At 39.9% G+C, this 144179-nt stretch overlaps 5 protein-coding genes across 10 annotated transcripts in view; 2 read left to right on the top strand and 3 right to left on the bottom strand.

The window, feature by feature from the left end:
* The first annotated feature begins 28331 nt into the window (after window positions 1-28331).
* Window positions 28332-65693, top strand: glis3 (GLIS family zinc finger 3). Of its 2 annotated transcripts, XM_036595667.1 has the most exons (12): window positions 28332-28575; window positions 30672-30728; window positions 31379-31769; window positions 36816-36984; window positions 37108-38278; window positions 45654-45815; window positions 50587-50697; window positions 53232-53373; window positions 53543-53678; window positions 56466-56623; window positions 59585-59764; window positions 63703-65693. In XM_036595667.1, exons 3-12 carry the CDS (start codon window positions 31430-31432, stop codon window positions 63834-63836), a joined length of 2703 nt encoding a protein of 900 aa, XP_036451560.1. In that variant the 5' UTR covers window positions 28332-28575; window positions 30672-30728; window positions 31379-31429; the 3' UTR covers window positions 63837-65693. The 2 variants fall into 2 exon arrangements, with proteins under 2 accessions (XP_036451560.1, XP_036451559.1); XM_036595666.1 differs by lacking the exon at window positions 30672-30728.
* Window positions 65694-72597: 6904 nt separating this feature from the next.
* Window positions 72598-107520, top strand: rfx3 (regulatory factor X, 3 (influences HLA class II expression)). 3 transcript variants are annotated; one of them, XM_036595927.1, is made up of 17 exons: window positions 72598-72699; window positions 85061-85185; window positions 86319-86407; window positions 88873-89140; window positions 91661-91735; window positions 92354-92535; window positions 92628-92747; window positions 93486-93607; window positions 93688-93803; window positions 94588-94703; window positions 94797-94951; window positions 96299-96396; window positions 96807-96956; window positions 97362-97570; window positions 97837-97990; window positions 98497-98539; window positions 101249-107520. In XM_036595927.1, the coding sequence occupies exons 2-17, from the start codon at window positions 85066-85068 to the stop codon at window positions 101518-101520; spliced, it is 2289 nt and encodes a 762-aa protein (XP_036451820.1). In that variant the 5' UTR covers window positions 72598-72699; window positions 85061-85065; the 3' UTR covers window positions 101521-107520. The 3 variants fall into 3 exon arrangements, with proteins under 3 accessions (XP_036451820.1, XP_036451818.1, XP_036451819.1); XM_036595925.1 differs by lacking the exon at window positions 72598-72699 and having other exon boundaries at window positions 84903-85185; XM_036595926.1 differs by lacking the exons at window positions 72598-72699; window positions 91661-91735 and having other exon boundaries at window positions 84903-85185.
* Window positions 107255-117310, bottom strand: smad4a (SMAD family member 4a). Of its 3 annotated transcripts, none has more exons than XM_036595929.1 (12): window positions 116965-117310; window positions 114519-114809; window positions 113858-114032; window positions 113730-113759; window positions 112930-113139; window positions 112600-112725; window positions 112225-112332; window positions 112085-112135; window positions 110757-110940; window positions 110509-110677; window positions 110282-110420; window positions 107255-109815 (listed from the first exon to the last, which is right to left on the bottom strand). In XM_036595929.1, exons 2-12 carry the CDS (start codon window positions 114756-114758, stop codon window positions 109604-109606), a joined length of 1644 nt encoding a protein of 547 aa, XP_036451822.1. In that variant the 5' UTR covers window positions 114759-114809; window positions 116965-117310; the 3' UTR covers window positions 107255-109603. The 3 variants fall into 3 exon arrangements, with proteins under 3 accessions (XP_036451822.1, XP_036451821.1, XP_036451823.1); XM_036595928.1 differs by having other exon boundaries at window positions 114519-114873; XM_036595930.1 differs by lacking the exon at window positions 112600-112725 and having other exon boundaries at window positions 114519-114873.
* Window positions 117311-121844: 4534 nt separating this feature from the next.
* On the bottom strand, window positions 121845-124809 carry LOC118825298 (bone morphogenetic protein 10-like). The gene is made up of 2 exons (XM_036595932.1): window positions 124358-124809; window positions 121845-123258 (listed from the first exon to the last, which is right to left on the bottom strand). Exons 1-2 carry the CDS (start codon window positions 124713-124715, stop codon window positions 122249-122251), a joined length of 1368 nt encoding a protein of 455 aa, XP_036451825.1. The 5' UTR covers window positions 124716-124809; the 3' UTR covers window positions 121845-122248.
* A 13742-nt stretch (window positions 124810-138551) lies between these two features.
* The window catches only part of npffr1l3 (neuropeptide FF receptor 1 like 3), a 9562-nt gene continuing 3934 nt past the window's right edge, over window positions 138552-144179 (bottom strand). Inside the window, 3 exon segments of the mRNA XM_036595154.1 lie at window positions 138552-139211; window positions 139213-139495; window positions 143859-143958. Coding sequence (XP_036451047.1) covers window positions 138552-139211; window positions 139213-139495; window positions 143859-143958 — 1043 coding nt within the window.

Genomic DNA, 144179 nt, shown 5'->3' on the forward strand with positions numbered 1-144179 from the left:
ATGATTATAACTCAAATCTGAAGAACAGCAGCTAGCATGCTAGTTAAGCTAAGGTCCTAGTTAGCAGTGCCATTTAATATTTAGCAATGGTTGCTAGATTGTTGGTTTGACATTAATTGGCTGGCGGATTGTAAATCATGCATTGCTTTGACATATTTGGCGACTGTGTAAAGCGAACTGGTCTTATTTGATTGTTTTTCAGTTTCAGCAGGATGCGGTGGCGCAATACCAACATAAGTGTAGAAGCAATCAGCGAATAGTGTATCACTCCACCATCCCATCAAACGGCTCTGTGGCCCAGAGCACGGTTAGCTATTCCTATTGAGAAAACCACACTTAGCACAGTTTTAAGCGCTTTGTGTCGAACTATGAGCAGCATAGAAATGCCGCAGGAACCGTTACAGCTTGTGCTCAGTACTGTTTGGCCCTACAGTCCAAAAAAGGCCTTTTATTCTCAGAACAGAGTTCTGGTGTGTTCTTTCCCATTTTCACGCCTGCTGTGAAGAAACATTACTACGATAGCGTTTTAGGTCAAGTGTCAAAAAAAAAAGACTTATAGAGAATAAAGTCATAATATTTTGAGGATAAAGTCACATTTTTGAGAATGAAATCGTAATATTTCGAGAAGAAAGTTGTAATATTTCGATAATAAAGTCGTAAAATTACAAGAATAAACTTGTGATATTTCGAGGATAAAGTAGCCTAATTGTAGGGGGGCTGCCATAATGCGTTGGGGCCTCAGTTGCTGTACTGGCGAGGACGAAGACGTCGAGTGCGCTGGAGTTCAACTCACTCTTCTGGGATCGATCTTCTTGATTATCACTCTCATTGTCTCCTGTGACACTAGAGGTCCTCTTTGAGTGGCATGAAGGTGTATAACCACAGATAGCCCGTGTAGACGACCACTGCCTGCGAGGTCTCCTTCAACAAAACAGACAGTTTCCTCCAAGTCCGTCTGGTTCTTTCTTCTAAATAAACACAGTTTCTTGCACAGCCATTTCAGCTGTTTCTTGTACTAATACCAATCTGGTGCTGATGTGCCGAGAGACCAAGTATTTCTTTATGGGTGAAATCAATACAAAAGTATAACTCCACCAACTCCTCAACGTATCTCGTTTTAACAGGAGGAGGCTGCTACCATCCTTTTGCAAACTCTTTGGCTACAATATTGTGGCCTTTCCTGGTATATCCCACTTTAATGTCGTAACTCTTTATTATCGAAAAATGATGGCTTTATTCTCAAATTATTGCGGCAGTATTCTCAAAATATCATGCCATACGACTTTTTGTCTCGAAATATTATGACTTCTAAGGGTTAAAGTGCTTGTCTTTGCAGATCTCCTCCTGGTATCTCACATGATGCTCCCCTTTTCCTCACTTTTTTCCGGCCTCCATCTCCGTACATAGCTGTATCGACGCTTCACCAGATATGCCCATGAGGGAACGTTGCTATACATCTCCTCGACGTTTGCGCCTAAACGCGAAATCGTCACCAAGGCAGATTTTTCCGTCGAGGTGGCAGACATGTTCCAAAGAAAGATCACACTTTTCATGTGTGGTGTTTTTTAAAAAGTCAAGCTGTTGACTCCAGCCTTGAAGTGCCTCTTAAATTCATCTAAGAGCCTTGCTTATTTTCTGTGTACTGCCTGCGGTTACACGCGCTTGCCGGTACCAGCTCCGAGTGAAGCAGAAGACACTTTCTAACAGGTTTTTTTTTCTCTTAGCTGAACCGTACCAGCCAGTAACATCTCTATAAATATCCCAAATCATAAATTTTGTCATGTCAGGACCCTCAGCGGCAACGAAATAGCTCATATCTAAAATTAACCTCTGTTTCATTATTAAAGTTGATGAGCGCTCGCGAGATGCCGTAATCTCCACTTCAAAAGCACATCTTCGCGGTTTCCAGTGCGAGGAGAAGACGAGAGGAGCTCTCTAATGTAATATTATAGTAATTAAACCGCACCTCCCATAGGATGCTTGCTAAACAGCGCTTCATTAAACTAACAACCTGGGCTCTGACACTTAAGGTCAGCTCACATATGCACATCTCCCTGCTCTACTGATTGCAGTTAATAATGCGTGTGAGAGTTGCACAGGGATGTACAGTAAGTTTTAATCGAATGGTCAGTTAATTATGGTCTTCCTAGAAGGGTCTCATGGACGGCCTATTCACCATCCTCATAACTACATGATAATAGCTGCAGAGGCCACAGTGTGAAGTGAGAATGTTGATTCACTAAAAGACTTCCCCTGAGTTAATTACCATCCCTGCTGTATTCATATCAGCTCAGGCAGCTTACCGCTCCATTCAAATGATACTATAAATGCCTTTTTATCCCTTACAAGTCAGGAATTATTACTTTAGTTTTGCTATGAATTATAAAATTACATATTTATTTACAGCGAGTTACACAATGAATTGGATTTACATGCTGTATCGAGAGATTAGAGTGTTTCAATGGCAAAGAATGACATTTTCACTGTCAAGTTTAATATATATGTATATGTTTCTACGCTCATTGTCCATTTTATCAGCTCCACTTACTATATAGGTGCACTTTGTAGTTCTACAGTTACAGACTGTAGTCCATCTGTTTCTCTGATACTTTGTTAGCCCCCTTTTACCCTGTTCTTCAGTGGTCAGGACCTCCATGGACCCTTACAGAGCAGGTACTATTTGGGTGGTGGATCATTCTCAGCACTACAGTAACACTGATGTGGTGGTGGTGTGTTAGTGTGTGTTGTGCTGATACGAGTGGATCACACCTCAGTGTCACTGCTGGACTGAGAATAGTCCACCAACCAAAAATATCCAGCCAACAGCGTCCTGTGGGCAGCGTCCTGTGACCACTGATGAAGGACTAGAAGATGACCAACACAAACTGTGCAGCAGCAGATGAGCTATCGTCTCTGACTTTACATCTACAAGGTGGACTGACAAGGTAGGAGTGTCTTATAGAGTGGACAGTGAGTGGACACAGTGTTTAAAAACTCCAGCAGCACTGCTGTGTCTGATCCACTCGTATCAGCACAACACACACTAACACACCACCACCACCATGTCAGTGTTACTGCAGTGCTGAGAATGATCCACCACCCAAATAGTACCTGCTCTGTAAGGGTCCATGGAGGTCCTGGCCACTGAAGAACAGGGTAAAAGGGGGCTAACAAAGTATCAGAGAAACAGATGGACTACAGTCTGTAACTGTAGAACTACAAAGTGCACCTATATAGTAAGTGGAGCTGATAAAATGGACAATAGCGTAGAAACAAGGAGGTGGTCATAATGTTATGCCTGAACGGTGTATGTATGTATATATTTCAGCCACACCCACTGCTAACAGGCGTATAAATCAAATGCATAGTTATGCAATCTCCATGGATAAGTATTGGCAGTAGAATTGGTCTTACTGAAGAACGTTTCACTGTGGCCACGGTGTAATAACGCATGGGAATGGGATTCTAATGTGTGGCCACGACTTAGGAAGGCATGGAAACGAGATCATTCCTTATTAAGCTGTGGTCAAGGCTTAAGTATCTCATTCCTATGCCTTACTAAGTCGTGGCCATGCATTAGGATGTTGTCCCCACGCCTTGCTAAATCATGGCCAGGACTTCATTGTCTTGTTCCCGCACCTTACTAAGTTGTGGCCACACATTATTTTTATTTATATGGGATGTCACCAGCAGAGCTCTGCAGGATGCCACCTTTACCACAAATCAGTTTTGTGAAAATTCTGCCCTGCTAGATCTGCCCTAGTCAACCGTAAGTGCTATTATTGTGGAATGGAAGTGCTAGGAGCAACGACAGCTCAGCCACAAAGCATGAGACCAAGCAAACTCGCAGAGCAGTGCTGTCAAGTGCCGAAGCGCTTAGCACATAAATATCAACTATTCCCTGTTGCATTACTCACTACAGAGTTCTGCCTCTGGAAGCAACATCAGCACAAAAGCGGTGTGTTGGGAGCTGTATGAATCGGGTTTCCGTGGCCGAGCAGCCACACACAAACCTAAGATCACTACGAGCAATGCTGCTTCTTTTTTTCTCCAAACAAACCATTGCTAATTGTAACTAAACGAGTTCCATTTTTACTTAATCTAAGGTTATCTAGATGATGTTTTGCATGCTTCAGACATTGACTTTTGTGTTGAGGTCATAGGTAAGGTTTCCTTCTAATGACTCTTCCATGCAGATTATGTTGCTGCTCTGTGGAAAGTACCTCCACTCCTGTGTCAGCTAAACCTTCCTGCAGGTCTTTTGACGTCATATGAGGGTTTTGCATTGCCTTCCTGGACAGCATTCGAGCAGCTCCATCTGAGAGTTTTCTTGGCCTTCCAGATTTTGCCTTGACTGCCACAGTTCCCCTTAACTGCCACGGTCCTAATGACAAAAGATGTTTGCAAAGGGTTTAAAGAGTTAGAGAACTTATCACACTCTGGTTTTGTTGTCAGTTGACCACTTTTGACCCGCCTAAACAGGCCTAATGAGCCAATTAAGGCGTAATGAGTTAATTAAGCCCCCTGGATGACCATTTTTAAATTAGTAGAGGCTCAGGGATCCCAAGTGAAGCGCTTATTTACACTGCAAAAAATGTCATGGCAAGTAAAATTGGCTAAATCTAGTTATCTAATCCAGCTACTTATTTCATTTTTCTCGCTGATGTTTGTGTGACTTTATGTACCGAATTCTTTTTTTACATGACCATTTCCCAACCTCTCGTTATCCCTCACATTTTAAAAGGCTGATTTTGTCTCTGCACCTTTAAGACTGATGTATGTAAATGAGTTCTGTTCTGACTGGCTGCCCTGTATTAAGCTTAATTCAAAATGTGGTCCAGGCTGAAACACTGGGTGGAGCTAAACTGCTGTAAGCTGAACAGGCAGATATATGCTGTTATTGCAGCGTTGTTTCTATGTATAGACTGTGTGGACTGGAGAATGAACAGTATGTTTTGAAGCATTAACAACACAGTGTATCTAACTGGGCCTTTATCTCGTTGGGGCCCTAGGCAGCTGCCTACATTTGTCTACAGCAAAGACCGCCCCCACCTCCACTGGAAAAGAAATTTTAGGTGTTCAGCTGCAGTTTCTGTGTGACTGGATCATTCAACACGATATCAGAACTTGAGTTCGTTGTTCCGACTTCTTAAAGAGGTCTGTTAAGGCTGCACTCTTGAACCTTCATCAATCATTGATCGCACTCCTGAAATGTAGTACATACATACATACAATTACACACTACAGTAATCCCTGAGTGGAAATAATGGGAAAAGAATTACATCTCGCTCCCTTGATTATTCCTTTAATGTTTCTAAATGAAAAACCATAAGGCATGAATCAGGAGCGGCGTCTCCTAATCAAAATTCTGTCTCGTTAATCAGGCCTGATGATGGGGCATAGGGCTCGTTTTACTGCGGGAGTAGTGGGAGGCGACGCGGGGACTGGGGGGAGTCATTAAGGCACTGCGGCGGTCTGCAGGGATATCGAGCATTTGTAGTGCGAGGGAGAAATGCACCACTCAAAGACTGGGAGGGGAAAAAAAGTTAATTACACAGGTAAGCCTGAGGGCTAGCGTGAAGCGCCTGTGGAAGCAGGAGCGGCGGGCGGCGGATGACCCCGAGCTAGCGCGGCTCTGCTTACCGAGACAGAAAATTTGATTGCTTTTTTTGAATTTCACCACCAACGTTCTGATTTTAGCTCCAGGACACGGAGTCACCCAGAACACATTAGAAAAGGTGCACTAGGGGTGTGGAGGGAAAGGCGGCGTGCTGCTACTTCATATGTAGTAAACATATGAAGGAGACAACACTGTGAGTGTAGTTAGAAGGGGCAAAAGGCCAAGCTGTGGACTTCAGCTTGTTGATTTTGGTTGAGTTCTAAGAGTTGATACATTGTAGCATAGTGCAACAAAAGACCCATAAGCAGGTATGTTTTCCAATACGTGCAATACAATAATTACAGTAATATACAATTTACTGATTATTTACAGTACTTATACTATATTTTACAATTACAGTACTTTACTGTATTTATAAATACAGTGGATTACCATAAATGTAGAGTTTTTTACTACACTGTCTTTGTACTGTACATCTTATAGTCACTTCATTATGTACACCTCCTTGTTTCTACACTCATTGTACATGTTATCAGCTTCTTTATTAGACTGTAGTCCATCTGATTCTCTACATACTTTGTTAGCCCCCTTTCACCCTGTTCTTCAGTGGTCAGGACCCCACAGGACCACCACAGAGCAGGTATTAATTGAATGGTGGATCATTTTCAGCACTGCAGTGACACTGATGTGGCGGTGGTGTGGTAGTGTGTGTTGCGCTGGTACGAGTGGATCAGACACAGCAGTGCTGCCGGAGTTTTTAAACACCTCAGTGTCACTGCTGGACTGAACAATAGTCCACCAACCAAAGATATCCATCCAATAGTGTCCTGTGGGCAGCGTCCTGTGACCACTGACAAAGCACTAGAGGATGACCAACAACAAACTATGTAGCAACAGATGAGCTATCGTCTCTGACTTTACATCTACAAGGTGGACCAACAAGGTAGCTGTGTCTAATAGAGTGGACACATTTGACTCATGTCATGCTGCATCCTAAACCCTATTCCACAGCACTAAACAGTGTGTTAAAAATAGTGCCCCACCATTTGAAGCACATTCACTGGTGTAATATATCAAGTATAGAAGTGTGCAGTTTGGGACGCAGCCCAAATGTTTTTTTATTTCTGAATCTGGTTCAAATTGTAACTCATTAAGTTTAAAATAATTACTTATTTTCTCAAGATTTTGTTCTGGTGAGTCAAAATAATGATTAATAACTAAAGAACAAGTTATTCTTCGAGAATATGTGTAATTATTTTGACATAATATGTCATTATTTTGAGAAAATAAGATATTATTTCGACATAATAAAAAAGTTGAGACAATAAGTAATTATTTTGACTTTCCGTTCACGTTCATTTGGTGGTTTGATCTGAGCTTGAGTTCGGCACTTGGTGCATTTAGAAATTGTGTGATGTTGAAAAATCCATGTTTAATTTCACTGAGCGCTTCCTGCTCGATTGGGAACTGTGTGATTTGAACTTGTGGTTGGCGCATCCTCTCAACTCTGTGCAGAGCATCAAACAATCACTCTGACATTCCAGAAGCCACAACCCGAGCCAGGCCTGACGCCAAGGGAGGGACATGGGCAGGCTTTGCCCGCCCTTAGATGACCCCAAGCCCTCCACACAGGCTTGCTTGGAAGGGGATGAGAATATAGTTACGTAAAATACACGCAAAACGCTTTTGAATTTCAAATGATTTATTAACACAAATGCTGATTTGAGCTGAATTTTAAAAGACTACTAGCTATCACAACAAAACAGGCTGAAACCTGACAGCTAAAGCTTGGAGGTGCATGGAGCCTCAATCAAGCCCATATGGAAATCTGATAGATGGCAATATACAGATTTTGTATATATGGCATATATAAGCATATATATGGATTTCCCTTAAACATCCAACTTACATATCTCGTATATGGGCATATATGTGACATATATATCAACATATTTGAATTTGGCCATTTTTGAAAGTGGGACAGATATTTCAGCCATATATGAACATATACATATAACCATATATGTGTAACATATATTTATAACAATATATGATAAAAACCTTTCCTCATATATAGATGGCACATATTACTCATATATGCTAGCTTCATGTTATATAAGGTTTTATGCACCTTCTTTGTTGCTGTATAACTAAACTCTATAAATGTGCACATTGAAGCTGTATATTGGTCCCTGACACATTTAAATAAGTTATTATTCAAAAGCAAACAGATAACAGTAACAATTATTGAGATACTGAAATGTATTCAACCATGTATCAGACATGTATATATGTATGATTCATATATTATGCATATATGTAGTCGCCCATCTGTCAGACATATACGTACATATATAATGCATATTTGCCCATTATTTGATACATATATGTACACAACATATATGTGCATGTATTTTACCCTTTATGATATATGTCCATATATGTTCATATATCACATTTCTGTATGGGAGTTTTGAGTTTAAATCTGTTTGCAAGTGAGCTCAGCTGCTAGCTGACACGTGCTGTTAATAGCCACTACAAAGTGGATATCAGAAAATACATTACTTTTAGTTTGATGAAAAAGCCCATCCCGGCTACTACTGAAGCTGTGGAGAATATTTTGCATCCTAAGATTAAACTCCAATCAGCACCACAGACTTCAGCTCTTCTCAAAGGTTTTTTCTAGCTCAGGGGTCAGAAACCCAAATGTTAAGAGCCATTTTGTCCTTTCAGCAAAAATCATTTTTATGTCCATTGTACCTTATTTGCTGTAAATATGTCTCAGTATGTGCTAATGTGCTAGTATAGACTAAAAATATAACTTAAACAAAAATGCAGACTTACTTTGCTCTGCTTTCAGCTTTAGCTCAGATATAGCCACTTTTCTCGCATCTCCAGCAGGATACTTTTCCAAAAGTGGAATAGTTTCCTGTAAAATGTCTTTCATCGATTTTTTACGTGAGTAAGATGTAAGTCACATATGATCTCATGATGAGATGGAATGGAAAGGGCGACTCTACAGATTCAGGAGATGTTTGAACTGTATCAGACCCAGTTTATGAGGAGCCTGGCCTCTTCCTATTTCCCCCGTTATATCAAAAACATGACTGCAAAACACCAGAGGGCACCCGCGAACGAGTCCTCAACGAATGGGGGTGAATGGAGCTAAATGGCTAAAAACAAAAAGTTCAAATTAGTTTCTAATCACTTGCCCAGAACTTTCCTTTAAGATTAGAAAGTAGAAGGATGTATTTCGCTAAAAAAAGCAAAGAAACCTGTATGTTTCCTTTTTTCTATAGCAAACGGGTTTTGGGCAGCAGGATGCTAGCATTACTGCTACTGAGTGCTGATTTATCAGTAAGCGTAGCAGCTCATTGGCTGTTTGTGCTCACTGATGTCATTGACAAATATGAGGCACCGACGTAAAAATGTTTAAGCATTTATAAACTATGATTTTGCTCAAACGCTCCATCCTATTCTATTCATTTTGGACTCGCTCGAGAGCGCCCTCTAGCATTTGAGAAACCCGAAGACATTACAGAGTGGTAACTCTCTACAAGTTTTCTGTATTTCTGTGCTACATTATCGCAAAGATAGAGAACCATATATAGAAACATCGAATTAGATGAGTGGGTGCATTCACAGACAAGGGCTGACCTTATGTGTTAATGGCTGTTCAGTACGTCTAAAAACCAGGCCATGTTTTGTGTTGATGTTGTGTTGCATTAGACTTTGACATCAGTCACTATGGTTTCCTTTGTAGAAACTATATTTAGTCAATGTAGGTAATCTAAATAAAGCTGAACTGGTGCTGTAACGCACAGTGATTTTTTACAGTCGCAGAGCTGCCCATGGGTGGCCTTGTGTCTGTGGTCTGTTATTTTTTAAAAGAACGGTGCAGCTTGTCTTAGTGCTGTTATCAGAAAAGCATCACTGAAAACTCAACTGTTTCAGGGCAAACTGAAGCTTTTGGAACGGGCTTCATTGAAAATCTATGGGTGGATCTCAAACAGGCTGCGCATGCAAGACGGCCCAAGAAGATTGCAGGAAGATCTGCAAGGAAGAGTGGGTGAAAATTCCTAAAACATCAATAGAAAGGCTCCTAGCTTTGCAAGCAAAGAGTTTGGACATTTTTTAAGTTAATCAAGGTTATGTTTACTTCTGTTTACCATATCAAAATATCAACAATATATGTAATTTGGCCAGGGGTCCTGTAGGTGGAGGAGAGCTGTTATGTAAAAACACAGTAGATTACTGTATTTTAACTGCAGCATATTACTGTAGTATACAGCAGAATATACCTACAGTAAACATATGTTCAAGATGGCTGTGGAGTCACAGTATAGAGTTGCTTTAATTTACAGTTATTTACTGTTAATATGGTTTGGTAAACAGTGTTGGGACGTAGGGAACTGCATGTAATTAAACTAGTAGTTTAACTACATCTTGCAGTAGCTTGTTGGTAGTTCAACTACATTCACATTTGCAAAGGGATTTAAGTAGTTACAAACGTTTTCGCCATTTTTGTGTAGTTAACTACTGAAACTCCGACAATTTTGGGCCATGAAAAGCTGACATTCCTTGCACTTCCCCATGAATAATTTTAGCTTTTTTTGGTGGACGCTTTTTGTCATACACTCAATGTTTTGCTGTCATTTGACTTATTTGTATTACATTTTGTTATGTGTTGTAGTTTGAACTACTTTAAGTAGTACCTTTAGTTGACCAAACTAGATTTCTCCCTAATGTAGCTTTGCTGTAGTTCAACTTCTTCCAGTGTGAAGTAATTGGTAGCTTGCAAAGCTATGTTTCCTAAGTAGCTTCTCCAACACTGTTGGTAAATCACTACTTAGTTATTAAGTAAGTAATGAGGCTAGTGGCCAGTTATTTACTGTAAATTTAGAGTGCAAGTATTTTAAAGTGCTCAAATACAAATTTGAAATTTAAATCTTTTAGTAGTGTCATAACTCAATGAACATTGGCAGAATTAGTCGGTTTAGCAAAATATATCTGTGGGACCTGCCTGTGTCACCATGGGTTTCACACTAATGGTTTTGCTTAAGCCAGAACTGTCATATTTGACCGCTTTCAGACAATTTCCCTTTATTTTGTTCCTACTTCCACAATTTGCAGCAAACTAAACGTGCCACTGGCACTCATTGTTGCTCGTGTCTTCGCGCTTGGCAGATGGTAGATCGTCAGCTCTGGAATGACACCATGATCGTACACTTGTTGCCAGCCTTGTCCCTCAAACAATAGCAGACAGCCAGATGAACTCTGACACCGACTTGGATCTGTCTCATCCGGTCTTCATTGAGCCTGAAAAGCCGGGTCCATCACGAGGGGCCTCCTCCATCAGAGCGACAGTGTACAGGGAAACAACGAGCAAAAAAATAAGTCACATCAGCCTCCATGGCCTCCCCTGCAGTGCGAACACTGACACCGGGCGAGCCTGGCACTTCTCGAAGCCTTAACAAGCTGAGCTAGCCTTGCGCCTGACCTCATGAGTCTCTGTCAGTTTCTTGCCGATTTAAGTGTCACTCACGGCCGGCTAATGCAAAGAAAGTAGAGATGCCAGACTTCCATCTGCTGCGAGCTAAAATAGATGATTAAGATGGAGAGCTGGCAGAGAGGACGCCTCGATCTCGGCTGACTTCCGATTAAATAAATAGGGAAAAAAGCAAAATAACACTGATGGAACCCTTCGGAGAGCTTTTAAGCACTTGTAGCAGTTAGCGTGATTAGTGAGCGCGCAATGCTTCATACTTCACATCTATTTCTTATTCTTCTTATTCTTATTCCTCCTCATCTCATCCTGAAGTGCCCGTGGCAGTGTCCTCGTAGGTGAAGAGAATGTACACGATAAATCATTGCGAGTGGGATGGGAATTAAGCCGCCACACATCGAACTGACCTCCGAGAAGGGTCAGGGCAGGTCAGAGAGGTGAAAAGGCGATTAGTCTGTCCACGCAGTTCGGAACTGACAAGCGAAGTGCACGAAAAAAACCCTCATTTAGTCATTACTCTTCCTGCATCGCCTTCACTTGAGGTGAACAATGTACTCACATGAACTGGAACAGCCTTCGGGCCACTCATCATGCCTTAATTCAGTTCCTGTCCTTTTAGCTGCCCCCATACACCTGCCACACTCATGACCCTATCAAAGAGAGACGGAAAGAGAAGGAGAGAGTAGATTAGGATGTGACAAAATCCATCAGAGCAAGAGCAGAGAGTAGAAAAAGCACAGAGCTTCATGAAGACACCCAAAGTCACTTAAACCTAGGCTGCAGATAAATAGAGACATATGGAAGATGCTAAAGTCACTGAAATTTAGATGTTGCTTGCTAATATGTGATATTTGATAGCATTACTAATGAATGGTATGGTGCATTCAAACAATCCACGTCAACTCAGCGCTGTAGTGCAGTCTGAATAGGTCATATATAGATCATTCAAACAAATTGGTTCAGAGTCAAAAATGCATTTCGGACTTTTAACTGATTTGGACTGCAGACTAAAATCCTTTTGCTTTGAGTGACCCTGTACTTCAATTAGGTTTATTTCATTAAAACTGATGAATGCTCCATTTTGTCCTTAACAAAACAATCACAGCACTACCAAACCTTACCAAATGTTACAGTAGTGACTGTTTCGGCAGTCACTACTTTAAGCTCATTTTGAGCAGAACTCAAAAATGCTAGCCAAAAATTGAATTGAAAACTCAAATCACAGCAATGTTTCAGGGCAGGCTAGAGCTTTGGTCTTCATTGAAAATCTAAGGGTAGATCTCAAACATGCAGCGCGTGCAGGACGGCCCAAGAAGATCGCAGGAAGATCTGCAATAAAGAGTGGGTGAAAATAGTTTGGCACATTTTTGCGCAGTTTTAAGTTAATCAAGGTTATTTTTACTTCTTTTACTTTATCAAAGTATCAACAAAATATGTAATTTGGCGGTGTTAAAACTTTTGCATAAAACTGATTTGGACTTTAGACTAATATCCTGATTGACCCTATACTTTAATTATGTTTACTTTACTAAAACAAATGAATGAATATTCCATTTTGTCCCTAATAGAACAATCATAACACTTCCGAAACTTTAGCAAATGTTACAGGAATGACGTAACATGTTTCAGCATTGACAATTTTAGCTAATTAGGGTAGAACTCAAAAATAAAATCACAATGTTTGTGATTAAAACACAAAAAAAAACTTATTTAATTGCAGAATATGTTTCGGCATGACAATTCTCTGACTTTGGGACACATTTCCTTCAAAACAATGGGATCTAACTGCTCACCATGTGACCATGTGACCTAAGCTAAAATGCAGGAGTGTGGCTAAAATAAGGCTCTGTCTATGGAATAAAACACTGTGTTTTGGTAGTGACATGAAAATGTGGGCAGAATTTGTTGTGAGCATAAATTCATAATATTTGTGATTAAAACACAAGAAACAGTTTCCTTATTGCAGACAATTGTGTTTCGGTGGTGACAATTCTGAATGTTCCACACTGATTTTCAGACATTGGTACACATTCGCTTTAAAACAATGGGAGCTTACTGCTCACCATGTGAGGCCATGGTTTTGCAGTGTTTGGCCAGTGTTGCTGTAGACCGTCTATTTGTGACCATGCATAGGTTTGTCATTTTGAGCCTGTTCCTCTTACCACATCATATGAAGTTACGCGTTTCTGAACAATGCACCTGCAACTCAGGCGCAGACTGTTTGACCTCTTTAGAACTCTCTTATTTGCCTCCTGTCGCTCTGAAAACTCACACAAAGTGCTAATTGCCAGAACTCTTTTTAGCTCATACATACTGCTAATTAGCATTCAATCTAATATGACACACCTGTTTAGCTGCCTTTGTAATTATAATTTAGCTACTTAAAAGTTTTACTTTTTGAGGGTTTTCTGTTATTTTATTCTTACAGCTTTTTACAATTGGTGTTTATAGACAAATACAATGAAAACTACAATTCTACAGTTACAGACTGTAGTCCATCTGTTTCTCTGCATACTTTGTTAGCCCCCTTTTACCCTGTTCTTCAATGATCAGGACTACCACAGGACCACCACAGAGCAGGTATTAATTGGGTGGTGGATCATTCTCAGCACTGCAGTAACACTGGCGTGGTGGTGGTGTGTTAGTGTGTGTTGCGCTGGTCTGAGTGGATCAGACACAGCAGTGCTGCTGGGGTTTTTAAACACCTCAGTGTCACTGCTGGCCTGAGAATAGTCCACCAACCAAAAATATCCAGCCAACAGCGTCCTGTGGGCAGCGTCCTGTGACCACTGATAAAGGACTAGAGAATGACCAACACAAACTGTGCAGCAATAGATGAGCTACTGTCTCTGACTTTACATCTACAAGGTGAACCAACAAGGTAGGACTGTCTAATAGAATGGACAATGTTTTCAGTATTCATTGTATTCACTCTTTGCTTTTATTACAATTTCTTTTTGAAAGACTTGCTTTCAGTTTGTCAAAGAAAAAAAAGTTCAGTCAGTTGGTTGCATGTTAAGCCAATTTAACAAGATTTTATTCGGGTTGCTCAGGAGCATTTCTGTTGGTCCATTCATAATGAATGATATGAACGATATATACTACACTGCACAAAAAAATCACTGTAAAATTACAGTAAACGACTGTCTTTCACAGTAGTTTACAGTAAGTAACAGTATAATAGCAACTGTGTACTGTGACTTACAGTAAGTAACAGTAATAAGATGTAACTTAGTAATCTACAGTAATATTACTGTAATCTGGTAAAAAGTACCAGACCTCCTTATTATTTCAATGAACATATTTATTAATCAATGTTTTGCACTACAGTTGCACAGAAAATCTCAGAAACATATTAACAAACAAATAGACATTTTATGGAAAATCTGGCAATATAAAAACATTACATTTTGTCCACACCTCAGAGTTCCAGCATTTAACCTTTAAAAAAGGTAAGAATCCAGAGTGAAACTGCACCAGTGCAAAAATTACACCAAAACTTTATTTAATACAATAAAACTGCTTAAAATGTTTTATTAAAATGTATTTATTGCATTAAAACGGTCATTTGCATCAGCTTCCCAACAGATTTGCTCCGTGTGGTTGCTCAAAACAGTTTCAGTGACCACAAAAATACAACTCTATGTGTCTCTAGTCTTGGCAACAGCAATCTATGCTTGCAAAACTTGGAAGGGTACAGGCAAGATATCAAAGAGAACAGATACTTTTCACCAAACATGGGAACAACCTGGAACAATCACATAAAGAACGTAACAGTTGTTGAAAGGGGAGGTCAAAAGCCTCTCAGTACCTCAAGAAGCTAGAAGCTTCAGATTTACAGGCCACATCTTACGACTCACTTCTCAGGGCCCAGCCGGTCAAGTATTATGTGAATGTGTGGAGGAAGAAAGGTCGACCCCGTTCTACATAGAGAACATCAGTGCAACAGGATATGCAGTCAACTGGGACAAAATAAAAGACCTTAAAAGACCAGGCAAATTGGAAACAGCTAGCTGCCCAATACTCCGCACAGAGTGGGAGGAACTAAGTCTAAGTCTAAATAAGTCATTTGCTGTGTTAGTCCAGAAAGTATCTTAACTCTCCTGTTATCCTCAAACTTACATCTTTTTTCCGTGGGGTCAGTTTGACCAAGGGCTGGACGATAAATTGAATTTTATTTTCAATCACAATCTTGGCTTCCAACAAAAATGAAAACAAGATAATCGAGATAAAATGATCAGTGTGCCACATTCTGTCTCGCAATGATGCTCTCATTTTGTCTTGTGTTATAAATCCAGTGCGCCCCTTTCCTTCACAGTGGTGCGCTTTCGCCCCTCCCTAAAAGACTAAACTCATAAAATTTATTTTGGCCTAATTTGTTTTTGTTTATTATTTTTATATATGTTTAATAGTTTTCAGTAAGTTGTGGAATTGCACTACAACATAGTTGATCTCATTTATTTTTCTTTATGATTATTATATTATTTGATTAAATGTAATGTTTATATATAACATTATTTATTTTATTTATCTTTTACATTTTTTTATGTTTTATTAGTTGAATTATATTTAAAATTCAAGGAAATCAACGGTTACAAGACATTTAAAGCAGACTTTTTTTCAAATTCAGTAAATGTATGATGTTTCCAAAGTCAGTGAGTAATCATGTTAAAATCTCAATATTGATCAAAATAATCATGATAATGATTTTTGCAATAATCGAGCAGCCCTAGTTTGACCCCAGCAATTTTAACCTTTGGAAAATATCAAAGTTTTGGTGGGAATTCTGTTTTCCCCTCCCTCATGTTGTGTAATCTATCTGTAGTGTCCGCACTACTACAGTTGTAGCTATGCTAGGTTAGGCCGCTAAAGCAGAATTTTTTTATTTTGAACTTATTTTGAAGATTATAACATGCAGTTGCATCTTACTGTGTAATATCATTCAAAACAACCAAACACATGAGTGTAAATTGTTAATATTTCTTACATTTTATACAGCTAAAACAGCCTGGAGTCAAACTGAACACCAATTTCTACAAAGTGTGTACACAACATTGAAAACACATCTTGTTAAATTTACCCGGTTTCCTCCATTAAATGAGAAAAGGTCAATAACTATGGCATAAAAAATGCTGTCAATCATTTATTTAGGGACATTAAATATTAAATGAGGTCAAATTGACCCCAAAGATAATAGTAGTGTTATACAAAAAAATGATGAAAACAGTATTTTACTGTAAAATATTTTAAATATTTTTAAGTTTAAATACTGCGAAATCCTGTTAATAGTTAACAGTGTACATTGTAACACAGAACAACAGGTTGTGTCATTTTGCCATCTACACTGCTGGTGCTTACGCAAACCCTCCGGGCACCAAACTGGCCAGATGGTGATGGTGTTTGGAATGTGTTGGAGAACACACATTCTGGATGTTGGTATCTTTCTGAGACTCGCTAATTTCTCCGTAACCTCATTTTCAGCACATCACCCAAATCTGGACTGGTCATCAGCACTGAAATAAAGTCATCTGCCCAGAGAGAACGGCTACTAAGACACCAGTCTATCTTGGCATCGGGTCAAGCTGGCGTATGTTTCTCAGGTTCCTCTGCATTCCAGCGCTGAGAGCTGCAGTACGGCGGTGTTCAAGGGGTGACGTGTGACCTCCAGGTAGCGTCCCCTGGATAGGGTGGGCACATTAATGACCATCTGCTCGCCAAGACCCAGTCAACGCCTCTTTAATGAAGACGAATGGGAGGAGGGCCAGACCAGGAGGCGACCAGCAGGGGGCTAATGACACACCTTCAGCTGCTAACCTGACACCCTACTGTGACTGATGGGTAGCTGCACTCCATGCACCCACTCACCAGCCCCGGAACCTAAGAACCTCTCCAAACTTTCAGCTCCTCTAAACTAGCCTGTGAAACCCTGTGGCAAGCGTGTCTTGTTGTGCAACCAATGGACGCAGCAGAACCACTGTTAAAATCAGACATTGTTTTTGCATATCTTCTATAATTGACCTTTAAAAGCACTTACATATGACATGATGCCCATATGTTTCATATAAAAATGCTCTGTTATCTTCATCACTACTTTCCAAAACTGCTGCAGCAACTTCAGAACTTCAGCAGCTTTAGACTCTTTACACACTATTTCACATGTGTCTCCGATGTCAACTGAATAAAGAATGAAGGGTTTCTGACGTGATGGGTCAGCCCTTAAGTGATTTCCTGAGTGTCGATTGGTCAGTATGACAAAAATGTTGACAGAAACACGAATCCACCAATTACACACAGTGAGGGGCAGATGCCAATTTCCTCAGCCCCTCTTCACAGGCTCATAACTCTGGACATGAGTCGCATACATTCTTGCAACAAGATGGAATGGAAAGGAAATGTTTGACCCATATTTCTGTGCTGTAACATTTTGACCCACTGGTCAATTCCTGGACCCAAGAGGGTTAACTAATTAAGGGCTATGCTGATCAAATTTAATCACAATATTCTCCCGTATTTTTGGTGATATTAATAAAGTCAATATGAGTACTGGTGCTTTACACTCCAAAAAACTTAATGTTAGATGTACTTAAAAATGTAGCTAAAATACTTAATTGAGTAATAGACTTCAAGTAACAAATTCAAGTAAACTACAGTAAAAGTAAATTCTAATCAATTGGACTGATTGATTTTATGTATTATCCCAAAATGGAATGTTGGATTTGTTTTAAAATGTTATTCCAAATGGTTCCACACAGCTGTGTTAAGTACACTCTTAAAAAGATGGTTCTTCAAGGGTTGTTAGGTAAAGAAAATAGTTCTATAAAATAAAACCATAAACACTCAATGAAACCTTAGCATGCTTAAAGAGTTATTTGCATCAAGACAATTGTGATTGTTATTGTTATTGTTATTGTTACTGTTATTGTTACGATGTCTACAGCACATTCTCAATCAATCTGAAGAAACTTTTCTTGACGCAAAGAACCCTTTAATCATGCAAAGGTTTCTTTAAGTGTTCATGGTTTTATATAGAACTATTTTCTTTACTAAAGAACCCTTGAAGAACCATCTTTTTCAAGTGTGTAGCTTTCGATGCTCAGTTGAATAATATGTACTTGACTTAATATTGTTATGTTCTATCAGTTAAAGCAAAAAAGGAACATAAAGGTAAAAGGTTTAAGTCAGATGTACATCATTCTGTTATTGTGCCACAGTGCTGCTGTAGAATTACATTTAGTAGTTGGTTACATGGCTACCTGCACTTACAGGCAGTGTACCTAGACGATTAACTGTGGAGTTTAAGAAAGATGCACACACAGTGGAGGGTAGACCAGCAGGAAAGACAAGAGGGTGAGTAAAACAAGTAAAACAATATGCAAACAGAGGAGCCAATGAGGAAGATTACACTGACTAAACAAACACTTATCAAGCAAATCTGACAACTCACATGTATTTGTTAAGTAACATCAACAAAGGAAAACTGATTAAAACCAAAAACAGAGTGATTTCATGTTTTGAGAATATGCTGAAGAATACAGAGCCCCAAAAGGGGGTGTGGTGTATTTTTTTTTTTCAGGTAAAAATCTGGTGAGCACAAGACACCAAGTGGTGAGCACCTGTTACTCTCAGGTGAGTATCAGACATCATAAAAAAAAATGTCTGTGTCTGGTGCTCAGCTGAGAGTATCTGCTGCTGATATCACCTGATAGTGTCTGGGGATACTATATCAATATATATTGATAAATCAACGTGATGATCAGTCATTAATTTCAGTCTTACTAAACTCTGCTAAAGCCTGAGTAGACTGTTTTTTTTATTTATTGCTGTGGAATACTTTACTGAATACATTTAGTACAGTGTATTCAGTATCAGCTATCACCACACACTCATATATATATATATATATATATATATATATACATATTTTTTTAAATAAATGTTTATACATCTTTGCTCTTTGTAAACATTATGCTATTTACATACCAAAATAAATGTGATGACAGCGTGGAGACATGAGGAAAGCGTTACAATAAAGGGGCGGAATATCTGCTTTTTACCCTCATTAAATTGATGACACCTTGCAATAACTGGCAAACTTTGCAAAATACTTGACAATTCATCTTCTAGATAATCTGTATATTCTGCAGCAAGCACATCTTGCCGGTGCTCCTTATGCCATAGGCACGCGCTAAGTAGTACTTGTATCACATATGCTGACAGCTATTAAATTTCCCTGACCTGAAGTGCTATTAAGGGAAACGGGTCAGTTGTTAACAATGTTGTTTGCAATACTTTTAATTAGAAGAACGTGGCAGCTAAAAACCCTGAGAGAGCGAGCAAGCAAGAAATAGAGAGGGAGCGGGTCGATGTTACGGAAGGTTTATGAAAAAGTCTCTCTGATAAACACCCCCGCGCACAACACTGCTTAAAATGTCTCAGTGTAGTTTATTGCGTTTTTCTGAAAACGGCGCTGACATGTATTTATTAGCTTTATGAGAACTGTCAGTGTTGACACAGTGAATCGTACAGGGTGTTTACTGCCTATCTCAGCCTTCGCCTTATCTTTTCCCCACAAAAGAGACAGCAATAACAAAATAAATAAATAAATATCATTTTTTTATTTAAAAAAAAAGAAGAAACTGTAACTTTTTCTTTAGCTGCTGGTGATCTAACACACCAAAACAACCGCGTTTGATCTGCTGTTAGGGTACATGACTGTATCGCATTCGTTTGATATGCCTGTCTTCTCTTTTATGATCTGATGTAGTCATGAACACAGGCGTAATTTGTCTTATCCTGAATGGCATTCGTTTGTTTCTGTCTGTGACTGTAACATGATTTCGGCAGGTTGGCCTGCTGTGTCATTTTCCAGTCTACTGTTGCCGTAGGCCGTTACGTGTCAATAAAGTCGGTGGGAGATGAAAACGTAATCGCTGGTTCATCGGATGGCCTTTAGAACATGAAACAAGGGAATTAGCTTTGCGCTTCAGGGCAAACCCTAGAGCATTCTCCTCAGTGAAAAACAAGGCCTTTGCCCAACGGCTGCCTCAACAAAGCAGATGATGAGTCAGCGCTACTTTATTGGTGTCATCCGCTCAAAACGACTAGCATAAAAAAGAATACAGGAGGTAGCAAACGTGGAGGGAGCTCCAATATCTGTACACTTTCATCACTCCGCTTGGGCACTGTGTTCAATAATCAACAGTTTCTGATGCTCTTATCAAAATTCCTAGCCCAAAAATGCTAAAATGGCCAATCAATGGAAGCCAGCGAGGGCCTATTAGCTTGATGCCATGTTCAGAATTCAAACAAGCCAAAACCTCACTATATATTCAAGAATTTGTAGACATCTGCGCAAAGTTTCTTCTCAAATCAAGGGCTTTGCTAGGAATTTTGTATCCTCTTTGCTGCAGTAGCAGCATCTTCTCTTCTGGGGAGGCCTCACGTTGCTGTGAGGATTTGATAGCAGTCAGCCACAAGCGTATTAGTGAGGTCAAGTTGAACAATCAGTTCTGGATCACTCCTGCTCATCCCAGAGGTATTGGCTGGAGCTCCATCACTCCAGAGAATGCTTTATACAAGGGAATGGAAGGCTCATGTGCCGCTGCTTTTATATGGAAATTATAAATATTACGTAGCCCACTGCAACAGGGAAACAGGCTAATATCCTTCCAAATTTCAGAAGCTTAAAACATAAAAATAGGCCTCTATGACAGACCTATAGCAGTAGTGTGCAAAATGTACATGTATTTAACAGAAAATTACACAGAAGTCTTGAAAACTAATATGATATTAAATTGTTCAGTATTTTCTGTGTCTTTGCCTTTATTACAGCTTCCAGTAATTTCAGGAGACTTGCATTCAGTTTTCAAAGAAATCTGCAGGGATATTTTTCCACACCTCCAAAGTTCAGTCTTAGACGTTGGTTGCATTTTCTGCTTCTCATGATGCAAGCAATGGCAAAAACATCAAACAGCATGATTGAGGTCTGGACTAAGTTTAACCCCTTAAAATCCCAGGCTCATTACATATTAAAGCTTATTATTCAGTAAGTACAGGGACTTCAATGCAAACTAGTCAAGCTATTCTATAGAAGTGTGTAATAAAACTCTGGGCCCGCCGGCAGGCCCAGTCCTTTTAAGGGGTTAAACAAAACCATGTTCTTACATCATTACTACTTGTTTGTCAAAGATTATTCCATTAACAGAATACGTTTTTTTAGTGTCTTGGTGCTGTACTGAATTCGATTGCTGTGAGGTAGTCATAGATGTGCATTTTGGCAGGTTAGCCTGCTGAGTATATTAAATTATATTCATTTGAAGGTTTATATATATATATATATACATATATATACATATACGTAAACCTTCAAATGAATATAATATATCGCTCTTGTCAGAAGAAAACCTATCTCCATTTTTGAGTTTTTGACATAATTTGAAAATGTCTGTTGCCCTTTACGTTGTATGTAAATTTCACGATTAATGGACTAAAAGAAATGACCCAAAATGACTTGCTTCCATTAACTTACATTAAAAGTAAAGTAGATTTTTTCCTTCTCCTGTAAAGGTGTAATTTTGGAGATACAAGGTTTTCTTCCAACAACAGTGACATGTATATATATATATATATATATATATATATATATATATATATATATATATATACACACATATATAATATCAAAATGCTCAGTATTTAGTGTGTCCACTCTTTGCCTTACAGCTTCCATTCTTTTCAGTAGACTCGCTTTCAGTTTTTCAAAGTTAAGTCTTATACGGAGCCCTGCTGGTGACATGCTATATAAATAAAAATAATGTGTGACCACACCTTATTAACACGTGGGAACAAGATCCTAATGCGTGACCACGCCTTATTAAGGTGTGGGAGTGAGATCATTAAGTCATATCCACAACTTACAGTGTTTTCACATATAGTTCGTTTTAAAAGAACCGAACCGAGTTCTGTTAAAGTGAACCTGGAAGGGAACCAACTGCAAGTGACCTCAGTTCTTTTTGTGTTCACAATGTAAGTGAACTCTAAAGAGGACTCAGTTTTCTTTCTGGTCCATTGAGATCTCAGACCACTTCTTGTTCAGACCACAACTCCCATTAGAACTCGGACCCCTTTCACAGCACTCACGGTGTGTACAGCGCTCGCCACGTGGGCCGCATTCTCGGATAAATCCGACCTATCAGGTGACGAGAAGAACCGCCAGACCCGCCTGCTGCTCTCCTATTGGCCGCGCTGAAACGACTGGCCGAAGTCCATCGCGCAAAATTGGAAAAATGGCCCTGCGGGTCTGCCGCGGTGGGCTCCGTGTTCGGCTGTGCTCCTCACTGAAGCTCCACCCGGCGAATTTTCATTCATTCAGCGTTCAGAGTGAAAGCAGCTGAGAATTGCGTTGCATGCCCAGCTCGAGCCTTTAACACGGTAAAATCACGCGAGCTCTCGCATCTGATCACTTTAATAAATCAGCGCTGCTCTCTGTCGCAGATCACGGACAGACTTTATCCTGAGTAGAACCGTATAAATGATCCTTGGTCTGTTTACCTGTTGAAGTGCTGAAGACTGTGGCTGTCTGTACGGCGAGCATCGAGGTCTTCACCATAAAGCACAGCTGAAGCGGACTGGGGCCGTTTTGTTTTCACAATGCACAATTTAATCGAACCACAAAACGAACTACAAACGAACCGAACTGAGACCACCTCTCGAGGTGGTCTCAGTTCGGTTCGTTTAGGGGGCCGTTTAGGGGGGTCTGAGTTCGTTTGGCGTGTTCACATATGCAAAAGAAACCATGACTCAGCGGTCTGAGTCCACTTCAGACGCTGAAACGGCCCAAGTGTGAAAACACCCTTAGTAAGGCGTGGGAACAAGATCATGCCTTACTAAGTCGTAATTATCTTGTTACCACACCTTACTAAGTCGTAGCTGCGCATTATTTTTATTTATACAGTATGTCACCAGTGGGGCTCCGTAGTCTTAGAAGTTGGTTGAATTGTCTGCTTCTCATGACCCATCATGACTCATCAGTCCGCCTAAGTCCACATCTCAGATATCCAGTTTTGCTTTTTCTGGTGCACATTTTCTTTTCTGTTTTCTCAGTAAGGGCTCAGTAAGGATCCTTTCAGACTCATAGCGTTAAGTTGTCTTCTTACAGTGAAGGACGGACAGAAACACGTGGATGTTTTCAGATCTGAATCAAGAGTGGAGCTTGATTTTTTCCTCTCTCTCAAAGATGAAAGCTTTAAGTGCTGTTAATCTGATGGTGTCCGTTTTGGTGGTCTACTAGGTGGATTTATCTATCTGATCTCCTCAGAAATCTCCAGAAAAATGAACAACTCGTACTTTTGACTGGAAATTGAACAAATGGAGGGTGCTCTCTGACTTTGCACAGTAGTGTACGTACTGCGTGTGCGTAACTGAACACCTGAATTCACTAATTAAAGGAGCCTAGATAATTTTGAACATACAATGTATGACATTCATTATTATGGAGGTCATGATGGAGGTGTTCGTTGACACCTAACTGACAAAGAAAAAAGGTGAAGAAGTGGAACTCTTTTTCCGGCTTCGTTTCTTCCTTGATGAGGTGGCTGGAACATGCGGCGGGCAGAGCGCTGCTGCTCTGTCTCCTCATTACCTTGACATTCACCCAGCGGGTGACATTAGCCATGCTCGAGAGAAATTAAGCTCTCTGAACCTTTAAAAGCGGAGGTTGCTCTTACTGCTAATCACTTTGAAACCCGGTACTGTTACTTCAAGGCCTGTTTTTGGTGCCTGTAGAAAATCTGCAGGAGACATACATTACAAGGCCTGCAGGTAATGAGGAAGAGACCTTTGGCTGTGAAAGGGCACAAGCTTAGCTGACAGCAAGCGAGGCAATTGAGAGGTCAGTCTGAAGTGCTATTTGTGGCTCGTCTCTGGGTAACTACGATGTCTTTTGTAGCCTTCCTACAAATCTCAACCCACAGTCCTATCAGAACCACATCTAAAGGGGCTTACGGCTCAGATCTGATGAAAGAGACTGAAATGAAGAAATTAATGAAATTGATTAGTTACCCCTTTGGTTGAAATAGGCAATTTGCATTTGATGCAGACAATAGTTCAGACTGACCATCTTCATTTGATGCGGACCATAAAAGAACCTTGAGAGTTGGATAATTATAGCCCACATTTTGCTGGTGTAGATGCCCAGAACTCTGGGACAAATTGCCAATGGCCTTTTTCATTAACACAGGGAATGGACAGGCAAGATGACTGGCCACTTTCAGAAATAATGCAACCAACATAACACCTCAATCTCTCTGTCTCCCACCCTTTCTCCCTATCTAACACAATCTCAGTGCCATAATCCCCTGCTGAGGTATGTGTGGACTTTAGCAGGTGATGAGGTGGTCACAGGGTACCCGTCCGATGCGGCTTGTTTCTGTACTTATACTGCACTCTGCTGGTCAAGGCTTTTAGTGTCAGCCCTAAAAAAGCATGGCCGGGATTCTTTTTTTTTTGTGAAAATATTACGTAGCCCACTGCAACAGGGAAACAGGCTAATATCCTTCCAAATTTCAGAAGCTTAAACATAAAAATAGACCTCTATGACAGACCTATAGCAGGGCTGTCCAAAGTGGGAGGCTTGGAGGCTTGAATAAGCCCAGCAAAACCTCCACTCCCTCAGCCAGTGAGAGAATGTATTTTTCGGCAGCTTCCCATTTGTAGCTTTTCTGTTTTCTTAAGTTATTGTAATTTTTAAAAAATAAAATATAAAAAAAAGTATTACCCACAACAACATATGATTCTTACTGACTGCTATGCAGATGTAACAACATATAAGTAGCTAGCAATTTCAGGCTAATAGAGCAAAAGGAGATTTAGAGACCACCAGTGTGAAGAATTTCTTTTCACTGAATTATTTAAAGAATACAGTTTTTCCATTTATACTCACAAAGTGCTAAAATGTAAAGCTAACAGGTCACTTGCTAATTGTGTTTTTGGTTAAGCTAACACATTGTTTTATCCTTTTGAAAAATGTAAAGCTTACAAGTAATTTACCCTTTTGGGAAAATATGTAAAGCTAACAAGTCACTTGCTGTTTTGTCTTTTTGGAAAACATAAAGCTAACAAGTAAAGGCTGTTTTTTTGGAAAACAAAGCTAACATGTAACAGCTGTTTTGTCTTTTTGGGAAAATGTATAAAGCTAACAAATTGCTAGCTGTTTTGTCTTTCTGGAAAACAAAGCTAACAAGTTGTTTTGTCTTTGTAGACAATGTAAAGCTAACAAGTAACTAGCTGTTTTGTCTCTTTGGAAAATGTAAAGCTAACAAATAATGGCTGTTTTTTTGGAAAACAAAGCTAACATGTAACAGCTGTTTTGTCTTTTTGGGAAAAGTGTATAAAGCTAACAAGTAACTAGCTGTTCTATTTGGAAAAATAAAAAAAAAACTAACAAGTAACTGGCGGTTTTGTCTCTTTGGAAAACATAAAGCTAACAATTAACTAGCTGTTTTCGCCTTTTTGGGAACATGTAAAAAGCTAATATGTAAGTAGCTGTTTTGTCTTTTTAACATAAAGCTAACAACCTGCTGAATGTTTTATCTTTTCAGAAAACATAACGCTAATAGTTCACTAGCTATTGAAATGTTTAGACACCCCAATCTGTGATAATAATGCAGTAATTTCTACAGGATTCTCATAACAATCTTATAATAAATTCATGCAATTACTATAGTCTACAAGTTTATTACAGAAGTATTACCCAGGGCTATAGAAATCTAACATTTTCTTATACAGTAAGTAGTTACTGTAGTGGTGACCACACAGGCCTGGTCTGCAGCATCATTCACTGACTGTTGTAAGAAATGATATGGAGGCAGAAAAGGTAAACCTGCCTATTTTAATAATTGCTACTGAGTGAATCCTGACACATAACACAGCGGGTGGGTGGGTGACTCGGCACTGCTAAGGAGCATAGATGGATCAAGGTCTTCCAAGACATCTGGGGAAATGTGAAAACTGTGATTAAAGTGTTATGGAAGCCTATTCGTGTTATCTGTATATACATTATTTTGAGATATTACGTCAATATTTTGACGTATTGCTGCCAGAAGCATATAATGATGTTATATGTTATAACTGTTATATACAATAAACAAAATTACCCTCATTATTGCGTCTATATCACAACATGTGGAGATATTTGTGATCTTCTCTTCTTCTGTCAAGCCAAGCTAAGTCAAAACATCCCATTTGAATGGCAAAAATAAAAATCCCTTGAATTGATAACAGTATAAAATCTGAGGGGCAGATAACACTTCTTCATTGGTTTGCTTTATTCAGTCATATGTATGTAGGCTATTCAGGGACTATTCGCTCATGTAAGTTAATGTTTACATCTGCTGCGGATGGTCCCGGGTATGCGGCCCACCTCCATTCTTGTGCTGCAAGGCCCCCTCAGGGCCCCTGGCACTCAGAGGCCCCTGGGCACTGGCCCCCAAGGCCTGGTCAGCAATCCAGCCCTTCTAAAGTGACACTGAATTAGTAATCTAAACCCTCAGTTGTAGCTGGAGGGACGTCTGCCCAGCACTTTCCACTAGAGGCCACCCTTCATTTCAAACACGGCCATCAAGCTTTCAGGGTTTAACAGCCCATGGTGCGGTCAGTCCATGCCCGTCACAGGATCAGCCCACTTTTTTGGCCTTCGTTCGTGTCGAGCTCCTCTCCATTAGAGTCACGCGGCCGCTTCTTCACAGTTTTCTTGCCCGTTTGCCGAGCAGGTCCTCCCGAGTCGCCCTAGAATAAACAATGACGTTGCCATGACAACACGGAGCAGCGCTCGCTGGGCAAACACTCGAAGCGCGCGCAGAAAGGCCGTTCACAATGCGGCGCGCGCACTGCTCGCGGGCGGCCAAGGCAAAGCGCCATTAAAGCAGGCAGCAGCTGTATCAGACACAGCGCTGCCGCTCAGCCTGCAGCCCGTTCAGAGCTCAGCACAGCCGCGCGCCGGACAGAGAGAGGGAAGCTGCCAGACCTGCCTGCTGTAATACACCTGACTGTCCTGTTCACAATGAACAGCACTTCATCTGTAACGTCACATAAAAAAACAGCGTGCAATTACTTTGTCTCACATCAGTTTGAGGGATACTTTGAGGGCATTTTGAGAAAAGGGGGATGGCATGAGGAAATGCATTAGGCTGGTAAGTATAGGTTATATCTGTCGCTGCACGCAGCAGGTACTCATAAATCTGGCAATATGGTCCAAAAAATGGACCATAACGTGCTATTGGCAATGTCTAGGCTGGAAAAAGCTAAGAACCTAATAGTCGATAAAGAGAACCAAATTAAAGAAATGAGACAAACATATTAGACTTGTTTGTTTATTTACTGAGGAAAATGATCCAATATTACATTTCAAATGTGCACGCTCTTTACATTTACACCAAAGGTTACATGGGTTGATGTGAATTATGAAAAGAAAATTTATATACACACACACACACACACATATATATATATATATATATATATATATATATATATATATATATATATATACATATATATATATATATATATGTATGTATATATATATATATAGGTGTACAAATGCAGACTGTAGTCCACCTGCTCTGCATACTTTGTTAGCCCCCCTTTTACCCTGTTGTTTTTAGTCAGTTTGTTGTTGGTCATTCTCTGGTCCTTCATCAGTGGCCACAGGACGCTGTCGGCTGGATATTTTTGGTTGGTGGACTATTCTCAGTCCAGCAGTGACACTGAGGTGTTTAAAAACTCCAGCAGCACTGCTGTGTCTGATCCACTCAGACCAGCGCAACACACTCTTACAAACCACCACCACATCAGTGTTACTGCAGTGCTGAGAATGAGCCACCACCCAAATAATACCTGCTCTGTGGTGGGCCTGTGGGGGTCCTGACCACTGAAGAACAGGGTAAAAGGGGGCTAACAAAGTATGCAGAGAAACAGATGGACTACAGTCTGTAACTGTAGAACTACAAAGTGCTCCTATATAGTAAGTGGAGCTGATAAAATGGACAATGAGCGTAGAAACAAGGAGGTAATTTAGCATTAATGGAGTTTTTCATGAATTGCCGAAAAACTGACATCTTTTCAAGTCGTAAAAGGGCAGAGGGAGTAAAGGGTAGAGAGAGTGGACACCCCCTCGCCCTCCCCCCGCCCCCTGGCAACACCGCGCGCTCCTGTAGTGACGCAAAGGTGGAGAGCACGAGCTCCAACTCTAACTTCAACTCAGCGCCGTTAGCGCAACAACTTTTTCTTCTCTTTCCACTAAAAGAAAATCCTTCCGTTCTTTCAGATAACGTTGTAATACCATGTCTGACATCTATAACTCGCTGTCGGCGGCATCTTCTCCCCCACATCTCCACCAAGGTGCGTCCAGTAGTCACCTCAACTCCTGCTAACGACACTGAAGACTTCTCAGGTGAGCAGCTCAAACTTTTTACCTCACAGCTCGGCCGAAGGCACGAGGAACATTTCGCTATTTCTGAGGAGAAACTTCTATATTAGCTATGTTTTCTTTTTTCTACTGAAACTGACTGAGACTCTGACAGACTAAACAAAACGAGAGGACGCTGAAGTTCATCATGAAGCCAGCTTACTCGAATTTTCCCGTTCCACCTTAAACGTTGCAGCAGTTACGTTCTGGTGCCTCAGGCTCCAGAACGTAACTACTGCACCATATAAGCCAACTTTACCCTCCTATCAAGAAGACACTTTCCACTGTTTAAAGCATTAAAACAGTCTCATGTGAAGGTCTTCACAGAGTCTTCTCAAACTTGTTTGGATTGACTTTGTGTGGAAACCCCCTACAGATCATCTACAGATGTTCAAATGATTAACAAACTAGTGCTGATTCTCCAAAACATTACAGTTAAAGGGGAATTAGACTCGGATTTCTTTACAGTGGTGGTGATAGGAACCAGAGGTCACCATGTCTATATATCCATTTTATTTACTATCCAAAACCACCTGTGAACCTACACGTGTTATCTGAGTTGTGATATGTAATGTTGATGATGGTAAAACAGTCGCAAGTCTGAAAAACAAAGTTTTCTTTGAGGTCTGTTTTGCCTTACAATGCCCTGCAGGCAACCCTCCGCCATTAACATACTAAAAAGGATTAAAATACATTATCTGCCAAAACTTTGGCACAAAACTATCATAGGACAGGGTGTCAGACATCAGGCACTTCATGCAAGAGCTTTTTGTGATGTTGCTCTTAGAGGCATTAAACTCTTCAGACGTCTGGTTCCTATCACCACCACTGTAAAGAAATGAGTGGGTAAGTTTCTCTACAGTGCACCACTTCACACCAAACCACCCTGAATGACTCTGTTTACATTTAAACCATTTAATTATGAAGAATTGTTGAAAAATAAAAATAAAAAATCACCATAATTCAGTGGTTGAGATGTAAACAAAGTCATTCAGGGTGGTTTGATGTGAAATACTCCATTCCAGAGAAAGTTACTGGCTTAGATTTTTTTTTAAGTGGTGCTGATGGGAACCAGGGCTCACAATGTTTACAGCACAAATGTAGCCATTTAATTTACTATCCACAACATCCAGTAAACCTACACATCTTCAGAATGTTTATATGTAATGTTGATGAAGGAAATATGTGCTAAATCTGAAAAAAATAATTAAAAAAAATAATAGTTTTACCTTACATCCCTCTTTATGCACCTCTGTGCCATAAATGGATTTTAAAAATTATGTTTTAGGCCAAAACCTTTTCCAAACTGTTATAAAACAATGATATATGCACTTCATGATCCGATAACTGCAGAAAATCAGATATTGTCAGTAATCCGATCAACTACACGAGTCAGGCAGTAATCAGATTTCTGCTTTACAACCAGCCAATAAACTCGCAGAAGAAGACGTGACGTAAATGTAACGTAAAACTCAAACTTCATGCAGCGCTTTTTTTAAAAAACATCGCACCACTTTACCTAAAATATCAACGTACAGCATCTAGAAGTTGAATAATATTTAAATCCTTAATTTCCTTAAAATTTAGTTTCAGCCGCTCCAAAAGCGTTTCCTGCCATCTTGCGGCAACACTGCTTGCTCATTTCCAGTACCACAATCTGTTTCGCACATGCGCAGACTGACAAATCCGAAAGAAATCAGAGTAAGAGTTTACATGCCCTTAGAAATCTGATTTCTGAGCTTAAATCCAGCTCTCTTTATCGGATTTCTTAATCGGATTTCTAGACCTTACTCTGATCTAAGAAATGGAGTATACTGTTTACCATTTGAATAATCAGATAACTGCAAAAATCTGATTACGATCGGATTAATAGGTGCATTTAAACACACTCAGTGTCTCAGGAATCAGGTAAAGTTTCTGTAATGATTGGATGTAATAACTTTGTGTGAGGAAACTGTCCCAGTACATTTGTTTAGAATAGAGCATTTTACATCAAACCACTCTTTGCAAACGTGTTGGAATATTTATTATCTAGATATGATCTTAAATGAATACTTTTGAATAGCTTTAATCTCTTTCAGCCTCATCTGCAACATATGGTTGGTTACAATCAACTATTCAAGCAACTCCTATTATAAGTGAGTACAATAGTCCCTATAATAATTGAGTTCTTCTTTAAAATTATTATTCAGTAACTAAAATGAAACTAATGTGTAGGTTCTGTAGTTATGAGTGCCAGCAGAGCTAAAGAAAGATTGAGAAACTAATTCGGAGAAGAATTGGAAATCTAATCCCAAGAACAATGGTGAATCTGATCTGAAAATGAACCGGGTGTCTTTGAGGAAAACCATAAATAAGCTTGTATCTTGTTCTAAGAAAAATGTTACTTTCAATGTCGCAAAGCAGAGCATAATTAAAAACCCTGCGTGTTGACAGTGAACTACTAAAATATCATGGATGTTTGCAGAAGCATATTTTTCATTTTCATGTATGAAAAGGCTTTTCCTTTTCTCATATCCTGAGGTTTAAATTGCACCAGCATATTAGTTTTACCACGAATCTAAATAAGATCACAGGCACTGATGGGTCAAGGGTAATATGGAGGTCTGGCTGAACTTCACTTATCTCCATCTTCACTGCTAGGCCTGTGTGACTGCATTAATGTGCACAGGAAAAATGCTAAAGTTCTGTCATTTTAATGCCTTTTTGTTCTTATATTAATTTATTTAATCATAATTTGTGAAAGCCCATTCTGTGTTATTCTAGCTATGTAATTTTGTCTTCACAGCATGATGCCTCTGGCCCACTGGTATATTTGCCTGAAGCAGCACTGAGGGAAATGAATGGGAAATCCTGCAACCTCCTGGTTTCTCCCTCCAGCATGCCTCAGTCTCTGGGGACTATAACTGGGCAGCAGGTGCCTCACATCCGAGTGCATGCTAGTAGCTCGCGGGTTTCCTCGCATCATGGCACCCCAGGCCCTGGCACTGGAGTTTCGATGTCTGGAAGCACAGTCCTTCTACCTGCCCTGAGTCTGCACAGGCAAGTGCTGACCAATGGGAAGCACAACAGCACCTTCAGTGTTCCGCAGTCGTCATGGAAACAAGCACCGTCCCCTCCTGTCCCTCCCACCAACCCCAGTGCGGTGAGATCCTGCGGCCTACAGAGTGGTATCAAAGGTAATAAACGCAACCACTGATGCTGATACTATGCAGTGGTACTGAAAATTGAATCAAACACAGTGCCATTTGTTTCAAGGTCAACTGACCTTTACATTGTGTGAGCATTTCAGGACCAATGGACTTACAGAAATTCGGTGTTTGTGTTTGAAAGTTACATAAATAGATGTTAAGATTGTTTATTACCTTCTTTTTTTAATTACCATTTTGGAGATACAAGGTTTTTCTCACATTGTGAACCCACATAAGGTAATAGATTTAAAAATAATAAGTTCATGAAATCAAAAGCCAGAAGTTTGTAGAGCTTAGAGGTTTAGGGTTAGTTACACATACAGTACCGTGCAAAAGTCAGAGGCCTTTCATTTATTCAATTTCCAGTCAAAACGGCAATTAAGTGCAAGTTATTCATTTTTCAGCACCCGGAAAAAGGAGAAAACATAAACACACAGAGGCTTCAACAACTAAATATAACTTTTTTGGTTTATTTCATCCTCTGTTCTTTCAAAGAATTCTACAGAGAGACTTTTCCCCACTGTGATTTTCACGATCCATCAGTGATGTTGAGGTCTGGACCCTGGCGTGGTCAGTCCATTGTTGGGAAACACTGAGAAACACCAGCAGCTTCGCAAATTTTCTTCTGTATTGTCTATTTCCTTTTCTTCTTGACAGCTACACATCCTTTCAGACCCATACTGTTGAGTTGTCTTCTCACAGTGGAGGAATGGACAGAAACACATGTGATTTCTTCAGATCTGATCTCTCAAAGATGAAAGCTTTAAGTGCTGTTTATCTGATAGGGATAAAGTTTTGATGGTTTATCTGGTCTTGCAGGTGGTTGTTAGGAGTCACATTTTCTTTATATCTTTTAATAAACTCCTTTTCACTCATTTTACTTTGACTTTCCCTTTTCTTATGCAACTGGATTATCCTCTATCTAATCACATCAGAAATATCTCCTGAAAAATTAATAACTTGTACTAAAACTCCATTCTGACTAGGAATGAAATAAAGGAAGGTTGGTCTCTGGCGTTTGCATAGTGCTATACAGTTTAGTTAGCATGTACATTGATATCAAAGAACACTAATTAATACCTTACTCTACAAGTAACAAACAATTGGTTTAAAAATGATCAGAATCAGCTATTTCAAAGGATTCTGCTTGTTTTGTGTAAATGTATCTGAGATGCCTGCCCAGAACTAAGGCTGACCTGGTACACATGAACACATGAAAGTAGCACCATCATGGTTAAAATAATAAATATCTGTAAAATGCATCCAAACCTAACCTTCAGTATGAAGATAACAGGTTATAACCCATAATTAACTTGATGTGAACATAACTGCTGAAAAGAAAACAAAAATAAAAGCTCCGCCTTCCAGCTTGCTTTATGTCCACTAATATGATGTCACTGAAGTGTCAGTAGATCTATCAGTTCATTTTATGTAAATCTGCACATCAGTTTACGGTGTATAATATGATATGCGTGTCAGCTGTGGAGATTAAATTTGCCATTTCTAAGTTAAAATGACACAACAACCGAGTACAGTGTGATCCAGTCATCCAGAGTGTGGTATTAAAGATAATAAACGTAACCACTGATGCTGATTTTAAGCAGTAATACTCTGGATGACATCACCGTCGAAATGAAACCTTGTGACTTTGTTTTCTTATTAGAATTTGGGTTTTTTAACACCGTTTAAACATGTTGCCTTTTATAAAGTATGAACATTTCAGAATGAATCAACAAACAGTCATTTCAAAAAAAGACAGATAATAAGTTTAGGATGTTTTTCCTTCTATAAAGTTACTCTTTTATTGATTCCCAGAGCAATGACATGTTTATAACATGTGGAGATGAAATACTGTGTGTCATTTCTGAGTTATAAGCCCGTCATGATGGAGGAATGTGAAAATGAATTGCGACATTTTTTACACCAAAGACTGACTTTTCACACACTAAAGTTTTTCCTCGCTCTGTTCATTTAACATCTGTTTTGAAATATATAACCGTGTTTGCTTGCAAGTGTAGACAATGTTCATAATTCATGAAAAGGAATACATCAACAGTGTCTAGTTTCAAAGAAAATGGGCAATCTCCATGCCTTTGCTCGTGCACTGCACTCTCCATATTTCTCAGCCCAGTGAGCTGGAACATGAGACATGATGGTCCTCGAGAGATACGGAACATCCCCGCCCTTTTTAAACACAAACCTCACCTCTCAATATGTCATATAAAACAGTGTGAAGATTTATGCTTTGACCACTGTCAGGTACAGGTGCTAGTGTGCTTTAGCAGACTTCCACAGATAGCCGATACTGAAATCAACACACTCTGCGGCTGCTCGATATGGACATGAAAATGCATTAATTGATAAAGCTTTTGGATATCGCGATCACGATATGAAGAGTGATAAATTATTATTAAACTAGTTCACCTGTAAGCAAATACACAGTAAATACAAAATTACAAAAACACCATTCACTGTTGTGCAAAATAAATGTAATGAAACGTTAATAGTTACTTACATCAGAACTGCAAGCACATTTTTTGTGCACTGTAGGCCGAACAAGGACACACAGTGTCACTGATGTGAAGCACTGCTCTTATAAGCATCAAAGCCTATTTGCTTGCTGATGACACCCCCCTGTTGAGAATATGTAACCTGTGAAAGACGAGTGACAGGCAGGATGCCCTGAACAGCTTTGATAGTTTTGATCAGTTGGACACACATAAAATTATAATATTTTTCATTAAAACACAAAAAATTTGCTAATTGCTGAAAATATGTGTTTGGGTAATGACAGTTCTTAATGTTCCACCTGATTTTAGACTTTGGGACACTTTTACTACAAAACAATGGGATCTAACAGTTCCCCATGTGGCCATGAGGGACAGGGATGCAGTCTCACTTCCTGCTCTAAAATGCAGGGGTGTGGCAAAAACAAGGCTCCATCTACTGACTAAAACTTTTTTTTATTTAAAACTTAAACTCATAATACATCAAAATAAGCTTCACTTCAGAAGATATTTCTAAAAATGACATTGAAACAAAAAGTTTAAATTATTTTCAGGGCAAATTTAGGGGTTAGGGTTTGGGACAGACACCTCCCAATAGAAAGTACCATATGAATGATGATTTGGTATATATTTAGCTTCTTACTATCGCAATTAACGCCTTGGGTTTAACTGCCTACCAAGCCATTGTCACACACTTCTACAACCTAAGAAAAGCTCCATTAGACTGCATTGAAGTTCCTGTAGTTAATGATAAAAAATAATAAGCCTTAGTATGTCATAAGCCTGGAATGTTAAGGGGTTAAATTGATCATAACAAAAGTTTGAAAACGTAATTTGTTTTTTTAAATAGTTTCTTTATTGTGGGACTGCATTTTGAACTCAGTTCAATGGAATAGGTCATATAGTTAACTCCTTAAAAAGTTCCTTATGATGATGCAGGTTTGTTGGAACAGTGATCATTACTGCTTTATACATTTTACCATACACTCTACTTATTTTACAGACAACACTGAGAGTGAGAATAGTAATCATGTTTAAAGCATTTTTACAGGTTAGTAGTTCAGGATAGATTAGAGTGATGCATGTGCATGTTTTATAAATGACCGTTTGGTTAAGCTGTTAAGTTGGCAGAGCAGGGTTCAGGCCCACCACAGGGAAGCACTTGTTGGGCTTGTATTGCTGTGTTCCAAGCAAACTAATTACTTTACTTCAAAGTAAGGTAGTTTGATCCATTCTGGCTGTTGACAATGTGTTTATAGCATTCATATCCATGATGACAAAAAAAAATATGATTTATTGTGCAGGCCTGTTGCACAATGAAAAGCATACCTTTGACATTTACCAGTAATCCTGTAATGCTACACCTCTGTTCCATCCTGCTGAAAGATAATAAATGTATCTCACTTTGGTGATGTCTGTAAAGACCTCTCTCCAAACATCTTTTTGTCTTGTCTTCTCTGAATAAGCGCGCTGTTGATTTACATACCAGAGTTCATACTTCGCTTCACTTCAATATTGTCCGACGGCCCCTACCTTGTCTTCTCCCTGAAACCCTTTCTTTCATATTTTTTGATAATTAACCAAGCAGAAAGCTTGCTCCTAAACGAGCCATGGCTCAGGCAAAGGAGAGAAAGAAAACTCATTAGTAATTAACAGAGCAGAAAGTGTTTCCAAGCTCCACAGGTTTGGGAATTTCATGAGTATTCATGTGTTTCTTTTAAGGAAGACAAAGGCATGTTTCTATATGGAGAAGACAGTTTTATAACTCTGTCAGCAACAGGTTTTTGTAGATGAAATGGGAGAAATATATGTCTGGAACATAAATCTGGCAGCAAGGCCAGCTGAGTCTAGAATGGAGATTACTAGTGAATTAATATGCTGGCAGTGTGACACAATCTGTGCTTTAATAGAAAAAGGTGTTAGCAGTCCTATAATAATGCTATATGGCACAAAGTGACATTATTTAGGCTAGTAGTTCACTAAACGACTTGAGCATGGCTTTAAAAAGGATATTGCTCTTGATGCTTTCCTTTTATTCAAACAGTGTGAAGTTTAATATTAACTTACAAAGAGCAAATGGGTTCCTCTGTTATAGTCTGAATTCTTAATCATTAATCTGTGGTAACACAGACAAGTGTACACAATTTGCAGTGTGTAAAGTGTAAAGAAAATGAATGCATAGATCTTGATAGGGAAGAATAGGGTATGTATAAATAAATTTTGTCAGAATCGAATGAGAAAAATGACAAATGACTGCTCCCCCACTACAAAGGTTATCGGTTCTTCTGCACGTTCTTGCTCAAATACACCTGCTAAATCAGGACCTACCAGTGTGTATAAACCTTTATTATACACTTCTACAATTTGAGAATAGTCCATGTAGTTACTGAATAACATCTGAGTATACAGCATGCCTGATATTCTAAGATGTATTATTGATTAGTTGAATCAAGAGCACTGAAACCATTAAACTGTCCTAGGGCCCTCCAGGCCAGATTTGATGACCCCATGCTCTACTGCTTTACAGGTTCTCATAGAAAACTACTGGGACAATGTGGCAGATCAAACCTCCAGGTGACGAGCAGTGCTATGGTGGTCCAGAGTCTGAGCCCGGTGTCTACAGCGACTGTGCAGTCCTCTGCCGGCCACTACCCTCCTCATTCTCTGGGCCTTTTTGTACCCTTCACAGATGCCAGGTAAACTAGTCCAAAAGGCCTGAGGATGCAAGCTGTCAAACAAACTAGCAAAAAAATGACACTCACAAGCGTTTTTTTAATGTTCTGGTTATGAAAGTTGTTTGTGGACTTGTGCTGGTGTAGGTCCGTGCTGTCCAGAGAGTCCCTGGCCTCCACCACCCTCAGCCTCGCAGAGAGCCAGTCAATACGCAGCAGCAAGCTGGACTGGCCTTACGGCTACCGTGTTTTACCACCGCTGGGGGAGCAGAACAGCGTCAGTCAGATGGCTGAAGGGATGGAGCTACTGAACCTTCCTCCAGGCACGTCCATGTCTGGAGCCACCAGTATCTCTAACCCGAACTCTCTCCCTGCTTATCTGTTTAAGGAGGACACCAACAGCCCCCGCCATTCTGGCCGTTGCAAGAAAAGAGCCCTGTCCATCTCGCCTTTGTCTGATGGTATCGGCATTGACCTGAACTCCATCATCCGGACCTCACCCACCTCGTTGGTGGCTTACATTATTGGTTCCCAAAATTCTCCAGCTTCCCAGCCAACCTGTTCACCCCTGCAGTCTGACGTATGTGGACATCTCCTTGGAGTCAGAGGAAGCTGTATTCCCAATGTTAGCTTTGCTAACTCCAGTGCAAAAGTCAGTTCTTCACAAGGCCAGGACTTAACCTCTAACCACCACCCCCCTGACAGAGTGAACGCCTGCATGCAGAGATTGGAAGAAGGGGGTGCACATGACAGCCAAAGAGGAGGGACTAATCTGGTAGTGGAACATCAGCTTCTACCTGAACAAGAGATTAGCATCATTGCAACAGCAGAACATGTCCCTTATAATAACCTGCCAAACTCTACACATCCCCAGTTTGCAATGGCAGCCATTGTCAAGGCTCCTAGCCCTCCTAGGGGTCCTCCGCCACCATATTACTCACACCATGTACATCGATCACCTGGTGGTCACCTGGGGCATGGTCAGAACCTTGCAGAGCTACACTCTGTGCCTCGTATGGACAATCCCAGTGTTCTGGGACAGTCCCAAGCTCTATGCCCTATGCTAGAGGAAGAAGAGGGGGAAGTCGATGACTTTATTGGTACACACTGTTGCCAGTGGTTGGACTGCAGCGCCAGCTACAGCCACAAAGAGGAGCTAGTCAAGCACATTGAGAAGCTGCACGTGGACCAGCGAAAAGGAGAGGACTTCACCTGTTTCTGGGCAGGATGTCCAAGGAGACACAAGCCTTTCAATGCTCGTTACAAACTTCTAATCCACATGAGGGTACACTCTGGGGAGAAGCCAAACAAATGCACGGTATGCACAGTACTGTCTACTATTAGAAGAGTACATCTAATACTATGCCAAGGCGGGCAGAGTAGCTGAAACCCATTCTCAAGTAGAGATACTCTTACTTCACAGAAAATAATGACTCAAGGAGAAGTAGGTTAGCAAAAAACAGGTCCAGAAACTTTAGCTCAGATATTTCTCGCGTCTCCAGCAGGAGACTTTTCCTCAAAAGTAGAATATTTACTTGTAAAATATCTCTTATAGTTTGACTTTTATGAGTCTGAAGTCATCTTCTCATTCGCCAGATTCTTGTTCGATTTTTTTTGTTCCACCTTAAATGGTGCCTGAGGCGACAGAATGTAACTGCTACACCATTTAAGGTGGAACAGGAACATTCAAACAAGAAGCTGACTTCAGCTTCGCAACTTTTTAGCGTTTCTTCGTGCAGATTAAACATATAAGGAAACCAGCTGTATCGCTTATAAAAGTCCATTTGTGTCCAAATTATTGATGTACATCTGAAGTTTTTCTCTTTGCCTTTTCGTTAGCTACTAGCTAGGTGAGATTGTTGTCTGCGTTGCTTTCAGGGTTAAAGGTTGGTGAATTAGCAGTTATTCATTAACTCCAGCGTTTAAGACCAGTTATAGTTAAAACTGTGTTAGAACGATCAGCAGAGCTTGATTTGACTGCAAAAGAGAATTATTTTATTTTCACCTAAATATCTAATTCTGCTGTGGAGCTGCAACAGGGCAGTACAAGAGCTGCATGCTGCTCCGGAGCGTTGGATTTTGGGTGAACAGGGTGTTTTGAAATGCTTTTTTTTCCTTGGGTGGTGGATACATAAGGAAAGCAGATAGCTAATGTTACTGCTAGGAAGCCGAATATCGTATTGCAGCTGTGTAACTGTAGTAACTGTCTTCAAAGCATCATTACAGTGGAGAGAATGAATAACTCAAACGACCGAAATGACTCATCAGATGAGGAGGACAACATGCTAAAAGCTAAAGATAGCAAGGGAGGGTGTCTAGACACTTTACCTCATTTTGTCTTCTTTTCTCTGGCCACAAACTGGTGCCCATTTTGTGCTGAGTGAAGAAGGAAGATCTGTTTTTTTACCCTTCAAGAACCAGGGTGAGAGTAACACTGTTGCTAGCTGGTTGTATTAGTCTATAGATCAGTGGATATGCTAGCCTTCACGATCAGGTGACACCACAGGGATTCCCAGTGATTTATTTGCGTGATGCATGCTGGGTATTGTGGTGAGAGAACATTTGTGAATGAAAGCAAAAAACAATATAAAATTGGTCATTCTTCAAGACGGATGGATAGAGTGCTGCGCTACAGAATACTACACAATACAGAAAATTACATATTAATCTATAGTTTTAGGCCAGAACGCCCCTCGAACCCCCCCTTGAGTAAATTGAACTACCCAACTCTGCTACTCTTTTGTTATTCATGTTTAGATATTTAGCATCCAAAGAATAAAAAAGATTTAATGTGCAATCATCTCTTTCACGTTTCTAAACAGACCAGTGGAAAACAGTCCAACGAGGAGCCCAAATTAAATGGCCATTTTGACAGCACTGCCAAAGCATCTCGGGCAGTTTTTAGCAAAGAAAAAAAAAAGATGGCAAGCAGTTTAAAGTCCCTTGTGTGCTTTGATATGTTTTCATGCTGAGGTTAGGCAGAACTTTGCTTCAACTGAGGAGGTATTTTCCTCTTGTAGCACTGGCCGTCAGCTAATTAGTAAAAGTCTCTGATGACTGACAAGGGAGTTTACACAATTATGCTGTTATTAAAGTTGCACAAAGGGCCTACACTTAAGCGCTGGCAGAGAAATGGTCCACTTCCAGCCACCGACATCTCTCAGCTGGACAAGCTGTCAGCAGTCAAGAGGCTGCCAGCAGGTGTGGCACAGCCTGAGATGGACTGCTAGGTACCATCCGTATGGCCATCTTAGCTTTAAAAAACTGAGCTATTTCTGTGGACAGAGCTACACCTTTCCTAAGAGGCAGTGGCCTAAGAGTCTAGACACCGGAGGGAGGAGAGTGACCTTCTGGCTTAGTACCTGCTGTGATGGTACATGGGTTCAGGTTGGCGAAAGGGCGATCTACGGCCATTCCTTGTCTCATCTGATCTTGGCAATCATTAATGGTGCACATACCTGTGGTCGACCTTTCACTCCAAACACTTACTCATTACTTAAAACCGCTCCTGTTGCCATGGAGCCTGGAACAGTTGGATGGTTTTGTTGAGCACATAATCATAGACCAAGGAGGGAAGAAAATGGTCACAGCCTCTACCCAAGCTGAAAAATTCTCTGCTTGCTGCTTGTTGTTTATAGACCTTTTCCTTCACTGTGCAAATACCACCATCATCTGCCTAAGCTTTGCCAAAGTCAGGCCACTCGGAAGACTGACAGACAGAGAAACCATACTGGAACAGATTTGTGCTCTTTGAGATCATAATTAAATAGATCCTATTACGCTTCACAATCGCAGGACGTTAGCAAAGCATGCCTGAACCTGTTCCTGTTCCCGAGCGTTGATCTGAGGATGAAGGCTTAAACGTTTACATATGGATCCATGTTTTGTTACCATTCAAAAAGAACGGCTATACTTTCAACACAGTACATTTTCCTGACAAGTTTCACTTTGAAACACTTTTTGTAAAGTTAGCATTTCTGTTATGATCTTAACAGTAGAAATATATCAATTATTAGATCTTGCTCTTTGTAGGAGTCATTAATTAAACTGTATAAAGACAATAGGCTGCAGTGAAGGAATGACAACTCGCTTTCTTTTTTTTTAATCAAAAGAGCAGGTATTCGTGTTGAGGGTTACCATGGAAGCCAGGAGAAACGCTGGGCTGGCCACCAGAAATAGCAGCTACAAAAGCTTGCTATCAGGAGGTTTGGCAAGGATCTTTAAGTGTCGTTTTTAAGTTGTTTGTCTGATCCAGCAGCTGTTACTGACTACCTTGTGGATTTAAATTGCCTTTGCTCTCCTTCAGCATTTCAGGCGTGCTTTGTTTCCCCTGACAGGTGGACAATATGAACTCCTCATCTTGCATACCTTTAAAAATGAAGGTGCACTTTTTGGAGTGAGGAAATCTGCCTATTCTGCCAATTTTTGTGCATAACTAAATGGTTAAGATGAAACTAAATGGTTATTTAGAGTGGTTTGGTGTGAAATAGTGCCTTGTGGCCAGAACTGAACCATATCAGAACCAGATGTCTGGAGTATTTAAGGCCTCTAAAAGCTCCCTTAGAGAAAGCTGTTACACAAAATGGTAACAAATACATTGCACAGTGGCTGGGAGATTGTTTTGCTATAGTTCTGAGATAAAAATTTTAGCCTAAAATGTATTTTTTTCAATCCATTCATGGCAGAGAGGTACATGCAGGGTATTGTAAGGCAGAATGGTACACTCTCAAAAGAGATGGTTCTTCAAAAGTTCTTTAGCAAAGAAAATTGTTCTATATAGAACCATGAGCACTCAAAGAACCTGTTGCAAGATAGTAGGGTTCTTTGCATCATGAAAGCATTCTTCAGATTGTTGGAACATGTGCATGAATGTGCTACAGATGGTTCTTTATATAGAACCTTTTTGAAAAGGGATCTAGATGGCACCCTCTATTGTTTCAAGCTTGACATCGTGTGCTATATAGAACCCTTTTCAAAAAGGTTCTACAGCACAACCATCTACAGCACATTCTCCCATCAATCTGAAGAACGCTTTCATTATGCAAAGAACGCTGTATTCTTGCAAAAGGTTCTTTGAGTGCTCATGGTTCTGTGTAGAACAAATTTCTTTACTAAAGAACCCTTGAAGAACCATCTTTTTTAAGAGTGTACCCAGAGAAAATGAATTACATACACATATTAAAACCCAAAAGAAGATACATGTAGGATCACTGGTGGTTTGGGATAGTAAATAAAATGGCTATATTTGTGTTGTAGACATAGTGACCTCTGTTTCCTATCAGCACCATTGTTGGTAAGTTCTCTACAGTACATCTCAACAATTCAGTTCTACCAAAAAAAAGGAATTCCTGTATTAATGGATGGTTCTCTAAAGAACCATGAGAAAGAAGCTGAAATTATGAAAAGATTCTAGACCAGTTAAAGGTGTAGAAGCCTTTTGAAACCTTTATTCTTGAGATTGTACCAGAGTTCCAGCTGAGGCTTTGGAAGACAGTAAGAAAGATATGGTTCCATTAGATTTCCAAATGATTAAATGATCGTTACATTAAATTAGATGCTACATGTTTATTGAGAATTCTTGAAGTAAGAGCCTTTGTTGTAATCCAGTCAGTTAGTACATCCAGAGAAACTTGAAATTCTGGCTCTCAGTCTATGGTACTGAATACTACGCTGATCACGTGACCCGCAGGACTTTTGGCGGGTAAGGAGGGAAACTGCACTGGCATCTACAAGAGGGCTCCTTTAGTCTCTGTAGTTACGTGCTTTTGTTCTTGCAAGCGTGGGTGTAGGTGTGTAGGTCTTCTTGCTAAACTGAATGAACCTTACCTTGAAACAACAGTCTCATATGACAGTTCTAATTACACCATAGCTTGTCCTGTTTGCCTTTGGATGATTGATCTTGACACTGCAGTCCATTATTTTATATTCCATAAGGGAACATTAACTGTCTACTATTGATGGGACTTGTCCAAAAAACGACTGCCATGGCAATGAAGGCAGTGAAGAATAATATAAAAAAACAGCATTTGTTGTTGTTGTGCTGGAGATGCCAGGGCTTTGCGTAAGAAAGGGGCAAACAAAAGGGGGAGGTGAGGGAGAGATGTTCGCAGCCTGACTGCTGGCATGGGACGGAGCTGCCATTATGTGGCGGGGCATGGCGGGCTGCCACGGCCTGTCAGGGGCTGGCTGCGGCTTTGAGGCGCGCACAGGAGCCGCCACGCTGTCTTTTTAGTTCCTTCGGCCTCTCTGCGGAGCCAGCAGGGTCCGGAGCTTTATTAAATAAATCTGAAAGGCTACTCCAAGTGCACCGAGGCACTCCCGTCTGATGTTGCGTCTGTTGTTTTCTCCTCAGCCCTGAGCTGAATGCTTATTGATTTGGCTCCTTTTCTCCCGCCTTGTGTTCCTCTTATCCTTGCTGGGCAGTCACGATTGTGCAGGGCTGGTTTAGCACCCTAATGAGTAAACGGTGATTAAAGAAGACAGCGGTTGTAATTTCTGGCTCTAATGGCTCTTGTCGCACACTTAAGAGACCTTTGCAACAAACATGACAATGGATAAAAAGCTCAATACAGTGGGCCTATTATATTTGTTCTTTTTTGACATATTTTGGTGACTCAATGCAAGTAAACATCCAGTGCAATCAATAGCTTGCAGTTGTCATATACAAGCAGACATTAGCAGAATATTTGTAGGTTTTTTCAAAATTGGTATTTCTGAAAGATAATATTCCATTTGCGTGAAGCGACTGTGAAATAGCATTGCCTTCCTCCAGCTCCTTTGATAAGCAAGCGTTTAATCCCAGGCCCAGACACTCAGCTTCTTAAACAAACCCCGTGTAATTAGAGGCTGATCTAAGGGAAGCCACTGTGGATGGCGTAGGAATTGAGTGGCGACTGTTGGCCAGAGAACTAAATGCCAAGCTATAATAGTCCTCGCTTTTGGAAACGCATTCAACATGAGAAAACAGTATACAGTACTGTGCAAAAGTCAGAGACCACTCTTTATTTATTCCTTTATTTATTTCGTTTCAGTGTTTTCTTTTCTCAGTAAGGGCTTCTTGACAGCTACACATCCTTTCAGACTCATAGTGTTGAGTTGTTTTCTCACTGTGGATTTTTTCAGATCTGAAGCCGCTTGATTTTCTCCTCTTTCTCAAAGATAAAAGCTTTATGTACTGTTTATCTGATGGTGGCAGTTTTGATGCTCTACTAGGTCCTGTACAGTTGTTAAGAGTCTAATTGTACTCTGGTTTTGCAGACCATTTATTTTCCTTTGACTCCTCTTCCTTATGCAGATGGATTATCGTATATCAAGTGTCTCCTGAAAAAACTTGCTTTGTGAGAAGTAAAATTTAACCAACTTCTAGGACTGAACTTTGGAGGAATGGAAAAATATCTCTGTAGATTTCCTTGAGAAACTGAAAGCAAGTCTCCTGAAAAGAATAGAAGTAGTAATGAAGGACAAGCGTGGACACACTAAATGCTGAAATATGATATTATACTTTGAGTTGGAGGCTTTTGTGTAATTTTCTATTACATATATTTTCTACGTGGTTTCTGACTTTTGCACCATACTGTATTTTTCTTATTTTTCTAATATAATATTAGTAAATGTGGACAAATAGATTTGTCCACAAGTCAGAGGAGCAAAATGTTAATCAGCAACTATTTCATTTCATTTCTGTTCTGTGAGAAAACATTATTGGACAAAGGGATGAATATATTGTTCTTTTGGGTTCAAGTAGACAGTTTAGCAGAATTGCGAATCAATCATGAAGACCCCAGTAGAGTACAGGGAAGATGATTATACCCAGCTGGTAGCTGTGGTTTCTTCAAACTCAGGTCAAGCTTAGCAATAAAATATCTGCAATCACAGCCAATCATACGGAAGCCTACTCTCACAGTCTGAAGCACTTACTCACCCTTAGCCAGCTGAGCAGAACGGCCTTTGAGGGAAAAGGGAATCGGGAATATTTGACTAAGGATCAAAGTGCATACAGGGAAGTAATGAACATTTCCAGACTTTTAGGGCCTGTTTCCTCTCTGTGACGAGAGCAGTGGTGTGAGAAAGAATCTCAGCTATTCTGGTGTCGTCACTCACAATTAGACACCAAAAAACAATGGCTTGTTCTCAAAAATGAAATAAGGTGACCAGTTCTGTTAGCAACTCGATGGCTTTCATGTAATTTCAGTCAGGTTGTAGACCTACGCATTCCAGACTTGGCCATAGAGAGGACAAAGAGCATGGGGCGTACATGCCTCAAGGGTGGGCTCATTGGGAAATAGTGCTGAAACAGTTTTTTTTTAATGCTTCACTAATGAGGCACAACGAGACCTTCTGCCTGGCATCATTGTTGAAGGCTGTTTCTGTGCATTAGCAGCAGCGCAGGAATAAAAAGGGACTTTTTATACTATTCTATGTCAGTCACAGTGGTATACATATTTAGAACCTTTTAGATCTGCAGGGAGCAGGTAATGGGCTCAGGGAGGGTGTGGAACCAGAGGAGTCATGGAGAGATGGTTGATTGACTTGAGCAGTAAAACACTGACCCCTCCTGGTTGAAGCATGCGGATACGCCTCTTGGCCCTTGGGTCCAGCCGGAGCGCTCCCTCTGTTCTATGCATAATTGACATGTATCCGTATTTGAAATAACAGTCTCTCTTTCGTCGTGTCTTTTTTATCGCCCCGGACAGTTCGAGGGCTGTCAGAAGGCGTTCTCACGCCTGGAGAACCTGAAGATCCACCTGCGGAGCCACACCGGAGAGAAGCCTTACACGTGCCAGCACCCAGGCTGTCAGAAAGCCTTCAGCAATTCCAGCGACCGAGCCAAGCACCAGCGCACACATGTTGACACAGTGAGTGTATAATAGGGCTGCAGAATTAATCATCCCTTATGAAAAAAAAAGTACAGCACTACTATTTCTGTAGGATTCTTATAGAAATCCTAAAGTAAAGAGGGTTCAATAGTACAGGTATTACACAAGTAGTATAGATTACTAAAAGTCAGGGATATTGCATGGAGGGTAAAGCATTCAGTATTTACAGCACTATAGAGTTTACTACAGTAGGCATGTGCCAGTCTAAAAAAATGAATGTCACTGTAATTACTCAACCATTTGTACCAGTTCGTTATTATTGAATACCGTAATAAGAAATAAAACCTTACATGTTCAACTGCTGTTCACAAGTCAAAGCTCACCCCTCATTTATTTAATTTCCAGTCAGAACAGCCATTAAGTACCAGTTATGAATTTATCAGCATTAGGAAAACATGTATTTCACACAGAAACCTTAACAACTAAATATAATCCACATTTTTACCTTTGTTACAGCTTCCATTCTGTTCAGGTGACTTGCTTTCATATTTTTCCACATCTCCAAAGTTGAGTCCTAGAAGTGGGTTACTTTTTCTGCTTCTTGCAATCCAAGTAATCACAAATTTAGACTCATCAGTCCATAAAACCTTATTCCAGATGTCCAGTTTAAGCGTTCTAGTGCAAATGCTCTTTTTTTTTAGTCTATTTCCTTTTCTTGTCTTGACAGCTACTCATCCTTTCAGACCCATAGCAATAAAGCATTGTCAGTGAATATTTTCAGATCTAAAGCATAAGTGGAGTACTGCTTATCTGATAGTGACAAGTTTGGTGGTCTACCAGATCTTGCACAGTTGTTAGAAGCTCCAGGTTCTCCATTTTCTCAAAATTTCTCAAAATTTAGTAATTCTAAAACTCCAGTTTTGGAAACCCTTGTTTTTTTCTATTTTGTTTACTTTCGGTAACTCTTTATTTAGATGCTTTGTTGATACTTAATTTACTTTCAAGTTACATTCAACTAAATATCTACTAAACTGACCATAATTGTCTTTAACTTTAAACCTGGCTCTAATCCTAACCCTAACTTTAACCTCAACCCAAAACCTAAACTCAAACATCCTGGTCCTAGCCCTAACCCTGGTCCGGATCCTAACCCTAACCCCACCACTGTGTAGAACCAACTGAGTTTCAACAGATAGTTTGTTAACAATTAGAACATCCGTAGATAATCTATAGGGACTGTAATGGACTAGTGGTCTGAAGTGAGACCTTACTTTCTTTTTCCTTATGCAAGTGAATTATTTTATGAGAATCTCCTCAGAAATATCACCTGTAAAATTAATAACTTGTCTGTAGTGGCTATTTTAACTGGAAATTAAATAAATAAAGATTAGTCTCTGACTTTTGCACAGTACTGTACACTACTACATACATGTAGTAGTGTTCCAAAAACAAATACATTTTTTCATATCGTTCATCTGTATTCACCCTCTGTCTGAAACGCTCTGTTAGAGCTCCTGTGACTTTAAGCCCCGCCTCCCAATGAGCCCAGTGTGCTCTGATTGGTCAGCTTACTTTGTTCTGATGATAAGTTCCGCCTCTACACCACTGTGCCTATTCTTACAACGGCGTCGGTTCTGCTGTATCAGTTTAAGCCAGAGTCAGGTATCCTGTAAGTCAGACAGAACAAATCGGTAGATTTACCTTCGCAAGCTGGACTGGAGTGGGACGTTTCAGAGTGGTAAGTTATTACTTTGTAGCTCTCTTGTGTGAGGGCATGCCAAGCTTACCAGTAGGCGGGCAATAAGGATTGTGTTATGAGATTGCATCATCTTGTAACAAAGACAGAGGACTGGAATTCCAGCAAGGCATTTCAGACAGCTGAGAAAAGTGGTTTCTGTAGAAGAGAGTTTCTCTCTTTGGCATGTACTTTGGGCTTTGTGACACTAAGGGAAAGGGAAAAAACAGAAAAGCATGATAAGTCCACTTTAATAGCAGTAAGTTTTAGTGGTTGTACATTTTGTATAATGGCACAGCAGTCTCCAGTCATTTCTGAAATCCTGTTTTTTCAGTTTTAATAGGCATCATGTCTTTGGTGTCCGCTATGTTTCAGGCCAGGTGGTAGACCCCTGGTGCTCTACATAACACATGGAGTGTGAAAGGACAGCATTGCAACCTTTGCCATGAGCTGTGAAGGTGTTCAAACCAATAAAACACTATAACAGCTGTAGAATAAAGCTTGAGATCACAATGTGACAGTGTGGTGGGATCTTATTAAACCAGGCTACTCTGCATATTTAAAATCTCCATGAGTCCATGATAATAATAAATATGTGTTGAATATCATGGCATATCTCATTACTGAATATTGGCACATCACCATATTGTTTCTTTTTATAAGGGGTATTTTAATCATGATCATGATATTTGCTTTCCTCAGTAAATTAAATCAAAGACAATGACATAATCAGCTGGAACAAGGTTGAAAATTTGGTCTGATAAGCAAAGGGGACCAATGTCAGGAGGCTATAGCTTACATATGGCAACTTAAAAATTTAAGCTTGAACTGTATAAATAAAAAAGTACACCTTCAATTACACTTTTCATGTTAATATCTTATACTTTATATGTCAATATTAAAACACAAAAAAGTGTTATTAGCATGAATATCATACATATTCTGTTTATAGATTCAATTTTGTCGCCTATTAAAATTGTTTTTTGTCATTGTTTTTTTTAGGTCACTACAATTCTTAGGCTAATCTGCATGTTGTTATAAATATTTTTGCAAAATACCCCAATTATGTTAAATATCATGATAATTAATAAGAAAAAGCAAGGACTATTACCAACTGTTATGGCATAAATCAACAAATAATCATAGTATAGAAGTGTTGAAAATGATTCCAGGATGGGTTATGTACGTTTTTCTTTTTTTAGAACCATCCAAATCCACCCCCAAATTTATCTTGTGTAATTGAAAAAGTGGGGAGGGACATGCCCCCTTCCCCTTTCCTGATTTTGCACCAGGGGTCTCCAGTGTTAATGATCTTAGCTAAAGTTAGCTAATAAGCTAAGGTTAGATATCATTTTTATTGCCTCTTTAGATTGTCATCTCCAAAATGGCAACAGGAGAGGGATAAAAATGTTCCTAACTTTTAATGTAAGTTGATGTAAAGATGTAAAGTTCTGGAGCTTTTCTGTTGGTCCATTCATCATGAAATTTTCACACAACGTAAAGGACGGCTGATAAAGAAAAATGAAAATCAAAAAATGGAGATACTTATTTTTGGTGTTGACTGGCTTGTGTTTCTGGAAAATAAACCTATGAATTTTCTATAGAAGCTGCATTTGGGTACATACTGTGGTGGCACATTTATTTATACGTAGCATTTAAAGCTTAATGGCTAAGGACTTGTCTTGTTTTGATGTAAAGATGTACACATTTGAAGGAACACAGGCTTATAGTGCACGATGTAGTACTGTAGTACTGGAGACCAGTCTCGAAACTCATTTGGACTTGGTCTTGTCTCGGTCTCGGGGTAAGGTGTTCCTGGAAATTGTTGTCGCCGAGTGTAATGCCTCCGGTTGAGGTAACTGGAAACGGAACTATTATTGAATATCAACAAAACCAGCATAAACAGACTAAAACAGTTCTTTCTCTGTATCAGGAATTCACACTTTTGCAACTCGTCCACACAAAAGACCATTAAAAGCTTCCGTGGATTTAAGTGTTCATATCGTCTTTTTCTGACTCACCTAATGAGAAGGCTGATTGGGCAGCAAAGTATCAGGCTGAACAGAGGAAAGAAACGGAGTTTTGGCTCAATTCGGCAGGTTTAGATACTTATTCATTGTGTTTAGTCTCCGAGTGATGGTGTAAATTGTTGGGTTTCAAAGCTTTATTTAAAGCAAACAGCACTGAGCGTTTTCAGTTCTTACAAACATGAAGCCCAATCCTACGTATTCATTGCGGTATTTCGTTTGCACTGAAAATATAGACATAACTAGCTAATTAATAATTTTATCAATATAATATTTTATTTTAGCAAATAATCAACAGTATTTGTCATATTTTACATTACATTTGGTTAAATGTTTGTATTGTAATGAATTTTTCCATTTAAAAAAATACCTGCAGTACCACCACAGCCCACAGGTAGAAAAACACTGCTGTATACTTTTTAAATAATCTGTTAGTTAAGGATCTAATTGATCCTTTCTAGGATGGTTTAACTGAAGATTATTTGATTTATGATGTTTGTTGGTTCCAAAGTTTCAACATCCCCTGAGAAAAGATGTTATTATTTTTATGTTTTCATATTATTTATTTAATATTTTTTTAAGTTATATTCACTTGACTTCAGGTGGTGATGCTGAATATGAGAGAAGAAATGAACAGAGAATAATCTTAACACTGCTTCCAGTTACAAGGCAAATAATTCATAATGTTTTAAGCTATATACTTTTTATTAACAATAAAAAATATTGCTAATAAAACTGAAAAAGCCTTAAGCTGGTCCTGATCTTGACTACAACATTAAGAAAGAAATGGTTGTTTACTGTTGATCTAGAATTGCAGCACTATAAATCTACTGTATTTTGTTCATTTTGTTATAATCACAATTTCAATGCTGAGCAAAATAATCGTGCAGCCGTAGTCTATGAAAAAAAGACTCTGAGAATGCAGTGAGCCCGTCATTTCCACTAACATCCTCATTCCAGCCCACCCACACAAGACGCCACAAAGAAGCTGGTGCAGGTGCACTTCTGAAAATACCGCAGTGCTACCTGTGTGTTTCTATCTGTGCAGAAACCGTACGCGTGTCAGATTCAAGGGTGTCTGAAGCGCTACACGGATCCAAGCTCTTTGCGCAAGCATGTCAAATCACATTCCACCAAGGAGCAGCAGGCCAGGAAGAAGGTGAGAGTCAGTGGAGCATTACTTTACTATCACCTCAGCACTGCATACGTTCCAGTTCAAATGTATGAGTAATATAGAATATATAGAAGACTATGAAATCCTTTATAGTCATATGCACAGTAATGAGTTTTACTGTTCAATGAAATTCTCTACCAGAGGATCCTTCTTAGCACCATTAACCAAGAAGCAAATACCCATCATACAATGAGGTGCATACAATATAGAATATACCATATAGTGCACATGTGCAATTTTGTGCAATGTTTACTGATCATATACATCATTTAAGACGTTATTTCTCTACAAACCAACCTGAGGCCCTTTAATAAATGATAAAAATCCAGCATCATTTTCCCTTATAAATACTTTTTAACATATGCCATCATGTGCTTATGATACATAACATACAACATTTTATAAGAGTGTTGTTGATAAAACTGGTAAACTTGTAACTGGTGTAGGAGCTGTACTCATTATCACACAACAAAAACAAATCACATCACCATAGATACCGCTGCTTACGGTGTGCTGCTTCTTCACTGGAAGAGGGAAAAAATAGCCAGAAAATATGTGTAGCATCTGTTTTATGCATTTAATGTCACTAATGTGATTAAAATAGCCAGCATAAATTCTAACATGAGCGCTACAACATCGTATTTGCCAGACTATATATATATATACACACACTGTAGATGTAGCTTATGTTGAACAGAGATTAGTTGAAGAACTGGGTTTTTGGATGTATCAGTAACACATGGCATTAGAGGTATCAGTGAAAAGATCGTGTCTGTCTATATACTGATTTTATTTATTTTATTTTGAAAATAAGTTAACAATACTCTACAGGGAACACACTTCTGCACATTTCAATGCACAATTACTATTTTATGTCTTTTTTTCTCATGTAAAACTGCAAAAAATACAAATTCTAACATTCATTCTAACAAATTGGTTTAAAGTCAGAGTTGAAAACACATTTCGGACTTTTAACTGACTTGATCTTTAGACTAAAATCCTTTGTTATGAGTGACCCTATATCTTAATTTTTATTATATCAAAAGAAATTATTCCACATCCCACGTCGTCACTAAACAATGTTTTGAGCACAGCTCAAAAACGCTACACAAAATGCAGCTTTTTAAATGATCATTTCGTTTATTAAAGATTTATTGAGATTGAAGATTTATTCAAAACCTGCATCAACCTTGTGAAAAAGTAATTGCCCCCGTTGCGATCAGTCTTTTGCATTATTGTGGAGAAATTTTGGCCTCTCTTCTTTGTTTTAATTTGGCTACATTGGAGGGTTTTCAAGCATAAACTGCCTGTCTAAGGTCTTGCCACAGCATCTCAATGGGACTCAAGTCAGGACTTTAACTCAGCCACTCGACTCAATTTGACTGTTGGTATGATGTTCTTATGGTGATTTGTGGTGTTAGCTGTAGATGTCAGATGTAATGGGGACCCATGTCAGACATAACGGGACCCATGTCTTCCAAAAACTTCCACCTTTGACTCATCAGTCCACAGTTTCTTATTATGGAATTGTTTGCACAGACCTTAACTCAGTCAAGTGAGGCCTGCAGTTCTTTAGATGTTCATCTGGGTTCTTCTGTGACCTCCTGGATGAGTGGTTGATTCGCTCTTGGTGGAATTTTGGTATGCTGGCCACTCCTGGGAAGGTTCACCACTGTTCCAAGTTTTCTCAATTTGTGGATAATGCCTCTCACTGTGGTTTGCTGGAGTCCCAGAGCCTCAGCAATGGCTTTGTAACCTTTTCCAGACTGGTAGATATCCCTGACTTTGTTTCGCATCTGTATTTGAATCTCTTTAAAATATGGCATCATGTGCTGCTTTTTGAGATCTTCGAGCCTGCTTTACATTGCCAGACAGGTTCTATTTTAGTGATGTTTACATTCAACGGGTCTGGCAGTAATCATGCCTGGGTGTGGCTGGTGAAATTGAACCCAAAAAATTGTTTAACTGGTTGATTTAGTAGCAGAAGGGGCAATTATTTTTTCATGTAGGGCCAGGTAGGGCTGAACAGCATTTTTCCTTCAGTAAATGAAGTTATCATTTAAAAACAGCATTTTGTGTTTATATTAATTGTCTTTGTCCAATTAAAAGTAGTTTGGTAATCTGAAACATTCAAGTGTGACAAATATGCAAAAGTAGAAGAAATTGGGAAGGGGCAACTACTTTTTCACAGCACTGTGTATATAAATATATATATAAACAGCCCCTTAACAAAGCCCCAGGCCCTAGTTTTAAAAGCAGCATTAAAAACATTCTCACTATGTGTATTAGTCTAATGTCCATAGTTCCTGCTAAGGGTCAATTAATGTCCACCAGGGAAAATCATCAGGCTAATTGCTCTCGTTGCATACTTAGCTCTAAAGAGGAATTCATATTTGTTCAAACAGCAGTTTGATTAAAATCCATTAAGCAAAGCTACTTACACAAATTAGGAACCACAACTGTTATAACTGTGAGCTAATGTGATTACAGTTCATTGTATTCTCTTTTCTGTTAAACAGCTGAGATCCAGCACAGAGCACTACCAAGACGGACTCTCAGAGTGTTTAACTATACAGCCTTTGCAACACAGCCTGTCACCATTGGATGTAGTTGATAGCAAGTTGTGCCAGTCTCCTGGTCTAGCCACTGACCTGTATACAGGTACACTGCTGCTACCGACATAAGACGCTTCAAACATTCCATGAAATACCCATATCAAAATGAAAAATACAACATATTTTATTTAGATTTTGTAATATATTTACAACATGTTCCAGTGTTCCATTCTCATATGGGTAGGCACTTCATTTCTTTTCTGTCTGTGTGTCAGGCATGTTCTCCCTCGACCAGTCCAGCCAAGTGACCAGTCTACAGAACCCCATGCAGTGTCCAGCAGTAGGCCAGGCTCATCCCCCTCCCAGCAGCTCCCATCACCCACTGCCTCCCTTACCTCCAGCCAACAGCAGGTACTCGTCTTACAGCTTTTTGTCTTTCAAAAATGTCTCTTGATGGGACATCTCAACCAAATAAAGAATAAAAGTTAATATTTCTATACCTATAGTTGTGGGTAGCAATGTGGCAAAAATATCACACGATACCTGAAAATATTTTTACAATATACAGTATGTTCAATTTGCATTTATACATTTGGAAGATGCTCTTATCCAGAGCAGCGTTCTATGTAATCATGTTACAAAGGTTGGCAAGTATACAGTCGTATGCAAAAGTTAAGCCCTGATTAAATTAAGTTTTTTTGCTTTTCAGTTACTTTTTATTTGCTGAATCTAACAAAAAATAAATAAAATATTGAATGTAGCCTGTGTTTTATTTTTATCCTATATGTTAAACTCATCAAATAAATTGGAATTGTGCACTAACATTTGCAAAAAATTCCCTATTTGAGTTCCCTGTAGAGGATGTGTTAACTTATTTTCTCTTAGAAAATCAAGAAGACATTTAATCTTGCATATGACTGCAGTGTTAGGAGTCTTGCCCAAGGACTCTTACTGATACAGCATATTGTGCTTGGCCAGGCACGGTATTGAACTCCAGACTGAAACATTTTTTCTGAAACGGTTTACCCTCTATATTATATCTTATAACTGCTAGTATCATGATATTGGTTTTTATGTGGTTTGTGAGCAATTTGTAACACACAAAATGCACCATAAATTGGGGGAAAAAACGCAAAAACTTGTCTCCTGAGTGGTGCAGTTGCCTAAATGATGCCCCTCAGCATAAGGAAATCATGAGTTTGATCGAGTGCCACAGCTATCCTTGGCTGGGAGTCAAAGAAAGTATAACATGGTCTTGCTCTCTCTATGGGTGGGTAGAATGTCCCTCTCCTCCCCCATAATAGCCAACACAGGAGTCTGTAAACTGATGTAACAGAATTGGCAGTTCTATACCAAGTGTGTTGTGCTGTTTGAAACGATACAGGAGGGTTTCACATGTCTTGGAAAAAGAATGTGCTAGGCTTCACCCTCCTAGCTTCGTAGCATTGGTGATAGCCAACAGGTGGGAGTTGGCCATGACTACATTAAGGGGAAATTGAGACAAAAACAATGATCAGGTACGATGATTTATTTGTGAATTCAATGTGTGCAAATGAAGAACCAGAACTAAATAAATGATGTCTTTCTCTATAATTGTTCTGTTCTGATAAAAATGCTATATGATATGTTGAATGTGAGAACTGAGACCAGAGAAGCCTGAGCTCAAGTATAAAGGCTTAATGTCTTGTAAAAGGTTGTTTAAACTTAATATTCCAACCGTACCACAAACAAATTGTCAGTGTCAGACAAAACAATGTGTAATGGATTTGAATCCTGCACAATTCTCTCATTTATTCACCGACTTGTCTCTAACAGGGGAAAGAGAACACTTTATTTCATGGTGACCATTACAGTAAATTATAATGAAGCTTTTTAATCGAGTACCCTGAGAACCGCGGTAGTCCTATTCCTCCCAAGGGCTCCTGCTGGGCCCAAAATTGGTCGCTGGTTCACAGGAAGCCTGAAAGAAAGTTAAAAAAAAGAAGTGTGAGAAAAGAAAGACAGCTCATGCTAACTCTCATGTATAAGTAGAGAAAATGAAGGTACATTTGTGCTCCTTCAAAAGCACAGATCAGCCCAGACAGAGAAACGCTAGCCACCACATTAAGTTGGCATTACTTCTATACGCTTGTGTCTGTGTCTCTTTGCAAAGGGTGATGAATTGGTCCGCATAATCCTTTGCCATTCTCATCAATGCAGTATGTTTCTCCCCTCTCCCCCAAATTCTATGTTTTGGTCTGCTCTCAATGCAGGAACCTGCCGTGGACTGAATCGCTATTTAGTTAGCATTCATTTTGAGTTCACCTTGGCAGAGCAGGTTGCTATGACTGATTTAAATGCTCCAACACTCTTTTTCTTTTTCTCTGATCTGCAACAAATAAGTCCTTGAACATTGGTTGTCATGGTTTTATGGCTGTAAGCTCATAGTTGAAATAATCTGATTAAAATAAAGCGCCATTTTTCCCTCCTTGTGAAAGGCACCAATGGGCCTTTGTGAGTCTTACACGTCTGCTATGGCAAAGCATTTGGGAAGAGGTTTACAGTTTTGGATTGCCAGCGACACTGTCGCACGGTCGGCCCATAGAAACCCATTCCTTCAGTGCTACACTTCAAAGGGCAGAGGGAACCGTCTCTGCAATGCTGGAGCCAGATGCTCATGGCTACGCGCTGCCCGCAATTGTTCCAATAGCAGCGGTAGGCGCGCAGCGCACCACAGGAATCCACAAAGACAATTGGCTAGTAAGAGCAAGTTCGGCTCTGCCTCATTGGTCTTAAGAGTCTGCATTAATTGACGCTATAGCCGCCAACCAGAGGGGAAGCTGAAATCCACGAAGTGCTTCAAAGAATCGGAAAAATACTATGAAAGTCCAAGGCAAGCGGCCTGCTGTAATTACCTCTCTTTGTGTTAAATCAGTTGTGAAATCCTTGTGGCCTCTTTTCTTTCCCCATGATTTTCTATAAAGTGTAGTCTTTCTGATCCGGTCTCACAGTTTAGATGTAGTTGTTACTTCCATTAAATCCCCTGTTTCTTTTAGGGCTTGCTAATAAAAGCTGTAGACTATGTGATGAATGAAAGGGATAATTATTCTTTTTATATTTTTGTCCCATATAAGCCAACCTTTAATTATGGATCATCAGACTTATGAAGATACAACACTCTTTGGTGAAGGTAATTCTTCTCTTTGTGCAAAATATTAGGTTTGATGCCCCTGCAGCACAACAGCCAAACTCCAGGCCAGCCCACCAACCTTCTTCAGTAGCCCACTCACATCACCACATGGTGGCAGCCCAAAAGACCAGCAGAATTCCAAGATACTCAGACCACTCCACAGCATCCCTCCCTCCTCACCAGGATGGTATGTCCAACAGTTAGTCATTACTTACTTACTGTAATAAACATAGACACTTTATTGGCTAATAATAGCCTGTAATTACTTTAGCGCTTTTTTAGTCACACCATTGTGCCATTACGTGAGCTAGAACAATACGTACAGTACTGTACAAGTCAGAGACCACCTTTCATTTGTTTAATTTACAGTGGAAAAGACCACTAAGTAAGCTATTCATTTTTTTTAGCATCATAAAAAGACAAATATTTAACAGAACATGACACGGAAGCCTCAAAAACTAAATATAATTTCATTTTTTCAGTATTTAGTGTGTCCACACTTTCCCTTTATTACAGCTTCCATTCTTTTCAGGAGACTTGCTTTCAGTATTTTTCCACACCTCCAAAGTTCACGTTGCATTTTCTGCTTCTCACCAATTAATCCCAAACACATTCAGTGATGTTGAGGTCTGGACTCTGGGGTGGCCAGTCAGTTGTTCTGAGAACACCAGCAGCTTCTTTGATTCATTTGCAAATTTCTTTTTCTCAGTAAGAGCTTCTTAACAGCGAGACTTCCTTTAAGACCCATAGTGTTGAGTTGTCTTCTCACACAGGGAACACAGGGCAATTTTTTAAGATCTGAAGCAACGGTGGAACTTGATTTTCTCTGTCTCAATGATGACAGTTTTAAGTACTGTTTATCTCATGGGGGGTTCATCTACCACGTCTTGCACAGTTTTTAGGGGTCACATTATCTCTGTGGTTTTTCTCCAAGCTAATTTAGATGCATTTAAATGGCTGTTTGGACCAGAAACTAAATAAAAGAAAAATGGTTTCTGACCTTTACACAGTATTATATGCATGTAATGTTCACATGCACATTGGAATCTCATTAAGTCATTTTTAAAAAGAATTTTTCATAATACTATATATATATATATATGTTTGTGTGTGTGTGTGTGTGTATATAAAATGTTTGTGTGCTCATCTGGGAATGTTTTACACTAGATGTTAGAACATTGCTTTGAGGATTTGATTGCATTCAGACACAAAAGCAGTAATGAGGTCAGGTATTGATGTTTAGTGGATGGTTAGTTCTGGATCACAAACACCACTTAAACTCATCCCAAAGGTATTGGATGGAGATTAATAACTCTAGAGAACACAAAAGGAGTGTCTGAATACTTTTGGACAGATAGGTGCATATGTAGGCTTCGCCCCTGCTGTAAATATGCAGTTTATCTAATATTAACAGCTTAAACTACAGGCTTATTTTTCAGTGACTACTACAAATTACTCAGTAACTACTGTGAACCTAATATGAAGTACTAATGCGTTATGCAGTTATGAGTGAGAGGAATTGAAATATGCAGCCATTTATGGGCCCTATCACCCTATCAGAAGGAGCATTCTGGCCTAAAACTAGAGTTTAATATCACTGCTGTTGGAACAAAACTTGTGTCTCCATTTTTGTCGTTTTTCAGTTTTTGACAAAATCAGTACTTGTTGCCCTTTACATTGTGTGTACATTTCATGATGAATGGACCAAAAGAAGTGGCCCAAAATTATTTGAAAAAATGTCTGGTTCCATTGACTTACATTAAAAGTAAAGTATGTTTTTTTCCTCTCCTGTAAAGTTACTATTTTGGAGATATAAGGTTTTGTTCTGACCACAGCAATATGTTATTTGTTGAGTTTTGCAGCATTTTGTAGCTCAGCATTGTATCTCTCAGCTTCATTGGTTTGAAAGAGCTTTTGTTTTCATGTTTCCGTTCATCTGCGGTCTTACTACAATACCCAGCATGCATTACACAAATACATCATACAACTATTGGCAATCTCTGTGGTGTCAGCCAATTCTGACTGCTAGCCTACAAAAGAAAACAGCTTAAAAAAGTACAGAAAGCAGCAATTCTAACTTTATTCAGCACAAACACAACAGAGGCCTGAGAAAGATTTTCACCCTTTCAGCCAGAGAAAAGGAACCAAAGGTGAGATATCTAGATAACCACCTTACTAACTTTAGCTTTTAGCTTGTTGTCCTCTTCATCTGACAGGCCAGTTGTGTCATTTGACTGATACATTCTCCCCATTGTAATAAGCATTTGAAGATAGTTACTGCAGTAAGACACTCGGCCTCCTAGCAGTAATATCAGCTATCTGGCTTCCTAATATATTCACCAGCTAAAAAAATAATAATAAAAGCAGTTGTAGTTTTTTTTAAATGTTCCCCTCACCTTCAAGACACATCATCGGGAGGGTTTCCTAACCTTTAAAGCAGAAAATATCACTGCCACTGTAGGATGCCAGTGAGAATGTTTTTAGCAGATGTAGACATGGTTAAGCTTTCGTTTTGGCAAGTGTGTCTCTTTATGTGGTTTATTTCACTTACATTTTCTTGCTCTGATTTACATCACATCCAGACACAATATCTCAACAACTGAGGGTGGTGTTTGCAGTGAGGTGAAACCAAATGCATATGTAAGTCAGTGCTACTGATGCATATTGACTATACTGCCAGGGAAGAAGTCCAGCTGAATGATTCATGAATCTGTACTTCCATTTCAGGAGCAACAGATGGCTGTCTGTTAGGCAAAGTCAAAAATAGATCTGTCTAATGCAGAGCTTATCTTGCATTGTGTGCGGCTGCTCCCAATGTTTTCCAAGCTCACCGTCTTGCTATAAGTAAATATCAGATCACATTCCACACCATGCTTTGCTTATACGAGAGGCACTGCAGGAGGTGTGGTTAGATACATTGAGAAATAATTGTCATAAACAAAGCTTTACATCCTCATATCTGAAAAAACAACGTATTTCATTCACTGAAGTGACCAGTCCTTACTTTTATTACAGGAATAACTCGGGCAGTCAGCATTTTTTCCATATAATTGCAGAATAATAAGCCTTAGGATGTAATATGCTTGGGAATTTAAGCGGTTAATGACCAAAACCTATTCTGTGTGTGTGTTTTTGGCAAACTCCTCAGGTTTTCCCAGTCATGGCCAGACGGTGTGCTCCCCTTCGTACAGTGACTCACCACAGACAGCAAAGCAGATATCCTCCTGTTCCATGATGCATTTGGCTGGTTTTGAGGACAGTCTGGGTCCCTCAGTCACGACTCATCAGGAAATTGACCTGATCCACAGAGCTCTGTCCAGCATCACAGGTGCAGAATCGCTCATACTGTGTTACACAAACACCACACCCTTAAGAATAAAGGTTCCTAAATGGTTCTTGGCTTGGACATACAGTCTGCTCCTTGGTAAAGATGGGTAAAAAGTTCAGAATCTGTCCAGATCTTCCAGGGTCCTAGGTCCTGTCATTTGGACTGTTGTCTACTGCCCACTTCACAGGTTTTAAATGGGGGTTTGGGTCACGGGGCTGAGAAGACCATGTCAAAAGCTTGATTCTGTGGTAACTGAATCGTTTTTTGTGTGAATGTGTTTTTTGTCTTCCTGGAAGATTCAACCAGAGGCAGCCAGATTTTCAAAATTTTCATTTAAAATCTTAACCTACCTTCATGGTGTCCATGAAGCCATGTATCCTAACAAGGTTCTCAAAACCTTTAGAGAAAAAACAGCCCCATCACAGGTCCTCCACTAAACTAAAAAGTTGGGATGGGGTTCCTTTCTTTGTAACCATCATTGTGTTTACTCCAGTCCCACCTTGAGTGTTTGTTGCCCAAATCTCTATGTTTGGCTCATCTGACAATAGAACTTTGTTTCAGCTCTAATACTGTTTAGCAAACTCCGTGCACTTACGTTTGTGGTTCAATGAAAGAAAATGCTTTTTTCTGACATGCTTTCTAACTAGTTTGTTGGCATGGAAGTGGCTTCTGATTGTAGTTTTGGAGACTTAGTGACCCCAAAATGCCACCACTATTATTCACAACTATTATTCACAAATTCTATGAACATCATTTTCAGACTTCTCAAAAAACGAAGGCAAACGTGCCGATGGCGAGCGCGTTCTGTTTGAATAATCCTGTTTGAATTTGGCAGGTGATCTACCAAGAACTTCCACACGATTAACACAGTGCAACTTCATTATTGACATATGACCAGCACAATATGTTTAGATGTATCTTTGGTTCAGGTTCACACTGTGACTCATTTGGTTGAAATAATGACTTCTTGATTTCTTTATTTCTCGAGATTTTGACTACAGTCAAAATAATTAGTAATGCAAAAAAAAAATTATTGTCTGATTTGATTCATTTTCGGCTGGTGGATGAGCTGAACTTGAGTTTGTTCATCAGGTGATAATATAAAATCCCTGTTTAATTTCTCTGAGTGCACTCAGTCAATCAAGAACTGCATGATTGGGAATGTAAACTCTTACCTATGTGCAGTACATCCAACAACAGCAGTGACATTTCTGCCACAGTGTGCACCTAAACCACAGCACTTGCGGAAGCCACAACATGAAGGAATGACAATGGAGTAGCTTTAGTAAAGCAGGGATCTCCAGTATGTACTTTTAACAATCATTTGGAAAAGGAGAGGCAAAACATAAACAGTGTTGTAAAAAAATACACAATGTTTTAGGAAATAGCAGATTAAAACATTATTTTTATAAACCAATTTGTTGTAATTTTTTTTTCCCCTCATTACATTAAGAATAACGTGAGATGACAGACATTTACAGACTTTTTTCTGTTGAAAATAAATAAATGTTTTTGAAAAACTATTTTTCTCTAACCGCAAACAATTACTATAGTAGCAAAAATAAGATGAGCTCTTCACAGATGTTAAGCTGTGCACATTTGTGATCAGTCTTGGTGAATTAGAGTAGGTGCTTCATTATAATAATCTCCTCACAGTATTTTTCAAATTGAGAAGGAACCTCCTATAAATGCATATGTAATGAAGCAAAAGTGCAAAAGTGCAGTGACCACCCTTTCATCTTATTATGGTCACTAAATGTTGTGCCTGTTTAGTAAATTGCGACAGCCATTTTTTCATGGCCAAAACAGAGTTTGTGATGTCGCAATATGTTAGTAAATCTGCCATTAAATGTTTATAGAATTGAATACAGAAAACATTCATATTTTACAGATTAACAGGTCTGAATTCTCTTTTTGATCAATACAAAGCTCTTCAAATGTTTAATAAATCAAATAAGGAAATGCGTTCAACATAACCTCGTTCAACACATTCTGATTAACAGTGAAATGAAGAAAAACAATACAGCCTAAGCGTTCATCACCCTGTGTTTAAAACAAATACAAAACAGCTTATACCTTATGTTGATTAATTCTAGGAGCAGAAGACACGCGTTAGTGAATAAAAGACTTCACCTGTGTGTGTTAGATATGCTAATGTACATGTCTCTGCCTGTCCAAATAAATTAGCATGCGCAGTTTGATTTGCATATAGTTCCTAAATGGCTGGGATGTGCAGTTCCAGGAAAACCTTTAATTGGTATAGAATCTTGGCATTATGCAGAGCTTTTTAAAAAGGGTTCTTCATGCCTGAATGTCATTTAGTAAAAGGTTCTTTAGGGAAGCAAAGTGGTTATTATATGTCAAAGCTCTTAAGAACACTTATTGGAACCTTTATTTTTAAGAATGTTGGCAAAATGTAATGTCAGGCTGGTTCTAGCGTATTTAAAGGTGCACAAAAACTGATTAAAAAAAAAAGCCTATGTATTCCGCAATAAAAAATAACTCCGATCTGGCACTGCTGTGTAAAAATGCTACCACTTGAAGTATTGCATTGCAAAACAGGATATCTACACTGAAAACTAGGGACGCCTCGATACCAGTACTGGGGTCGGGTATCAGCCTGATACTGTGCTCATTTACTCGTACTTGACTTTATAATAGTTCACTGATACTAACATCCAATACCAACTGATACCATGTGACATAAGCTGAGTGTAGAGTGCTAATGAACAAATGACTCAAGCTGGCAGTAAATGAGGGTCAGAGTTGCTGACTCCATGGAGGTCAGACACAAAGCCATTGGTCGCTTCAAACAATCTGATATATTCTTGCCAAGAAATACAATCGCTTATCCAGTACAGGTGGAAACATACACACTAACAAAACAGATGAAAAGTCTGTCTATGCTGACTTCACTCCATTTGACTGACTAGAATTGCAAGGTTTAAACGTTAATACTGATTTTTTAACCTGTCTACAATAGGCTCTAGAGAGACTGTATTGTCCTACCGTGTACAAGGCAGTAAAATGTGGTTAGCTGAGCTGCTCAGTTTCTCAGCGTGTTTGCTCAATACTCAGTAGTAATTGTTTTGAATGAAACAGCTTTATTTAAAACTGTCCATAGACAAAGCGGTCTGTAGAGACTGTGTTTCAAATAGCATGTCAGTTGGACCGAGAGTTTCATACAGTGTGAGTCTGTGAATATAAAAATATTACAACACGAAACATGAGCTCCTCACATTAGCCTAGGATGAGATTATTGCTGTTGCTGTGCTACAGAGACTGTTGTTGAAAGAGACAAATGAAGATCAAAACTATGAAACATACTTTACTTACAGCTGTACAGAGGGGCTGTTCTGATGGAGAACAAAACCCACTCTTCTCCACTGCAGCACTGCTCAATCCAAGGTAACTAATGTAGCACAGCTAGCTAATGCACTTTATTCAAAATCAGCTAGATTTTAATTATTTAACTGTTAAGTTAGGTTGTACCCATTTGCACTAACAACTACTTAATTCTAAATAGGTAGGTTAGTTCAGTATGGTATCAGACTCAGTAGCGACAAGTACCAAAAACTTACTCATACTTAGTTTGAAAAAAATGGTATTGATGCATTCTAAAATGTCGTCTAGACAAAATGTAAACAAACTACAATACCGCCAACACCTAATAGTTTGAGAGAACATATTTAACATTGATCTACACATATAACACTGCAGGCTAGCAGTGTTATTGGGAGAAATCAGCACTCATAGAATGTCTCAGCAAGATCGGAAGATAGTTTTTTTTTATTATACATACTGACCAATATTTTTATTATAGGTTCAATCCAGTCAAATATTAAATTTTGTCAAAATGCACATCCTTAGCAAACAAATCACAGATATTCTGAACATATAAACAACCTGTGACTCGAAATGTATGTCTGTGACTGCAGTGTTGGATCAGCAGACTATATCGAAGGATGCCTTGGAGGATCGGGACACTTCAGTCTCAGAGGACAACTACCTTTACATACGCAGTGTGGATCGATGCCCGAGTCAGCTTTCCTGTGTCTACACGGAGGGGTGAAAGCCAGCTAGAGAAGTCTTCTGTCCACTTGATCATTTGTTTATATTTGATGAATAATTTCTGGCTGTTTTCTTCCTGTTGTTTTTTTATTGATCACACAGTCAAATATGTGAAAAGATTTTTAGAAGACTGTTGCTCCTGGAACCTACATCTTGAATTCTCGTAACCAAAAGAACCAGTGTATAAATTTTAGTCCCATATTGTCAACATATTTTTTATGCGGAGAATATGATATACATTTAGCAAGTTTATTTTGTTAATCTTTTTTCTATGATCAGAATTGCCATAATGTGAGCGAAGTTAATCCAAATGTGTCTGGAAAAACACGGCATTCCCGCTTTTATGCTTCGATGGAGCACAGTGTCCCCTCTCAGATGAGTATGTGAATATGAAACGAAAATGCCTCAAGTTTCCACATTAAGTAGTAAACCTGTTCGTAATGAATACTAAAGCATCACAGGCTGCTTATTTCGGGTGTTTTAGGCCACAGTCGATATTTCACGGCTTGGCATCAATGTATCCTTTAAAACACTGGCAGTGGCTCTAAATGCAAGGGTCAATAGTCAGGAAATGAAAAGGCCAACAGAAAAAATTGCATTGCAAAGCTGTAATTACTATGTTTAGCATCACTGGTAGTCATGGAGCCCATTTTTATGGTGGCTGCTAATGGAGTTTACCAGTTTAATTTGGGAAAGGAGGCGTTGTAATCATCAAGAATCAGTGGGGATGTATCAAGAGGTTCGGCTTCTTCGCTCTGACCTAAAGAAACCAAGAGTCCCCACATAACCTGGGCAACTTTCAACATTCATTTTGAGACACTTCTGAAGGTCACATAATTTTGGATCTCCTTTGTAAGTACCTCTGATGTGCTTTCCAACCTCACACTGTGTTCTATCACAACTATCAGCAGTATCACAGGAGGTGGAGGTCTAAAAATAAGCTTTTTTGGAGCTTGTTGACAACAGCAATTTGCCAGAAATTCAGCCAACAACTAAGTTTTGCAGCAGTCATGCTTTGAAAGGTTTGAGGCATTACAAGTAGTCTCATTTTTACAGCTGTGTCTATATTAATCAGTTCTTCCCATGTCTTCTAACTCACGTCAGGTGTCTTATCACATTTGTAGTGCTGTATATACCCAGAAATCAATGCACTAGACACCTGTTGAGCTGTGCATACATCTGAAAAAGCAGGAATCCACTGGACTGGGTTCACCATGAGCCAAAAATTGCCTTAGAAAACCTGTGGTTTTAATACAGAGCAGTTTAATATCCTATAGGCGCATCTTATTTCCATCTAACATGTTTAACTCTACAAGTCTTGGAATTTGCTATTGCCTGTTGGTAGCTTATATTCAGAAAGCACTGTAACCTCAACACAAAACTGTATTTCTGCTTTGATAAGGTAGGCAATTATTTAATCTGTGCAACTGTCACAGAACAAAATAAAATAAACACTACAAACCACTGGTCTACTTATAATTTTTGTGAGGGAAAGACTGAGATTTTTACCATATTCAGTACTTTTTTCTTGTATTTCATTTATTTCCCCTGAAGGCTACTTCTAACAATTGAGTGGTTTTGTGTACCAAAAAAATAATTAATTTTTTCATGATTATTTTCCAACCTGTCTTTATCGCTTAGTATTAAACAAGCTGTTTTTCTTACTGTGCCTTTAAGACTGATGTATGTAAATCACCTCCTGGTAGGCTGTCATGTATTGTGCCTCTTTTGAGATGCAGTCTGGGCTGCAACACTCCTTGTAACTTCATTGTGAATGGGCGGAGCTCAACTGCTGGTGGCTAAACAGATGTAAATGTTTGGTTTTTATGACATCACAAAAACAATGAATTCATATGGACTGTGGGATGAACAGTACATTTTGAAACTTTATCAATATTCCTGCACTACATTAAAAACTTTTATTTAAAAAAGGCAAAGAAATTTCACTTTACCATGATATGGGCCCATTAACACTTACTAGTATAGCAATATGGTCAGCCCACCACAAAAATGACCAGTCAACCTACACGTGTCTTCTGAGGTTTTTATAGGTAATATTGATCATAGTAAAAGTGATAAATCTGAAAAGAAAAAGATTTGTGTACTATTTTGCCTTCTAACAGCCTAGATGTACTCCTCCGCCATGAATGATGGATTTAAAAATGCATTTTAATCCAAAACCTTCTCTCAAAAGTATCGTAAAACAATGTTTGAGGCGTCAGGCAACATGTTCTTCACGATTTCTTGTAATAACTTACTGTGAACGAGCTTTCAGAGGCATTAAACTCTTCATACGTCTGGTTTCTGTCACCACCAGTGTGAACAGTTCTGACCTGGTGAGCATTTCACATCAAAACACTCTGAACTTTTTAATTATGCAGAAATTTAAAAAAAAAATGTGGAACCCACTTTAGAAGTAAAAAAAACTGGGCTTCATCACTGACACAATATGCTAATCTATTCCCCTCAAATCGCTACAAGTCACTGTCCATTAGCCTGTGACGTACCTCAGCTTTAGTCACCCTGCTAGCAGCCCCATTAGCATCCTCTCAGGATCATCATATCCAGCAATGAATTAGAAACTCTGCAGATTTTATTGCCTTAGTTTTGCCTTTTATATATTTATAGAGGGGAATTTGTGCCAAATTGTAAAGTGATCATTACAGTGGACAAACATGAAATGCAATGCATATATGACATTACTATTCCATGGTGACATGCAGAATACATGCCACATTGTTTTACATTGCTTTATTGCATTACTGAAAAGCAACACATGAGGATTTGCATTTAAAAATGATATGCAGATTTTGTGTCAGAATTTAATATAATTCACCTTGAAATGTAATGGAGGCATGGCTATATTGCTTTACAGCATGCAGTACTTTAAACAGATTTGCCTCACCGAAATGCAGTCGTAACAGTGAAAACAGTGAAATATAATGCACATGACATTGTTTTTCCATAGTGACGTGCGAAAATGAAAAGCAAAACCTCTGCTACACGTTGCCTGACTTCTTTTTTGTACTTGTATTTGCCTCATTAAATTGAAATCGAAACAGTAACATTTAGAAAATGTGCCAAAATGAAAAGTAAAAGAACCTCAGGGTTGGGATATAACGGAATACAAGTATAGTGAATTGCATTCGGTCCAAGTAACACTTTTGTAAAGTCAGCATTCAGAATAAAGTTACTTTTTACATTTTTAGCAAAATACTTTTAGAATACTTACCCAAAGTAAAAAAAAAAATTCAATTTAAAATCAGTGCACAACATGTAGCAAAGATGTTTCTTAGACGAATTCTAAAGAGGAATTCAATTAATTGCTTCTTAACAAACACTGAAGTTCCTGCTAAAGCCTGAGTAGACTGATAAATCAATGTATTGATCAGTTATTAATCTCAGTGTTACTGAGCTCTGCTAAAGCCTGAGTAGACTGATAAATCAATGTGATCAGTTATTAATCTCAGTGTTACTGAGCTCTGCTAAAGCCTGAGTAGATTGATAATCAATGTGATGATCAGTTATTAATCTCAGCGTTACTGAGCTCTGCTAAAGCCTGAGTAGACTGATAAATCAATGTGATCAGTTATTAATCTCAGTGTTACTGAGCTCTGCTAAAGCCTGAGTAGACTGATAAATCAATGTGACGATCAGTTATTAATCTCAGTGTTACTGAGCTCTGCTAAAGCCTGAGTAGACTGATAAATCAATGTGATCAGTTATTAATCTCAGTGTTACTGAGCTCTGCTAAAGCCTGAGTAGACTGATAAATCAATGTGACGATCAGTTATTAATCTCAGTGTTACTGAGCTCTGCTAAAGCCTGAGTAGACTGATAAATCAATGTGATGATCAGTTATTACTCTCAGTGTTACTGAGTTCTGCTAAAGCCTGAGTAGACTGATAATCAATGTGATGATCAGTTATTAATCTCAGTGTTACTGATCTCTGCTAAAGTCTGAGTAGACTGATAAATCAATGTGATGATCAGTTATTAATCTCAGTGTTACTGAGCTCTGCTAAAGTCTGAGTAGACTGATAAATCAATGTGATGATCAGTTATTAATCTCAGTGTTACTGATCTCTGCTAAAGCCTGAGTAGACTGATAAATCAATGTGATGATCAGTTATTAATCTCAGTGTTACTGAGGTCTTTTGAGGGATGATCGAACTAATAATCTCAGTAGTGGATATATGTTTGTGAGTGGTAAATTCAGCATCAGTGTTGCACTGGACTGGGCGATTGTCAGAGCAGCAGTGGACAAAAGCAGGTGGTAAGAGAGGGAAAAAAGTTACTTTTATTTAAAAAATGGTAAGGAATTTTTCATGAAATGTATTACATGAAGAAAACTGCCAACAAGTAGCAGCAAAAAACAGTGTGAATTAAGCAAAAAAGTTTTTTTTTCCACGTTCCTTATCAAGATGGATGTAAATGTATTCCACATGTATACTGAATATTTTACGTTTTATATTGTAGTGGAATACATTACTGAATACATTTAAGACAGTGTCACCCATCACTACTTTTCCAAAGTATTTTGCCCAACACTTTATGCATTGCATTTCACGCTTTTCCACTGTAGTCATGAACTCTTCTCCATAACATCTGGGGTTAAAACCACCATCGACCTTCTTGTTATATTACAGTTTTACACGAGTTCAACAGTTTGTGAAACCTGCAGAATTAGTGATTCAGTCTGGTTAAGCTTATAGCAAATACCAGAAATCCTGAAGTTGTGGCTCATTGTTTTGAAGCTACACACAAATATAAAGTTGAACAACTCTTCAAACTCGGGGTTTGTAGTGGCCACTTCAATGATGAAGGCTACTCAAGACCAGTAAAAACTGCAAAGCCAATTTCTTTAAATGCTAAAGAAAACTGCTGCTCCTTGTGTTGTATTTTCCACCACAGGAACCGGAATCAAGGTAAGAAACGTTGTGAGTGAAATAAATTAGTCATTGTTAGCCACCATGCATATGTCAGTGTTAGCCTTTAGCTTACTGACTGTCTAAAGTAGGCCACAAAATAAAATAACTTGCGACCTTGTAAGCAGAGTAGCATGTAGCTTGTTGTTTTCACCACCAGTTTCCATTCACCCTGGGTTGTTCTGGCGTCGGCGGGTTCAGTTGCTTTCTCTATTTTGGCTCTTTCTCTCTTCTTCATGCCGCTGCAACTCATTTGTGTGTTCTGGTTCAAATTGATAGGGCTTTAGGACATGTTTGAAACAGACCTCCTCAAAGTCTTCCACATACTCTGCCATTTTCCAAAATAGGTAAGAAAACTGTAAAAAAGTAAACAAAAGCTGCTGCTGGCTGTAGCTACAGGCTAGTAACAACAAAAGCATGTTAGCTCGCGCATCGATCTCAGTTCAGAATGCAGTTTTGAGAGGAAACGAGGAAGAAATCCTGGAGTAACAGTTTCCACTAAAATACGTTTTAGGCCAAAACTTTATGACAAAGCTATCACAAAACAATGTCTCCAGTATCAAGCAACGCATTTATAACCATTTCATGTAATAACTTAGCGGGATGTGCCTTTTAGAGCCATTAAATGCTTCGGATGTCTGGTTCCTAGTACTACAATGGTGGACAATTCTGACTCTGTAAATTTCTCCAGAAAGGTGCGTTTCACACCGAACCGCTCTGAATGATTTTGTGTGAATTGAATGATTAAATTGCATGATTGAATGATTAAGTGATTTTGCAAAATCGGTGGAGTTGCCCTTTAAATAATTCGCCTCACTGAATGGTTTCAGCCCAGACGCGCTCCTTTCTCTGCTCTCTCCACCTACCTTGGCTTTGTAGGCGCTGTCTGAAGAGGAAGTCCCGCCCTGACAGCGGTTCAGACGGAGCTCATGAATTATTCAGCCACACGAAGCGTTTAATTTCTAATATCAGCGGCTCGTCTCCGCCTGTGCGTCTCACTGACCCGCTGAGTTATCAGTGTAAATGAACGAGCCAGAACTTAAAGAACTAAAGGAAGCCTATTAGCTAGTAGAGTGTCTCTCTTCTTTACTGAGATTGATTCATTTTACAGAACTAGATTTGATTCAGAGTCAGCCCACGTGTCAGCTCTCCGCTGTTCTGACCGGTGACGTCAGGGGGCGTGGCTAGAGCTTCTTCTAAAAAGCCATTCTAAAAAGATTTTATTAGGGTGGCACACTGCTGAGAAAAGACTAATAATAAAGCATTACTGTCCCATATCCCTTGTTTTCGAGTGTCACCTTGCCCCTTGTAACTGAGTTTCAAGGGGTAGTGGTTGAAATCTTCCCTATGAATTGGGACCCTCAAATATAGAAGAACATTACGTCATTAACAGCTACCAGCGCTGCTCTGTAGGCAACCCTGCCAGTCTGCAGTGACAGCAGGGGAGGGTAAAGTTCAGCAACCTCACTGCTGGGCTTTAGTTACATTTAGGGCATCATCTCAGGCCTTCAAGGAGGGGGGGGCAATTATTTATATTGCCCACCCCTAATTCTTTGGTGATATGAAGCTGAAGTCAGCTATTCGCCAGCTTCTTGTTCGCTAGCTTCTTGGCCTCAGGCACCAGAATGTAACGGCTGCACCATTTAAGGTGGAACGGGTAAATTTAGCTAGCTAGCTACTGAGACATCAGCATACTGCTAGCGATTTTTTACGCTTGTTATAAAGAAAAGGGTGATAATACATTGAAACTACATTAAACTAAGATAATACAATGGTTATCGTAATTTTTAACAGAGAAAATTCTCACTTTTGTGGTTTCTTTGGCCGCTCGCGCAGCCATCTTGCCGGTTTCTCTTTTTCCTCATAACACTGCGTTTAGAGTGCGTCTCTGAAAAACCTCCGTTTGGAGGGCCATGTAGCCCTAACACTTCGCCGTACCCCTCAACAAAAAATCGGGACACCCTACCCCTATGTGTGAATGTGTAAAACAGAGGGGTAAGAGCTAAGTGGTGGGGGCAAGGGGTGAAATGGGATTGGGCCTAAATGCATCTTTTTCATCAATGTTAAATTTAAGTACAAAACATTTTATATAGACAGGCTATAGAAGTTATTCATTTAGGGTGCATTCACTAAAGCCAGCCAGACAGGACTGTATAAGGTAACTTACAACATATGCATGTATTCAACTGTAAAAACTGATTAATAAGCATGATAAAACAATTATACCTGCCATTTTTGATAGTTAACTCCTCTTACCATCGTATAGCCTACTTTATATTGTAATCAGCACAGCTGAGGAGACCCAGTGCACATTCACTCACTAGTGGCTGAGCAAAGTAGCCTATCACAGCAAGATATGCTAACTGTTATATGTAGCATCATAACTGATGGGTAACAACCTCAAAGACACATTTTCACCATAATGCTTTATTGATAATGGTGGACTGTGTCACTTTCCATAATTGAGTTGGCCAAAATGGTGGCCATGCTTCATACTAGGGTGGCACTGGTCACCTCTGGCCACCCCCTGGCATCGCCTGTGACCAAAGAGACCTGGTTTAAAAGTCTCTTGTATTTTCAGGTGTTCTTTTTCTATCACAGCCCTCTTTGTGAATCTATTCAGCAGTTCACCTACATGATATGATTCTCAGAATCACCACCATACATTCCCACTATAAATTCAGTGTTGTAGTCAGCACAGTGCTCAGATAGGCACTCTATTTTAGTTATTAGAATGATGGATGTTAGTGGCCACACCACTTAAAGGGGAATTCCACCAATTTTTCAATATTTCTGCACAATTCAGAAATGGTTTGTTGTAGAGAAACCAGGAGTCGCAATGTCTACAACTCAATGGCCATTTTGTTTAACATCACAAATGACCAGCAAACCAGCAAGAAATTTTGAAAAATGATTGGAAATCTTTGACAACCTTCTCTGAGTAGTTGAGTATACTTTTTTTATTTTTATAGTTTTAAAATACTTTTTAAATTCACAAATAAATAACCGTTTAACATAAAATGTACTTGCTGCTGGCTTCAAAAGATGGTTCTTTGAGGGTTCTTTAGTAAAGGTTTCCAGAGAGGGGCAGATCCTGGATCAGCATTCCCAATCCGAGAGGCTTTGTGAGTACGAGCCATACCCACTATTAAAAAAGACGGTTCGTCAAAGGTTCTTGAGTAAAGAAAATAGTTTTATATAGAACCATTAACACTTAAGAACCCTTTGAATGATTAAAGGGTTCTTTGCATCATGAAATTGTTCTTCAGATTGATGGAGAATGTGCTGAAAATGGTGCTATACAGCACCTTTTTGAAAAGGGTTCTATACAGCACCAAAAAGGGTTCTTCTATTGTTACAATGTCAAGCTTGTAACAAAAGCAGAACCCTTTTAGGTGTTATATAGAACCATAAACACATTCTCCATCAATCTGAAGAACAATTTCACGATGCAAAGAACCCTTTAATCATTCAAAGGGTTCTTTAAGTGTTCATGGTTCTATATAAAACTATTTTCTTTACCCAAGAACCTTTGAAGAACCGTCTTTTTTAAGAGAGGGAAGGCCCGTACTCACCCAGCCTCTCGGATTGGGAGTGCTGATCCAGGATCTGCCCCTCTCTGGAAAGGCGTGGTAATTAAGAGAGGAATCTGATCCCAGGTCAGCGCTCCGCCTCTGAGACGCTTTACGAACGCGGGCCAATGATCGGCCTCCTAGTACCGTTAGCCCCGCCCCATTTCGCGCTCTTCCGCCCGCTCCTTGGTTCTGGGGTTTGGTTGAGGCGGCGCTTTATAGCAACCGTTGCCCCGTGATTCAGCGCCATAGTCACCGTAGTCCTGGCGACTGTAACCCACCAACAACAACAACAACCTCGCGCTCCATCCTCACCGCCTCTGCCATCCTCATCCTCATCCACACATAATACCGCTCAGTCCAGGTGAATATTACAGCTGCTTGTTCTTCATTCTTTATTAAACCCTAACTTACCTGTCGAGGGTTTTTTTGTTGCCGCTAAAGCTGCTGCTTCGCACTTTTTCTCCCTGCTGCTGCACAGAAAACGCACCGTTTGAGTCCTTTATTGTGAGCTGTGTCCATCTGAAAGCTAACCAGCTGTGCTAGTCCGCTAAGTCAGCTAGCCATCTGGAAGTTATTTCATTGTAAATTAGCTTAACGTTAGCTCGGCGCTCGGTACAACGTTAATATCTATATTTATAGCTCTCTCCCTTTCTCGCTTCGGATATTTCACCCCTTCGAGTGCTAACCTACCTTTTAAAGGCTATTTTCCCGTTGCCGCACGAAGCTTCTTATTCGCCAGCTTCTTGTTCGAATTTCCCGTTCCACCTTAAATGGTGCAGCAGTTACCGTCTGACTCCTCAGCCGCCAGAATGTAACTGCTGCACCATTTAAGGTGGGACGGGAAAATTCGAATAAGAAGCTGGCGAATGGAAAGCCGACTTCAGCCTCGTCGTTGCCGCCGTATCAATGTTGCCTCGCACGAACTGCCATTTTGATAACTCACCAGAAATTGGGGAAATGTTCTAGCTAATTACCTGATCTTATCTAAGGTTTATGGTTGCCTTCGTTTTTCGTGGCTTAGTTCTTCGCCGGCGTCCTTTTCTCCTGAGCCGCGAAGCAGGTGTTTCGCTTAGGCTAGCCGACAGACAGAGGTGGCCGGCTCGGAGGCTGCTAACTGCTATCTAACCCGTGTTAGTCGCCTCAGCTCCGTTTCTAGCTCGTTAAACTGGTCCGCGTGTGCCGTCAGTTTGTGTTTTTTTTTTTATTGTGTTTGGTTTCTTCCAGAAAAAGAAATGTGTAACTAGCGCTAGCTAACTTGGCTGGACGAGCTAACATTCCTAACGCTGGCTACCAGTAGTCTTGGTTACAGCTACGCTAATATTAATTGTCGTAGTAGTAAAGCAGGGTCTCGCTGCAACGTCTGTTAATTACATTTATGCGTATTTTAAGGGTTAGGGAAATTCAAAGGGTGTTGAAATATGCCTGAAATGTTTCCATTATTAGCCATTTTAAATGCTAACTAGCTGCCTTTGCTGCCTATCCATTGTTACAGCTAGCAGTGGGAAAGCGCAGCTAATGTTGGTTGGATAGCCGGCCAGCTAGCGTTAACGTTAGTTGCTGGAGTTGCACACTTGGCTAACCCTCTTTGTTATCGCCTTGAATGTTTGTACAGTTGTACCTGTGGAATAAGCTTTGTTGTTAAACAGCAGACCTTCTAAACTAATTAAATAAACTGGTGTGGCCAGGTCCGAATAGCCAGCCAAGGTGACCATCATCCTATATTGGTTACACAGGTTACCTTTTAAAGGGGAATCCCACCAATTTTTCACAATTTCTGAATACATTTTCAGTCCTTGAGTTGTAAACAGTCATTCAGAGTGGTTTGGTGCGAAATGGCTCATTTGTAGAGACTCACAGCACAACAATGGTGCTGATAAGAACCAGGGGGTCACAATGTCTACAATACAAATACAGTCATTTTATTTACTATCCAAAGCCACCAGTGAACCTACACCTGCCTTCTGAGTTTTTGTAAGTAACCTTTATGATGGTAAAATAGTCATAAATCTGAAAAAAAAAGTTTTATTTGGAGACTATTTTGCGTTACAATGCATGTAACCCTCTGATTAAAATAAATTAATTTTAAGCCAGAACTATCATAAAACAATGTCTTAGACTTTAGGCGCTTCATGTAATAATGTTCTATGAGGAGGCATTAAACTCTTCAGATGTCTGGTTCCTACCACCACCACTGTGAACAATTCTGACTTGGCAAGCTTCTCTAGAACAGAGCATTTGACACCAGACCTCTCTGAGTGACTTTGTTTACATCTCACCCCCTTTAATTCTATAGAATTTTTGAAATATTAGTGGAGTTCCCCTTTAAACCGTGATGTCTCCTTTGTTTACACTGTGTATTTCTGATTCATTGTTTAACGTGAAGTAGAATGCATGTGAGTGAATCATTGGCCCATTGTCACTATGCTGCTGGTTGAATTATTATAAGCTTTTTAATTTTTAGTAAGCTCATTTGAAATTTTGTGTAGAAATGACTGAAGTTAAGTCAGTGAGGCTGAGTGGCTCCCTACTCCTCATACAGTGTGCACTGTGTGAGGAAAATTTTAGCTCCTTTACCCAAATAGAGCACTAAATCACAAATAGCTCTTTGTTAGATATATTAAGCACTGTTTGGGTGCAAGAGCCGTTAAGTTTAGACTAATGTAGTGCACTGTGTAGGGAGTAGTAGTTTAGTTTGAGATTCAGCCTCAAAAGTGTTGCTGTTGGGCCTATATGTGTACACTTCAGTTGTATCAGTTGCTTGAAGAAACACAAAATATGAAATGTTGGCTATTAGGCTGGCACCCTGGACGTGTCAAGTCACAGTTTGCCTACTTATCAGCTGCCCCACAGAACCAAGAGCTGTGTTTTTTTTATTTTTTATTTTTATTTATTTTTTTTAAAAAAAAACCTGATTTTCTGATGCAATATGTAGGTTCCTAGTTTCGACCCCAGAGAATAAATGAGGAGCTCACACTCAGCTGCTTGTGTTGAGTCTGAGGACAACATTTTCTGTGGACTAACATAACAGGACACAGCCACCTTTGTAATATCAGCTCTGTGACTAGGGCATATTGCCTGTCTCGTGGTGGGACAGCTATTAGCGCATGGGTCGTCCATAAAATTGCAACCGAACGGCACGTAAGTGTACGACATTGACGGACACGATGTTACCAATCCACATAGTTAGTCGTCTCCCCTTTACAACTTTGTAAACAAAATGCTGACCGTTTCTTAGAATTGCATCAGAATCCTCTGTGAGACGTGCCGCTGCCTCGGTCCCCCTGTTGTCTTCATTAGGCAGAGAAACAGCTGTGCACCATGAGCAGGTTGTGAGGACTCGACAGGTGCTCAGTAGGCTTACCTGGAGGCGGTGAACTGGGAAACTAATCATTCAAACCTGCGTTTCATGTCTTGAGTATTCTGCTGGATATTCAAGAATGATGCTGGATAGTTATGTCCACCTTTGGGGGTGCTTTGCATTATTTGTTCAGGTTTGGACAGTTTTCCAGAGAAACTGTGGGGTGAAAAAAGAATTCCAGCACCAGTTGTGGTATCACTGGTGGTGATTTATCATCAGTTATAGAAAAGTGTTTAGAACAAATTTGCTGTCTTTTTATTTTTGTAGTTTTGTGTAGATTCCTGCAGGTTTCCCTTTCTGTCTTTCTCTCTCTCTTTATTTCTTTATTTATCTGCTTAGATTTTCTTTTTATGCTTTCTTTTTGGGGTCGTTTTCAGTGACTGGCCTTCCAGCACATGTTCACAGCAGAGGGCAGGATGTCAGAAACGACTAGTTATCAGATCTCATTACCACTTATCTAAAGGCAGGCGGAGAGCAAAAATAGGGCCATGCCACCTGTTCTTTGTATCCTGTTCCTTTTCCAATCACTTTAAGAGACGGCGACCAGGTAAATAATTCATATCCATTTTCACTGCTTTTCGGGCTAAAGTCAGCCGCTTGTGCTCTTGTTTACGGAGGTGGTGAAATAAGAACCCCTCAGAGACTGGGGCTGTTTAATTAAGACTTATTTTAGTTCATGTTTGATTGCTTTTTTTGGGGGGGGGGCTTTGCAACATGGACAAAACACCATATATAGCGATTATGTTGCTACATATTGTGATGGCAAAATCCAACTGCAGTATACTGAGAACAGATTGGTGTGATGTGTCAAGATTAGGCCTGTGTTATTTACCAAAATGATTTACATTTCTTGCATCATGTGAATGCCTTGATTCATCCAAACTCCCACAGAAACATCTATAATTGCTTAGGATGCTCACAGCAGACAATAAAGCATTTAGTGATTGGTTAGAGGCTCATTTGCATATTGTAGCCTTCTGCGATATTAACATTGCAAATGGAAATATTGCGATAACAATTAGTATCATAAAATAGTGATGCAAATTTTGGCAAATTCTTTTTAACGATAACCAACCATCATTAGTTTGTGATTAACTGTAAACCGCTAAGCTTAAAAAAACAAGGACCCAACAAAGTATCAGTTATAAAATGGACAGTTTTGCTTCTGAAATCTGCTTGGATGAACTGTGTTACAAAATACTTATTATACCTATAAACGAATGAGTGGTAACATCAACTGAATTCTGTATTAATGCACAGAGATATTAAAATTGTTCCCTGTTGGATCGTGGAACGCATAAGAACATGGTTTTGACTAAACTGACAATCTGTTCATGATTTTTATGACCAAAACCTAAAAGATTATGAAATAACTCGAATGCACAAAGATGATCTATTGAAAGTTCTGCGTTCTAAAGTTATATTTACAAACAGAAATGCTGTGCTCAGGTCTAGCTTTAGCTCAGTGTGCCAAAAGCCGTCCCTGTCCACCACGTTTTTCTCTATAATTTTGACCACCCGTGTGTGATTTCCATGCACCACCGTGCATCACACAGATGAAACACAGTTGTCTGTCGATATGGTTGCTTTCGATAAGGTATAACTTGAATGATAAACCTGACCGTTCAGATAGAAACAGTTAATTGTTGGAAATGAATAAAATTAAATTAATAGTTGTAACAAACGGCATTAGTCAAGCTATTGTTTATTTGCCAGTTATTGGCATCATTTATATCTCTAATATAAACAGTATGTTGTGCAGAGCTGAACATGGACTGTAACAACAAATAATCATCTCATATATAATGGATGCATGTGCTCAAATCAATGTAACTGCAATGCTGCTTGCAGTACCAGCAACCATGCACTTAACAGGTGTATCTGGTAGGAGCAGGACACTTTGACATTAGATCTGATTTAACTCGCATGGCTAACGGCTTAATGATGTAACAGCGTTTGGCTCCACTTCCCCAGCTGTCTGTGGCACAGCATCAGGAAGGAAGGAGGCTGCTGATGGACGCCTTCAAAAGGGTGTGGAGTTTGGTGCGAAAGGGTGGGGGAGACGACGAGTGCTGCCCTCCGTTTAGCCCTTTGTTGCCGCCTGGCTTTTGAGGCTCCAGTTGCTCTGTGGAGTACAGGCCTTAAGTGGGCCACAGGGGAGCACATGAATGCAGGGAAGGTGCGGAGGGCCTGGGGGGGGTGGGGGATGGGGGGGGTGTGGGTGTGTGCTAGAGGAGGCAGGCAGGTGCCTGTTTATGGCAAGTTTTGCCACTCCTCATCAGGCCTCTCCAGTGAGGTGGGCCACCGGGAGCAGGTGGGCTTTGTTTCAAGGCTCTATTCTGCATGAGAATTTGCTATTCAACACAAAACACAATAAAAATTTGGGCTATTTATCTTTGCGTAAAAAAGCTGTACATTAGGGCTGCACGATTACAGTGTTGCAGTCATATTGCTACATACATTGCTCTTTTGATCAGTTCTGTTTATTTTACTTGCTCATGACTAACAATTAGTACCTCCACACTTAATACTCTATCTGTCTTTCGTTCTTCTTCTGATATTAGTCATTGGTTTTCATGCTTTCATTGGTTTCATTTTTAGACTTCATTTCTTTATTCAGTCTTATCAGAACTCTCATTATTATTGTTATTTTGTTATCTATTAATAACCGGAGGACGATGAGTTCCCCTTGGTTCTTCTCAGTGTTTTCTTTCTTTCTTTCTTTCTTTTTTCCTCCCTCCTCTCCCCATCATGCTCTTATCTCAGTCTTGGTTACTCTAGGTGGTTATTCCTCATGGGCTTAGAGTTTTACGCTTTTGAGGTTTGGTTACTCCTAGTGGTTCTTCCTTATACTCGTAGGGCAGGAGTCAGCAATATGCAGCTCCTTATAAATTGTCTTAAACGCTGGAGTTAATGTAGCCTGTAACTGCTAATTCATCCTTTAACCCTGAAGATCGGCGTGCAGACTGCTGTTTACCATAGTAACGCGATCTCGCCTAGCTAGCAGCTAACGAAACGGCAGCAGTTACATTCTATTTAACAGGAAAATTCTTCCTGCCGGAGATACAAGAAAAGGGGCTATAGCTGAGCTAAAGCTTAAAGCAGAGCAAATGTATTTGTTAGCCTATACTAGGATATTAGCACATACTGAGACATATGTACAGCCAAGATAGTAAAATGGACATAAAATGTTGTGGCTCCCAAGGTGATTAGATTTTTGTTGAAAGGACAAAATGACTCTTCTTAATGTAATGGGGTTGCTGACCCCTGTACTAGGGAGTTTTTTCTTTTGAGTCTTGGTTTCCCCCAGTTATTCATCTCAGAGTTTCTTTCTCATGGAGTGCCTCTGAGAGTTTATCCCTTGCATTTGTTACCCTTGGCTTGCTTAGTAGGCGATGAGACATGGATGGATGTACATATATATAAAGCCGCTTTGTGAAAACATCAGTTGTTAAAAGCACTACACAGAAAATTTTTAATTGAATTGAATGTTCTTCACTTGCCTTGCAATATACCACTTATTGGGTTTGAGAACCCTTGATGTGACCTGGTTGCTTTACTGCATGCGCACCATACAGTAACTCATTTACTGATTGGTTAGAGGCTTATTAGCAAATTGCGTGTTTTTTTTGGTTTTTTTTTGGGGTTTTTTTGAGTCTTGGTATTGTCATAGCAGATATTGTGCTAATGACTGACAAACAATACATTGTGTGGACCTACTTAGGGGTGGGCAGTATGGCAAAAATATAATATCACAATACTTGGAAACATTTTCACAATATATGATATGTATCACAATATTTAGTGTTTCTGTGGTTTGGTACGTTGAAACTGACAAAAAAACCCTGTACAATTTAACAAAAAAAAACAACAACTTTTCAACAACTATGGGTACTATGATCCTTATTCAATATTTGCCAATTAAACTGACTCTTTATACGTTCTTTGAAATGAAACATGAGGTCGGTCAATGTTCTTTAAGTGCTGACGATATCCGTGATGTGCTCAGAAAAGCGTATTTTGACGTATAATGATAATCATAAAATATTGTCATATTGCCCACCCCAAGCCTTAGTACATATAAAAAACAAATCATTTGTAGCTTTTGATATCTCTGTCTATTCCTGTGGTTTTTACTGACAGTCCTTGAGTATCCCTCCCCTTTGTTGTTTTTTATGATGCAACTAAACTGCTCATTAAAAAGCCCTTTCAGAGTTGAAGTAGGTGGGTTGGAGCAGGAAAACACAGTAGAATGTGCAGGGCAGGGGTGCTCAGGACCAGGCTTGGGAGCTAGGGGTCTGCAGCGTGAGTCAATAGTCAGAAACAACCCAAATATTTGTCAGATGCTTAAAGTTAGATTGATCTCACAATTAGTGTTATGTACTAGACCAAAGGTGTACTTACGGTGTATGTTAACTGATGGTCTAATATAAAAGCCTTATTATCCAGGCTTTGAATCCAGTTTCCAGTCCAGGATTTTGTTATCACTGGTGGGTGCGGCACTTGGTAGTCAATCAGTACTATCAACAGTTCCGTTGACTGCCAGTGATAACAAACTGCAGGACTGTAAACTGGATTTAGGGTCTGGATTTGAGGACCTCTAGCCTAATACATAATGAGATCAGTTGAACATCTGTCGTGTCTGAAATTTGGCTGTTACCTGAGTTTTGACTCACCTTTACAACTGTGACAGTCAAACTTGTCCGCAGATTACGCTAAAACGATGTAGAATTAAAGTACACCTAGTTTCATAAGTGTGTGCACAGAACTCCCCAACTTCATTTGCGGAAAAGGGAAAAAAAAGAAAACGCAGTGTAATAAACACAAGCACCCTCTGCGATTTCCCAAAAAACAGTGAGCCTAATCAAGCCATTTGTGTGCTCATTGGAAATGGCTGTGATTATCCCTGCACCCATAGTGCATGCACACGTTGCTGTGTAATCAGACATTAGGTGGAAGAGGGTGGGGGGGTGGCAGAAATGCACCTGAACACAACACCACCTGTATCCTCCAGGTAAATGAGGAGCAGGAGGTGAGGAGGAGGCGTTTTGCCGTGCGCAAAGTCTCTGAGGAGAGCCTCTCAGCTGTCAGGAGGAACAAGTATAATTAGCCAGGAGAGACCGCATGACGGAAACTTAAGCCGGAGCTCAGGATGGGGCTGGAAAGCCTTATTCACTGTATGTGCTCCTCTCTCTCTCGGTTTCTCTCTCTCGCTCTCTCTCTCTCGCTCTCTCTCTCTCTCTCTCTATATATATATATACTATATATATATATATATATATATATATATATATATATATATATATATATATATATATATATATATATATATATATATGCGCATTCTCCCCTTCACTCTCTCATTTTCACATACTCTCTGCCGTCTCTCTCTCTCGCTCTCGCTCTGTTTTGCATGCTCTCTCTCTACCCCTTTCTCTCTCTTTCGCTCTTTCTTGTTCTCTTGCACTCCTTCTTGCTCTCTCTGTCTCTGCCCCAGTCTCCCTGCTCTCTTTCACTCTCTCATTCTCTCTCGCTCACTCTCTGCATTGGTCATTTTCTTACACTCTTTCTTACTCTATCTCTAACCCTCTCCTTCTCCGCCTGCTCTCTCTATCTCTAAGCCCTCTCTTGTGCTCTTTCTCTTTTACGTTGCTTCTCTTTGTCTGTTTTGCTCTTTCTCTCTCTCTCTCTTTCTCTGCCCCCGCTGTCTTTTGCTCTCTCATATTCTCTCTTTCTCCTTCCCGCTCCCTCTCACTCTCTCTCTCTCTCTCACTCACTCTGTGCATGTTGTGCCGTGTCTCACATATATTTTCTCTCACGTATATTCTCTCTGTGTCTCTCTCTCTCTCTTTCTCTTCCTTTTTTCTCTCTCTCTCTCTCTCTCTCTCTCTCTCTCTCCCATTGCTCACTCTCACTATCTCGAGATGCCTGTTGTATTTGCATTGGCGTGGCAGGTGTCCAGGGAAGACTGGAGAAGCTCACGTGTGACGAACACAAACACTTTCTCGTGGAGACGTGATGCTTGTCTCTCCTCCAGCAGAGCGGTGTAGGCTGATTGATGAATCATGTCTATTCTGACTGTGTAATAAACGGTTAGCTGAATTTATAATTTCGGTCAGACGGCAGCCGTTTTCGCACGAGAGGTTGAAAAAGCACAGGCCGGAGCGTGAGACCTGGACAATTAATTATTAACCGCCTTTATTACTGAGGCCGCCACGACACTCTGCATTCATTGTGTCACTGTGTTGGAAACACATGAAGGAGCTCGGGTCAGTTCACACAGTTTATGTAAGCAGAGTAATCCTACTTACATAAAGTAAATTATTACAGAAATACTATTACTATTATTCAGTCTCAGCTGCATCTTCTGACGGATCGCTGTCCACAACATCTGTTGCTTTCCGCCAGTGGTGGAGACAAATCGTCTATATCTGTTTTTGCTGTCACACAGCAGTATTGATTTGTAGTTTAAATGATGTTGATAAATAATGAGCATTATGTAATGATAAAGTCATATTCTTCAAAATAACCCAGGCTTATTTGGTGGAAATGACACACATCCTACAACATTGTGAAATGTGATGTTAGCAGTTTTTTGTGGGGTAGTAGAGTGTTTGAGTACTTTGATCGGGGGTACACAGTTCCGGTCCTGGAGGGCCGGTGTCCAGCACAGTTTGGTGATTTGCCTGGTCAGACACACCTGATCACACTCATCTGTTAATTGGTAGGTTTAGTGGGTGTGTTTGAGTAGGGGAACTGCCAAACTGTGCACAACACCAGCCCTTCAGGACCGGAGTTGTGTACCCCTGCCTTTGAGCATGACAGAATACATTTACATGGTTCCCACACATCCTGGAAAACCTGGAAGTTTAAAGACGAGTTTTCCAGTCAAAGAAAATTGATAAGATGTCCTGGGAAAGTGTGAAGTTGGGTCATTAAGCCTCAAGATTGCATATTTCTAGCAGTCCATTCATACTTGGTGTGATTTGGAATACTACAGTGTCAAATGTGGACAGATGGACGCAGCGTTGGGATGCCTGACAGAGTGAGGTTGTATTAACATGTTCCAGCTTCTTGCCGTGTGTAACTTGCGATTAAATGATGGTTGGTGATATCAGTAAGACATTGTTAGAGTTCAGTTGTGCACGTCTAGTGTAAAGCTGTGTTCGCATGTTTGCAGTAAACGGATGACGATAAAAAGGATGTTCCATTATTTTTAACAGAGCTACGCTGGAAAGTTCTGCCACCACAAACGGCAACAGTCCACGGCAGTGAGCAGAATGCTCCTTCAAGAATTTTTTTCAACTTTTGATGTTGACCACAGCAGTGGAATAAACCAAATGTTTGATTTTGTTGGAAGCAGACTTGCCCACCTTGGGAAAATCCATCCATCATCTAAACCGCTTATCCGTCTGGGTTGCGGTGGGGTGCTGGAGCCTATCCCAGCTGTCGTTGGGCAGAAGGCAGGATACACTCTGGACAGGTCACCAGTCCATCACAGGGCAGACAGACAGACACAGTCACACACACTCACACCTAGGGGCAATTTAGCACATCCACTCAGCCTGACTGCATGTTTTTGGACTGTGGGAGGAAACCGGAGTACCCGGAGGAAACCCACGCAGACACGGGGAGAACAGGCAAACACAGAAACGACCCTGGTCACCCAGCCGGGAATCGAACCCAGGCCCTTCTTGCTGTGAGGCGACAGTGCTAACCACCGTGCCGCCCACCTTGGGAAAATATTTAACGTAAACAACATTAGCCTAATGTTTTGTAATTTGCAAGCTAGCTTGCTTGTTCAGCCATTTAATATAAATTGTGGAAAATACATGGAAAAAATGTTTTCAAAACTGGAGTTTTAACTGGCAAAATTAATATATATATATATGTATATGTATAATTAGAAAGAGAGAGTGACAGAGAAAATGGGACTCGTAACAACCGTGCAAGACCTGGTAGACCACCAAATCTGTCCCCCTCAGAGAAACAGCACTTAAATCTTTTCATCTTTCGAGAAATCAAGCTTTGCTCTTACTTCAGATCTGAAGACATCCGCAGGTGTTTCTGTGCATCCTTCCAGGAGGAGAGGACAACTCAACACTATGGATCTGGATGCATGTGTAGCTGTCAAGAAGCCCTTACTGAGAAGAGAAAATAGACAAACAAATTACTGTAACACTGAAACTGGACATTGGAGATGTGGAGGGTTTTATGCACTGATGAGTCTGAGTTTGTAATAGGAATTATTTGGATCTTGAGAAGCAGGGAATGCAGCCAACATCTAAGAGTGAACTTTGGAGGTGTGGAAAAGTATCCCTGCAGATTTCTTTGGAAAAGTGAAAGCAAGTCTCATGATAAGAATGGAAGCTACAAGAAAGGCAAACAGTGGACACCTTAAACACTGGGAAAAAAACTGTTATTATATTTAGCTGTAATTTTCTGTTAAACACGTTTTCGGCCTTTTTTTATAATATATAAGAAAAATATTGTGATGTGAGTTTTATCAGTACTGCCTGGTGCTACTTTCCACACAGGTTTCATACCTCTAGCCTGTTGAATTCTCTCTCTCTCTCATCCTACATGAACATGCTGAAATATTTGATGATGGATTCTGAGCTTATTATCATAAAGTAATGGGTGAGTCACAGCGTCCTGTATGCTGGAGTGGCACAGCTGGGCCAGGTGTCTCCGTATCAGTACGTCACAGATGCGGCGATTCTTCTGGGCTTGAGCAGATGGATGCAGATAGATAAGCATTCTTTCAGCTTGACGCGTTCTATTCTTTTGTCCTTTTCACACGTATTTACGTTGAGGCTTTGAGTTCAGTCAGGAGAAGGCGTGGGAAGTGTAGGATTAAAAATTGATCGTCATGTTTGCCCAATTTGAATTTTGGATGCAAACCATTTCTCCCATGCTTGTTTTTAGTAAAAACGCTTTAATGATCTGGCATGGTATCTACAGGTTTATGCAGGATGATTTAGATATGGTTTCCTCTGTATTTCTTATTTTGGAACAAAATGAATTGAATTCTTTTAAATGTATATTTATATTGTTCAGAAGTGCGGTGTACTAAGATAAGTAGGGCATTATGCAAATAAAAGCACTGCTAGTATAAATGAGGTGGTTAAAGCTGTACTGTAGCCAGGATCTGTACTGGTCTGCCAGTTCTCCCATTATCACCCACTCATGCATCGAGATGGAGTAGAACTGTATTTAGGCTGTTTTATTCACTTTGTTTGGAGGGGGTGTATGGCATTATTTTCCAGGTTCATATCATGCCTGTCATTTACGCCCACTGTACAATTCGTTGACTGTCTGCTTCTTTTTCTCCCTCTTTCACCTCCCTCCTCTTCTCCTAAAGGCGCCATGCAAACCCCAGAGGCAGGCGCTGACTCTGCGTCTTCGGTGCCCCTCCAGACCAGCGTGCCTGTGCAGCCTGCTGTCACTGCCCAGCAGGTGGCCTCTCAGGTGCCCGTCCAGCAACAGGTGAGCCAGTCTCTGGAGCCCCCGTCGCCACAGCTGCTACTATTGATGTTGACCTGAGCATGCTGTGTGTGCATTTTAGCCTAAAATCGAATGAATTTAAGGCATTAAATGACTGACGGGCTGTCTGATGTATTTATCCACAACTTCTTCCATGTTGTCTGGAATTTCTAAAATTGTTCACAGTGGTGGAGTGAGGAACCAAATGTTCAAGGCGTTTAATGCCTCTAAAAGTCCCCTCACAGAAAGTTATTACATTAAATGCTTACAAATATTCTGCCTGATGCCTGAGACATTGATTCACAGTAGTTTTGTGGTAAAGTTTTAGTATAAAACATATTTGTTTACCGCTATTTCACCATTTTGGGTGGCTAAATAAATAGCTATATTTGCAATATAGCTGTAATAGCTACATGAAAACTATTGGGATTCCCCTTTGACCACATTTTGCTGTCTGAGTTGATTACGATGCATGCAAAATGGTTTGCATCATTGTGTTAATTCTGTTGGGCAAGTGGTTTTACAGCTGGCTGAAAAGGGTTCTATATAGCACCATAAAGGGTTCTTCTGTTGTTACGATGTCAAGTCTGTAACAATAGAAGAACCCTCTTTGGTTCTTTATAGAAACCTTTTTAAAAAAGGTTCTGTATAGAGCCATCTACAGCACATTCTTCAGCAATCTGAAGAACCCTCTAATAATATCTGTATAGAACCATTTTCTTTACTAAAGAACCCTTGAGGAACCATCTTTTTTAAGAGTGTACAGCATTGAGTGGAAAGCAAGGAGTGTTTCAGCCCAGACTGTTTTTTGAATGAGATGCAATGTAGGGCAGCCAATCAGAAAAGAGATCACTTACATATGTCAGTCTTAAATGCACAGTAACAAAAACAGCCTGTCTTATTTTAAGGGGGGGGAGAGGTTGGACTACAGTCATGTATAATAATGAATTAAGACTGGTTTTTGGTACATAAACCTACACAAACAGTACAAGTGGAACAGGAACAGGAAAAAAAAATAAATATAAGAATGTAATGTTGGATATAGTCTCTTAAAAATCATACATTTTGTTTGCCTAAACCTATAGATACCCTAGTGTTTACTAAAAGAATACACGTCCTCTGTCCTCTTCTCGCAGGCCCAGACTGTTCAACAGGTCCAGCATGTATATCCAGCACAGGTGCAGTATGTGGAGGAGAACAGCGGCGTCTACACCAATGGAACCATGTGAGTGTGTCTTTAGATGGAGAGAGATCAGTAACAGGGTTTGGAAACCATGTGGAAAACATAGTTCACATAAGGCTTTTTAACTTATTTGTTTATTCTAAAAAGTTTCCACGTTGGTATGCACATCCCCAGCATGTGGTAACATCTCACAATTTGTTTAGCCATCAAAGGGCTTGTGCGTAGTCCTTAACACGGTCTGCTTTAGAAATGGAAACAGCTTAGTAAGTTTGGAGAGTGTTTGTTAGTGTTAGCAAGCTCAAGCAAATACGTTAGCAAAACTGATAACGAGCTGTTGTTTAGCACCCAGCTCTGTTGTGTATTTGGTTGCCTAGCAACAAAAGAGACACAAATGTGGCCACATTTGGCTGAAGCGACCTGCAGCGAGGTTCATTACTTTTTCAGCTTTTTCGGAGAGTGAAAGCCTCTCAGCTACCTCGAACCTCTCAGCTGCCTCGTGGGCCACTTACCCCAGTCATGTCATAGAAACCTGTCGCTTGCAGGCTCCTTGCTTTTGATGGCACTTCAGCCCCAGTGGGGGTGTGAATTGTGTGCGGTCACCTGACTGTGACCACAAGTATCGATAAGTGGCCCTGAGAAAGAAGTCATCCTCTCGCTCTGCTGGGCTCAAGAGCCGAAGAGCACTCCACTAACCTCTCCTGCTTGTCGGGGGCGGCTACACGGGCATTAGCGAAGGCCATGCCGCAGTTACATGGGCTGTACAGTGAAACGCTTTCACTAAATGACCCGTCTGGTCATCTGTCCCTGCTCTGCTCTGCGTAAGACTGATCAGTGGCTCCTCGAAGTTTGCTTGCCATATGAAACAAGTCTTTTATGTATGGAACATTGACGCTGAGCAAGTGCCATATGTCATATTTATTGTACGCTGAAGAAAATGGTTGTCATCATATCAGATGAAAGAACATGTTGCTGAATGACTTCTTTGCACAATTATAATTATATCATGCTTCTTTTTCTGTATGCACTTAAAAAAAGCAGGTTCAAACAAAGCTCCTGGTAGATGAGAAGTCACGTTGTTTCAAACCAATTAGTTATTTTTTTTGTTGTTTTTTTTTCCTTCACTGTTATATTTCTGCAGACTAAAGATAAACGTTTAACACAGCTGTCAGAAGAATTATTCCTGTGACAATAATGGGACTGTTTCTCCTTTCTTTTATACCGATTTCAAAACAGCCAGTTTTCTTGTACTTCACAACACGATGGAGTGCAAATTTTAATCGTTATCGCAGTACTTCTTTCTAATTAGATAGCTGGGACAGTGTGTGAGCTGCAAATAAAAAATGCTGTGATTTGTAAATCCTCTTTTACCTATATTTAAGCAAAACCGTACAGAGACTAGATACTCATTGTTTTACCTTATCAACTTCATTGTTCTTTGTAAATATGATTAAAAATTGATGTCTGCAACTCGTTCCAATAAAGTTGGAAATGGAGGAAGGACTGGAAACTTGTGAAATGTTAGAACATCTTAAATAGGTGATACAATCATGTTTGGGTAGAAAATGAGTGTCCAGGACAGGCGTAGTCCTTTATGCGCAAGGATGGGTTGAGGCTCATCACTTACAGCAGTTTAAGAGCAACATTCCACAATAAGCAGTTGGAAGGATTTTTGATATTTCACCCATCTACACTGTATATCATCAAAAGATTCAGGGAATGTAGAGACATCTGAACAATATATACATATTTTGGAGCAACATATGTTGCCTTCTATATGACCTCTTTTTCAGAGACGTCCATGCCTATTTCAACATGACTGCGCCAAACCACGTGCTATGATGGCATGGCTGCTGGCCTGCCTGCAGTCCAGATCTGTCTCCCACTGAAAATGTGTGGCACAATGTGTGTGTGGTGCAAAATACAACAACAGAGGCCTGGTACGGTTGCCCAACAAACAATTTTCCTTTCAAAACTGGGTCAGCTGGTGTCTTCAGTCTCCAAAACTATTTATAAGTGTTGTTAAGAGGCAAGGTAAACATGGTCTTTCCCAACGTTTTTAATAAAAGGAAAAAAGTTCACAAGGTAAAACAAGTATTGTGTTTTTGTATGTTAATCAACAGAATTAATTAATTACTTTTTGTTTTATTCGCATTTTACATGCTGTCCCAACTGTTTTGAAATTGAAGTTTGAGCCATCATTTTTAAAGAGATACAAAATAAAAATTTTGCATTTTTAGATTGTTTCAAATTATGAAAGCGATTCAAAGCTGGTTGAGCTCATTTACAGTTATGGCTTTCTGTGCTGATCTAGGTTTTGGCTAAAATGTTTCATATTTGAAATATTAACACTGAGCGTGTGTCATATGCCATATTCATTGTACGCTAAAGAAAAACTTTACAATAAATACCTTTAAAATGTATTAATACAGTTATAACATTTAACACAATACAAACATCATGTATGCGGTGATTCATTTATGTTTGAATGTGTTTCATTTAATATCCAGACGGACATATTCCTACTCCGAGCCCCAGATGTATAGCCAGAACAGTGCGGGGAACTACTTTGACACGCAAGGCAGCTCATCTCATGTGACCACGGTGGTGACATCTCACAGCATGGCCAACAACGGCAACGGAAATGGAGGGCTGCCGATGGGCCTCTCCGGCAGCCAGATCATCAGCAGCTCAGGAGCATATCTGATCGGGGGCAACTCTATGGACAACTCGGCCCCTCACACTGCAGCCCAGACCACCAGGGCCTCCCCAGCTACAGTAGGTCCCGCTTTCTGACCTGCTTCTCACCTCCTGAAGTGAAAGACTGTGCTGACTTATATTCCAATTAACTATGTGTTGTTTGTGTGGTTAGAAAAAATACTTAAGGAATATTCCAGTTTTTTGTAACCTAGCCATATTCTCAGTTGTCATGTATATTAATTTTGACACATTTCCAATCCTGCAGGAAAAAAACAGAAAACCTGGTGACTCGAAACACACAATAGATGCCTTTGGACAGTTACTGAATTTTGGGAGTTAATGTTTGAAATACGTGACTATAAAGTGCAAATTCAAAATATAGCAAGACTTTCAGGTTTTTCAAAAAGACAGGCATAAGAGAATGTCTTACGAAGGTTTATTTAGTTTTTGAAAGGCTGTTTTGCTATTTTCCAATCACAGTGTTCCGATATGCATACAGTCAATGGGATGTGAGTGAGGAAGTCTGTTTGCCTAGTACATCATTGCCTTCAGCCTAGTGTAAACAATGGTAATAACTTATTTTAAAGTTATTGTTTGGTATAATGATTCAGCATTCAGCATTCGTATTGGCCGAATTCAAGGATCGCTTGGCAAGGATGGCTTTTTGGTGTGGTTTACAGTGAGCCTGACTGTTCTCTTCATGCAGCTCTTTTAAGAGATAATGAATATTTTTTTGGTCTTATCCTAGTAGGACTGCCCACTAAAGCAGCCAATCATGACCAGTTGTGACTGTCCTGAGTGTTCTGAAAATCCAGCCCCTGATTACTTTCACTTTCCTTAAGGTGACACTTTCACACAGCTAGTTGCATGTTGTGAGTTGCATTCAGTTACCTGAAGCAATTCGAAAACAAAGTCGCATGCAACACATTTACGCACTCTATTGTTTGCCGAATTTTGATACATCGATTCCTTCTTGCTATATAAATCTATCAGCTGTCCAGCTTTTTTCTATATTTCTGCCTTTTAATTATCTTTCTATGCTTCCTACTATGCAGACATATGCAAAAGTATGGACACCCTGGTCAAACTGTTTTGTTGATTTTCTAAGTGACAGTATGTGCACGTCGTCTGCAGAGACCATGCACATTTTAATGCATTTGCTCAAATTTAACATATTGGGAAATATATAAATAGAAGTACATTTGAATAAATAGAATTTGTGAAATTTGTAGTGTATATATGTATATGTTTGTATATATGTAATTTGACTAAATTTGATAAAACGTAATTTGCTTGGCATTTGAATCTATTCTAATCTTATCTGTAATATAAGCCCTATGAAGGCATTATGGTTGTGCTTTATGCCTTGCTCATCATGTCCTTGAAGCACAGTGAGCACATCAAGGACTGCATCTTAGACTGCACTGATGCAGTGAAATCAGCAGTTTGAAATGATGTTGCTTGGTATGATCACAGGGCGCATTACTTGCGTTTTGATTTGCTGTTTCATGAAACTGTTTCCACAAAGACACATGCAGCTGTTGCAGCCGTGTTGCAAGCGAGTGGCATGACGCTTGACGTTATGCAACTTAAGTGCTATTTACTTTTTACGTAGATTTCAAGCAGGTAAAGTTGCACAGAAGTTTCACCATATAAAGGCTTCAGGCTGGCTTTACATGTCCATCTTATATCCACCCTCTTCATTACGCTGATAATAAAATTACATTTTTCTCTGTAAAATTAGTCCCATCTCTGAAAGAACAAAGTATACAGTTTTATAAATACTTTTGACTGACAGATTGGGGAAAATGCAGAGAAATAGGTCTTTCACACAACCGGTTATTGCCAGAATTCAGCAACTGCTCTATGACTTCTGTTAAGTTTCGAGTTAGTGGGTTTTCTGTTCTTTTCTAAGTGCAACGCATTAAAAATTACTATCCATGTCGACTGTACAGCTGTAGCAGATGGAGATTAGGGTGAAAAACACTGGAGTACTCCTTTAATAAACATTTAAATGAATAAGAGGAACAATTTATCCTAGAGATGATTTGGCCAGTCTAAAAAAATCAAAAACAGTTCAGCTGTATAGCAGTTCCTAGATCACTTTTGACCTCTGGTGGTAAGGTATGGTATTGTTCTGTGATGGAGCGATGTGGCCTGTTTATTGCTTTGCACCTTAGAAATATTGTATTTCTCAAGTCTCTGTTGGAAAGGAATACTTCTCCCAAATATACTAATGTTGCTAACAGTAAGTGAGAGCTAGTAGGGAACAGTTGGCATCTTTGCTTTTGGATGATGCTAACAGTCGCTACTGGCGCATTTCACAATATTCATATTTTTGGATGAAATATTCTTTTACAAGTCGCAGGCCTTATGTGAAAACGTGTATCTGCTGTGCTGTGCGGTCTTGCGCTGTGTCTGATTTGGTGGTCGGGAGGCTTGAAGCAGTTGATTTATTTTCTGCTAATCTGTACTGATTACTGCATATCTTGGTAGTTTTCAGTATGGGTCTCTGTCGCTACAGCCGTTTTTATTTCTTTTTCCTCCTTTTTTTGTTCTGTTCCCCCCGCCTTTTCCTTTTGCTCTTTGGTCTATCAGATTGAAATGGCGATTGAGACGCTCCAAAAGTCTGAGGGTTTGTCCAGTCAGAGAAGCTCACTGCTCAACAGCCATGTAAGTTGCAACCATGAAATCAATGCCTTCTCCTTCTCTTCACTGTCTGCTTGGATGCACACTTTTGCGCTCTCTTTCTAAGGCTTTTTCTCTCTGTTATTAAGGTGTTGGGGCTTGAGCAGTTGTCTTTCTTTTTTTGTTTTATGACACCTTTCCTATTGTTATTTATTGATTTAATATATGTAAAGTTCTAGGTTTTAACACTTTTTAACCGAAAGTGATTACATCAGTGGTCTCCAACTCCGGTTCTGGAGAGTTACCTTCCTGCAGACCCTTTTTCTAGCTGTAACTTACCACATATGCTCCAGCTAATCGACCTCTTCTCATGTCCCTGATTGGCTGGATCAGATGTATTAGAGTTAAGTAAGGGGAAGTACAGCTTATTTAGATACACGTTGGAATTAAACTCTGGAAGATACCTCTCCAGGACCAGGGAGACCGCTGGCTTAGATCATGTTTTCTTATCACAAAAATGCTAGTTTCCAAAACTGCTTCTTTCCACATGTAGATTTTGGTGTTCATCAAGAGTATCATACCAATGTTCTACAAATGGCTCTTTATTAAGAAATGGCCCAGAGTTTAGAGTAAACTGATATGGTAAGCTGTGCTCTTCCACAGCTACAATGGCTCCTGGACAACTACGAGACTGCAGAAGGGGTGAGTCTGCCTCGCTCCATGCTTTACAGCCACTACCTGCGCCACTGCCAAGAGCAGAAACTGGACCCAGTCAATGCTGCATCATTCGGAAAACTCATCCGCTCCATCTTCATGGGGCTTCGCACTCGCCGCCTGGGAACCAGGTACGTCAGCATTGGTCTACAGTGCCCACTTTTTCTATTGTTAATGAAGGCAGCATCACACTTGGTCACTACGCCCCTTGTCCTGAATGCAGAGGGAACTCGAAGTATCATTACTATGGGATCCGGGTGAAGCCAGACTCGCCTCTGAACCAGCTGCAGGAAGACATGCAGTACATGGCTCTGCGACAGCAGCCTGTCCAGCATAAACAGAGGTACTTGATTTGTGTCTTTTCAGTTTTGATTGTAGCCTACATTCTTAACAATGTTGTAAGAGGGGAAACCCAGTAACAACAAACCCAGTAACAACAAATGCGTTAACTGCCTTTAACTGAGTTTGACAAAGTCTGAAAAGGTTTAATGCGCAACCATGCATTTCTTCCTCCATTTATCTTGTTTAGGCTGCGAAAATGTATTCAGTATTATAGCCGAAACTACAATAACAGACAGAACAGTTGTTTTACTATATTATGTGAAAAATTGCGATAAAATGTTTTTCGTTTAGATGTGGAAGCTAAAAGAGCAAAAACACCTAAGAAGTCATGTTTCGGAGCGCTTAAAATTTTCAGACAATAAGAAAAATGCCCGCTGCATGGTTGTGCAGAAAGCCTGATGATCGAGCACCACTTGGTGGGCTACATGCTGCCTACTGGATATGTTTTGAACTGCAGTAATGAACATACCTAAAGTTGGAATTAATTATGAAACGTGAATAATGTTGTTTTTAACAATGGGGTTGAGAATGTTTATTCAAGTACTTGTTTGGAAACCCCACCAAGTATTTGAAGCCTGTAAAATATTGCTTAGGCCAGCCGTGCTATGTACGCTACTAATGTGGCCTGCAGGCCTAGTGAATGTTAACTTTCCGTTATGTGATGTTAAATGGGTGAATATACTCCCCACTTCCTACAGACCCTGACGGCATGGCCTCATGTGATTTTGTATTTTGTCAGGTTCAAGCCAGTGCATAAAATGGATGGAGTTTCAGGTGACTATTCCAACAGCGGCCAGCACAATCTCATTGCTGCAGAGCAGACTATCCTTGCACAGAGCCAGCACCATCAGCAGTTCCTGGGTAAGGCTGGAGCCTCTCTTGCATAGATGTGTGAATTTCAGCAATGAGTGATGTTAACCCACTCTACTGTCATTCCACAGATGCCTCTAGGGCTCTCCCAGAGTTTGTAGAGCTTGATCTGGGAGAACATGTAGTAGAAGGCGTCAGCATGGAGGATATCAAAGCCCTTCAGACACTGTACAGAGAACACTGCGAGGTTAGTGTTTTTCGCACTGGCCGTACAGCCATCCCACTTAAAAGGGAGATTGTTTACATCTTAATCATTTAATTATGCACAAAATCATGCAGCAAGAAATTCAGCAAATAAGCAGTAACTGTGCATTCAAATGTGCAGAAGTGTGTTGAGGATATGTGCATTTTTCACTTAGAAAATCAACAAAATATGGCCAGAGATGGCCAAACTTTGCATGCAGATGAATTAGTGGTGAATAGTGCTAAGTGCTAGTTCCATTTTGGGTGTGTGTGTGTGTGTGTGTGTGTGTGTGTGTGTGTGTGTGTGTTTTATTCTAATTTAATTTCTTTATTTTTAATGCATCATTAACTTTATACATTATATTATTTTTTGTGCCGTTGCTATGGCTCCATGGCTTATAAATACAGCTTTTAAATGGCAAGTTTTACTTTGATTCTTTTGATAAAACCAAAGTTATTTCCAGCTACTGCCATGCCAGGAATTTATCACCGAAGTACATGGAGCCTGATGTATATTTACAAGCAAAACACATCGCTGATGCTGCAATATCACTAACTCAGCTGACTGGACTGGACAGTGCTTGCAGAAGAGGAACAATGCTGTTTTCTTAAAGTTATAACAATGAGTAATGAGTCTAGACTTGCTGATCGGTCAGTGAATGTTAATTAATTTAAAAAGGATCCTACATTTCTTGATCACTTTTTATCCTGATCTTGGCATAATGTGGCTGGAGAACTGTCCCTGAGTGTTGTGTATATTTCCAATTGGCTCACTGCTTTTCCTGCAGGCCATTTTGGATGTGGTGGTAAACCTCCAGTTTAGCCTGATAGAGAAGCTGTGGCAGACGTTCTGGCGCTATTCCCCTTCCAACTCTGTAGAGGGCACCACCATCACGCAAAACAGGTCTGTTGCTCTACTACTAGTAACCAAAACCCGGTGCTGCATACCCAGACAAAGAAAACAATCTTGAACTTTTAATGGTCTATTCTGGTGCAGCGGGGTGAGTGAGATCGAGAGCCGCCTACCGCAAGCCAGGCTGCTGCTGCTGTGCCGGAGTGAGGCCGTGCTGAAGTGGATGAGTGCCTGTGATCACCTGATGTACCAGGCTCTGGTGGAGATCCTCATCCCTGATGTACTCAGACCCATTCCTAGTAAGTAAACCTAATGTTTCTGAGATGGAAGCTACAACACATCCAGCATGACTGATATTGACACTAACTGGATAGTTGGGTTAAAAATCAAATTTGCATGTTTTTCCGCTTAAGCCAAATGTAGTAAATTAGCTAAGACAAACTTTGGACAAAGTTCGCTTCTTTGGGCTGGCTTTAAAAGATGAAACGTTCACGGAACTAGTTGCAGGTTTTGAGTTGCCTGCAACATAATTTCTGTGCAACTTGGAAATTACACAAACAAAACAACACTTTTTGTTGCTCCACTAGATAGCCAAATATTCATAACGCTCATATTTTTTGATACATCAAATTATTCTTGATATAAAGTCATCCATGAGGTGTAATTTACATATTTGCAGCCTTTTTTTTTTTTTATCATCTTTGTTTTTTTAGCTGTCTTTGCCATTTTCTATATATTTTTAATCTGTATTGTCTATGATGAGCCTTTGAAAATTAATGTTGACGTAGTCATTACGGTTAAAGCCTACTCGAAGTGTCACTCACCCTGTCCTAGAAGCACATGAAGTTCATCGCGGACTAAATCTGAGCTCTTGTAAACTTGGAGAGGATGACAATACGGACATCACGATAACAGCAAGCTAAATAAGAATAAGTGCTGGCGCAAACAGCCGTTTAAACAGCTGTTAGTGTTATCTGGCTAGTTAAAGTATCTGGTCACACAAATGTTAAATTCAAGAAGCTCATGTTTGTTTTTGTGGCTCAGAAAACTGGCCACATGAAAACCTACCAATCATGAGTCAGTCAGGAGGGGGTCTCCTTTTCCACTGCCCAATAAACTATGGGTTTCCTTTTTAACCGACCAATAAACTGTCTTCTGTCTCATTTTCTTATGCATTAATCCAGTGAAATCAGTGATTTGAACATCTGTTGTTCACCTTGATAACATGATGCTTTGTTGGGGGTTTCATAAAATTAGTTCCACGAATTTGCGATGCCTGCAACTGTTACAGCTACGTTTTAAGAGTTGTAGGATGCTTTAAATTATGTAACTCAAGTGCAGTTTAGTTTCATGTAGGTTTCACTGTGTAAAGCCAGCCTCAGAATTGCACTGGAGCTACAAGGCCAGTGTCGCTAACAAGTAATCACAGTTTGTACTTGACCAAGTGTTGTGCAAACTGCATACCCTAGTCACCATACAATTGCCTCAAACTATGTATAAGCTTCCATTACTTACTATTTGCGTCATAGATTCAGTGCAAAACTACAGAAGACTGCCCAACTACATTTGGAGTTCCAAACTTTCACTTTAATGTTGGCTCTGATACATTCCCTCCTGAGCACATTGTCTGGTTCTGTCCCCACCAGGTGCCTTGACTCAAGCCATCCGTAACTTTGCCAAAAGCCTTGAGGGCTGGCTCACCAACGCCATGAGCGCCATTCCCCAGAAGATGATCCAGACCAAGGTTGGCTCAGTGTGCTATAAACCCTCTGTTTTTGTTTTTGGTGCTCAGGCATTGTTGAAAAAAGTTCTAGTTAGTTCATATTATGCGCTTTTGGAACCGTTTAGCCTTGAAAAGAGTTCTTGTTATATGAGCTGTGAGCAGTTATAATGACCTCACTTGCACAATGCTGCTGCTACCATTCGTTTTGGAATGATTGAAATGTTTTTGTGTATTTCTTCGAAGCCGGTCTCTCTAGAAGAAAAAGTGTTTGTGGATTTATTTTTGTGTGTGTGTGTGTGTGTGTGTGTGTGTGTGTGTGTGTGTATAAAAGCGTAGTTGTTGGTAGGCAAAAACATTTGCCAGTGATCAGTATGTTAAACGATATTCATTCGCTCCTAACATGAATGCCCTGTTTTAACCGTTCTGTTCAGGTATCCGCTGTTAGTGCCTTTGCTCAAACCCTGCGCAGATACACGTCTCTGAACCACCTGGCCCAGGCAGCGCGTGCAGTTCTGCAGAACACCTCCCAGATTAACCAGATGCTGAGCGACCTCAACCGTGTGGACTTCGCCAATGTGCAGGTCTCGTCCCATTCAAACCTTCACTAGCTCAGGGTGCCTATTTCCAACTTAAGGCTCATCTGTTCTTGTCTATGGTGCGTAGAGGCCCACTTGAAAAAATTAGTGTGCAGCATCCGTCAACAGCATTGACTGCATTATCTAAAACTGATGTTTGATTAGCGTGCTGTGTTGAGCCTCATTGTTATAAGCACTTCTCTATTTATTTTTGTATATTTACCATCTGAAAAGATTTGTTTATTTCCTTGTCAACACATGAATTATTTTTTTTGCTGATGTTTTTGCTGGCCACTAGAGGGTGCTGCATGTTCCACTGGTTAAGAAAGCCTGCTCTAGCTTAGGTTTACAGGGACGTTGTTGGGGGGGCTGTGGTGGTACTGATCTTTGTGCCCACTTTTCGCTGTACAGGAGCAAGCCTCGTGGGTGTGCCAGTGTGAAGAGGGTATGGTCCAGCGGCTGGAGCAGGACTTCAAGGCCACACTGCAGCAGCAGAGCTCCTTGGAGCAGTGGGCCGCCTGGTTGGATAATGTGGTCTGCCAAGTCCTCAAGCCCTACGAGGCCCAGCCCACCTTCCCTAAAGCTGCCCGCCAGTTCCTGCTCAAGTGGTCCTTTTACAGGTGAATCTCAGCACCAGCTAGTTTTCCTCTTTTATGTTTTCTATTTTCTTTTTCCAGCATTTGCAGACAAAAATGTCTTTAATTCTTCAGAATAGCTTCACTTTACACTTCAGTAACAGTTTCAAACACATTAACAGCTTTAAGCTTAAAATTATCCAAAATTCTTAAAATCTGTACACACAGTATACATATATACATATATGGAATATCAAGCTTTTGTCCAGCAGCGTAACTGTGTGTATGTTTCTCATCCTGTGAACTTGCAGCTCAATGGTGATCAGAGACTTGACCCTGCGCAGTGCCGCCAGCTTCGGCTCCTTCCACCTGATCCGCCTACTCTACGACGAGTACATGTTCTACCTGGTGGAGCACCGTGTTGCCCAGGCAACAGGAGAGACGCCCATCGGGGTAATGGGAGAGGTAAGGATAAGGACATCTCCGCTGAAATAGCTTTCTGTGGTCTGTCTGCATTTCTCCTGCACGACAGGGACTCTCTCCTTTGTGCGGCCCAGCGTGAACAGCAAAGCCTTTTAAGAAGCTTTGAAATCACTCTTTATATGAAATGGCCTTCTGTTTCTTCCCTTTAGTGAAAACGTTTTATTGGTTCTCAGAAAAATGCGGTGATCACACATTGGCATTGTTGTAAGCCTTTCAGTTCTTACCCATTTACATTTACCCATTGCTCTGTGCTCTGATTGTTCTGCTATGCGACTGCATTCATGGCCCTAATTGTTATTGAATTTACATTAAAGGATAGAGCGATTTGTGCTGCGGTTCTAAGGCCATTATAAACATTAGAGGCTTGTTAAATGGCACGGTCTAAAGGGCTTACAAGGGCTGACTTGGACCAGCACAGTAGGGATGTTGTGGAGAGTGATGTTTGATTTGATGGTAATTATTTCCTTGTGTTGCCTTTTTTTTCCTAGTTTGCAGACCTGAATACCATGTCACCTGCCAACATTGATAAAGGTGAGCACTTCACAACATGGCTTACAAGCTGTGATTTCATCTGAATCCACTGTTCCCATGTAATTTAAATTCTTCTCAGCTGTTTGGATCCAGTGGGTGTCTGTTTCTTGTTGTTCTTATGACTCTGGTTTCTTGGTGTACTATTACTGTGAGATGCTGTCTCTAATAGGCTGGAAATTCCATTACCCTGACTAGTTGTTGTTCACAGTAAACTGTTACTTTGGCTAAACATCACTCTGTTTTCTAGACATGGATTAAGCCTAGTATTAGACTAAATTGCATTGCCATCACTGTTGGAAGTTGTTTTGACCTTAGCCTTACCCTTAATCTGGGACTGGGGAACTGACCCAGTGTATCTTAGGCCCTGTTTACACTCGGCGTTAACATTTGACCACCATGATTGGATCATCATCCAGTCAGAACACAGCATGTTTACACTTGCCCTTTTGAACTGTGGCTTCTGTATCCAGATAGTGATCAGATCTTATTTTTATAAACAATATTTAAATCAGGCTGGTATGGCAGCAGGTACAGAGTAGGCATAGCTTCTACAAGCTGCTTTATTAAAATGTGATTGCGATGGAGTGTGTTGCAGGCATTTCAAGCTATAATGAAGAAAGGAAAACTGAAGCACAGCAGAAAGAAATATGGATTAAAATCGCAGCCAGAAGTAGCCTAACAATACCTAAATAATACAGCTCAATCAGAATAGACTAGTCCAACTGAGGCCATTCGGAATACAATTTCTGTCCGATTGAATGAGGTGGGTAATCCTGTAAATAATCCATTAAATAGAAGAATAATAGTCATGTAAACGCCTGTATCTGATTACATTCCCAATCAGAAGGTTTAAGTACGTTCTGATCATGTTCGTCGCGTCATAGTGAAAGTTTATACCGTTCAACATGGCGGGAGCAGAAACTGGTCTGCAGAGGAGACGAAGTTTATGCTCTGATCTTTTAAAAGACGGCGGTGGGACGGACGTCCAGCTTATGTGTCTCAGAACACAACGTCTTCCTCTCGGCCTTCTTTAATAAGGACATGTGAAGGACGTTTTCCTGAGTCTGACATCATTTTAAAGCAATTAAAAGCACAAGCACTGCTCACTGCTGCTCATCTCACTCTGACTGGACTCACGTGATGTTGGCTGTCATGGTAACGTCTACGCTACGTGGTTCTCTACGCATGCGCATAACTTTGGACCTGATTACTCATAGTGTTCATGTAAACGGAGATCAGATTGTTGAGTACAGTGAGCATATAAACATGTACGTCTTAATCTGTAATCGGAATGTATTCAATCAGATTGGCAAAAATCTTTGCATGTAAACACAGCCAGTTATATACTGTTCTCCATAAGCGGCAAATGGCTTTTCGACTTTTTGTAAGCCTACGTTTGAATATACTTGGACGCTAGAGGTGGGCAATATGCCAAACATGAGAGAATATGTGATATTTGTAAGGTTGAAATATAGAAGTGCCACATTTGAAAAATACTATCAAAAACTGTGAATACAATGATTTTTATTCAGCACTTCACATTCTGAGCTGCACTAAACCTAATTAAACAAACTAATAATGCTCTGTTTGTAATCAGCATGCACTTGGGAGGTGTCTAAGTACTGACAGTATCCACAATATGCTCAGAAAAGCACACTGTGATATCATTTTCACAGTAGTGATAAATATTGTTGAATTGCCCAGCCCCAGTGAAAACACCTAAAAATAACTTTAACAAGAGAGACAGGAAAGATATTAAAAGTTGTGGGTGGAGCTGATGCGATGGAAGACCGTTAATGTAGCCAAGCTGGTGGCATTGCTTTTACAGACACACAGGTCCGATCACAGTGCGTGCTTGACTGTCTAGGGCAGGGGTGCACAGCTTCGGCCCTGGAGGGCCGGCATCCAGCACAGTTTGGTGATTTACCTGCTTAAACACACCTGATTATACTCATTTCTTAATTGTCAGGTTTAGCGGATGTGTTTGAGTAGAGAAACTGCCAAACTGTGCTGGACGCCAGCCCTCCAGGTCCGGAGTTGTGCACCCCTGGTCCAGGGAAAGCTAGATCCAAACACATTCCAATCACAAACACGATCACCCTTGTCATTTCAATGTCAGTAGTCTTGACGAACGCTTAGATGGTAGTCTGTAACTTTGGCACTTAATTTCTTAATTTTGTTTTTTGTTTTTTTATTTATTTCCACTTTTGCTTTAATGACAGCAGGCGCGTGAGCTGGCATGGACTCCACAAGTTTGTACAAAAGCCTCTGATGAGTAGATCAAATCAACCTGAGAGTCGTCTGAACACGAGCTTCAGTGGAAGAGACACGACTCAAAAACAAATCTGACCCTTTTGTATAAAGGCTTTAACATGGTCCTTAACTAAATTTAAACACTGACCTAGAAATGGTGCAGAATCTTGAATATTTCTTCTAACATTTACTTGTTTATGGATTTTCACTGTGGTCATGTTCAACACATTTGACCATCAGGGGGTGCCTCAGGAAACCTCTACACCATGGTCAAAGGAAATGCAGATTTTTAAAATAGCCAATTTGAAAAAAATTGTGTGTCTGTCTTCAAATATGAACACCGTCCTCCATAATAATAAAAAAAAAAAGTATCAACAGTTTTGAAAAACTTGTATTGCACACCTGAAATGACTGTGATGATCTGAAAACCTAAAAAGTGAGAATTGTTCGTTCCAGACGAGGTGAGCGAGATGGGCAGCGACCTGGACGAGGAGATGGAGGAGTCGGAGGAGCTGCTGACTAAGCAGGAGAAAAACGAGACGGAGGTGATTCAGGTGCTGCAGGTGGGGGCCATGGAGGACGGCAGCAGCGCCGTGGTGGGAGTCGTGCAGCCGGGCTCGATTCAGCTCACTTCAGCCGCCCATGCCGACCACATCCTCAGCTCGCCCACCGGACCCAGCACCATCCGCCACTGCAGCGGTGCTGGGAACGCATACGCCTCTGTGTGAAGAGGCCAAGACAGAGCTACTCACTCTTTCTGCTTCGCTGTCTCATGACTCATTTTCCCCTCTCCCTGCACACAGTGCACTCTTTCAAGTTCCGTTATGTCCACTTTCTCCCTCTCATCTTTATCTGTCGATGTTTAAGGCATTCTCTTGTGCTCAGCAAGGTTGAATCACACGTATGATAACACTACACCTAATGGCTTAGTTGCAAAATGCATAGCTGCAGCTCGAGTCCTGTCTGCTATATGAACTTAGTTTGTGTGATCAGCTTATCCAACTCGGAGCAACCCTTGAAAGAGAAGTTGGTGCTGATAGAAAATGGCGAGTTTTTAACTATTTTTGATGACCAAGAGCTCAAATCCAAGCCACTAGCTCCACAAGGAAAACGAAAATGATTCTAGAAGTTTATTTTTGACTTTGTGTCTTGTCACTTTTTTCTATTTATTCGTACTACTGGTCATTGTTTACGATTTTCTACGTGGCTTTGTGTTGCAGTGGGAAACCTTGCTGTATACTGTGCTGCTATAACCTCAGGCAGGCTACTGAACTTCTGAACTTCTTAAGCTTGCTTATTCATCAGACTGTACCTTGCCCCTTTGCCTTCTGTTTGTGGAATTAGTCGCTTGGTAGCTCTTTGGAGAGGATTCGATATGTACACTACATATACAGTGCTTGTTGTGATAGTAAAAATAATTTGTAGTGATTTATTTTTCCAGATTGGACCAAAAATGAGTGGCGACTGGCTGTTCCGGGCCGTTTGTAAAGCTTTGTTTCCTCTCCCACCTGTGCCGTGTTGTAAAACAGAGCGAATGTCAGGGATTTAATGTACCTCGGGTTCATCATAGTGCCTTAACAGCTTTTCATTTTGTCATACTGACAGGGAGGCAGTTCTTTTTTTTTTTCTTTTTTCTTTTTTTGGTTCCGGTTGCTCACTTACCGGTGTATGGTCATTGCTAGATCTCTGTAATTGGACTTGTGGCTGGATTTGTGGTTGGTCATCAATGTGAGAAGGTACAGCACTGATGATTCAGGAGTGCAGTTTATCCACTAAGTAGGGCTGGCTCGAACGTTTTCCAGGCTTCAAATTCTCGTTGGTGTTTACTATTACACATTCCCAGTAAAAACACTGGGCCTCATTCACCAATATCTTTCCTAGTTTTTTCATAAACTTGTTCTTGAGAAAGGTTCTAAGAAAAAGTCTACGTCAGATTAATGACATGTTCTCAAACTGCAGAACTGTTCGCACCTTTGTGCTCTTGTGTATGTGTAGATTCTGTTCTTACCTAAGAACAAATCCCAAATAAGAAAACACTGGTGAGACAGAATGTTCATGAAAACTGTGCAGGTGGGTTTTAAAAAGAAGTTTCTTCTAAAGAATGGTTGGTGAATGAGGCCCAATAAGATTTACAGTTCATAACTAACCATAATTTGAAATCTGTTTAAATCAAAAAATTCCAAATCGTTACAGATCCCTTTTTACGATAGATGTCGTACACATCATGTCAGAGAATCAGACAGTCCAACTGGATTTTTGCTTACCTGGATAGCAACGATGACATAGAATTAAATGTTTTAAAATCTTTGTTTAGAGATTTGTTTTCATAGCTAGGTTAATGTTAGCTAGATTAGGGTTACTGAATCAGCTATCTAGCCAATTTCAAAGTTCAGATTCCATCACGAGTAAAACAACTTTGATAGATGAACATAAATCTTGTTAAAGCAACATTTATGTAAGATTTGGGGATTTGGAAATATGTAATTGTATGCAGCGGGTGTTTTGTAACGTCGGTTGTGCTTCAAGCGGATGTGGAGTATTCAAAGAGAACTACTAGGATACTATAGTCAACATACCTTTATCAGTATAATGCTTATTTTGCATTTGAGACCTAAACGTTGAGTCGGACGTTCTTTTTAAGCCTGCGTGTGTGACGTTCATACATAAAGATGTATGACGTGGTCTAAAAAACCCCTAGCAAATCCGTCCCGGTACCCCTGACTTTTAAATGATTACTTCAGGCTTTACAGTGCAACTCGCAGAGACACACGGACATCGTATTTTATTGTTTTCTTCTTTCTCCACACAAACGCTGCTTCTTTCAGTTATAACAAAAAAAAAAATATGACAGTGCTGATTTAAACTCAGAGAATACTCTGAGTTACTGGATTCTCATATATGTAATGTTACAGTCCTTCATAACCTGTTAGCTACCCTGCTGCCCCTGTTTGTCTCCCTCTCTCAGCTTCGGCACGTTCAACAGTGAAAACTAGCCAGACAAATTAACGTGTTTAAACGTTATTTGGCGTTTTTTTAATATCTTCTACTGACTTAGCTTGCTTGGCAGGAAAAGGGGTGACACTGCAAAGTCGTAGAGGGAGGGTGGCGGTGTTTAGCCTTTAACGTTATCTGGGTATGACTTTTTAAATACCCTAATATCATGTCAAACTGCCATTTTCACTGGTGTTATGATCTAATCCAATGATGAATTACCTCTAACGCTACATTATCAGGCATCCACAAGAATGTTCTAGAAATTCTTTACAGGGTCTAAAGTGTTCAACAAAAGACGAAGCTTCTGGATAGTAAATGATGCGAATACCAGCGTGACGGAGGAATATTCGAATGATTCGAGCCAGCCCTACCGCAAAGGTTCTTATTGTGGTACGACACGTCTTACTTACTACTTACACTGCTCAAGGCCTGCTCCCTCCTTCGCCTTCTGTGGTTAGGGGAAGGTTTGTGTGTGTGTGTGTGTGTGTGTGTGTGTGTGTGTCTGTGTGTATGTTGTGCGTATGTATGCACGCACATGAGGGCTGGAATTGGGCTTAGTCGTGTTTTTGTTGATAGATTGTTTGTGTAAACGTCACCCTACCTCACACCAGTGGTGCCAGCCCTTGGATGCAAAAGCCCTGCAGTTCTGATGTGTTACATTGTGCTGGTCTCATCCAATCACACTAATTCTGTCCACACTCACATCCTATCCATTCCTTTTGTTAGACACTGGATATATGTATAGGACCAAAAGTTGCTATTTGCTATGATAAAGATAAATATATATATATATATTGATATAAATATATATGAGGGTGAATCAGTTCATATGTTTCTTTTAGTGTGGAATAGCTGAGCTGGTGGTGTTGCTTTTGTAGCTTCTTTTGTCGATCGGTTGATCCGTTAATTGACTGTGAAAGGGGAGGGGGAGGTCAGTCTGTATCATTGGGAGAAGACACGAAATTGGGTGATTTGGACCAATGATTTTGCAAAACAAATGGCTCCCTTTCACCCGAGAGCACCAGCGACATGCATTTAAAAAGAGGATCTCAGTCTGGTGTCTAGTTGCTCCCTGGTAATAGGTGCTGACTACATGAACTCCTTTTTTTGGTACTTGATTTGTACTTGTTATTGATTGCCGTCATGTAATGGGGAAAACAAAAACACTGGAAAACCAGACGAACTGGATCCGTTTTGTCTTCACTACTGACATTTAGTTATTTTTTATTGTTTTATCTGACTTGGGTAGCTGCCCATGGATGCTGTTTCTTCTTCTTCTTCTTTTGTGTTTTTTCCATGGACACTGTTTACGGCACTGAATTTCAAGTGTAATTTGTCTGCCTGATCGGCTTATTTTTAAAAATTTTCCTGAAGGTCCTCAAAAACCCTGCTTTCTGGAACCTAATCACCATTTATTGGACTACAGTTTGCAAATTAGGTCACTTTTTTTCATAGTTATGAGCCGTTAGCCGCTGAATGTGGCACAATTTGCTGAATATGCTTAGAGGTTCTGTAACTGATCTAATATTTAGCCCCACCTCCCTGTGTAAAGTTAACCATGTTTTTAGTTTAGTTTCTCGCTATGGATTTGTCATGTTTTGTTGTATCCTCTTGTGCCTGGAGTGAGAACAGCTCTATGCTATTAGTTAGTTTTAAATTAAAGTGCTTTTGGTCTTGCATGCCTTTTTTTATTGTGCTGCTAGAATATCATGAATTTCCTTTTTCTATTTCTTTTCGGACTGTGCCACAGTAAATAACGATTTTGCGTATTCATTCCAATCTGCTTGCCTGTTGCTGTCCCCTCCTTTTTTTTTTTGCCAAAATGATGATGACGACAAAATGCCTGATAATTTAATTTGAACATATGTTCACTGTTTATTCCTGAGACCTGAGCTGGCGTGCCCTATTTTTTTATGTCCCACTCCACTGAAGTTGGCCTTGCTGCAACCTGAACCCTAAAAATGATCCGTTTTGTCACCAAAGTATGGTGCGCATCAGGGCGAAGCAGTGAAGGCAGAGAAAACGTGACCGAACATATCAAACCCCTGAGCTACTGCAAACAGGAGAGGGAAGGCTCTCCTAGCAAGGCAGCTTCACTGACAAAAGACTTCAGTGCCTTTTGATTTCACTAAGACCTCCAGGACCGGAGGAAGCTCACCGGTTTGGCCGTCTTCGCAAGGCGGACAGCGGTCGAGTTTCAGCTGGCCAGTCTAAGTAAGGTCTACTCTTAGCCGTGGTTCAGGTGTCCCTGCTGTCCTCTACGTAACCCCTATGACTCGCACCGACCACAGATATGCACATGTACACGTTTAGGGGTGTAACCGCTCCATCTCTCCATCGTGGCGACTGATAAATGTGGGGAGTCTTATATGGATGGATCTCTTGCGTAGGAAACAGTGATGTAAGTAGAGCTGTATTGGAATTTCACCAATAAGAACACTGCACTATCATAATCATGACATCCTTTCCCCCCCTTTCTATTGTTCGTGGAGTGATGTGCTTTTTTTTTTCTTTTCTTCCTTTTTTAAATGCTTTTCGGAATATTTTAAGTGCCATTTGACGGTTTACTTAGTGAGTCGTGGCCTGCTGTAGCGTGTCCTAATGCAAGCACAAGCATTGTGGTACTCCCTAGCGACTCAACACTCTGAGGGGGGGTAAAAAAAAGCAGTCTTAGTTGTAAATATTGAAATAAAATGGAAGGTTATTTATTTACTCTCCCTTTCGTTGACCGGTTTAATGACTGATATGTTTTTGAAAGTGTACATGGTGATTCTTTTCCCCTCTTTCTCTTTTCGGACAATGTATTGTACTTTACATATACATACAGTATGTATTTTTTTTCCCTTCTCCTTTTTCGTGTGTTGTTTCAATTTATCTCTTAGTAAATTATATTCTCTGAAAAATTGGTAAGAGCTAACCAATATGTGTAGAGTGATTTGTATTGTGTATTTTACATGAAGGATAACAAAACTGGGGAACTTTTATATTTATAAAGGCATATATTAACATTTAGTGTGTCGTTATGAGGAAAATAGAGGAAATATCCAAGACACATGTAGTTTGTTTTTTCTGAATATTTCAGACTTGAGCTCAGGCTAGCTTATTAGTGTTGTTTACTTACTTGTGGCTGTCTTTCAATTAATAAACTTTTTTCTTGTTGAAAAAAAATTGTGTACAGCTTTTCAAAATTAAACCTCAGTGTAAACTGGTGTTAGAGGGTTGGATTAAGCCTAGTCCTGGATGAAAATCTCCTTTCCATAGAGAACCTCCTTTCCAAATGCTTTGCAGGCCAATACTAGACTTAATCACTGTCAAACTGGCCTACAGAGTCTTGGATTCACTGGCATTCCCGGGTCAGGCTCGTTCTGTTTCAGAAGCAGGAATCTTCTGAATTCTGAGGAATGTGAAAATCCTTCAGTCGTGAAATGTGAACAAGTGACAAGTACAGATAAGAACCACAAAACAACGTTCTACTTTCAAATATATTTCAATTAATTGATAAAACTGAAGTTCTACCTGAAAGAGCAAATGCTGTCACAAACGTCTGTTTTCCTATTTTAACTGTAATCCTACTTCTTTCCGTACAAATAGATATAGGACTTTATCAGGCTGCTTATAGTAAAAGTAGCAAAAGGAAACGATATCTAAATAAGCCCCTCTAAGACAGGCCATGATAGGATTGTCTAAACTCTTTTACCCTCCACTCGATACCTCAATCTGTACTTAAAGCAAAACCCACCACATATAAGCTCCATGTAATACTGACATTATCCTCTTCTCTATAATTTCATATGGCTTTCAGTTTTCTCACAGAAACATACCTGGTTTCCAGTTCATTTCTAATCAAAACATTATTGGAATTTATTACATTATTCACTGTTGGACCTGGATATCCTGCACTGGGAATTAAAATGAGAAACCAAAGTTATGAAATTAGGATTGTTTCCCCACAGTGAGGTATCTCGAGTCTTACTTTCCTCAAGGCCGAGTAAGAGTCGAGTTTGTTTGAGGCTAAGAAAACATCACGAGCCCTTTTAACATGTATTTAGACATGAATGACAGTATGGATATCTTAAAAAAAAAAAGAATAATAAAAATATCCTGTCAGTGTTCAGTGATGGCCGTGGATGCACCCTAGCATGGTTTTAATGTCCTGTCAGTGGAGCTTGAATTAAAACAGGAATTACACTGATTTTTCATCACTGAGATGTCAAATGTAGTGGTTATAGGACCCAGAGGTCATTTTATCTGCTGTCAAAAATAACCAATGAACACGTCAGAGTTTATTTGAGTACTGCTGTGGCTTTGAACATCCTGCATGTAGCCCTTTGCCATAAACAGACAAAAAATATATAATTCAGGCCAAAAGCTTCTCATAGCTCATATTGTTATAAAACAATGTCTCAGGTATCAGACAACATACTCCTAACCATTTTGTGTGACAGCTCTTTTAGAAGCATTAAGCGCTTTGACGTCTGGTTCCTATTACCACCACTGAACAGTCCTGACCAAGTTGACAGAATGGTGGAAAAGACTTGAATCCTAAAGATTTAATCATGCCAAGATTTTTGAAAAAATATTTATCTATGGAATTCCCTCTTAATTCATTGAAGGTACAGCCCAGTTTTGCTGATGGATGTATGGGGCGAGATGGACAGATGGGCGATTGTGTCAAGAAGATGTAAAGGGGGGATCTATCAATAAAGTGCTATAGTAAGCAATCATGGCATTCAGCTAAAAGGAAAAAAGGGAATATTCTTATTGCCCATTCAACTGAAGCTGGACACATCCTACCTACCTTAACCGCTGTATATCTTACAGAACAAGAGGGGTTTAGATTACAGGCCCTCCAATGAAACTGACCTAATACAGTTAATCAATGCACACATCTTGTAGCAAATACTGGGGATTAAATAAAATAACTGCCCCAATTCTACTGCCACAGGGGGAAAAACAGTAACTGCTACATGAATTGTCAGATAAACCGAAGGACTGCTTGATTCTGACCAAAATGGGTTAACATCCCTGGCTGTTGTATGAAAGCGCAGGAGGCTTTAGTTGGCGACCAAGAACGACCTAGTTCCAGCTTAAATGACCACATTAATACGCAGGTCAGCAACTTTATGGTGGACCAGTAAGTCATTAATAATTCATGAAACGTCACCTTGTAAAGCAGTGATACTCCTCCGGTAACAAGCCTACATCGTGTCCCTGAACAGCTTTGTTCAAAGACACGGTGTCCATGAATTTTGCCAAGATACATTAGTCCATATAAAGAAATCACATCATAGAGGATCTTGCTATAACCACAACAGCTGCATGTGAGGAGCTGAAACCATTTAATCACACAATGCTCAGAATTCTCTGCTCAGTTGCTCCTCATTTGTTGCATCGCTTTAGGTCCTTCCCCCAGTGCATGGTATATGCCACCACTGTGGGAGGGCTTGTGTACTTAGAAGATGCAAAAAGTAATAGTATGGGTGCCTCAAATAGAAAACAAAACTGCAACTTGATGTTTCAATGAAATCCTGCAGCAGCTTTCCACGCTTGTCCCATTAAAAATTGTGTTTACTTTAGGAAAGTCGTGTCGAGTTCCTGCACCTCGACTTGTTTTCAACACAGGGATAGAGGTTGGCTAGTACAACAAATTCACCCCACTGTCTACACCAGGGGCTCATCCGCACTGGCTCACACAGTTCAACGGCATTAGGTTGTCTGGCTGCACTTCAAAAAATGAAAAAAAGAAAGAAATGGGGGCGTGGAAATCGACTTCAGTGCCTCAAGGTCCTAAAGAAAGGGGGTACAAGTGAAAAGCTCTCAGTCCAGGGGCTGGGGGTCAGCTATGGGCATGGTGTGCAGCACCTCGTCCAGCAGCTGCAGGGCCCGATGGAGGTGGATCTCGATCCAGCATGGCGTCTCCTTAATACTCTGCCTGGGGTAGTCCGGACCCCAGCCCTTCACAAAGCTCATCCGCAAGATGCACAGCCTGCGCAGGTCATCCACACCAATGCCAGCAGCTGCAGATAAACCTGGAGACGAGTTTAACAGACTGTCATGCGTCATGGATGCATCAGCACGACCTACTTGCCAAGAGTGATTTTCCATCACCAAACATTTCAAAATGTTAAAGTGAAATTGAAATAAAAACTGACCTGTTAGTTTACGTCAATGGTCGAATTAAGCATGAGTCATCATGTAACACCATTAAGAAAATAAATAAATAAATAAAACTGAATTTTAATAACGTGATAATAATACTGACAAATAATATCATGTTGCATCTCCACCACCCACCAATCACTAAGCAAAAAGCTCAGCTAACTCAGAGACCCTCACTGATCTTGTGTTTCATTCAAAAACATGTCATGGTATAGATGAGTTATGACTTCCAATTTGCACACAATATTTTTTTGCAAGATAACTTGCCTCCTGCCTCACAGTTCACAGCAGAGATCAAAGCTGTAAACTGCGGAGATGAGAGAGGGCTGTACTCACTGATTGCGGGTGCGATCCCCCCTACAGATCCAGGTCCAGGGATGTTTCCGGCCACCGCTGCCGCCTGGGCCGCAGCCGCTGCTTGAGCTGTGGCTGCCTGCTGCTGCATCTGCCGGTGGCACTGTCGCAGGTCAAACACCTGCCGCGGACCAATGAGCAGATGAGACATGCAGTAGAACAGAGTGTACTGAAACCAAAACAACCCAAGGAGCAAAAATCAGGCTCACCTTGATATACGCACTCGGGTAGATCTTGTGAACAGCATCTCCAGGAGCGCGCCCGGCCTCTCTGTCCAAATAGTAGCTCTGTACGAAAACGGCGTGGTCACTCAGGCAGCGCACCCACACATCACCTTCACCTTTGCACTCCAGCTGGACACCCTTCCCAATGTGCAATCTGTGAGCCGATTAGAACAAGCAGTGAATGCGCAGTCCGTTATTTTAACGCAATTCAAAATGATAGAAGAAAATTATACCTTGCTCTCTCAATGGCTTCAGTTCTGTGCACGTTACTCAGCTGGCCCAGGCAAAAGCGGTCTCCGCCTGACGGGTCCACATACCCATCCACAGTCACGATGGGGCAGTTTGAGGGAACCTTAAAAGTCTCCCCGACCTGTACGTCCATTTCAAAATAGGCAATGGAGCACCAGTACTCAGGAGCTGGTGAAACACACACATATGAAAATATAGGCTTAATAAACAATGCTCAGACCTGCCAACCTTGGGAAAATAACGCTTATAACAAAACAAAACTTCGCTTAGCATACAGTCACCTTCCCATTCACCACCATATTAAGTTCGGTTGTTCAACAGGTCTCCCTCTGTCTGTGAGTGTCCTCCTCACTCATGCAAACACACACACCTCCCAGTAACTTTCTAGGTAATGCTATTTCTGCGGGACGTGCACTCGCTTTTTTTCATCCTGCCATGATCTGCTCATTATGGTTACGGGTTTGGCTGCAATAATAATTTAGAATACAGTACTGTGAAAAGCCACGTTTAATAAACAATATAATTTAACATTACTTCGCCAACTTAAATGCCTGGTGAACAAGCAAGCTAGCTTGCAAATTATGTAACTAGGCTAACGTAGGCTTACGCAATTAGGCTAACATTTTTAACATTAAACACTTCTCTGAGGTTGGCAGGTCTGTTTTAATTCATAGTTTCAACTTTCCACATCCACTCCAGTCCATTTATCCTTGAAAAGGAGTTGAAAGCAGTTGAATGGCTGTGTTCGAAACAGCTTACTATGTACTGCATACTGCATCAGTATATACACTGTATACTGTAGTATATAGTATCCGGTATATGACATAAGCCATGTGCCGTACTACAAGTAAGGGACGTGACAACATCAGGGACTGAGCCAATCAGACCTACATTTTCATTTCATTTTCATTACTCTCACCGTTGGTAACATAAGCTGGTTTGGCCGAATAATAAACGATGTGACTCCACACACGAGTCTGAAAAGCCTTTGCTAAGCATATTGTTCAGCTGAGTTTTATTCATGTTATGCAGAAAGTTAACTTTTAAATAGATAAAGTAAGCAAACCATCAGCGTTCTCTCACTATAATACTTAGCTTAACATAACACAACCATGGGAACTGCAACACAGTGATGAAATATGACTGCTCGTACAGCCACTAACATAGAGGCTAATAAATACAGACAAGAAATTTTACGTTTTAGCAGTAATGTTAGCTACCTGGATTCCTCCACTTCAAACTCACACTTGCTGAACTACGCAGCAAACAGCTCTTTCTGAAAAGAAAAAAAAACTCGAAGAATAAGACTTACCCGGGTGGTTGGAAATAGGTGGCTGAAATGCAATTTCATTGTGAACAGGCCCTGAGGGAGGAGAAAGGAAAAAGAACTGATAAATAAACAGATTTGGGATAGGACTCATTCGCCATAAGCTATCAGAGAGACAGACTCACAGTAGTGTCCTGGATGGTGCATGGGTGGATGGTGCTGGATATGGCCATTTTGAGGGTGAGGCACATTGGGTGTGAAATTGCTGTTCCTTGTCCAGGTGGAAGTGGCATCTAAGAGACGCAAGTAAAGTAAATGCAGGCCTTGAGCAAACCGAGGCAAAAAAAATCATCCAGCATTTGTGTGTTTACTGTGTCAACGAATGGCAACTCAATCTCAAAAAGAATGTATGATGAAAAGACAAGGAAGGGTGTGTACATAATGAACTGCAGAGAAATGGAGATAAGTAAGCAAGGCTGGTCTAGGAAATGCTGAAAAGCTTTCTGGTTCTGACAGCAAGGCCACGCGGTGCAGGGACACTGGGTCCGACAGAAGCTTACTGTGGTGGTAAGTGGAGGTCTGGCCAGGGGGGAAGCCATTCTGCTGTGTTCCCTGCCCTGTCCCTGAAGCAATCTGTAGCAGACCCTCACTGCTATGGCTCCCTGTGAGAAGACTATTGGAATGAGCTGAGGAAAGAGCAGGGAAAGGGTGGGTGTGGGAATGCACACAAACACATACACAGACACACACAAACCATTAACACATTACACCACCTCTCCTAATGAGAAAGCTTTTCAGCATGGCCTGAACATTCATGACATGATGAAAAGTAGACTAATAATGGAGCAAAATGACAGCCTACGTGAGAAATGTTGGTAATTAAGTCTCACTTGTAGATCCCACTGCAATACTTGAGAAGGCAGAAGTGGAGGCTGAGCTGCTGCCGTCTCCTGGAGGAAGCAGGGAAGGTGTGCTGAAGGCCTCCTGTGCCACAGGTCTAGAGGGAGGGTGCTGGATAGTCTGGATGTGGCCCTCAGAACTGGGTAAGGATGAAGGACAATCATAGTCGTACTCGTCTTTGACCATGAGGCCAGATGAACCTGGAGTGGTGAAATTAGGCATGGGTAGTATGGCAACATATAATAGTTAGTTACTGAGATAACTTACATCACAACATGTAACTACATGCTTTTCTGAGCATATTATGTATATGTAATACTTAAACAAACGACTGCATGTTTGATAACAATGAGAGCACAATTAGTTCTGCATAATTGGATTTGGTGAAGCACAGTGTGTGAAATGTTGAATATAAATCATTAATTACAGTCTTTGATAGTATTTTGTGAATGTGGCACCACTTTGTCTTTTCCAAATGATCAGATATCAGAAAAATATGTATCGTAACATATCGTGTATCGTAAAGTATCACAAAAGTATTACACTTTGCCAAATCACCCTCTATTATCAGTATTTCAGGAACAATGAACAGCTGCATGCATCCTGAAAAAACTGCCTTCTTTTACTCCTCCTGTTTCTTCTTAAATAGTTGTTTGTAAATGTTGCATTAAATAAAAACTATTTTTCAGTTATTTATTTATTTATTTAAACACACTGCAATAGTCTCTGTATTTTTATGTATTTCTATAAAAATCTATGTAAGGCACCCAATTAGATGAAAAAAACTCACCAGAACCCGACAGTGTAAGTCCAGACAGGTCTGCGAAGAAAAAAAAGGAACATTAGCTTGAATGAACAAAAAATGACACATGGTTATAAATGGTTAAACATGGTTATAAGCTGAAGTCTTTAACTGACCTATGCCTGCTGAGACCACTCGCTCATAGTGGTAAGGGTTCACACAAACGCTGTCACACTTCAGGTCAAAGGCAAACTGGCAGTATTTGACATGCTTGAGCTCGTTTTTGTGGAGGTCTGGCCATCGCCACAGTCGCGCATAGATCACATGAGGAAAACCTTTGCGTCCCGCCACCTGGAAACAACCGAGTTGGAGGAGAGAACTTGTAACCAAAACTTCAGAGCAACAAATGAAGAAAGTAAATTTAGGAGAAGAATTATGAGAAAGAACACAGACAGACTGAGATAAACAAGGGAAGAGGGAAGCTTTTATGGGCTGGTTAGAAATGTTACCTAATTTGCCACAATGGTATCATTGGCTTGAATATACAACAAAAGAAACCGCATCCAATCTCTCCTCTCCATGTCACATCACACATACAAAATATATATCGTTTAAAATTAATAACAACCTAAATTTAGACATTATGATAAAAACTGAGTTGTGCAATACAGCTCCTCATTAGGTTGAATGGGATTTTTGCTGTCCAACTTCACAAAAGCTGCCATAAAAGAATGCATTTGTAGACTGACGGGTCAATTATTCTGCCTCCATAGTAAACTTCAGTGATCATAGCTCTGATATACTCTGTTGTGCTTGTCGTGGGCCACTCCTCCTCACCTGCAGTCGACCATCCAGGGTGCGCTGGATTGTGACACACTTGCTGGGATGAGCTCCATTGGTAGTGATGGCGGTGATGAGCGAGTCAAGCTCGTCCTTCTTCTCCTTCAGCTTTTTCACCAGACTCTCGATGGCCCGCTTAGCGAAGGTCTCGCTCTCCCCACCCTGCCTGTGACACATCAGACTGTGCACGATGCTCAGGCAAGCGTCATTACTGGTCGGCGTGTTTGTGATCGACATGTTGACCAAACTCTGTTGTCTCCGCCTTCGTGGCTCTTCAAAACTGTTTCACTAGATGTTCAGGCAGAAGAAAGCATCAGTGTAATGTCCAGACAGTGACTCCTCACTCTGTAGCCTGAAAAAATTAACAGAGTTTAAGTCAGCAAAACCTAAAAGTCAACGGGAATCAGACATCATAACACATTTTCCTTCCACACTGCGACATATTTCCAAGAGAACCACAATATCAGGAAGGGTCTCTGTGCTAGCTGAGCATTGTTGCTCGGTTATAAGTGGGGATGGTGGGAAGAGGAGGTGAAACATGACGTTTCCGAGTCGAGCAACAATCTCTTCAGTTAGAGCTGCAACATTTATTCAATAATATTCAATGAATTTAAGAATGGAAAAGCCAACTGAATAACCGACAAGTCTTCCACAAACCTATACACATCAAATGTCGAAGTTTGTCAGTCACAGCATGCAGTTCCCAGCTTTGCACTTAACTACTTGGACAATGTGATTTGACACAGTGTGCGAGACTCTTGCAATCTGAAACGACAGTATCTGTCTTAACTTCAGGTGGCATTCTGTAAGTTGATTTAATACCAAGTTGCTTTATTACCGAGAATAAATGAAAGACTGCTAGCTAGCTGTGCACCAACAGGTCTTAAATAAGGTGGTCTTAATTGCTAAGTCAGTCATAACTAAGACCACTTTTCAGGGAGGATGCAGTAGGAAAAAATAGTCAATATAACATTTATTCAATATATTACTCAAATACTCCAAACGTTTAACACACAATATACATATACACTTTTGTTTTTTGGAAGATGAAGGTTAAAAAGATGCTGCTGTCCTAGTCCACTCACTTACCAGTGATGTTTTTTCCTTTCTTTATGGTATTTTCATGGTTTTATTGATACAAGTATTATAAGATATAGAGAATTTATAATTGGTGTAAAATAATATTATTGCTGATGTTGAAAGAAACAATAAGAGTAAAAAGAAAAAGATTTTCTATTCAGTTTCAAGTAAAACGTATCTTGAGCTTTTCTTATTTTTATAGAATATTCTAAAACAGCGATATCTGATAATCGCAGCCCTGCTTACAGAATTGGGTCTCTTAATATCATAAGACATGATGAATCACACTTAATATGACCAGGGACTTTCACGAAGGTCAACCAGAAATCAAAAAAGACTTAAAACAAGCACGCTGTTATTAAGATCCACCCAGCACCTTCATACTTCATGATACTTTGGCATAACACTATATATTAATCAATATATTATATTTATATATTTTTTGGTTAATATTCATAAGTTCGTGGAAAGCAGTGTGTAAAACTCGTGAAAAAAATAGCTTATCCTTTCTAAATTAAGTCAAACGCACCTCGTTTCGCACTTCTAACCCAAATTACAGGCACTGTAAAATATTACTGTACACTGTAAAGTTCACTGTTTCGTTAAACCGACAGGTTTAAAGGTGCGTGGAGGTAAAAGAGGACACTGACAGTGCAGGTTAAACTTTGTAAAAGAGACAAAAAAGGTACATTTACCTCAGAAAACAAAGTTTTGACACATTTTAACACAACATACGACTTTAAGAACTACAAAAAAACTAAGTTTTGAAGCATCATTTGTTCGCCGGTATCGTCGAGTCGGACGCTGTCAAATTCGGACAGGACCGTAACCTCAGCTAAGAGGAAGCTACGGAGACTGAAGAGCTGAACTAGAAGGTAACGTTAAAACGGACAAATGCATATAAAATATCTCCGAATTTATTTAATCTTACGGCTTTCCTCTCATATCCAACGCACAAGTCGACTTTCTGCTTCTTATTTCGCTAGAAAGTATAAAGTATAGGGTTAGCTTGTGTATGGTAGCAACGTTAGCTAACGTCATTAGCTACTTAGCCTGCTTGCCTTTTCCACACTAAACCGGCAGGCATGAACATAATATAGTCGGTTTTAAATGCTGTTTAAAAACAAGTTAAAAGTTGGATAAACGGCTTAGACACTCGGTGCTGATAATAAAGTTATAGAATGACAGTGAAGACTACAGTTAGGTAACGCAGCTGCGGGCTAACGTCTAGCTTATCTATCTTAGCCTTAGCTTAGCTCCGGATTACACAAACTCTGTGGACTCCGTTATGTAGCTGTTATAAGCTATTTGTCTCAAATATGTGAAGGGAATAAAATATCTTAAAATATGGAAACTTAATTACCTTGACAGCTCGTTGTTGTTTGAGTAACGAGCGAACCAGCCAGCTAGGACTCCAGCCTCGCTAGCCAGGCAGAGCCAGTCTGCTCAGTTCAGAGCAGGGCAGCAAACGCGCCGCTCAAACTTCAGCCCGAGTAGCTGTTCAGCGAGTTGTTCGCTGTTGGAGCCGCGGAAATATAAGGGGACATCAATTACATTCGTGCAACAGAACCACCGAAACGCGTAGAAAATCACAGAAAAACAAAGTTCAACGCAAAAGCGAATACGAGCGTTGCTTCCAACAAAAATAAACAGCGGAGCCTCGGTCCGGAGGCACCATCTTAACGCCCTGCAGCAGCTGCCCTGATTTCGTAGCGATATGGCGAACAACGCCTGCGCAGACAGAAAAGAAGAAACGGGCTGCGACCCAATCCGAGTACTTGTGCCCTAACCCTAGAACCCTACTCTAGAACACTACTTCTGGAATTCTGACACTGGATTCCGCTTTTTTAATGAAAAAAAAACTTACTACGGAGAATCCCATCGATTTTTCAAAAATTCTGTTTAATTAAATTGCTGAAATGTCAGAGACAGAGTCATTCAGAGTGGTTTGGTGTGAAATGGTTCATTGTTGAGACTCATTTCTTTACAGTGGTGCTGAGAGGAACCAGGGGTTGCCATGTCTACAACACAAATATAGTCATTTTATTTGCTATCCAAAACTACCAGTGAACCTACACATGTCTTCTGAGTTGTTATATGTAACGTTAGTGATGGTAAAATAGTGGCAAATCTGAAAAATTACGTTTTCTTTGGGGAAAATGTTGCCTCACAATGCATGTTCCTTTCCACCATGAATGGATTTTAAAAATACGTTTTAGAACCAAAAACTATCATAAAAAACAATGTCTCAGACATCCGGCTAAGTATTCTTTACCATTTCATGTAAAACTTTCCTGCGAGGGAGCTTTTACAGTTGGACGTCTGGTTCCCATCACCACCACTGTGAACAATTCTGTATCAATAAGTTTCTCTGTAACATAGCATTTTACACCAAACCACTCTGAATGACTTTCTTTACATCTCAAGCATTAAATTATGCAGAATCTTTGAAAAAATGCTGGAGTTATTAAGAATATTCCTAAATGCTGCTATAAATAGGCTCAGTTATTTGTAATGGAGTTTATCAATGTCATGTTTCTTTTTTACAGGTTGACGTAAACAACGTGAGACACATTTTGAATTTGGATTAAACATTATTTGCATTAACCAGTCATTCAGTTTAGTCTGCTCAGCATCTAGAACAGCAATAGCAAACAAGAATGAGAAGTGATGGTGGATGAAATACACAATATAAAAAAATCCTGTTTTGTTTGGTTTTAACAGTTATATTTTGTCATACTTGAAGCACAAACATATGAAACTGAAGCTCTATTAATTTATACATTATTTTCCTTGGAAAAGACAATGCTTGGAACAGTTGGAGAAAAAAGAGGAAGAGCAAAAAGATGAACGGACACAATCAGAGATGGTGTCCAGGAACCTGAATAGAATTGAATAAATAAATAAACATTAAAGAAATAAATTTTATAATACCCTAGGACAGACTCACGCATGGCAAGTGTGAGGATGTTCAGAGGTTAAGAAAATATGTAAGAACACTTTTTTCAAAAATACCGTTTGCTTTTATAATTGTACTTAATAGATAATTACAAATTAACTTCAAAGATACGAAGTTGAAGGAAAAACCTGGCCACCAACAGGTTCAGTCAACCTGAAATCCAAATTGGTTTGGATCACGTTGGCATACAGGGGCCCGCAATAACTGGGCCCCCTAAAATCAATATTCGACGATATGGACAGAGCCAGAATTCTGCACACTAGGATGTTAGAAAACAAGAGTGCAGATTGGAATGCTTCCAAAAACAAGCGGTAAGGCGATTGATGGCCACTAGATGGTACCCGTGTGGTCTTAAATGAAAAGGAGTCAGTGGTAACTACTGGAGGGGCAATGGCAGTGGGTCCCATGGCCCAGTTGTGGGCCAAAATCTACACAAACTATATCTGTTTATTTTCCTTTTATTCACAATGCATCTTATCCGTGCTAAACGTTTTCAAACGGATCCTTCACAACCTGCAACATGATATATTCATTGTTTATTACTTTTAAATCTCAAAACTAGTCTTATGTAAACATTTAGTTTGACATTAGATGCTAATGGGTGAGTGCATCATCTTGCTTGAGACATAACAATAGCAAGTAAACAAATTAGCAAATTAAATTGATTTCATATGTGGGAGTCCATTTTATTTTTTGCGCTACTGGAAAGACTGTAGGATGTGCTGATCTTGACGTACTCGTTTTGCCTGCATTTCCAGGCACTCCACCTTCATGTCCATGGGCGCTTTACATACCTTGCCTTGTCACAGTGTGCAAAGGCTTATGTGCAGACCATACGATCTCTGAAACTCTGCACTTCTCCAAACTAAAGAAATTAACCACCATTAACCATTGTTAAACCAGTGGTATGTGGAGAACTAAAAACAGTGCTTGGTTTCATAACATGAAATGTAACATTCTCGTGTGTTTTGTGGCAATTATTAAGATCTGAGTGTTTAGGTAATTCTATGAAAGAACAGAAGCTTTGAAGATAACTTACCATCATCTAAAAATACAGGTTTAAAGTTGATTCCAGCCGTCTTGAGTTTCACAATGATGTCTGGATTCAGCAGAGCTTCCGTATTTTCATGAACAGGAATAGAAAAACTTTCTAACAGCAGAACACTACACATCTTGTGTTTGTGTTTATTTCTGCAGAATCAATTTAGAAGCGTAAACCCTTCTAAAAATTCAAAGGGTTTATTTTGTTGATGCAACATATCATGGAGGCTTCAGAATGCCAAACATTTAGTGGCCTTAAAGCAGCAAGAAAAGGCTGAAAAGGCTTGGATTGTAAAATTCATGATAGCTAGCTATTAGACGAAGAAAGAGAGGTCTTTATTCGCCATTTGATTTGATAGGCAGGCCTATATTTTACATATGCCAACCATCAGCGCTCATATCCACATTCAGTGAAAAGAAGGGGTCAGAACATTGGGTCAGCCTTACTATAACACATTATTAAATGCCTAATTCAAGAGCGCAATGTCTGGCATGCAGAGTTGAATGGTGATGGGTGACTTTGGATGAAGTTGGGAGGTCAGGGTGTGGAAGGCAGGCCCAGTCGAGGTCAAAGATGAGGATTTAGAAGAGGAAGGGCCTGGAGGTGTGAGCATCAGTGAAAACGAATTGCTGGAGCTCAGGAATCTGACAGCTCTCTTTCCCAGCTGCACCCCACTTGGAATGAGGTCTCATCCTGAGTGATGGCCTGTAAGCTTCCCAGCTCTGACACCTCCTTATCATGGCTGTGTGGAAGAGAGTGTGGCAGTGGCATGCATGGCATGTGGCGCTTGGTGACCATGGAGGACCTTGGGCAGATTATGCCCATTCAGAGGAACTGGTGAGAGACAAGAACTTGAGGACCCATTCAGCTTTATTTCTCTGCGTAGTGCAGGTACACTCTTTGTGAAACTGCTTCAGACCTCACATCAACATCAAGACAATAAATTAATACCAATTATCAAGCAAGATACAATAACTCGAGATACCAATGACCCTCATTTTGGTGGATTGTTTGATCATTGGGAGTTTCCTTGATCAATTCTGGTTTTCTTCATTAAAGATGCTCAAGAACTTACTTTCTATGTACAATACTGTGCAAAAGTATTCAGTCAAAATTGCCATTGAGTAATTTTTTTTTACTTATTCAGCATCAGGAAATAAACAGAAAACATATATTTAACACAAAATAACACAATAAAAATGTAATATGACATTTTTCAGTGTTATTTTTTAGTGTGTTCACATGTTGCCTTTATCACAGCTTCCATTCTTTTTGGCAATTTGCTTTCATTTTTTCAAACAAATCTGAAGGATATTCTTCCGCACCTCCAAAATTCAGACTTAGAAGTTGGTTGCATTTTCTGCTTCTCACAATCAAAGTGATCCCAATCATAAATGTAGACTCATCAAACCTTACTCCACATCTTCAGTTTTCGGGGTTCTAGTGGAAATTTTCTTCTTTTTTGTCTGTTTTCTTTTTAAACATCTTCTTTTCAACTACGAATCCTTTTAGACCCATAGCATTGAGTTGTCTTCCTCAGGTGAAAGGATGGACAGAAGATCTGAAGCAATTTGATTTTCTCCTCTTTTGGTGATCTACCAGGACTTGCATGGTTGTTGGTGGTCTCATCATCCCATATTTTGAACTTTTTTTTTAAACTATTTGGAGACTCAGTCTTCCACTTATTTTCCTTTGGCTTTCTGCTTTCTAGGTGAATTACCCTGTTTCTAATGTCTTCAGAAATATCTCCTGAAAAACTAATAACTTGTACTTAAGGGCTGTTTTGACTGGAAATTGAATAAATTAAGGGTGCTCTTTGACTTTTGCACAGTACTGTAAGTGTTCATAAATTTGAAGGTTGGGCAAAGAATTCAATGGCTTTAGTAGAAATAATCAAATTCTTTGGAGTGTAATGTGCACAATTTCCAAATTTATTGTAGTCGTACTACTATATTACTTGTATCTAGTAGACCTATTGACTACTGAAATGTCAGTGCCTTAACTGTATATGTCCTAGAAAAAGAGCATCTTGATTATATCAGGTTTTTCTGCTGTGACCTTTCTGCAATTTGGCTAAAATATTTGTATTAATTGTTGCACTACTGCTACTTTTAAGTCTGTTTTGTACTGCATTGCTGTATTTAAACTTTAGTTAATACAGTGTACAGTACCTTCCAAATATATTTGTCAAGTAAAAGGTTTAAATCTATAATATTTCAACAGGAGACTGACAGGCCTTGAGCAATTGGTAATCCAAATTCATGTAGGTGGAGGATGTTGGTATCTTGAGATTTGTTTTCACTTATTATGATAAACTAATGGTCAGGCACAGGAAAGCAATGTGTTCTAGCTTATTATACAATAGAAAAAGCACTAATTTACAAATAGCAGATCCATTGCATTCCATTCATTCCATGATAGTGTTTGGATATTTCATATAGCAGCATGCTACTGTGCTACTTCATGTCTTTTTTATTATACTTTTACTTAGAGTTGCTAGATAACTTGTTAATGATCACACAAAGGCAACATCATTGTTTATAAAGGCATGATGTTCTTCTGATATGCATCATTCGCTTGACCTTATCTTATCACTTGATCTCAGCTTTGATTCAGGAGAGAGTTCATGTGTCTTTGTTTGTGAAACTATCTGCAACCACACTCTGCCACAACCATACCCTCATATTTGTGCTGGAAAATAACGTGGCCGTTTTCATTTATATACAGAAGGGAGATCGGTTCCAGCTTGGTGGGCACACAGCAAGTTTGCGAGACCTTCTGAGGGCTTTTCAAATTGACCAGCGTTTGGATTATAGCATGCTTGGTGGGCGTCACTTGTGGAGGCATCGGATAAGTGCACACCCCATGGCACGTGTAAGCCTCAAAGCCAGGTGGGGCCAGAATCCACGAGTCCCAGCCTATGTCCTTAAATTCCACATAGAGTGAAGTTCGCTTGCAGTGGCTCCCCTTGGCATTGCGACGGGTTCTGGGGGCATTATCGTAGATCACATTGGACCGCATTTGCATTAAAAGGGTCTTATCTTGTTGTTTCTCATTCTCCTCTTTTTCATCTACCCACAGTCCATTAAGATTTGGTGGGTTATTGTGCCCCTCTGTTATCCTCTCCCCTGTCTGCCTTGGCTGATCATCATGGTTTTCACTCTCTTTATCTGAGAAGACAATTAGCACTGGTTCATGCTTTCCTTCTGGTCTCCTGTCAATGTCCAGGTCAATTAAAGTTGTGCCTTCTCCCTCATCTTCATTCTGCAACTGGCTCTCAATGGCTGCATTATTCATGCTTTCAAGATGGAGCTCTAGCCAGTGGCTCGTGCTCTCTAACTTTCTCCAGCGCTGAACGGCATCTGTCAGAACAAACACCTCCCATCCGCTGTCTTTGCGGTGGCCATGCCTTGCCACAAGCTCATCCATTCCAATCAGGTTGGTCTCCCTTTTCCCACTGTCCCCATCTTCATCCTTTTGGATCTCAAAAACGGTGACCTTCCAGTCAACACCGCCATAGCGACGAGGATCTCGATGGACCAGCATGTAGAGGCGGAGCTCAGCGGCAATAATGCGTTCGTGATGTGGGACAGAAACGTTGAACATAAGTGGGTATGTCCTCACACCTTGGCTTGTCACACTGTGGGGGGAGGAGTCTGCAAATGAAACACCAACAGGGATTAACATTACAATATGGTGTACAGTTTTGGCTTATTTGTCTAGAGAACACTTTGAGAAATTAGGTTGAAAACAATTAAGTGCTCTTTTGGTGTTTGATCATCCCATGCAAAGACACGTGATTTGAAAAATGAAACAGAAAAGATTCAATTATTACTTGTCAAATAATGCTAATGATGCTGTAACAAGAAGATTATGCTTTAAAGCAGTAATTACCCAATCTCAAAAACAAATAAATTGAGTATTTAATAGAACATGCTGAGAAATATCAATGACATTAAACAAGGACGATGCAGCTAAGCTCTGTGAGCAGTAAATCAGTGTGATTAATGGCATTTAAGTCTAAGTCAGAAAAACATCCTCCTCAGAAAACACTACCTAACTACTAACAATGTTGCATTGTTTGGGCTAATTTTGTCACATTTAACACATTCATTCAACACCTACATACAATATCCATTTTTCAGGCAATATCTTTTTGGCATTGATGATCAAAGCAGTTTAAAGATCTAACTAATGCACATTTATCAGTCTAGTTGAACATGTTCAAAATGTCTTCATAATTTAGTGGTTGGGATGTAAACAAAGTCATTCAAAGCAGTTTGAAATGAAATGTCACATTATAGAGATATTCACTGAAAGGGTTGGAATGTCAACAATGCAAATATATCCATTTAATTTCCAGTCTAAAATGACCAATGAACACTTTTTTGAGTACTATTGTGCCTTACAACACACTGCATGTAACACTCTACCATGACGGCATTTAAAAAGTACATTTAAGGCAAAAAACTCGTCATAACTATTGTAAAACAAAGTCTCTGGCATCAGACAGAATCATTTCATGTAATAACTTTCTGTGGTTAAGATTTTAGAGGCATTAAACGCTTCAGACATCTGGTTTCTATCACCACCACTGTGATCAGTTAGGACTCTTTTCACATTTCACATCAAATCACTTTTAATGACTTTTTTTACATCATAACAATTTAATTATGCATTTAAATTTGTAAAGATTGTTGAAAAGATGTTAACATGAAAAGGCATTTTAACATGATAGAAAATGTGAGAGTGTACCTTCGTTCTTGAAACTGCGTGCAATATTGGCTGCAGGCATGGTGCTGCGGTCATTAGCATAGTGGTTGTACAGTTCCAGCATGTACTCTGGTGGCTCGATGTGAGCAGCCCGAGGCCTTGGCGCTGGCCCTTGCTCGGTTAAGTTTAACATGTAGAGGAACTGGCCTAGCAATGCCTGAACATCCACACTATCATCCTGGTCCAGCAGAGATGGATCCACTGCCCCAACAGCTCCTGAAAATGACCAGGGCTCCTCAAGGGACGGAATTGGACTCGCCTGACCCAAACGAAGCAGCAGCGAGATACAGAGGATTATGGTCTGAACATACCCAAGTGTGGCCAACTCTGTGACAGCCATTGGGCGAGATAAAACCTTCTCTGCAAGAAGGTATGAAGGAGGAATATGGAGATAGGGCAAACAATACCAGGCTCCAGACACCTATGGTGGTCTTGTGAATACGTCCCACAATTTCTCGCCCTTTGGGGCAGGCAGATTGATCTGGTTGAGGTTGGGGTTGGGGGGGGGTGGAGGAGGGGGAGAGGAACAAACAGCCTTGTCCTTGTTGATCTTGTGATCCAGCACAGAGGGCAGGACTATATGCTGTCAACCTCGTTGTGCTGACAAGTTTGGAGATGTTGCCACTCGGTTGGTCCTGGGCCCTCTTACAGTGTGGCTGGTGACAGCCATAGAGTTCACCACTCATCCTGTATCTTCTTTCCATGCATGCCTCGCTCTGTGACTTTCAGTACAATCCTGAGGTCCTACTAGAAAAAGACAAGCTAGCAAACTGCTATAACATTATAATGTTATATACACCGATCAGGCATAACATTATGACCACCAGTGTTGTGCTGGTACGCGTGGATCAGAGACAGCAGTGCTGCTGGAGTTTTTAAACACTGTGTCCACTCACTGTCCACTCTATTAGACACTCCTACCTTGTTAGTCCATCTTATAGATGTAAAGTCAGAGACGATAGCTCATCTGCTGCTGCACAGTTTGTGTTGGTCATCCTCTGGTCCTTCATCAGTGGTCACAGGACGCTGCCCACAGGACGCTGTTGGCTGGATATTTTTGGTTGGTGGACTATTCTCAGTCCAGCAGTGACACTGAGGTGTTTAAAAACTCCAGCAGCACTGCTGTGTCTGATCCACTCAGACCAGCGCAACACACACTAACACACCACCACCACGTCAGTGTTACTGCAGTGCTGAGAATGATCCACCATGCAAATAGTACCTGCTCTGTGAGGGTCCATGGGGGTCCTGACCACTGAAGAACAGAGTAAAAGGGCGCTAACAAAGTATGCAGAGAAACAGATGGACTACAGTCTGTAACTGTAGAACTACAAAGTGCACATATATAGTAAGTGGAGTTGATAAAATGGACAATGGACAAGGCTCGAGATGGGGTAGAAACAAGGGGGTGGTCATAATGTTATGCCTGATCGGTGTATTTCAAAGCAACATATTTGACCACCACTACATCTGTTGTGAACATGCATACTTCCATCTTACACCAGTGCTGCAGTAGACTCTAGAGTGAGAAAGTCTGTTTTAAAGACTAGGATACCCACATTTCTGATGATGTATCTTGACGGTGGGAGAAACTTTTGAAAAACAGGTGCTTTGAGGTGAATTTATGGAGGTGGGTTTTTTATTTTAGATGAATGTAGAAGACAAATAGGCTAAGGGGTATAATGCTGAGCTACAGAATACTGCATACAATGACAAATAACATTAAACTCTAGTTCTAGGCTGAAATGCCCCTTTACATTCCATTCAGTGTTTTCCTTGTGTATCTAGTTTTGTTTGTGGTTGAATGAGTGATGATGGCCCACTCTTGCACAACACACATTTAAAATACGAACAAGCACGAGAAGAGAAACACAAAAACAAATGAAGAGGCACTTATGAGGAGCAGAGCGATATGAAGCATGAAATCAAATCAACAAAGTTAAAAATACTGCGAACGAATAGCAAAGCAACTACAAGATGACAACAACTGCATATCAGCAAACACTTCTTTGCAAGGAATGAGAGTAGCAGTCAGGAGTGAGTGGGCTGACATAACAAGAATGAATGTGCTAGAAAATTGGGGTGAGGTTTCCCATTGTGTATCTGATTTGCAAATTGGTTTGTGGTTCATGACAGTGATTTTGCTAGACAAAATAAAAGGATTCTATGAGAGAAGATGACAATTATAGAATACCTGTTCCCAACCTTTTGTTTTTCTGCTAAAATCTGAAGCCTACAAAGAAACATAACTTGTTTTGTCAAGTTGTAGTCGCTTTCCTGTGGGTCTTTCACATTTACTTTAATTTTTATGATTTGTCTGCTTTCGGCTTTGCATTTCCATTTGTAGCAGCCACGTAGCTCTCTTTCCTCACCTTTCTTTGCTCACGACCCAGAGATATTTCATACTGTCAAATTACCTGCTGTTCTAGTAGCAGCTGGATTTTCTGTGAGAAGATCTAAATCTAAAGAGAGATGAATAGGGAAATCTACATTTGTTCTTCTGATTATTTCCTTTGGCTCAAGTGTGATCACTCCAGAGACACTCACCCATGACAGTCATAGCAGAATATACTTCATATTGACCTCAACTCAACACAAATAAGCTTTATGGGCATGGACATGGGCGGCACGGTGGCGCAGTGGGTAGCGCTGTGGCCTCACAGCAAGAAGGACCTGGGTTCGATTCCCGGCTAGGTGACCAGGGTCGTTTCTGTGTGGAGTTTGCCGGTTCTCCCCGTGTCTGCGTGGGTTTCCTCCCACGCAGACTGGACATGCTAAACTGGACAACTGGACATGCTAAATTGCCCCTAGGTGTATGTGTGCATGTCTGTCTGTCTGCCCTGCGATGGACTGGCGACTTGTCCAGGGTGTATCCTGCCTTCCGCCCAATGACAGCTGGGATAGGCTCCAGCACCCCACTGCGACCCAGAAGGATAAGCGGTTTGGATGATGGATGGATGGATGGATGGGTGCATAGCATGGACATACACTTTTGTCAAACACAGTCCTTACTAGAGATGGCGCTGATTCTATACAGGTTGATATCAGTAGAAAATGCTGGATTGGATATCAGAGGAAAAAAACAATGAATCTGATGCAATCCTGAAACAGCATGTGCTCATATTGTATGATGCCATGTTGTTAGCTGCGTATTTCGTCCTGTGGGGTAGTCAGGGACGGATTACTGGCTGGGTCATTGGTACAAGTGCCCAGGGCCTTCTGACTGTCAGGGGCCTTGAGTAGGCCTCAAACCACAAGGCTCGAGATGGCTCAGATACTTGGGACAATCCACTGCAGATGCAAACATCCAATGAACAAATAGCTCTTGAATATGTACAAATGACTAAATAAATGAAGAAATGTTCTGTTTTCAGGTCCAGTTTCTGTTTCCAATTATTGTTGGCTCTTGGGACGATGTTGTTGCCATTCAGATGGATATGCAATTACTGTTTCATTTGAGTAGGCCTGCTTCTGTAATTGCAGTACGACTTGATTTGGCTTGAAAAAGAAAGAGAAGAAATCTCAGTTCAAATCTTATGCAAAAATGATGTGTACACAGAAGGATATTGCAAATAAGTAAGGCCAAATTTGTTTCACAAACAGATTTCTGGTGCTCAAAGTGGAGATAGACACAAGGGTATGATGTTTAATCACACCTTTCAAGTGCTTTTATTTAAGTCTGTTATTGTTGGCGTGCAAGACTAGAGTGATCAGATGCCCTTTTTTCCTGGGGACAGTTCCCATTTTGGTGGCCTGTCACCGGCTGGACCTGTCCCCGGAAATGTCCCCATGTCCCCTGTGAATTAAAAACCCACTGGAAAGTCCTAAGAAGGACCTGGCAGCAGCCCAGACGGGTATATGTCTCACGTTGTGCTTGCTTTGGCCAACAGATGGGGCTGGCTGCTGCTATCTACTAACCATTTTTACCACTTGATCGCCTAGTTTTAGAGAATACTGCTGTGTAAAATTCGACCAGAAGCTAGCAAGTGTTAAGTGACTTTTCAAGACACAAGCTATTTAAAGTAGGGGTCAGGTTATGGCACTTGAATCGTATTACCAGATGATAGATAGGCTGTCTGAATTGTATAGACATACAGTCTACTGGAATGTAGGCCAGATGCTTTATGGGCTCATACAACCACTCATTCTTTTGTGGTAAACATATCCCTGCCTCACCCCTTTTTTATCAGTTGGACTTCACCATAAATTTTTACAGTACCATCACTAGTGTGCATGTATGTGGTTATTTCAATGCACAGACGGGTTAAATGCGGAGGTCTAATTTTCTCTGTGTGCAAACACAATAGGCTAATGGTTCTGAATTCGAAGTCAGGCAATGCATTTAAAAACTTTAAGTAAGATGAAATAATTTTATCCAAATATTATTCTTGAGTTGTTATGCAATCTAAGTCTACACTCACTCACTACAGGTGTAATGATGCACATAATTTTTATGTCTGACACAATTTCTGGGACTTGATTAGATTTTCAAATTTTATGTGTTAAAAATCTGTAGGATTGCACCAATACTGTTACCGTATTGGCATCGGCATTGATTCTGGCACTTAAACTTAGACTAATTGACAATGGGGATACTGACACCAATACCAAAAAGCAATTTCTGACAGACACAATTTAACAATACGTCAACAGTGTGGGTTGACAAGCAGATGTAAATATACTCATGGCAAAATCTATAACGGCAGTATTTCATGGAAAGACAGTTGTAGAGGATGAGCCATGCTTCTTTGTCAACATATATTCTTTACATCTTTTTACCATAATTTTTACCAGCTTTCACCAAAATAAAACATATTTAAAAATTGAACTGTATAGGGCAAAATGGTGGTGCAGTGAGTAGTACTGTCACCTCACAGCAAGAAGGGCCTGAACGGAACTGTATAAATATCGGAACTGTCTAAATATCAGCACTTAAAAGCTAGTTAGATTAAATAGAGTTAGTATAGGTATCAGTACTCTGTATCAGCCAATACTTAAGGATCAGGTATTGGTATCGGTGCATCCCTTCTATATAGTCTATACTGTGCTGCATACCACTCAAATTATGGGTGAGCAATATGACCATATTGTATCATTATTGTGATACGTTACGCCGCAATACACTTTTCTGAGTATATCACGGATATTGTCATCCTTAAAGAACACTGAACATGTCATGTTTCATCACACGGAGAGCATAATCAGTCCTGTTGTCCTGTTTATTTGTATTTAGTGCAACAGAGCATGTGAAGCCTTAAACAGAAATCACTGTATTCATAGTTTTTCATACTATTTTAAAATGTGGCACTACTGGCTCATTTCTTTCTGTTACAACTTTATCAAACCTCAGAAAAATTAAATGTTGTGGTACATATCATGTATCTTGAAAATGTCGTGAAATTATTATGATGTTATATTTTTGCCATATCACCCACCCCTAACTCAAATATAACTTTTTCAATGCATGCTCTTAACAAAATAAGCCCCAAAATTGACAACTAAACTTAGAATTTATGAGGGACTTCATAGAAAAAGCCCAGTGATCTGGCCATCTTTAAGTTTAACAAAGTATTTGTCTTGGATATGTTTGAGTAAACATATCCAAGAAAGCAAAAAATCAAAATACGTGTAAAAAAAACCAAAGCAACAACCTTCAACCTTAAAGACAGAAATGTGAAATAAGTTATAGTCTTCATTATAGTAATAGCACTGACACTGATGGCATATCCCTGGCTCTTTATGCTCACTCCAGCTGTGCTTCTTCCTGACAGCCCCTCTGGCAGTGCTATTTAGGAATAGAACACAGCATCAACTGAGGAGCACTTCTTGTCTCAACATCAACAAAACGCACCATAGATAGATAGCGCTCCAGGGCAGGAGGCCGTAATAAGGTGAGAATCATGCTTTCAAGCATTAAACTGATGATTTGAATGTCAGCAAACAAAATTAGTTTCTGCCATCCCAGCCATTTGTCTTTCTTCTGCACATACACAAACATGTTATTATGGGTTTGTCAGTCTGTTCTACACCTGTAGAGCCCCTGTGATTATTTTGTCAGTTCACCTGCCATAAAGATGGAGCAAATGCAGGCTCTATAAGCCTCTAGTGGAGGTAAACAAATGCAGTCCAAGTGACTCACAGATTCTTTCTAGGCAGGAAAGGTACATTTTCCCATCATGTAATTGTTCCTGTTTGATTTGAGCAATCATATGATTGCAGCTGTTGGAGTTCATCAGTCTCAAGGAGTTTACCTTTGCTCTTTCTCGAGAGCGCACAGTCATCTCTGTGGTCCTTGGTCACTCGAATAAAAGGGTGGTCACGCAACTCAGTGTCTATGATCTAAAAAAATAAGTATGTTGTAATCAAAATCTTAACACTGGGGTCCAAAAGTCTGAGATCACTAGTGAAAATGCTTCTATTTTGCATTCCTTTATGATTGAATATGTTTTTCATTGCAAATTATATTATCATCAAAATAATCTGAATTAAAAAACTGGAATCTTAACGAATTTCAGAATTTCTATTTGTCCTCCTTTTGCTTCAATGATAGTTGAACTCACTGACTCACCAACAGTGACAGAAGCCACTGATCAGTAGATCAAATCCAGCTGAAAGTCATCTAAACGTGAGATTCAATAGAAGCAGTAAAACAAAAAATCTGGACTTTTTTTGTACAATGGCCTTAATATGGTCAGCGTCACTAATTCACTTAAATTTGAGTAGTGACCTACAAATAATGCACAATAGTGAACATTTCCACTTAATTTTACTTGCATTGGCTGTTCTGCTGTTATCAATAGTTCAAAATACTGAAACTTTCTGTTCTGTTAATTCTTTATTTTCAAGTTTAAATGAACAAAAATCTCTGGTTTTCAATGTGGTCTCAGATGTTTGGACCCCACTGTACCTTTAATCAGATCAATATCAGATTCAATCATGTGTCCAAACTGTACACTCTTAAAAAAGATGGTTCTTCAAGGGTTCTTTAGTAAAAGGAATGGTTCTGTTTAGAACCATGAGTTCCACATATGAAACCATTTCATGCTTAAATTGTTCTTTGCATGGTGAAATGGTTCTTCAGACTGATGGAGAATGTGTTGTATATGGCTCTATATAGAACCTTTTAAAAAATGATTCTATATAGCACCAAAAAGGGTTCTTCTGTTGTTATGATGTCAAGCTTGTAACAACAGCAGAACCCTCTATAGAAGCATTTTAACACATTCTCCATCTATCTGAAGAACCATTTCACCATGCAAAGAACCATTTAAGCACTATATAGAATACACAGTTCTAAGTCGAACCACTCCCTTTTTAAGAGTGTAAAGCTTCTTCAAGCCTGTTGGAAAAGTATCCTCATGAAGCTGCTGGAGAAAATAAACAATGCAAACTTGCATTAAGACATATAGTAAGGCTTATGTAATATAAGATAAAATGCTGTTGTTCTAGTTTATGTAACTCTTTTTTGGTCACTGCATAATGCATTTTTTATAGTTATACTATTATTCAAAAATGTGGAAAATCAGGAAATACCTCCTCTCAGTATGTGTTTTAGAACTTTCAACTGCTAGGGGAAGTGGGGAAAAATCCCCCTTTATATCTCTGCATGAGTTTAGCATCAGGTCACATGTTATGGAAAATAAACAGGATTAGCAGTTTTATTTTTATAGCATAAAAATGTAAATTTTATGGAGGCCAGATGTCCCCCTACTTGGAGTAAGATGACCCTTTATGGAAATTTATTCTGATTTTTATGGAACATTTAATAATGAGTCAAATCATTTCTTGTCTTTACATTCTTCAAAAATGGTTTCATTACAACAGAATGTAATAATAGAATTGATGTATTTTATAAATAACCAATTTATAGCTTAATCATTAAATTTCATTATGATAAGCTCTGACAAATCAAGGTAAAACAGAAACCCCTACTTTGTAAAACAGAAAATGTTGTCATGATGTCTTAATGATGATGGAAGTCTATTTAATAACATTATATTAGCCATATTAATAAGAATATTAATAACAACAATCATTATTATTAATATTGCAACAACAGTAATAATGATAACAAAATAAAGCAATAGCATTCAACACTTCACGTGCAACTAACTGAGAAGTGCCAATGATTAACACACACAATATAACAAACTAGGTGTGGATTTAACTATGGTGAACTGCAAAACTCCACCAAGATGTTGATTAAGTGTGTATTTGAAAAGGCACACTTTTATACAACATACTGCATACTGCACTAGTCTGTACTGTACACTGCATACTACTCTTCTTAGTAGTATACAGTACAGTATACTACATAAGCCGTGCACCGTATTGCAGGACAGGGGCTCAACTAGCCTAGAACCGTTTTATTTTACTCAACTCCCCAGTCATTGCTTAGCAACCGTTGCTAGCCCCTTTTCAGCTCTTTTTCAGGTCAGTGCCCAGTTGCGTAAAACACAAGTTTTTCCCTTCATATTTGTTTTATTCCCTAGGGTTCTCTCTATCACTAATATCATCACAGATACATGCTCCTCTTCAAACATCTCTAAACCTCAGCCATGTCTTCTGCTTTCCAGATTGGCCAATAATCTTTGCCCCTTACATGGCCAAAGTTTTATTATACACTTCTATAACCTAAGATTAGCTCCATCACTTTGCATTGAAGTCTCTGTATTTACTGAATAATAACCCTTAGTATGTAATAAGCCTGGGATTTTAAGGGGTTAAAAGATTACCTTACCTTAAATTATCCTGAAGGACATGACAGTTAAGGAACTTTGTGCAGTGCTTAAGGGATTATTTACAGGCTATTTCAATTAAAGAAACCCTTAAGTACCACCTAAGAGTTTTTGTGCAACACACATAACCTTAACCACTTAAACGAACAGGGCCTGCCGGGAGGCCCAAAGTTTAATTACACGCTTCTATAACCTAAGAATAGCTCAACCGGTTTGCACTGAATTCCATGTAGTTACTGAATAATAACCCTTAGTATATAATAAGCCTGGGATTTTAAGGGGTTAGGAAATACTTAAGATCTGGATGTGTACTGGAATAATTTGCCGGAGTAGTACATCATCCGGGTGTCCTTGGCGTACTGGGGAAATCCATGTTGATCACATACTACATAATACTTAGTACTTTTGAGCACAATCAGTACACAAACACTGTGCAGTGGGCTATTTCAAACACAGCCTAATAATTACAGTCAGACTCTTTTGCAATGCTAGTGATCGTCTAGCTAGCTATGCTAATGCTAGTGAAAATCTAGGATAACTAAATAACATCTTTGGCAGTTTGAGCTTTTTGCTCTTTGTCTGCGGGGACTTTTCTCCACAACACTCCATAATCTTACATTAAAAATAACATTTCTTGCACAACTTACTATAAATGCATAGATCACTATTGTCTACTGACAAAACAATCTTCTTAAATCGATTATAATGAACATCTCAGCATCTGGGTTTTAAAAAACACTTAACAGTGTTTTTCTGCATACTGAACTGAAAAGCAGAGGTGCTTGTTTCTTAATAAAGGTCAGGCTTTTGTGTTTTCCTGACTGCTGCTGCCAAATGCTACTATTTAAAGTGGAACAGAGGAAATGAACCTTCTTCCCCTACTGAGACCATGTGTGTGTTCTAGTTAGACCACTGTGGCAACAGTGCTTCCTCACTGAGCACTGGGCTGGAGAGGGAGCAGTTCTCATGATCATTTGCACAGAGGAGGCTCAAGGTAAATGGCAACCGGCTGTCACTCAGCCCTTCCTACAGGGCAATGACTTATATAAATGTGTGACAATTACCTATTCAGTCATAATAACAGAAGCAGATTAGCTCCACTTAGATGTAACCTTACTTGGCATCAATTTACACAGATCTGAAAAACATGACCATAAGACAACAAATAAATATTTATTCAATAATCTTGACAGGTGAACATTATGTATGTTTACATAATATACATTTATACATTTGCTAGCATGACGTGATCATTTCAGAAAGATGAAAAAAAACTTGAATTTACCACATGACTGCCTTTTTAATGTCAAATATCACATAAAGCTTCAAGGCAATTCACACATATAAATATCACCAATAATTCAAATGCTAAAAATAACTAATTCGAAATTACATTTGTGAACATTTAGTCTCCATGGTTACAGGATCATGTTCTTCTTATCTTTACTTCCTCAATTGTAGTATCTACATTAGGTGATCTTTTATGATAACACATCAGGGGTGGGCGATATGGCAAAAATACAATATCATGATACACAAAGACGTTTTCATGATACATAATATCTCCCAGCAGTGCTACATTTAAGAAACACAATAAAAAATGTACAATGTTTTTTTTTTTTAAATTTCACACACTGTACTGCACTGAATCCTGTTAAACAGGACCAATTCTTTTTAACGAGGCATGTCCAGTGCAGTGCCAAACTTAGCAACTACCCTTTCATTACCCTTTCAGCTTCCAGGCAAAATGGCCATTAAGTACAAGTTATTCACTGTAGGTAGGAAACGTCTATTTAATGTAAAATAACTCAAAAGCTTCCAACACGAAGCACAGAGATCTAAGAGATTAAATATAAGATAATCCACTTGCATAAGGAAGGGGAAACTGTAGTTGTTGAGGCTTCTGGGTAATTTTCCTGTGTAATGTGTGAGCTTTTCTGACACTGAAAAAAGAATAAATTGTACTTAATGGCCAGTTTGACTGGAAATGAAATAAACGAAAGGGTGCTCTCTGACTTTTGAACATTGCTGTTGCTGGTTATTGTTCATTCAATACTTGTGATATACACAGTATGCTCACAAAAGCATACTGTGGCATATAGTAATGTAATTGATAATGATACAATAAAATATTGTCTATCGCCCATCCGTATAACACATATCTGGCTTGTTAGTTCCAGTATCATAAACACTGGGTGCTACATCACATGAATATAATCCAAATTGACCAACCACAAAATCAGAGACACATCACATATCACACATCTTTATACATGTAATATGTTGCCATGCACTTCGCACATGCAACTATTTCAGGATATTGCAAGTCTAACAAAGACCTAGATGTTGTTAGCAGAGTGAAAATGACCTCAGTCAGAACTTTTCTTGCATAGTCACTAGCAATGTGTGACTGGACTAACAAGGTCTTCATATCCGTCATGGCTCAAGAGCAACAACTTAGACTGCAATATTAGGTCCTATATTAAGACTTATTTAATTAATACTTTCCTCACCTCTATGGGGATATTTTAACACCTATCTTCAACGTCAGCCAGTCTATAACGGTTCCAGACAGCCTGCGTTGGAGGACAATCCAGGGACAAAGACATAATGAGGTATAAAAATAGGTTTTGTTCCATTGTGCTACACAGGGGTCAAGATAAAATGTGCAAATGTACAAAGCACAAAATGACACAACACCATAACCATGTGAGGAAACAGAGCCCCCTGAGCACTTTATCTCAGATGTCCATCCTGAAGCTGATGCAACAGCAATGAAAAGTAACTTCGCTCAACACACACCCCAGCCAAGCTACTGGCTCTGTCAAACTTTTGCCAACTTACCCCAAGAACGGAAACATCTCATGCAGCTCAAGAGTTGATGGCACAGTCAATACTGGAAGATAACTCTGCTGCTACAAGTAATCAGTGCTTGCTTGGTGCCAAAGACAAGCAGTACATGTCTGAACCTCCGAGATAAACAATTTGGTCATGCTGATTTGACAGTCCGCTCATGCCGTTCGTGCTCATAAGCTTCCATACAAAAAAACTGTGACTTTGCACTGTGTTATACCTAAGAAAGCAACACTTGTTCCTTTGGTGCTGGTTCTTTGTTGCAGGTTTGACAGGCGAGCCACAGCAAAGCTGGAAAAGTTACTAGGTTGGAAAATGAAAGCTGGCAGAAGTTTATGGAATGACAGCCCATGAGTAATGAGTCTGGAGAAAGTAAGCCTGAAACAAATGGATGTCTTAGCAAGGTAAATACGCTCATTCTGTCCTCGTGTTACAAAAGTCTGGACATTCATTGTGCACATTCTTTTAAACAAAGTTCACAGAACATTTATAGCACTGCAGCTATGCAAACTTTTCTTCAGTCCTGTAAAACTGCCATTTCAAACTCATGTTGCTAATATTCAATTTATTTCCAGTTCATTTTGTGCTACTTTATTCACAAATTACTTGACAAATTACCTGCTTCTCCAGAGGCCAAGCAATAATAATTTAGGACTGGTTTGTTATCTACTTTGACGATATGAGACTTTCATGTAAAGGTCACCCAGAAAATTCAGGCTATTTTCTGCTTGTTTTTGCCTGGTGGGTACCATTACATCTCACTTTAACTTGCAATCTTTTCCTCTCATTGGCATTCAGAGTATTGCTTGTAGCAGCACAGTATCTGTGGATATCACATACATTTTAATGATTTAGCTGCAGAGATCACCCTCATGATGTTCACCTTATGATGTTTGTAAACTTCAAACCTTATGAGGTTTCCTGGACATGGACTACGTCTACTCTTGGACTTAAACTGCGATGTCTGTGGTGATTTACCAATGAAAATGCTTTTTAGTCTAGGCTTAGGCTTAAACCTTAGAAGTCGAAAGTTGTTACTATCACTATTTCAATCCAATTGCATAATTGCATGTTAAATACACAGAAAGTTACACAATGAAATTACATTTACATTCGATTTACATTCTATACCAACTTTTTTTTGTTTTAATGTCGAGGAATGACAAAAGCAAGGATGTAAAGGAGGTTTTTTCTCTCTTCAAAACCTTCAAGGGTTAAATGAACATTCCAACCAAAATTAAAAATTTAACCATCGCTACATCTGTTGTAAACATGCCTACTCGCCTCCTCGCCTCCTCCAGCAGTGCTGCAGTATTCTCTAGAGTGAGATTTTCCGGTTTAAAGACTAAGGCCCAATCCCATTTCACCCCTTGCCCCTACCACTTAGCCCTTAGCCCTCCGTTTTGTGTGTTCAAGCCTAGAGGTAGTGTGTCACGATTTTTGTTGAGATAGGGGGGTAGAGCGAAGTGTTGGGGCTACATGGCCCTCCAAACGGAGGTTTTTCAGAGGCACACTCCTAACAGCAAGATGGCTGCGCAAGAACCAAGGAAACCCACAAATGTGAGAAATGTATTATCTTAGTTTAATGTCGTTTCAACGTATTATGGTCCTTTTCTTCATAACAGGTATAAAAAATCGCTATGCTGTTGTCTCGGTAGCTAGTTAGCTAAATTTCCTGTTCCACCTTAAATAGTGCAGCAGTTACATTCTGGTACCTCAGGTGTCAGAACTGCTGAACCATTTAAGGTGGATCGGGAAAATTCGAGCAAAAATCTAACAAATAGCTGACTTCAGCTTCATATCACTGAAGAATTAGTGGTTGGCGATAATAAATAACAATTGCATCCCCCTCTTTGAAGGAATATGATTTCCTAAATGTAACTAAAGCCCAGCAGTGAGGAGCTGAACTTTACCCTCCTCTGCTACCACTGCAGACTGGCAGGGTCGCCTACAGAGCACCACTAGTAGCCTGTTAATGAAATAATGTTCCTTTTCATTTGAGGGTCCCATTTTATAGAGGAAGATTTCAACCACTAACTCAGTTCCAAGGGGCAAAGTGACACTTGAAAACAAGGGGTAGGGGTAGCAATAAGAAATATGATTGGGCCTAAGAAAACCACTTTTCTAATGATGCGCTTGAATGTGGATGTAAATTTTACCACAAGGGCTGTTTGAAATTTTGCTATCTGGCTAATTCTTCAACTGAATTTTTCCTTTATCAATGAAAGTGTGACGACTAATTGAGGTTGTATTGAGGTTGACAACCAACAGATGTATCTACCAGCATCTGGATTAGTGGCTAGCAGTCAGGATTTGTTGAGAGCTGTAGGGATTCCCACTGATGTAGTTACATACTGCATGCTGGGTACTGTAGTGAGAGAACACTGATGGATGAATACACAACAAAGGAGACAAAACTGAATTCTGTCAAGCTGAGGAGGCTGAGGGATACAATGCTACCCTTCAGAATATTACATAACTAATAGCATGCTAAATGCTAGTTTTAGGCCAGAATACCCATTTATCTTGGATTGGGAAATCAACATCTATGTGTTTAGAAATGTACCTTGCTGTATGATACCAGTTCAAAGTTCCCACGCTTGATAAACAGTAGCTCCTGTTGGAGAAACCCTCTCTATGTTTTCCAGAAGCTCTCTTTTGATTAACATTCCACCATTTCCCCCTTCAGCACCCGAGCTTCTCATCTCCATAGACACCCTCCGGTGCTCCATCTCAAGACGAACGCAACCTGTTAAGTCACTGTCCGTGTAGACTCTGTTCCTCAAACCCAAGCTTAGAGGGTTTGAGTTAAGAGCTCTATCCAGGTGTGCACAAGCCTTAGTGCCTCTTTTAGACTTCCTGAAACCAAACCTCCCTCTGCCACAGCTGGACGTCTGCTGACAGACGGCCCGAAATCCTCTCTTGAAGTTCTCGTTGAAATACCCGTAGATAATGGGGTTGACGCTTGAGTTGGCGAAGGCCAGCCAGTGGGAGAAGGGAAAAATGTAGCCCGTCAGGAGGTCCAGCTGCTCTCCCTCAAGTTGTGCATAATCAGTCAACAGCATAAGAGTCCAAAGAGGGAGCCAAGATAGCATGAAAAGCAGGGCCACGACAATCAACATCTTGATCACTTTAATCTTCCTCTGCGATATGGGTGATTTTCCTTGAGGCACAGCATCAGATTGCTCGATGTTGACCAGCACGGTGGTGGAGTAGAGTTTGGCTCCGATGCGGCCGTACATAAGGGATGATGAGAATGAGGGGAACCAGGTATATGTGGGAAAAAAGGACCGTGGTGTACACCTTCCGCATCCGTGGCTCCGGCCAGCTCTCGTAGCAAGAGTAAAGCGGGTAGGTCAGGTTGTAGTTGTTGTTATGAACCATGAAGTGGCCTCTCTCTTGCTCTACCGTCAACATAAGGGCTGAGGGGAACATGATGACCAGAGCCAAGAGCCATATCATTCCAATGGTTGCCTTAGCAACAAACAGTGTAAGTTTGGGCTTAAAAGGGTAAACAATGCAGCGGAACCTTAGGTGGGAGGAATGAGGGAGGGAAAAGAGAAAGAAAACTGGATTTATTGTTCAGTCATATGTTAACCTGTAACCCTTTACACAATATTGCTACATACTCAATCAGTGGTTCTCAATCCTGGTCCTAAAGTACAACTGCTGTGCACATTAGCATTTTCTCTGCTCTAACACACCCACTTCAATTCAGGAACGGCTTGTTAATTAAATGTTTGAGTAGGAAAAATGCCAAAACATGCAGGGCAGGGGGTCTACAGGACCCTAGGTGAGGAAATATTGTGCTAAAGCTAATATACAGCACACTCAAAGATCCCTATTCATCTATATAATTTGCAGTAAAACAGTCATTAAGTATAAGTTATTCATTTTTTCTGTGTCAGGAAAAAGTAAAAAAAAAATGAAACAAAGTTCTGCATAAAAGCCTTTTATCAACTAAATATATTTTTATCAGCATTCAGCAAGTCGGCCTTTATTACAGCTTCCATTCTTTTCAGGACACTTGCTTTCAGTTTTTCAAAGAAATCTTCAGGGGTATTTTTTCCACACCTCTAAAGTTCAGTCTTAGAAGTTGGTTGCATTTTTCTGTTTTTTTACGATCCATGTAATCCCAAACACATTCAGTGATGTCGAGGTCTGGACTCTGGGGTGGTCATTCCATTGTTCTGAGAATACCAGCAGCTTCTTTGTTTGATATGCAAATGTTCATCTATTTCCTTTTCTCAGTAAGAGCTTCTTAACAGCTGCACATGCTTTCAGCCCCACAGTGCTCTTACAGTGGAAGGCTGAAACACCTGTGGATGTTTTCAGATCTGAAGCAAAAGTGGAGCTTGTTTTTCTCCTCTCTCTCTCAAAGATGAGAGCTTTATGTGCTGTTTATCTAATGGCCACAGTTTTGGTGGTCTACCAGGTCAAGCAGAGTTGTTAGGAGTTCCATTTTCTTTGTATCCTTTTTGGAAACTCTTGTTTTTTTTCACTTATTTTCCCTTGACTTATGTTTAATGTATGAGTGTTCCATTACTATACTTTGCAGTACTGTACTTTGCAATTATTTGCAATAATATAATCCCCTGTTGTTGGGAAACTACCTCATCTCTAGTTCAGGACATTATAGGCATTGTACAGTCATTGGTTAGGTCTACAAAAACATCTGCTCCCTTTCAGTGCCTTAAACAAGTTTTCAATATGTCTGGCCAGAAGCCATATTTCTATTCTGTGCAAAATTTAATATATGTGAAAATAATTTTCTATCTAAGCTTCTCTAAACAAAAAAAATGAGTTCTATTCCATCTAAATGAACAGACAATGCCCTAAGATGGTCAATTTATATAAAGAAAGGCACTGAAGCTGTTTTTCCCAACCACCTTTAAAGTAATCCTGTACATACACAGGTGTATTGAACTGCATTCCCACATCTAATATTGCTAGGTACGTGAGCTTGTGTTCCCCACTTGTGTGTTCTTTTTGATGAGTAATGCACCTGATTCAGCCCATGAAGGGCTAAAAAGAATCTTCTAACATTTTCCCTCCAAAAAAATCCAGTTTTTAAAGTTTATAGAGTTTTTGGTGCAATACATGCTTTTAAAGTACAAGCTCCCATGCCAAAATGCACAGAACAAGACTGCAAAATTGCTCTGAGAAACAGCAGTGATACAAAATGATCCAAAAATTGTGCAATAATTTCCATCACACGGTAAAACCTGATAAAGAACAGAACACTTTGTACTTTGCGTTCTTATTAACACACCTGGGACAATTTTACTGCTTCACACTCATTTGACTGGTGTGGGAAGTGATACATTTCATCATCACTAGCCATTTTTCTCCTTCTCACTGTGCATTAACTTTAGGAGGCAAAAGTAATGCCAAAAAGTTTATGGTTGTGCTCGAGGCTGCTCTTTTTGTTACATATTAGCACGTACACTGTCTAGCCTCTGAAGAAAATGTAAAAATATCTATCATATACAGTACTGTGAAAAGGTTTTAGGCATCTGAGAAAATTTAAATTAAAATGCTTTTTAATAAACTTTGAATAAATTGAAATAATATTAATACAACAAGTAGTGAATTTATGTATGTTAGTGTGTTCCAATATTTGGTTTAGCTCATCAATACTGTTATTATATCAGGTGTGCTGCTGATGCAATTGAACAAATCCATGTGATTGCTGGAGACGTCCAGAAGAAATCTGGAGCCAAACTAGCACAAAAGACATCTACTGTATACTGACTATTCACAACTGAACGTAAAAATAAACACATTCCACCCATTTATATGTTAGAGGGGCTCACAGATCGGCGGAGTGGGAGCCCACCGATAGGTGGCACTGAAAGGAAGGGGGGGGAATCAGATCCAGAAAAAAACAGAAAAACTAAGCATGAGAGTAGCTCAGCCACAAAAATCACACGATTTTGCACTTTCATTTAAACAGGTGTCATTTTAGCACGAGTTAGCTACAACTAACACATTTGGCCCGCTAAGCTCATTCCCAAATACCATACAACAGGATCAATTTAATTCAGTTTAATCCTTATTTTTAAACCATTTTTGTGCTTTATAGCCAGAATCAAACATGTTCTGTGGTAGGCAGAGTTGTTATCATGCTAGCTAATCTAATGCTAACTAGCTCTTCTCTCCTAGGTAGCAGCACTGTTTTACATGTAGTAATTGTTAGATAGATGGTTTGACATTTATTCATTGATGGTTAAAAATCATGCACTGTGTTCACGTTTTTGGTAATAGTGTAAACAAACTACTCCTTTTTTTTTTTTTGGCTGGGGCTTGTCAAGCGTAGCAAGCTGCACAGGGCTGAGCCTAGAACTCCCTTGGAACAGTAAAGCTGAGCTTTGGACCAGAACCTTGACTTGTCTAAGTTTCTTGGGTCGAACTCCCCCAGCAGGGGGCGGAGCTCATCCTCATCCTCAAACTTTCAGACGGTGAAGTTATTCGCAATTCTGTTCTTTCTTACTAGAATAATTACAGGTTTGTGGCCAAATTAAAGAGTGTAATATACTGCAACAACAACATTTACTAGTTTTACTACACTTTCTTACGTTCTTTTATTTGAGATTAGAACAACTTACACGGTATCATTGTGTTTTGTCCCACGTCCACCTCAGCGTAAAAGACCAGTGGAAAATTACAGAACGAAACGGTAAAGCTAAAGAAAGCCTTACAGAAGATGGCAAAAACATTCTTAACTTTTAATGTAAGTTATGGTAAAGAGATTTTATTTGAAGTGATTCTGGAGCATTCAGCAACTCATCATTAAATTTTTACGTAATGTAAAGGACAACTGCCATGTTCAAACGATATAGAAACATAAAATTGGACAAAATGGAGATATATCCTTTTTTGCTGGACAACAATGATATATTAACAATAACTGTTCAACCTAAAGGTCTCTGTTGATGAAATGTATTGTAGTTAAGGTGATTTTTGTGGTTTGAAAAAGACAAGGCTTTCAAATACTAAATAAAGAATCAAATACCATCCTGACATATGAATACTTAAGTATTCAAATTATTCTAAAAAATAAAGTAAAGAGTGAGGGGACGTTTGCTATAAGCACTACTGTTTCTGAAACACTGATGTACGGGTTGTAATGGATTCTCTATATAGAAGTCTCTTTGAAATAGTGGGCTGGGTTGCCTGTAAATCCATTATGTGCCATTTGCATGTGAATCATAAAAACAGGGACTGAAATATATTTGTGATATAAATTTGAATACATAACCAATACAGTCACCCCCTTTTTGCAAAAACACTGAAAAAAAATCAGCATATCATTTCGTCAAGATTTTGCAAATATAAACATGGATCACAGCTGGGGTCCGACTGCACCTTTTGATGGAAGATGGAGTACAGACGCATAAAATAATGGCCTGTATGTCCTGTACTGGTGAATAAAATTTCTCTGAACGTTGCTTTAGCACAGCACTGGACATATTGAGTGTGAATTTTCCAGTTCGGTCATTATTCATGCTCTTTGCATTTAACAATGAGACAATCTATCATTTTCATCCATCTCTGGTTGCTACCCATTTCCTTTTTGTCAATTTAATAAGTGATTATTTTCTCCTTTTACTTTTGGGGAGAATTTTTGGACTTTTACTGGAAAGACCCTGCATCGAACTATCAAACTGTCCATATTTTTTCATAAAAACGATTTTAGTACTTCCTTCCACCTGCGCAATTATGCCACTGTGGTAAGTGGCATACAGATCAAGCACTGACCTATTAGGAGCTATTAGTGCCAAGTGCTGAAAATTACAGGGCCAATCAAGCCTCTGAGTTGGTTTGCACCTGAAAAGATCTGACGTTTGTCAAAATTCCACTGTAGGAATAAAAGAGGGGCAAACACTTACCTGTCCACTGCGATGGCAACGAGCGTAAAGACTGAGGCGCAGACAGACATTCCTTGCACCAGGCCACTCAGTTTGCATATCATATTACTGAAGGGCCAACCTGTGTATTGACAGAAACATTAGGAGTTCATTAGAAATGGACAATAATTATGCTCCACCAATTACCTCTGCCTTTGCAATCTGCAGGGTTGTGTAACATCATTTCAGCGAAGTTACTTCAATGTCTGCATATAAAAGAGGAATGATGAGCACCATTACTCTTCCACTACACCTGACAGCACTGATATGCATTATTTTTGAGAGAACAAATTGATATTATCT

Source organism: Colossoma macropomum, unplaced genomic scaffold, assembly GCF_904425465.1.
Source record: "Colossoma macropomum unplaced genomic scaffold, Colossoma_macropomum, whole genome shotgun sequence".
In the NCBI taxonomy this organism is placed as follows: domain Eukaryota; kingdom Metazoa; phylum Chordata; class Actinopteri; order Characiformes; family Serrasalmidae; genus Colossoma; species Colossoma macropomum.

What these genes read in the sequence shown, in the direction of transcription:
- rfx3 (XM_036595925.1), top strand. Translation starts at nt 84,949, where the DNA reads ATGGCATTATTTTCCAGGTTCATATCATGCCTGTCATTTACGCCCACT. An exon ending in ACCACCATCACGCAAAACAG is followed by an intron (nt 94,704 to 94,796) that starts GTCTGTTGCTCT and finishes ATTCTGGTGCAG; the next exon opens with CGGGGTGAGTGAGATCGAGA. An exon ending in TGTACTCAGACCCATTCCTA is followed by an intron (nt 94,952 to 96,298) that starts GTAAGTAAACCT and finishes TGTCCCCACCAG; the next exon opens with GTGCCTTGACTCAAGCCATC.
- LOC118825298 (XM_036595932.1), bottom strand. Translation starts at nt 124,715, where the DNA reads ATGGCTGTCACAGAGTTGGCCACACTTGGGTATGTTCAGACCATAATC. An exon ending in ACGCAGTTTCAAGAACGAAG is followed by an intron (nt 123,259 to 124,357) that starts GTACACTCTCAC and finishes TTTCATTTGCAG; the next exon opens with ACTCCTCCCCCCACAGTGTG.
- glis3 (XM_036595667.1), top strand. Translation starts at nt 31,430, where the DNA reads ATGAATGGGAAATCCTGCAACCTCCTGGTTTCTCCCTCCAGCATGCCT. An exon ending in CCTACAGAGTGGTATCAAAG is followed by an intron (nt 31,770 to 36,815) that starts GTAATAAACGCA and finishes ACTGCTTTACAG; the next exon opens with GTTCTCATAGAAAACTACTG. An exon ending in AGCGCACACATGTTGACACA is followed by an intron (nt 45,816 to 50,586) that starts GTGAGTGTATAA and finishes CTATCTGTGCAG; the next exon opens with AAACCGTACGCGTGTCAGAT.
- smad4a (XM_036595929.1), bottom strand. Translation starts at nt 114,758, where the DNA reads ATGTCGATCACAAACACGCCGACCAGTAATGACGCTTGCCTGAGCATC. An exon ending in AGTGGTCTCAGCAGGCATAG is followed by an intron (nt 113,760 to 113,857) that starts GTCAGTTAAAGA and finishes TTTTCTTCGCAG; the next exon opens with ACCTGTCTGGACTTACACTG. An exon ending in TATTGCAGTGGGATCTACAA is followed by an intron (nt 112,726 to 112,929) that starts GTGAGACTTAAT and finishes CTCTTTCCTCAG; the next exon opens with CTCATTCCAATAGTCTTCTC.